The following is a 108707-nucleotide window of genomic DNA, read 5'->3' on the forward strand; positions in this document are numbered from 1 at the left end:
ATCGATTGATAACATCTTTCACTGACGCATTTTCTGTTGATCAGTTTTGACAACTGATGTTGACTCAATTTTGTGATCGATTAATAACCTCTTTCATTGACACGTCTTCTGTTGATCAATTTTGATAACTGAGACAGCACATGTTGACTCAATTTTACAACCGATTGATAATCTCTTTCATTGACGCGTTCTCTGTTATTCAGTTTTGACAACTAAAACAACATATGTTAATTCAATTTTATGATTATTCATAACCTCTTTCACTGACATGTTATTTGTTGATCAGTTTTGACAATTGAGATCGCACATGTTGGTTCAATTTTGTGATCGATTGATAACCTTTTTCACAAACACGTCCTCTATTGACCAGTTTTGACAATTGACGCATCACATGTTAATTCAATTTTGTGATCGATTTATAACCTCTTTCACTGATGTGTCATTTGTTGATCAATTTTGATAATTGAGATAACATATGTTCACTCAATTTTGTGATCGATTAATAACCTCTTTTATTGACGCTTCCTCTGTTGATTAGTTTTGGCAATTGAGACAGCACATGTTGACTCAATTTTGTGATCGATTCATAACATTTTTCACTGACGCATCCTCTGTTGATCAATTTTGATAATTGAGATAATAAATGTTGACTCAATTTTGTGATCGATTCATAACTTCTTTCATTGACGCGTCTTCTGTTGATCAATTTTGACAACTGAGACAGTACATGTTGACTCAATTTTGTGATCGATTCATAACCTCTTTTACTGACGCGTCCTTTGTTGATCAGTTTTGGCAACTAAGACAGCATATGCTGACTCAATTTTGTGATCGATTCATAACCTCTTTCACTAACGCGTCTTCTGTTGATCAGTTTTGGCAACTGAGACAACATATGACCTTTTTCACTGACGCGTCCTCTGTTGATCAGTTTTGACAATAGATATAGTACATGTTGACATAATTTTATGATCGATTCATTACCTCTTTTACTGACGCGTCCTCTGTTGATCAGTTTTGCTAATTGAGATAACATATGTTGTCTTGAATTGTACCACAAGGGATACTATGAAAGTTAAGATCTCTTGGAGAAATGTGATTAGGGTTTGAAAGAAATATGTGAACAATGAGGATGGAATTGAAAATGGAGAGATATGAATGATAGTTTGGATAATTGCATATATCAATAAAATAAAGACCTATTTTTATTAACGATTTGATTAAGTCAACGAAATCTAAAGAGGCAAAATCTCATCTTGCATTTTTTTCGGGGTATCATTAATTTTGCCAATTTTATAAGGTCAATACTAAATTACCCATAAAATTATAGTTTCAATTAATTTTTAATTAAATTTCGGTGGGAGCCAATTTATAAGAGAAATGGAATTATTTTGAATGATATAATCACTGGGGGTCCAATTTCAAAAAAAATTTATTTTTTATTTTTTATTTTTTTGGACGAAATACACAATGTGATCTTTGACAAGATTGTGGCTGAGTAGTAGCATAGGTCCATTCTCAATTAAGATCTTAGGCATAAAATGAGTTAGATTTTATTTGAAATCTAAGTGATCCGATTATGAATTTAGCAAGTTTAGTTCCTTCAAGTATATTGGAATAAAAATTTAAGTCCCATACTATTCAACCAAAATTTCATGTTTTTGAGTTGACTAGAAAAGACTTTGAAAACAAAAAAGAAAAAGGAAAAGAAAAAGGAAGAAATTTGTAAGATTGTGCCCCATTGGAATCCAATTGAGCCAGCTCAACATATTTTCAAAACTATGACATTTCAAAACTATGACAATAACATCATAAATGACTTGATGACGGTGGTGTCGTGACTAACGACGATGATAATTATTATGATAGCAAGAAAAATCAAATATTTTGGTACATTTTAATGTACTCAATCGAATTTCTAAGCTTTCGAGTTGGCTTGAAGAGATTATATCAAATAATATATGTGAATGTTATGTTAGAAGCCAATCCAAGTCGACTAATTTTTCAAATAATTATAGGCATTTTTGTATATTTTAAAAGTGTTGCAAGTGTTGACAGAGCTATGATATAGTGTCAATGCTTCGAAAATAATTTGACAACAATATATGATAGTCTTGTCAACATATGTAATACTTTTGATATTTTTGAAAACCTAGATAGTTATTTAATAAATTTCTCTTTTCAATTAATGCAAGAATTTTAAAAAATTGTGAAAACAAACCTAAAACTCATGGCACTTGGCCCAAATTGTTGGAAAATTAACTTAAATGAAAGTTCTTAAATTTGACACTAATGGATAATATAACAAATACTTTTGAGTTTGAAAATATTAATATTATTTTGAGTTTGATCATAATTATTGATGAACTTAGCGCTTTTAAGTCATGTTTAGTTACAATCAAGGTCGACAATATTTTCATATATAAAAATAAATAAATTGTCGAAGTCGACAATAAAAGGCAATGAACTCAACAATAAAAATATTGAACTATGCAATAAAACGTGATCTAGATATTTTATTTGTCAACTTTGATACTGGGTAAATCTCCTCAAAACACCCAAATTGCATATATCATAATTACGAAATAATCACTCAAATCAAATGTTACGATGTAATCATAAAAAAGATTAGAATCTTCACTTCATTCTTCATTTTTTAAAAATAAATCGTTGTAATAAATAAATACAATATCCATATGAAAAATCAAAAGTTCATCATTTTCCAATCATCATTCACAATTAAAATAAAAATTATCGTAATTGTAGTTGGAAAACCTATTATGTGAAGAAGATGAAAAACATGGTAATTTAGATATTTAAAAAACATTATAATAAGAGACAAGGTTAAAAAACTATTAAGAAAATATAAATTTATTAAATGAAATATTAAGATAATAGAAGTTTACTACTTGGACTACTAAAATATCTATCTATTTAGAAAAAATAAACCCCTCCCACACATAGGGTTGTCAATGGATCCGACTTGGCCAGGCTTTTTAAGGCTACAAAACTTGGACCTAACTCTACGCATTTAAATATAATAAAACCATAGTCCAAGCTCGGTCCACCTATAAACCGCCCACCTATATTAAGGCCATTGGTGGGTCGGATTGGGACAAATCCATTTTGACAAACCAAATAACAATAAACTAATTAAAATAATATTTTATTAACATATTTTACTAAATTAATTGCATTTTGTGCAATAGAATTTGATAGGCACTGTAGATGCCGAAATTAGCTCTACACTTTTCCTCTCTCCTAGCGGGGGCGGACCTGCAAATTAGCCTACTCCGACGATTAAGTTAGACAAGTTGATCAATGTAATTTAGTTTAGAGAGAAGAAGAATTCGAACCCCTTTTACCCATAGTCCTTTTCCTTTTATAAGCATTCAACTTGATCGTTTTCTGTGCCATCCTTAGGAATGACCCAGGGTAGTTAGTTTGCTAAGGAAAGTTAGCTCACTCCTTGACATGTCAGCTGCAGGAGTTGTTGCAACTGCCCTGCCACTTCTGGGATAATCAGGGCTGATCTGACATGATGCGAGTTGTTAGAGCTGTCAATCAATGGCACATCTGTCAGATCCGTCTTGCCGACCTAAACTGTCGTCGTCCGGGCTACTTAATTGATCGGTGGCTCAGGTCCGAATTGGACATCCGTGCATCCGAGGAGTTTAATCAACTGGGCCTATGTAGTAGTCTGTCCGAGCTTAAAATTATTACTTCCGAGCTTTTCTCGAGCCACGTGTCCATGTTTAAGAATTTCCCCCACAGGCACCATTATTAATTCATAAAAAAATATTATACAATACATTTTAATATAGTATAGTGGGTCGGACTACGCAACGGGCCTACTGTTAATACCCAAACTCACGTTCAAGACAATAAAACTCGACCGAGTTAATTGATATTTTATATATTTTAATTAAAATAATTATTATTTAGAATTTAAATACATTTTATCTAAATAAAATATGATTTTATGTCTAAATATTTTTTAATGTGCCTTATTTTATGAAAAAATTATAATTATTTTTGTGTAAATATATATATGAAAAAATAATTGTTAACCGACTTTATTATAAACTCGGTCTCGTCCATAAACGAAAGAGACTAGACGACAAATCGAGTTTTGAAACCACACCAAGCACCAATAGTACATGAGTGGGGTGCTCTAAGTAAAGGGTGGTGTGGAAATATAATATATAAATCCAAATCGGGAGGACTGATTGGAAAAATCTTTTCTGGCCTAGCAGAAACCCTAATTTCTATCTTCTTCCCCAATTCTCGACCCTAATTTCCATAAACATTTTCTCCCATTTTCATTCACAGTTGCAGAGAAAAATCTTACTTTTTTTCGGCCCTACCCCTAACGTTCACACCCAGAAACCATGCTTTCATCTCCAGGTCATTCTCCTCTTCACCTTTCCTCTCCTTCTCCTTCTGAAAGATCCTTAGAAATCCCACAAAACCCCTCAAAAAACCCTAAGAAGCATCAATCCGTTCTCGATGAGGACTCCTATGTTGCATCAATCGAGAAGATCATCGAACGCGATTTCTTTCCCGACATTCCAAAGCTCCGAGACCGTCTCGATTGGCTTGAAGCCGTTCGAAGCGGTGATCCAATCCAGATCAAAGATGCCCAATTGAAGATCTTGGAGCGACGACGTGGGAAAACATCGAATTCTGATGTAGAAGGTAATAAGACTCGAACACCTGCTACGAATTCAAATTTCTTTTCGATGTCTACTCCGTTTGATTTGGAAAAAACCCCAATTCATCCACAACAAGAGATATTGGGTGATGGGCAATCGGGTGAAGATTCAGTTGATGTTTCGTTGACTTTGGATGAGTTTTTTCGACGGTATACGAGTGAAGACAACGATAGTTTCTCGAAGATCATGGAGAAGGTTAATCGAAAAAGGAAGGAAAGATTTGGCTATTTGACAGAAGGAGACGAGGGAGTACAAACCCTAGAAATTGAGAAAAGAGATCGAATTACGGATGGATACGGAACATCTGATCAGCCTGTGAGCACACTAGAAGGGTGGAATTATACGGCGAAGAATTTGTTAATGTATAATCCATCGGATCGTGGTGAAGTCCCATTGACAGAGCTTGAAAGGGAAGATAGAATTAAGGCTCTGACGAAGGAAATTAATCGGACAAACACTCGGTTTCATGGGAAACTTATGGATTCCAGGCCTAAAGAGGAGGATACAATTGCAGTACTTTACACCCCTGTAGCCGGAGGTACTCCGGTTCCTCTACCCTTCGCAGATCGAGAAGCCGAGAGAATGAGAAAATATGATTTGGAAGATATGAGAAAAACCCCTAACCCATTCTATGTGGAATCGGCCAAAAAATCAGAAGACGGATATAATTATGTTCGGACGCCATCCCCGGCACCTGGTGTTGATGGATCACCATTTATCACATGGGGGGAGATTGAAGGGACACCTTTGAGATTGGAGGCAGAAGACACACCGGTGGGTATCGGTGGTAGTGCCGATGGACCACATTTTAGCATTCCATGCCCGCCTTCGAGAGATATCAAGGCCCATTCATTGTCAAGACAGGCGGCTCGTAAGTTGAGGGAGAGGTCAAAGATGTTTCAGAAACCACCGTTGCCTTCGCCAGCTCGAGCAACTCGAGGGGGAAGTGCAAGTCCAAATGTTCGAACGCTTTCTCCCGCTGCTCAGAAGTTTGTGAGGAATGCCATTGCGAAGTCTTCGTCCTCTGTGGATGAGACTCTTCGTGCAAGCTACCGTGGTGCCAGTCCAAGTGCAAGGACTCCGAAAGCAGGGAGGAGCTTGACAAGGTTTGGAAGAGATGGGAGCTTGGATTCCAGGTCGCCTTCTGTTAGAGAGGGTTCTACTCCTCCTTGGTAATGCAACTTGTTTCCCTTTTTTTAGTCTCTGTAATATATTTGTATTGCCAAATGACTGTTATGATGGAGTTGAGATTCTTGCTTTTATGGAATTATGGATCTTTTCCAAAGATTGCAATTTTCATAAGGTTCATGGATATATGAATTAAGAAATATAATGAAGTAGAAAATTATCATTTGGAGTTGCTACTGTTGGTCATTCTACTTGTGAGTTTATGATTTTTTAATATTTGTGTCATTGGAGCATGCTTTGAAAAATATTTAATATTTGAAACTTAGAATCAGTTGAGTTGTTTAATACTACCATTAAAGGGGTCCATTTAGACTTAGTAATTGATGATTGAAATGCTTGATTTTGCTAACGTGATCCTGACATTGATTCAAACTTCATACATAGCTTACAGACAGATGTGCTATTTGCAGCTTATCTAATGAGGGAGGACCTTTACCCCCTGAGATCTGCAAGTAATGCATTTACCTGACATTTATGTCATCAAGTACACCACCTAAAATTATAGATATTACTTGATCATCAGGGCAATTTTTCTTTTTCTGACATACAATGGAAAATTTTACGAGGAGTTCAACTTGGTTTTCTAACTTAAATATGTGTGTATGTATGTATGATGTAGTACTTAAAGTGTCACTTTGGTGGGTGTGTTTTGGGAAAGAAATGTGTCTCAAGTGGATATGTTAGTATAGTTACAGACATGTGTAAGAGTTATGACTAATATGATGACAAATAGAGATGAAACAAATGTATTCTCAGTTCCAATTTTTATCTCAGAGATTGGATTTGAGTTCTTGTTCTACTTATAGATGAAGTAATTGCTCATATTCGAAGTAGGCCCCTAGGTGCATGTTAGTTGCAAATAACATAGTGTTAGTTGATGATACTAAAGCAGTAGTCAATTCCTAATTAGAACTATGGAGAGATACAAGGGTTTCATAATAAGTATGCTTTAGGTAGTCTATGGAGTAATGGTCAATATAGAGATGAAGGGCTGGTTAAACTTGATGGCCAAAAAAAATCCTAAATTTGATGTACCTTGGCATGTGTTTTATGCATATTATTTATTATTAGTTGGTGAGATGAGAGAGAATCAACACAAAACTAGAACTATGGAGAGTGGTGTTGGAGTCCAAGGGCTCTAGGATAAGTAAAACAAATACCAAGTATAAGGAGTGTAATTTAATATGATATCCATGAAGATGTTCTAGTAAAAGATTGATGTCATAGAAATATACACGATATCCACACAAAATAGATGGTTATTCTTTGATCATAGACGAAGCATTTCTGTTACTTTGGGTCTATTATAAATAAGGATATAGAAATTGAGGAAGTTGTTGCCTATAGAATCAAAGTTGGATGATTAAAATAGATGTGCTTGAATGCTATGTGGCCGACACATACCAATCAAATTAAAAGAATTTTTTCATAAGATGACAGTAAACTACAACTATGCTTTACAGAGGTGAATGTTGGGCGGTCAAGAAGCATTATGGTTACAAAGTGAATGTAGTGTAGATGAGGTTGTTGAGACGGATGAGTGAAAAAGACTCGAAAAGATAAAATTAGAAATTAATGGATTTGAAAAAATGTAAGAGTAGGTCCAATAGGCGAGTCTAGTGAAAATCTAATGAGGTGGATCAAAAAGAAGAAAAGGATGGACCAAAAGAATGTGGATTGAGGTGGTGAAAGAGGATATGAACTCATTTTCAATAACAAAAGCCGTGGCTTTGGAAATAACTGTTTGGAAGGAGATGATTTGTTTAGCTGACCCCAATGGTTCTATTTATCTATAATAATGAAGAGATTTGAGGGTGGTTCCCATAGAATGAGCTGGATGGTTGAAGTAGAGGTATATTTCTAGAGTGTATGTGTCCATCGTATCCTAAATCCCTAATCAAGCTAGAGGAATTATTTTATAGGATGACAATATGATCTACTTTGCTTTATGGAGCTTTCGCAATCGAGAATAACAGATGTGGGCAATTGTGATATGGATGAGTGGAAAGACTTAGAAAATATAAACTTGGAAATGAATGAGACATTTATGAAAATATAGGAACAGTCTTAATGGGTGAAAAATGATGGGAATTTTGATTGAGATGGTTTGTTCATATGCAACAAAAACTGATAATAATTCCTGCTAGGACTATGCAATTTTAAGATCCTAAAAAGGGTATGAGGAAGACAAAAATGGGTGTAGATTCGGGCAGTTGGAGTGGATATGAACATACATGAATAAATGGATACAAAAATATAATGGTGTGCCATGATTCATTCAACCAATCCCAAATTTTTGCGATAAAACCTTCATGATGTTGAGTGAGCTGGTAGGTGTGGTACCCTCTTTGGGTGTTGCTTACCAGTGTCCCCCTAATTATCTATAAATATAATAATTTTGTCTTAAGTTATTATAACACAATGTTGAGCCATGAATCTTATTTTCCAAATTCTTGCCAAACCCAATACATCCGTGTGAAAATCATTCTGAACAGTCACATTAATCTTTCATCAATGTTTACTTGCCTACCCAAAACCGAACTCTTTCATCAGAAGAGTCTAGGCTTGTTTCTGGTTAGTCAAAGATTCAGGCTCTTGAATAAAGATTGAAACTCTGAAGTCTCCACATCTCTTTGCATTTACTAAATAGTTCAATATATACAAGTTTATGAAAACAAATGAATAGGGTACCTGGATTTAGCTGTTGCACGGCTTCTAGAGTAGTAGAATGATAGATTAAAAATATGGGGTCGGCTCAACAAGTACTGTTCCTCCATTTAATTCCATTTAAACCCTATCTTCTGTTAAAATTAAGAATATTATTATGAGAAAATATAGTTGCAGATCATCAGAAGAAGGAAGAATAGAAAATTAGAGAGGGAACTTATGAGATTAGGTTTGATCGACCCCTTTGTGCTATCTTATATTTGATTTATAAATAATTACAAATAACCCATCAACATCTAAATATTATAAATTAACCCCTCTATATAAATAAGAATTACTTATTCCTACATTCCTCCTCAAGTTAGGCATAGATATTAATAATGCTCAAATGCTTAGAACATCATCTAGTTTCTCTTGGTAGTAACTCCTTTGATCAAGATATCAGCTAACTAGTTTTCTGACTTCACTCATGGTAAGCACATGACTTGAGATTCAACATTTTCCTTGATGATGTGTATGTCTGTCTCTCTATATGATTCGTCCTATCTTGTTGAACATGATTAAAAGCTATATTAATAGCAGCTCCTTTATCACAACTACTATAATACTAAGTTCACCCAATAAGATACGTAGCCAAAGCATATTTGTGGCACCACGAGCCATTACTCTATACGTTGCTTTTGCACTAAATAAAGCAACAACATTCTGATTCTTACTTCTCCATATAAAAAAGGTTGCCCCCAACAAATGTGCAACAACCAATTGTGGATCTACAATCCTCTATGGCCGCCGAACATTCTGATTCTTACTTCTCCATATAAAAAAGGTTGCCCCCAACAAATGTGCAACAACCAATTGTGGATCTACAATCCTCTATGGCCGCCGGCCAATCGGCATCAATAAAGACTTCTATCTTAAGATGACCATGATTAACAAATAGAATTCCCTTTCCCAGGAATTGCCATTAGACATCGCAAAACCTCATCAGTAGCTTCACAATGAGGAATTCTTGGAGAATGCATATACTGACTTATGATACATCATAGGCAATATCATGTCGTGTCAAGGACAAATATAAGAGACATCCTATAAATCTCTGAATTACTCTTAATGGACTTGATGATGATGAAAACATGTGTGTCCTCTTAATAATGACTCAAAGTGAAGAAGCTACTTATATGTTACTCTCTATCAACTAGCAAAGAAGAAGAATAAATGATGACCGAGCTGAAATTTTGTTTAATTGATCTGACGAGAGTTCAATACCATTAGACCAATTTCTATTTACTAAATAAGAAAATATATAAAATCTTCATTTCATAAATCCTCCTCTTTCTCCAAGGTTTGAAAGCTTTTTCTAAGCTCAATCTTCACTTCCATACAATGCCCTTAGAAAAATCTGAACTACATTTCAATTAAAAGCACTAAAAAAATACATGATTTAGCTTCTTGATACTTTGAAAAAAATGATTTTTGAGTTTTAATTTCAAAAGGTTTCTGTGAAACCCTTCAAAAATGAAGATTTATGTAAAGAAAAAAAAATGATTTTTATATTTCTTTCTGCTGAGTGATCTCACAATGGATTTCATTTGCCAAATATCTGCTAATCCGACTATTTTAACCGTCTGATTTGTCAAGATTTTAATAGCTTTTTCCCCAATTGTAACAAAACTATAGAGTAATATCCTATGGTAGGGATCACCTGATCATTCTCTGGACATCTATACCCATAGTCAACAAAGTCTCCAACTAATTGAAAAAGTCATGATTAAATTGTGATTTTTTCCTTCAGTGATTTAATCATAATTTTTTTAATAATCCACGACTTCTATAAACTTCACGATTAAATTACAAATAATGTGTAAAATAATGTGCATGCAAATGAGAATAACGTTGATTTGATGTTTTTAATGAATCTCAATTTGGGCACATGATTGTGGACTATTTTATATTTTGAATAGTATTAACTTTGAATATATTGTGAATCCGTTCTTACTTGTTATAAATGGATCCATAAATGAAGGTAAATTCATCAAATTATCCTACACTAACCTTACATCAAATAGTCATTTTCGTTAAATTTTTTTATTATGAAATTGTATAGATGACCATTTTTTATATATTAAAAATGGTTGGTTCAACTTTAAATTATATATATATATATATATATAATATATATATATATATATATATATATATAATTATTTTATCTAGATTTTCGTTACAATAACCTGTCCCAAATTGTCTGAAAGATCCAAATCCAAGTCCTATTTTTAAGAATGCCCTTCATATTTCTCCCAAAAACCAATTGTCTTCAAACCTTCAACCCCTAATGTTGAAGATAAGGGTATTTAGATAATTGTATCGTGGTATTTGACAAGACAAAGACCATGGTCAAGGGGTATGTCATCAGCTTTTAAATATAAAGGGGGTAGTCTCAAAATATTCATCAAAACCTGGACGGATATATCTATATATCTTAGAAGTCCAACAACAACAACCAAAAAAAAAAAAAAAAAAAAAAAAAAAAAAAATTCAACTACCATTAATTTCTATCAAGAGTTTTTGTGTGGGACCCACAGACAAGTGCCAACCAATGGTAGGAGTGGGCCCAAAAAAGGGTTCAAGATTGTTATATATTTACTTAAAACTTTCTTATTAAATGAAGTTAGTTAAGAGAATCAACTTAGCTTTGATTTTCATTTCCTCTGAGCACCATATAAGCACATGTCGTGCCGTAGCATAGCGGCAAGGTGTGCCTATAATAATGCTTTATTTATTCTTTCATGTTAGGGTGTTTGGTAACTGAGTTTAAGTTGTACTGCATAAAATTTAAATGCCATTTTATTAAAGCTGTCTTTCTAGTGTTTCTTGTCCACTTAATTGTCCAAAGCCCGAACAAGATAGAATTGTTGGCTTCGCTAAATATGTCCAAACAAAACAATATCAGTCGACTTTCTCTTAGTTTATTGTGTGTTAGAACTAGTCCAACATTTAGCTCCATAAAAATATAGTTGATCTTACAAACAATTTATTAAAGAGTCGTGATAATATATACCCCCATCACATAATGTATAATATGTACTGGTATCGGCCAATATCAATATGAAATATTGACTCCTAAACATTAAATGTTTTGGAAATATATCGAAATGTCACAGTCGATATGGTATCAATTTTTTCATTGATTGAAATATTTTTTGATATGACATTTTAAACCTTGGAAACACCAACAATTCAAAAGCAGAAAATAATATTGTACATTTAAAATAAAATAAAAAGTTTAAGTTGGGCATCTTTACCATATATGCAAATCAAATTTTGTTCTTATCACTTTCCGTAATGAAAATTTTATTTTCAATTGGTTTTGTTCGTATGATCCTATTTTAGATTATGACATCTAGTCCAAATTCTAGAATCACTTTTTCCGTTGTGGGGGGATAAATCGATATCCCCACGATGGTGACATGTGTCACCTCAAGATGTGAGGTGGGGATCGGGGATCTAAGATCGCATGCCCTTCCTTGTAGCAACTTTGAAGAATAGGAAATTTTTTATGCGATTAGAGGTAAGGAGAAAAGCTATAATTCTCTCATAATCATAATCAAAAAATCAATTATAGTAATAAAAAAAATTGATGTAGGATAACTCATTTCGTGAGATCCAAAAATATATTTCTTATGGTTTTTGTGCTAATATGGCATTTTCCCCCTTAATGCATTTAATATTTCATATCATATTTGTAAAAATAAGAATGTCATGGAAGATTATGATTTAGGATTTTGAAATAAATTTTTTAAAAAATTTTGGAGAATTAAGATTTGATACCTGAAAATTAATTTCCATAATTTAATTCCAAGAATCTAAAATCAAAATCTAGTAATCCAAACCAAAAAACCCTAATAAGTGGGTCCCATTGATGAGAAGACATGAGGAGGAGAAGAGAAAAGTTAAACTATTGTAGGATAGACGCTTGAGGATGGACTACCCTACTCTATTGGCGACACATTACACGAAGAGAAACCCTTTCCTTACTGTGATAGTGGGGGAAAAAAGGCCTTACTAAGCCTTAAGATTTATTACAAATCTCAAGATTTAATTTTGCACATCTCAAGATCTTTTTGATGGTGAATGAGATTTAGTAAGGTCTTTTTTTCCTCACAATTATAGTAAGGCTAGTCGGATTCGTACAAGAAATCTAACACCACCAATGGCCACATTGTGATAATATGATCTATATCATGCTTTTGCTACAGTTAAAAACATCACAATTGTCTAAAAAATAAAAATAAAAATCAATAAAGCTATTTGTTTTACAGAATTATAATGTCCTAAGGAACCCACTTGGGCCACGTGTAAGATTCATGTGCAGTAATTCGGTGGTCATGTGTTTTATAAAGAAGAAAGAGATCATAAGCAATCCCTTCCGTCCATCACACATTTTCAATTTTCAACTTTTTTATTAAATTAAATAAAGAATAACAAAAAGAAGCTTTTTTTTTTTCATTTTTTTTCATTTTTAGTTTTTGAATCCAACCAAAAACACCCATCATCTTTAGCTGTAATTTCTTAGACACAAGACCTCTCATTCCCTATTTATATGAAATAAATCTCACATTCAAATTCATTTTTTTTGCTCAATTTTTTTTTTTTTTTTAATTTTCACTTATTATTTTATTAATTGTATCAATCGAACTGAAGGAACAAAAGAAGAGAAACAAAGAAAAAGGGGGGCTTCTTTGGGGCGGATGAGCCTACCATCTCTGCTTCTTATGCCTCCTCTCATTATTTCTTAGAAATTGTTCCGATTTCTCATCTGGGTTCTCTTCAATCCGTGAGTTTTTTCTTATTTTGATCGGATTCGTTGGTTGTCTCTGGATCTATACTAAATGGATTTAGAATCTAAGCTTAATTTTTTATTTTTATTTTATTTTAATCCTATTTGTTGGATTTTCCAGGAATCCTGGATTGTTTATTGAAAGATCTGATGTTACTGGATTGAATCCGAGAATACCCATTTCATATCTGATACGTTATCGGCCAATTTTGAGACCAATTTCTCGGATAAGGTATGATTTTGTTTGCTAGATTGGATAATATCTACATTTAGATCTATGGGTTTAGATTTATTTGTATGATAATCATCAAATCACAACTGATTGGATCTTGTATAATTTTTTTAAATAATTGAATTGTGTTTAAGATTGTAAGTGAATGAAAGATGTAATAGTTCATTCGTTTCACTTCGAATTGGTGAATTTGTATAATTGTGCTGGTGAGATCAAAATCTGTGTTTGATGGTATAATTTGATATACAATTGTAGGGAATGGAATCTGATCTTGGTAAGCTCTTCATTGGTGGGATTTCTTGGGATACAAATGAAGATCGATTGAGAGAATATTTCCAAGGTTATGGAGAAGTAATGGAGGCCGTGATCATGAAGGATCGGACCACGGGACGTGCCCGTGGATTTGGTTTTATTGTCTTTGCAGACCCTTCTGTGGCAGAGAGAGTTGTTATGGATAAGCATGATATTGATGGTAGAATGGTGAGTAGGTTTATTGTAATTTAATTTTCAGCTTTACATAGAAATATAATTGAGGTTCAACAGTCATGTTTAAGATTTCATTTACAATCTGATTTTGAATTCAACCAATATTTGATTCTGATATTGTTTTACAAATATGTAGACAGTGTTGCTACCTTCATATAAATTTGTACTTTAGTTTCATGTAATCGTTACTTGGTTCTAATTTCAGGTTGAAGCGAAGAAGGCTGTTCCTAGGGATGATCAACACATTCTGAATAGAAACAATAGTAGCATTCATGGATCACCGGGTCCTTCACGCACAAAAAAGATATTTGTAGGAGGTTTAGCATCCACTGTAACAGAGGTTGACTTCAAGAGGTACTTTGATCAGTTTGGGACAATTATAGACGTAGTGGTGATGTATGACCACAATACCCAAAGGCCAAGAGGCTTTGGATTCATCACGTATGATTCAGAAGATGCAGTAGAAAAAGTGTTGCTCAAAACCTTTCATGAATTGAATGGTAAAATGGTTGAAGTCAAACGGGCTGTCCCCAAAGAGTTATCCCCAGGGCCTAGTCGGAGCCCACTAGGTGCATATAACTATGGCCTAAGTAGGGTGAATAGCTTCCTTAATAGCTACACTCAGGGGTACAATACAAGCCCAGGGGGAGGCTATGGAGCTAGGATGGATGGAAGATTCAGTCCGGTTTCAAGTAATCGGAGTGGGTTTCCACCATTCAGTCCTAGTTATGGAATGGGTGTGAATTTTGATCCAGGGTTGAGCCCAAGCTATGGGGGGAGTACAAATTTCAGTTCTAACATTGGCTTTGGAAGGGGATTGAACCCTTATTATAGTGGTAATTCAAATAGATATGCTAGTCCTATTGGCTTTGGTGGGGGTGTTGGAGGTAGTGGTTCTTCCTTAAACTCCATGAATCGAAATGTATGGGGTAATGCAGGACTTAATTATACCACAAACTCTGGAAGCTCTATTTCTTACACGGGCTCGGGAAGTGTTGGAGGAAGTACCTTCGGTAATAGTGGAGTGAATTGGGGTTCTTCTCCTTCTTTTGCATCTCAAGGTGGAGGGATTGGTACCGGGTATACTACCGGGAACTCTGGTTATGGAAGCGTGGACGACAGTTATGGGTTGGGAGGGGGTGGGTTTGGTAGGAATAGTGGAACTTCTGTGACCCCTGGACCATCATTCTTTGCATCAAATGGTGGGTTTGATAGGGGATATGGAGACTTTTTTGGTGGTGTTTCGGTTTCTGGGGACCCCACTTGGCGATCTGCAAATTCGGAGCTAGAGGGATCTGGTTCATTTGGTTATGGGATCGGCAATGCAGCTTTGGATGTTTCAGATAAAAATTCTGCGGGTTATGTTGGTTATAGTGTTGCCAATAGACAATCTAATAGAGGTGAGTGGTTTCTTTTTCTTCATCGAAGTGGTTTTCATAATCTATGCTTTGGTTCTTTTGTACATAAGAAGGGTAATTATCTCAATAGAGAGAACAAGATATTTATAGTCCCGCGCACAATTCATGCATAATGACTCTGGTTCCTACCTTACAGATATTGCACATGGCCTTTGATCTGGAGTCTGAACCACCCAATAGGTGGGCACCTCTTGTATTTCTTGTTGCATGAACACGAATCAATACGATAATCATAACCATTAACTTCATATATTTTTGGCCTTTTTTGTTTTTTTGTTTTGTTTTGTTTTGTCATGCCTGTATTGACCCATTCATGAGCAAACATTTTCACGTTAGGATTAGAAATTTTTTATTGGAGTTGTTCTTGGGTCAGTGGAGCTAAAATGGATTGTAGCATGTAGGGTAACCCAGGGTCATGTTCAGTAGACACACACTTCTGCACGAGGCCATCTGTGTCCAACATGTGATTTTGAAGAATAAACACCAAGATCAAGTTCGCTTAAACTTGTTAGACTACACCTAGATGATAGGGGCTTGTCAGGCGAGGGGACACCTGGGGAAATCCTAAGCAAAGTCACTATTTACTTATTTTTGTAAAAACTAAAAAAAAAGATAATTTTAAAATGATATTTATTTATTGATTGATATGTATCTTATGACTCAGTTTTGGACAACCAAACCACTATGGATTTGATAAATATTTACAATGTGGTAGATGTGGAATCAATTAAGACATTTAGGAGAACAAGTAGGCACTTAAATCTTATGATTTGTGTGTATGGTCATCACAGGTGCAATATGTCCACTAGCATGCATAGATGAAAACAGGGGAGACTACCAGAAAAACTAATACCACATCATGTGTACTCAAAGCCATAGAGAGAAACGGGGGAGACTGCTATTGCTACCTAGATCATTATATAGGCATAGGGTTCCTGGTTTGGTGAAGTGCTTGTCTGGGTGAAAACTTTTACTACACCGCTTGTTACCTGTGCGGACTATTAAGTAATATCTTGCAAGTATTGAAAGTGTTGCGCGGAAGCGTAACAAGAGTAAAGATAAAATAATAAAACGAACACACAAGATTTATGTGGTTCATCAAATTGCCTACATCCATGGAGGAGAGGGAGAAAAGTCCACTATCAAAAATAGAGATTACAGACTCTGTCCACAGCCGCTAGGAACGTCACAGAGCAAAAACATATAGAAACCTTACTCGACAATACAATACATACCCAGTCCACTCCGCATCGGGAAAGGGTCCCTTTTGATACTGCCTTGCTTCTTGACGTCCAAGCTCAATAAGAATACTAGACATCTCACAACAGAAAGGTATAAAAAAAGGGAGAATAGGCACATATCTGACACAGGTGCTTCACCAAATTAAAAGAATCCACGAAGAATGGTTGTTAGACACATGTCTGACATGGTTGCTTCACCCATACGTGCAACATAGCCAGAGCATAGTTTTACTTTTGGGGTTAGTCCATTACAATCCAGTAAACAGCGGGGGAGAACTACCGGGGGTGTAAAGTGATAGGAAGCAAAGAATTTTCTTGGTTTACTTATAAAAAAAAAAAAAGAATTTTCTTGGTTTTTGTCATTATTATCATTAATTCCTTTCATCTTGAAATGGGTTATTAGTTGCAATGTTATCTCATGTACTTGAGCTTTCTTCGTCATTACTTGTTTCAGGAATTGCTGCCTAGGAGGATCATCATTTGGATTTCAAAAGGTCATTTGTAGGTCAACAAAATCTGGTGAATCAGGTGAAACTGTGATTTCCATACGCCTCCGTCATTAATATATAGAAAATTGATTATCTAGAGCTGACCAGAGTGACTGCTTTAGAGGATTAAAAAAAAACAATTACAAGGGATTTTGTGTAAGGTTTGATATTTGAGGTTTTTTTAATAGGTTTTCTTTCTTGGGGTTTGATTGAGTTGTAAAATCAGATTGCGGGATATATTCAGAAAGATTGGTTCCAATTAATGTATCGAACCTCACTGGGGAGGCGGCGATACATAAAAACAGACTTATTTTTTCATTTCTTCTCTCATGTAATGTCTCTGGCAAAGTTGCTAGCTGTTGTCGGGTATGTTTTCTTCGTCTTTTGGGTTTGTTTTTCTCAGATTGTATCAGAGGTTCTGGTTGATTTACTAGTGTGAAACTTTGGAGGGATAAACCCACCTGGGGTTTCCCAAGAATAAGTTTTTTTTTCAAGGATTCTGATTCATTCTATATGGGAAACTTTCTTTTCGACAAACTTAAGCTTCATTTATATGTGAAATGGATGCGTTCGATTATTGCTGCCTTCTTATTATTATCTTTCTATGTGCATTTTTTTCCCCTCTTTGACGAAACTGAGACCGTCCAATTAATGCCAACTTAATGAAATTTCAGAACTTGTTTTTGGTCAGAATCAATACGGCCATATTATTAAATTTCAAAATAGTTCATGAATTAAATAGTGATTTTCATCGAAATATATAGGATAAAAAATTATCAGTTAAAATTTTGTGTCGAGCTACACAAAAATGAAATATCAAAATTTAACAATATGATTGTGTTATATACGTGGTGGCCGCGTTGACTTTTTATGTACAGACTACCCTGGCAGATAGGTTTTATGAGAGCTCTTAGATAGCTTTTTCATTTGTTTTTTTGGTTTTGTTTCAAGTACTAGAGAACTGCAGTAATATCCAAGTGGTCCCATTTCTCTCTCCTTCAGATCAATTATGAAGAATGGGTCACCCCATTACTCATTGGTTGTGAGGTTCATTTATGAGCAGTTTTCTTTCCTTAATGCCTGACCCTTCTTGTTATCCTTTGTTGTGTGGAGTACATTGTTAGGGGCCAACCTAGATATGGTTTTAAAACTTGTGCAAGACTGAGACTACTCGGGCGAGTCATCTTGGTCTCAGAGGCATCCGAGCAAGATATCCATTTTGTCGTCAGAGATTTGAGTCTTCAGTTGAATTTTTGAAAGAATAATGATTTTCTGACGCCCCCTCCCTCTGATATAAGCCCTCCATCACAGAATCATAGTTCATTTGTCTCGGGATACATAGAACCACAAACTATCTACGGTTCTATGATGGGGGCGTATGTCTGAGAGGGGGCATCCGATTATTACAACCCTTTTTAAAATCTCCCCATTTTTAGCTGACTTGGCATAGTTTATCAATTTTGGTATTTTTGTTTTCGTAAAAAGAATACTCACCCTTCGCTCGTTGAGGACCTAAATATGATCGAACCAGCAGTGAGAAAATTATTGTGACAAATAGAAGCAATGCAACCCATTGTTTGAGATCAATGTTGTTATGATCCACACAAAACAATGCTACTCTTAGGGTTCACCGACCATGAGCCATGGTTTTGGACTTGTCCGAGGCACGCACCCCATTTACCCAAGGCACCCAAACAAATTGTTTTGACGATCAGGGCACCCCAGTTGATCAAAACACCCCATTTTTTTTTTTTTGTCGACATGTTCATGTTGACATAGGCGGGGTGCTGTAATCAGGGTAAAACTTAAGTTTTCAATGGTTCATGGTGTCTTATTAATATGGTGGGTGTCCTTAATTGTGGCCTTGATCATATAAACTCGACTAAGATAATTTTTTTATATTAGCATCTACTAATCCATCTTCTAATAAGAAAAAAAGAAACATGCTAAACTGAGTAAATAAAGACACTCACTGACCTGGTAGTGTGCACAGAATTATTTTTACCTTGTGTATCTCGAGGAAATCTATGGTTTTGTGCACACTACCGACACTAATGAATCTCTTTTTTTAGTCAGGTTAGAATGACTCTAAGAAAAAAAAAATTATAACATTTTAAATATAAATTTTATACCAATTTAAATTGTCTAAATAATCAGGATTTAATTTATCTATTAATCAAACACTTTATTATACAGATCCATCAAAGGGTATGTAAATCATTGATGTTTAAGCGTGTCGGTTGTGAGCTTAGACAATAGTTATAGGGTTTCAACTTCCAAGTTATTAATCAAGATTAGGACAATTGAATTAGTATATAAGAGACAGATAAACTCACTATCTATGTCAAGATGGCCGACTTGGTCTAAGGCGCCAGATTCAGGTACTGGTCCGAAAGGGCATAGGTTCGAATCCCATTCTTGACAAAATATTTTCACTTTTATGCACACCATGACCTCATTCTACTTTGGTAAGATAACAGAAAATGACCAAAACAACCTTATCTTCAACCCTAGCAAAAAACTTCGATTTTCCCTAAAAAACCAGTAATATTTTTTTTTATTTGTCCCACCTCAAGATTTTAATTTCCGTGAAAATTCAACTACAAGAAGAAAATAAGTTTATTTTTTTGATAATTGAGTATTCCTGTAGACAGTGGATCGGACCCGTATTTGGGTTTTGCACAGTCCATAGACAATGATCTTGTCCAATGACTAGTCCTAGGGTACATACAACACTCATGCATCAGACACACTAGGTAAGTGAGGGTGTGCCCTCATGGGGTACCCCTGAGGAATTAAAGCTCATATTGGGTATCAAACTCACGACCTATGGAATTTAGGAATAAAAGTAATAAGCCTTTTACAACAGAGTAATGGATTTTATTGGGTATCGAACTCACGACCTATGAATTTTATATGGTGCAAGTTTACTTGTTTTCTATTGTTAAAACTTAGAAGTAGTGCAAAACCCCATCTAAGGTTTGGTAAGATGGTGAAATCGAAACTTGAACCAAATCGATAGATTTGGGCTGGTTTGGTTTGATTCGTTTTAAAACAAGTTGCAGTTTGGTTTTAGGTTAAAAAGTGTAGAATCGATCAATTTTGTTTAGTTCTCAATTCAAGGCTTGTGTGAAATCAAACCAAATCGATGATCGATCCACATAAAATAAATAAATGTATATTAATTTATTTTTATTTTAGACTGTTCATCAAAAAGAATATCCTACGAGTCATATTAAAATTAAAAACTCTCAAAAGAATTAGACTCTCGTATCTCTCTCTCCATATCTTTTATTGTGCTAATTGCTAAGAGTTCAGTTTGGTTTTATTCGGATCTATGGGAAAAAAGTAAGATAGGAAAATAATAATGAATCAAAATTCTTGGAATAGGTTTTTTAAGTAATTATAAATTTTTTTAATCACCCATAAATCCTAATTTTTGTAATACATGTGGGTTTGCACATGTCACATACTAGTCAAACTAATGGAAAAAATCAACAATGATTTTTTTGTTTTCAAATTAATGACTAGAGTTACCAATTAAGTTGATTTTTTATTTGGTATGGGTCACCAAAACCCTGTAAAAAGGATCCTCACCAAGATTAATAGGTCCAAATGCGTGCAATACAAGACATTTATTTCAGGAAAATAGGTCAAACTCTTTTTTGAAAAGCAAAAAAAAAAAAAAAAAACAATTAAGGTTTGGAGAGAGTTGTTTCAAGAATCAGGATAAAATGACTTGTCCTGAAGTGTTAGAACTGTAGATCTGTCCTCCTTGGGATACTCAACTGCACTTTTATGGGGATGTGCAGTTGAGTATCCCAAAGAATACAGATCTACAGGTATCACACAGTCATGTCAGGGGAGTCAATTGAGTATGCCACATCAAGAGATCATTTTATCATTACTCTTGTTACAACTTTAGTAGAAGATATATATTCTTAAAGATTGGAGTGTTGATTTTCTAACTCAACCTGACAAAATAACTAAAAACTCCCTGGTGTGAAATGTGCAAGAATCATAGATTTTTTCCCTTGAAATACACAATTGCACATGTTTTATGGGATGTGCAGTTGTGTATACCAAGGAAAAATATCTATGGTTCTTGCACATGACCACGTTATAGAGTTTTTGAGTTTGTCTGTCCATGGTTTTAAATCTCGCTCGAGACCAAGACGATTCATCTTATACATCTTGGTATCATCCACCAATGAGACAAATAGGTAAGTCAAATGTATCGGACGAGATTTAAAGCCACAATTTATTTTACTCATTGTTGAACGAGACAACTCAAACGTATCGAAAAATGCATTTAAGACGATTCAGTATTCTTCAGGGACGAGATGAGATGTCAAAACAAGATTTAAAATCATAGTCTGTCAGAGTTGAGTTAGAAAATCATTACATGAAAAATAAGGTATGGAGAGAATTGTTTCAACTCTTAAAAATCTTTTTTTTAAGTGTGCGTTTTTGGAAGAAGGATTTTAGATTCACAACATCAAGGCGTTTTACGCACTAAGACAACAAACTAAGATACAAGTCAAAGTTTACTTTTAATGAAACGAAAGCAAGAGACAACTCTACATGTGAGCCACACTACATATCTTTCAATATATGTATGAGAGCCACACTTTTCTATAAATGGTGGTAAAGAGAGAGTCTTCTTCTCATCCTTACTTCTCCAAGATCTCTTTTTTTCGAGTCTTAAAAAGATAAAATGGGTTCGAAGATTTCTTTCACTTTGGTGGTATTCTTGGCCGTGATGCTCCTCTTCTCTTGGGAGGTGGCAGCAAGGGAAGTTACCACATCACATTTCAAAGGAGAGAAAACTAGTAAGTTTGGGCTTCTCTCTCTTTTCAATTGACCCATCAATGTTTAAAGGAAGATTTTTTTGATTGGTGATTTTTAGGCATTGGATTAGACCATTTTTTCATCGTGGGCTTTAGAACAGACTTGTTTTTTCCAAGCCCATAATAGGAAAAATGTCCAATCCAAGGTCTAGATATCATCTTAATTGGACTAAATTTAAGAGTTTAGGATAATGCTAATTTTGAAACCCTATCACCTAAATTCGGAAGGATTTTTTTTGCTTGTAGGAAAGTCAATATGAGATTTCATAAAATCCTAAATCGACCAATCACAAGAAGTAGCATGTATTGAAGGCATCCCCAATTTTCAAAATTACTCACGTTAGGAGTTGTGCAATTAGTCAATTGGGATTCTGTCAAATCTCGTATTGATTTTTGTGAGCAAACAATTTCTCACACTAAAGCTCAAAAAACCTAGCTAGGTCAAGAGGACTTGTAGACCAATGAAGAAATAGTCTATATTTTCACTTTAACTTTTGTATATAAAATACCCCAATTAATGAAATTAAATATTACACATTAAATAAGAATATTGACACCAAGAAAACAAAAGATAATTTACACTCATAACTAATTCTTTATGAGCTTTTCTCACTTTAGTAGAAGCATACATTCAATAGCTTCTAACAAAAAGGTAGACTGAAAATAGGATGTCATAAGTTCAAAAACTAAAAGGGTAAATTCCCTTCAAAAATATTGAAAATGTTACATGTGTTGACACAACCATCCCATAATATGTTGATAAAATATTATCAAATTATCAACATTATGTGATAACTTTGTCAATATTAACAACATTTCAGAAATACCAAATTTTTTGTAATTATTTGAGTGTCTGATACGTGACCTTGGGTTCAATATCCAGCTTCAACCACTAATTACTTGGGCTTTTTTCACATTGTGCTCCTTACATGGAAAAAAAAAAGAAAAAGAAAGAGAAGAAGCTAGAATACTGCAGAGCAAGATTATGGAAGAGATCCCGAGTGTGTGTGGGCGTGACATAAGTCTACTTACCCAAGATTATGGCTTTAGACTCACGAACTGAATTGTGACCAGAATGGTGTACCATGTAACTAATCAACCCGATAAATATGTGGGATTTCAAGCAAAATCGAAACCCAAGTGGTGTTTCTTCCCTGTGAACGTGGAATGTACGATAATAACAATAATAAGAGGTGTTAAGATAACATACCCCACTACAAGTAATCCATCTTTTTCTTCTTGCCGAATATCTTCTGCACAACTGCACATAGCTCAAATAGTACGTGTTTTATAGTCATAACTCTTGTTTAGCAACCACAGATCAACAAAAGCTAAATCCAAGACGGTCTGGTAGAGGCTGTGTTAAGAGTTAAGTTCAAATGTAAAACCCACAAGGCAAAGAGGACTGCCAGAGTACCCCAGTCGTAAAATATTCTCAGCATCCAAGATTTCTCATTATGCATACTGCTAAGTTTCTTGATCACCACCTCGGGATTTGCGTATGACCCATCAAGATTGATGGCATGATACTCCAACCCTCTCCATTGTGAGATCATTGCATGGCGGAAACAAACTGAACCATTGAAGTTCTTAGCATATCTCAGGCTTGAAAACAGTGCCTCCCAAGTTTCTTCCAAGGGTGTCTTTATAATATTACAGAAGGAAAATATTAGAAGCAGAAATATTTATAATAATCATTTTCAAGTGAAAGAAGTATACAAATACTTGAACACAATCCTATGGAGGAAAAAAATTTGAACAAAATCTATGCAACAAGGATATGGGCACAACAGACAGTGTTTGATACAGATATGAGGTGCTTCACATGCAACCTTGAATAAAAGACGGATCGATACATACTTACTTATTATACTTAAGCAGCAGGTTTTAAATAAAAAATACATGAACGGAAAATTAAAAGAAATAAACCAGAGTTATTTAATAACTTAATTGATAAACTTAGATTTATAAGAGGAAAAATATCAAACAACAGTTGCATTTAAAAATGAAATAAGATAACGTGAAACACAACCATATTTAAAAAAAAAAAAAAAAATTAAATAAATTGTAACTTGTGATACTATTGCACAATGTATCCATGTCGATTTCTCTATACAAGGTAAGAAAAACCATAAAGTGGCCTGTATTGTTAAACTGATTGAAGGCTAAGGTCATATCTAAATTAAACTTTGTAATAGTTGTGCAAATAATGATTTTAAAATTCATCTGAGATCGAGACATATCGCCCGAGTCGTCTTGGTATCAGGCACGGACGAGACAGACGGACAAGTCAATTTTTCAGACGAGATATTAAATCCCGCATTCATTTTTCATTGTTTTTTTAACAAGACGTCTCAAACATATCGGAAAACTCGTTCGAGACGACTCAGTATCTGGCATAGATGAGACGAGACATGAAACCAAGTTTTAAAACCATGGTGCAAATGGGCTAATATGTATTGGATATGATCATTAATTCATATATTGGACACAAATCAATTTGAACTGAAATCAATTGCTTATCACTCAATAAAAGACAACACCGTTTATTTTATCACATTTCTAACATAAACATTAAATGATAGATATTGCAAATCAAAACAAACTAAAATTCAGACTCATTAACTCCATGTGATCTCCAATGTTTTGCTCTCTCGAACCCATTGATACAATATTGAAAATCTTCCAAGGTTTTATCGATCTCTTCTTGTGTGTTCATCACAAATGGCCCAAGTTGCACCACTGGTTCCCCCAATGGTTCACCTCCAATTAATACGAATCTAAGAGATTTCGAAGATTTGTTCCATACTTTGAGACCATCACCTTGGCTTAGAAGAAGGACATGGTGTGCCGTTGTAGGTAAAGCTTTTGAATATCCAAAGAGACCCTCGCCTTCGATGACATAGACGAACGAGTTCCATTTTGGTGGGATTAATTGTTGAAGATAAGCTCCTGATTTGAGAGTGAAATCTAAATACATAGTTGGGGTCCTCGTGTAGATTGGTGATTGGGTCCCCAAGGCCTCCCCCGCTATAATTCGGACCTTAACGCCATCTTTCGATGCTTCTACAACATCTTTACTCTGAAGTTCTTGATATTTTGGTTCAACCCTGAGATTCAATTAAGTAAATTTTGTTCAATATTAAAAAAAAAAAAAATAAATAAGAAAACTAAATTTCACTAGTCAATCATAATGAGATCAAGGTTTTAGAAATTAGAGTTATCTTACATTTTGTATTTAGAAGAGAGATTGACCCATAATTGTAGACCCTTTTGGGTTCCTTGACTTGCAGGCATTTCTGAGTGCACTATTCCTTTTCCTGCAGTCATCCATTGTAAGTCTCCTTCTTTTATAGTCCCCTTATGACCCTGAAAATCTTCATGTGTGACAGCTCCCTGTTGATTTTAACAAAATTACAAAAACAACCCTTCAGTCCCAATTCTTAAACTTGTGTGGGTCCAGTCCAAACTAGGTTCACCAGTGGAACAAATCATAGCTTTTGATATTGTGACCCACAACCCAAAATGGCCACATAGAATATGCTTTTGTGTCCCAGAGATCTAAATGATCTTGGGCCCACAAAGGAAAACTTTGGGAAAAACATTGAATGACGAAAAAATAAAAAATAAAAGATAAAAGAAATATATTAAAATTTTTAAAATATATATAATGAAAATTCATAAAATCAAGTTATTATCATCAAATCTCATGTTTTTACATTTACGAGTCACCAAATTCTATCATATATCAAATCCTACATTCTAAAAATAAGAAATTGTTTATTTTTGAGAATAAAATCGAGTTTTTGTCACAAATGAAAAAATCACATTTTTTAATCATTTTAATTGTCAAAGATGCAATACTGGTTTTTTTCAATAAAAAAAATGCCATTTTTAGTTACTATGCTTTGATGGACCTGCTAGGCTGTCAATGGATTGGGTTTGGTTTGGATCAGGGTTTAACTGGATCAATCCAATAAGAATTTGACCGGAACTAAACTGATCCAATAGTTATTGGATTGGATCTCAATCACAATATTTGGATCCCAATCCAATCTAATCACAATGGGATCGGACCTGTATCAGATCAAACTAACTTAGATATATAAAATTTTAACATGCATCCTACATCTAAACAAAATATGTAATACAATTTAAATATCTTATACTATTGGTTTATATTGGTTGGATATAGTTGACCCAAAACTGATCCATTAGGTTATCAAATCGGATTCAATCGGATCCTTGTAGAAACCCAATTCCACGATTTGATTCCTATTACATAGGTTCGGATACATGTCTGATTCGACCCATTGACAACCCTAAACTTGCACATCAAGATTGACTTCCACATGTTAGATTTAAGCATCCCTCATCATTGGCTCAAAACCCCATCTTTTAAACATGGGCCCGGCCCTGATAAAAAATTTAAATCCAACTTTCGGCTATAAATCACAAATCAGTTTGATTTTTGTGTGTGTGGGTCCAGAATAGACACTATATGATCTTACTAAGAGGAAGAAATCATTGGTAGCATTACCTGCAACATATATGTCACTGTTTCAAATCCTGTAAGAAGATCAAGAAAATAAAGCAAATTAGCTTTTTCAGGTCCAACATCTTATATATCAGAAAATTAAAATTCTACAAAATCAAAACCTCTATGTGGATGATCAGGAAACCCAGCAGGAGCAGAAACTGCAAGAATTTAGAAACAAAAACGAAAATTAAGGAGAGTTCATCATTAGCTCAAAACCCAAATCAAATAAAAAAAACAGAGGAAGTAAAATCAGAGATACCCACTTGAGAATTCATCTAAAAGAAGAAAAGGGTCGAAGTATTTCAACTCAAATCTGAAAAAAAGAAAGAAAAAAAAAACAATTAAGCCAAAAAGCTGAAATTTGTCACAAAAACATAAAAGAATTTAAAAATCCGAGATGTAGATTCGTTCTTACCGCCCAATGCTTCGTCGAACAACGGCTCCCTCTCCTTCATGTTGAGGTTTAGCCTGGAATTTTCTAACCACTTGACGAGGTTCTTTGAGATCAATAGAAATCTCTGTTTCAGACATGTTTTTTTTCTTCTCTATTTGAAGCTAAAATCAGATTATTGAAGATGATGGGAATTGAGAAGTGTTGGGGAAGTCTATTTAAAGGAGAGGATGGAGACTTGGATTAGATTTTAAAAAGCGTGTTCAGTGCGGTGTGGTTGACCTCAAGTAAATACCCCTCGTGTCATTCCAGTATTTTCCTTTTCCTTCGTTATAATGATGTAGTGATGACGTTTATGTTTTCGTAGAAATTTTTAGGATCATCACCAATCAATTTGTGACACGTGCACCAATGAACTTGTAGTCGTATACCTCTAGAGTCTAGTCATTGTAACAACGTATTATAATTTGTTCTCTTGAAGATATAAGTTTCATATTTCTTTAAAAAATAATAATAATAATTCATTTTTCTTTTAAAATCATATAATTTGATAATAAAATTATTTTATAACTAATGATAATCTGACACTCTTTTTTCAAACATCCCCTGAACTAGCTATTACAGGATTATAAATTTTTTTCTTATGTAACCTGAAGTAATAGATCTATGATTTTGTGATGGGGATGTATATATTATGAGTCTTATTTTAATTATTTTAAAATATGAGAAAATCTTATACTTTTTAAAATATATATAAAAAAATGATAAAATAAATTGATTTTAGATACTGACCAACAGTCATTGTATATAACCTAACGAATTCGATTTCTACATACCAGTTTTGTTCTATTTTAGTTTGAATCTAATGAGGTATATATAAAAAAGGGGTTTTGAAAATTGGGATCACATCAATAAGTAAGCATTATGTATGACTGACATCAATGTCGTAGCTTTAGAAAGTACTGCGGAGAGCACAAAATCACTAGTCAAATTTGAAATATTGTATCGAGTCAAAGGTTTGCTCTGTTCATGAAACCACATGGAAGTTTCATTGAGCCCTAGGGTTTTGCTATCCTGCCATGACCTCATGATGGCGTCCTGATGACGCCTTGTTGTTGTAAGTTAAAATCTAAGATGCATGCATGAGTGAGAAACATTTCATTATGATTAATTATATTTAATAATAATGGAGGAGAGATCATTATTTATATATGCTTGGTGTTGGGTAATGTTTTCCAACTCTATATCTCCTTTTTGGCAATGTGGAAGTCAATTTCCTTACAACTATATCATGATATATTTGGCCCTCTCATTGATTAGGGCTTAACGACGGTAATGGGGTGGGTTTGAGTTGATTTTAACTAAATTGATATGCAATTACCATTATTCACCGTAAACTGGACTTGGATTTGATTTTTTTAATCCATCCCCACCTTTAATAATTTTTTTTTAAAATCCACCCCCGCCCTTCTCTTTCAAAGGAGCAACTCATCAATAAGTAAAAGCTAGAATGCTAACAAGAGCTCTCACATATTTTCCTTAGATTTCTATATATTTATTTTTTCTTGAGATACACATATGCATAAAATATGTGCAGTTGTGCATCCCAAAGGAAAAAGACCTATGGTTCTAGCACATGCCACATCAGGAGAGCATTTTGAGTATGCCACGTGGGGGAGTCAGAAAATCATTACTCTAAACAATAAGCTTCATATAAAAATATGGAATCCCAACCCTGAGGGGTTGGCTCAATGGTAATTTCGAACAAATAAGTAGTTAATGCTCTTAGGTCGTGAGTTCAATGCTCAGTATGAGCATTAATTCCTCAGGGGCTGTCTGTGAGGGCGCACCCTCACTTACCTGGTGCGGGTGATGCGTAGGAGTTGCACATGCCCCGAGACTAGTCTTTGGACATGACCATGGTCTATGGACTAGGCAAAGCCCACATACGAGCCCAATCCATTATCTATAAGGAAATCTGGTTATAAAAAAAAAAAATGGAAAATATTGAAGTACCATTGAAATTGACATCATTTCGACATTGCTAATGTGGATGTGTCTATACAACCATAGATGCTTTTCATTGAGATATGAGTGAGAAGCATCTATGGTTTTGTTCACACCAAATGTCCCAAATGATGTCAATTTCAATGTTAGACCATCACGACTCTCTTTCACACACACTCTCTCTCACTCTCTCTCTCTCTCTCTCTCTTCTCTCTCTCTCTCTCTCTCTATATATATATATATATATATATATATATATATAGGGGGTGGTTCGTGGGACGTCTTCGAAACCAGCTGAAAAACTGATGAAAGTCAATTGTTGGATTTTTAGCTTTCAATGGTTAGATCTCGTTTGAAAGCAGAACATGCGGCCAGCTGGAAACACAGTTTCTTTTAAATTTTTTGAATTATTTTCAAAGACCTCCCTCCATCATTTAGTTTATTAAAATTAAAAATCAAGGACGTCAATCCATTGTCTTCATTTTCATTCTCAGGGTATGATTCATTTCACCATCAACAAGAGATTGTCGTAGCTGCAATCACAACCAGGTATCAGTAAAAAAATTTAAATGGATATATGAGCAAATGTAATTGCCAAGCAAACAGACCTTCTCATAAAGTGAAGGAGAATGTGACTCCCTAAGTCTTTCACAAACTTGGATATGTTCCTCCCATATTTCTGTAAATTCTGGACTGATAGTGCCATGAAGTCTTGCAACGGGAAACACTGTAGCTAAAGTGACGCGCCTACTAGAACTTATCCATGGCTTTTGGGGAACATTTATTGTTTAGGACCAAAAAAATATATGTTTAATCCATCAAAAAATTGAAATTTTAAAGGGGAATTAGTAAGATTGTTAACCTTTTTTAAATGGTTTTACTTTCAAGTTCCTGGGTTCATGGGGATTCAAAGGCTTCCTTCATTGCTATTGCTATTGCTATTATCGGGGCAATGGATGGTGGGTGGTCCCCACGATTTTTACTGAGGTGACGAGGTAATGACTCAGACGAGAACGGCCCTTCTCCCTCTGCACCCGCCCATGTTCCTGTTGTCTCCCTCCTTTCACAAGAAACAACATTTAATTGTTAATTATATATATGATAGAGAGATGGTTCTTGTGAGAGAGAAGGGTATTAATCTGTGATTTTTGTAGAGAAGAGACTTGAGAGAGAAGATAGAGTCCGTATGTTAGTTTTGAGAAAGAAGAGAGATGGTTTTAATTTTAATAAACTAAATGATGGAGGGAGGTCTTTGAAAATAATTCAAAAAATTTAAAAGAAACTGTGTTTCCAACTGGCCGCATGTTCTACTTTCAAACGACATCTAACCGTTAAATGCCAAAAATCCAACGGTTGACTTTCATCAATTTTTCAGCTGGTTTTGAAGACGTCTCACGAACCGCCCCCATATATATATATATATAGGGAGGCGTTCGGATGCCTCTATTTTAACAGTCGTTTTAACAAAAGAACCTCGACCGTTGGATATATAACGATTGGATGGTCGAGATTGCTCATTGCGTTTAAGTTATAATTTATGATTTTTTACAGCGCCATCCCTCGTTTTTGTGATTATTAGTGCCACCTCACTAGCACAATTACAACAACAGAGAGAGTTCTTCTCGTCTCCTTTCGATCTCTCTCTCTGAAACCCTCGAACTCTCTCGATCTCTCTATCATAAATCATGCTTACACTGAAATGAAAAAATCAAAAGAAAGGCTTCATCTCCAATTTAAAAGTACACCGCACACTCCAACTACAATAGAGGCTGCAGCCATGACAGTAGTACCTGTTAAATACAACCAGTACCTGTTAAATACAACTACTATCATCTCATCTGTGGCAGTAAGCACTGCCGAGCCACATAAATCTTACAATGGTACTTGTAAGTTTTCAATTTTATTTGTATTCCCTTCGATTTGATCTAGTGTTTTAAGTTTAACCGTCGGATCTTGAAAAAATAAATACAAGCAAATACGAAGTAGAACCAAACGATACTCTCAAGTTTAAGATCAGAACCATACCAAGATTGAACATGGCCATCCCAAGACCAGCGTCTGATACGAAGTAGAACCAAATGAGCCTGGTCATCACACTAGCTGGAGGCATCGAAGTGGGCTTGGAGTCACCATGAGGATTTCAGTGGAGAGAGAGAGAGAGAGAGAGGGTTTCAGCGGAGCGAGCGAGAGAGAGAGATCGAGAGAGTTTGAGGGTTTCAGAGAGAGAGATCGAGAGGAGACGAGAAGAACTCTCTCTGTTGTTGTAATTGTGCCAGGGAGGTGGCACTAATAATCACAAAAACGAGGGATGGCACTGTAAAAAATCATAAATTATAACTTAAACGCAATGAGCAATCTCGACCATCCAATCGTTATATATCCAACGGTCGAGGTTCTTTTGTTAAAACGACTGTTAAAACAGAGGGATCTGAACGCCTCCCATATATATATAGGGTAGCGTTCAATGGCCAACTTTTTGGCAAAACATTTTTCAAAACATGAGTTAGAGGTTTTGGAATGGGCTGATTTTTGGTGAGGATGATCTCTACGGTGAGGAGATCATCCTCACCAAAAATCAGCCCATTCCAAAACTTCTAACCCATGTTTACAAGCTGAAAAATGGTGGACCGTCCATTTTTTGTAAACTGTTTTTGATGGGGTTAGAAGTTTTGAATGGGCCTGATTTTTGGTGATGATGATCTTCTCACCGTAGAGATCATCCTCACCAAAAATCAGCCCATTCCAAAACCTCTAACTCATGTTTTGAAAAATGTTTTTCCAAAAAGTTGGCCATTGAACGCCCCCCATATATATATATATCGAATCCCAACCGTTAAAACACAAAAAAAATGGTAAATACACCATGAATCCCAAATAGTTTTTTTATTTTTTATTTGCTTTGGCAAGTTGCACAAACCATCCGACTTGGCATGTATATAACAGTTAAATAATATAACCTGAGGAGCAAACCCAATCAATCTTGCCATCTCAAGTGAGTGAATCTCAAAGATATGACATGTATCCATAGTATAATCTCGACCGCTGGATTTTGTATTTGAACAATCTAGATTGCATTTTTTACATTAGTCAGTCCACTATTCCCAACCATTAAAAAAAGAAAAATGCTACTTTCAGTTTGATTGGGATGCAACAAAAACATTATGCCTCAAAAGTATATTTCTGCTTTAAACAATGTAGTTTTGATAATATGTGGGGAACATATTCTTTGATATCTTTATCCTAAAAGAATATGAGCAAGATAATGAAAATAACAATGTAGTTTTATCTCTGTTTTGATCCTTTTGTGGATTCTCCTTCTACATAATATGCACCAATATACCCATTTTTGAATATAAGTAAACCTTTGCAATGTTAGAAAAATTCAAATTCAAATTCAAATGAGGTTTTGGATCAATCTAAAGAAGATTAGATTAAATGAATCTCTTGAATTTTCAAAAATAACACTCAATCCTAATAGGATTTATATAGAAAATGAAGCATTTTTAAATAAAAATAAAATTCAGATAATCTAATCTAATCTAATCTTTGTAATGATAATCTTTATCTTAGTCAAAAATACACCTAGTTACAATGCATTATCTTCATTCTCTAATACTCTCCCTCAAACTCATGGCGACTAAAACGTGATGTCAGTTTGATAGGATAAGCAACTTCTAAGTTTGATACCCCACAAAGCAATGAGTTCTTAAGGGCCAACCACCAAGGTCTGGTTGACCCTTGGAGCCAAACTATAGAAATTAATTTTCATATTTCAAATATTGGTTCTCTAAACCATTTTTGGAAATTGATTTCAAAATCCTATATCATAATCTTCCATTGTGCTTCTAGTTTTACGAATGTGAGATGAAATATTAAATTCATTGGGAGGGGGGAGGGGGGAGGGGGGGGATGTAACCAAAAATGGTTTGCTCCTTATGTTGGACACTGGGTCCAACACTAAGTTGACCTGGCAATGCATAAAGGGCCGTTGATTTTCTAACTTGTATCTCTCGAAAATAAATCTATGGTTATTAGTGCATTGCCAGGTCAACTTAGTCTTGGACCCAATGTCCAACGCAGGCAGTGTAGCACAACTCTAGACTTACTAGCGTAAAAACACATTAAAAAATAGATTTTTGAATGATGATCACTTCACTTGTTTAAAAGTTGAAGTTAGTCATGATCAAACTCACATTCACTTGGGACTCAAGATGATCTTGAAGAAAAAATAATACTAAAAAAAACTTAAAATTTATAAAAATAAAAAATAGATAATCAAAATAAGTTTCAAAATACAAAATTGTCATCTTCAGTCACCAAAAAAAATATTAAAATGTCCATTACATACTTTAAAAAAAAAAAAAAAAACATGCATGCCTAATATTAAATAATAACAAAATTTTTGTCTTCTATCGCCATTCACTTTATTTCAAAGAAGAATTTATGCCACCTCTACCCTAGCCCACCCAACCTCATATTTAGATTCAAATAACTACAAAAAAATAAATAAAATAAGATTAATATACTTTTCTTTATATAAAAATTAAAAAGAAAAATATTAATAAAAATATTACCTTCGACACAAATGCTACAATCAGTGTTGCAACAACGTGGATGCACTGAGAATATTGTATAGGGGATGCGTTGTAGTATTTGATTACTAGTTTGAGAAATCCAATGCTTATCCTCTCCGTGATACATGAGTCATTCCATGAAAATAGTAAACTTAATACGGCAATGAATATGCTTATCGCATAACATGATAGGAAAAATAAAATATCCATCTCATTGTCTTCTTTAACCAAATAATTGCATAAAAAAACTTAGAGTTGAATAATAAACTACTATTTCAGATTGGTTTTTAAGAAAACTAAGATTTCTTTTTTTCTTATTCAATAAATAATAAATTTTTTGTTTTACCATGTAGTTTAATCGGGTTGGGGATGTCGTTAAAGTGAAAGAAATAAAAGTCACCTTTATATTTGTGACTGTTGTTGTTATATCCGATTTTTTTTTCTTTTCCAAGATATTTGATCGTTTGACGATGGATCAAGATGTGAAAAGAATCATTTTTAATTTTCTCTTTCTTAACATTAAGCTAATTCTCGGTATGATTATCAACATCACTATGAAAAAAATGTATTGAAAATTAGCTTAATTCAAGAAAGTGAAAACTAAAAATGACTTTTTTCACATCTTGATCCATCGTCAAACGATCAAATATCTCAGAAAAAAAAAGAACTAGATATAACAACAATGGTCATAAATAAGAGTGTGACTTTTAGCGACATCCCCAACCTGATTAAACTGCATGATAAAACAAAAAATTTATTATTTATTAAAGAAGAAAAAAAAGAAAAAATATATTTTTTCTTACAATATTATTAGTTTGCTAACTTTGCACAGCAATGATTTCATTTCCTTGAGCTACTTGGTTACCCTCAGCTACATTTTAGTTATCCTGATTCTATATGATGAAGAGAAAACAAAATAACTCTCTCCTAGAAGGTTGAAAAGTGTGTGAACGAGGAGTAATGTTGGTACTTGTATATAAATATAGCTATAATTATATTTTTTTGATTTATGATTTTTATTAGCCAAATCATAAATGTAAATGAGTACTGAAATTGTCTCAATGATTGTCATAAAGATACTCCTCTCTATTTGATTATTCATTATATACTCCAATTTCTCTTGTGCTTTCTCAATTGATAAATCATGAATAAAGATGTTCTCACATTTCTTCTCTCGTGCATGTAAGCAACTTAGTCGAAACACATGAAATTTGTTTCTGTTTATTATTAGTAGCTTTACTATTTTTTGCTTTTTACCCACTTTATCAAACAATCTAATAATTAACGTAAGACAATAGAAAAATAGTATTTTTGTTCAAATCAATAAAATACTTTTAACATATTATAAATTTCTTATTAAAAAATTTATCAAATAATTACTAGTATTTTGATTTATTATCAAAACACATTACTCACATTTTCAATTTTCTATTTCATTATTTTTAGATCATAATATCTTTATACTCTATGGCAATCACTGAAATATATAAAAAAGTAACTTTAAAGTCTTTCACTTCAACATTATTGTTTGGTTTAAGAACTTGTTAATTTTCTTGAGACGTGTATAAGTGTTTAATTTTTTTAACAAAAATAATATTTAAACTCAATGAAAACTACAAAAATATCATGGAAAAATTACTAAAAAGTAATTGTTGTTACTCGCATTTATCAGAAAATCTAACAATGATGTGATTTTGTGGTTGGATTTGAAAATCATCAAATTTTATTGAGATACATATTATTTTGTCTCCATGTAAAAAATAATTAAAAAATTAGTTATAAAATCTAAAACATATTTTGAACGATGTTAACCATAGATATGGTTAAAAATCACCAATTTTATTAATCATTAAAGAATGATTTATCAACATTATGTGATAACTCTGTCAATACTTAAAGACATATATGTTAACATTATACATTCATAAATATTTTATGATATAATCATTGGAGTATGATTTATTAATATTTTATTATGTTTAAAAACATATATAATTATTAGACCATCAAAACTCTTTAGAGACATATATGTTAATACCATTACATTCATATATATTTTACAATATAATCATTATAGTAGGATTTACTAATATTTTATTATGTTTAAAAATATGTGTAATCATAAGATTATCAAAACTCTTTCAAGACATATATGTTAATACTATCCATTTATACATATTTTATAATCTAATCATTAGAGTATGATTTAATAATATTTTATTATGTTTAAAAATGTATGTAATCATGGGACTATCAAAACTCTTTATGTGATTATTTAAGATAACTATGTAATAAATCTTCTATCAAATTGATATTTAAAAAAAAAAACACAATTAAGTTAAAAACCTTAACAACTTTCAACTAATAAATAAAGTTTTAATTGAGATTTAAAGATTTAGTAATCATTTAGGCCAAGTTTTTTTCTTTGATTAATTTGATTGATTACTCAAAGATTTGTCAATCATTTAAGTTAAGTTTGTTAATACTATTTTCATGACTTGTCAATTTTGTATGAAATTCTCTTGACGGATTATCTTCATATGTGATAACGTGTAAAATAAACATTAAATGGTTAGGGTAAGATGATAGAAAAATAATGTTTTTGCAAAAATCTATATAACACATTTATAAAAAATATTAATGCTCATGATCGATCAAGAGATCAGTATTTTGCTTTCTATTTTGCATAGTCTCTCTTTCATTAATGAGACAAAACTTACCTTAATCAAATTAACCTTCGAATATCATCATAAATAAAACTCTCTCTCTCTATTTTCGAATTTCTATTTGCTATATTTAGGATTTTATACGAGCGAGGGAAAGGATCCTCTGCAGGAGACATTAATTTCTATCTATATAATGATGTACCCTGTAGTGATTTTACTTTTACTACGGTCTTCATTCAGTCACTTTGAAAATCAGTAACTCTCAAATCCTCTACATTTTAGAGCATAAATCAGATTTAGAAAAAGAAATTCAGAAAAATAATTTTTTTAAATCATAATCAAATCTTTTAAAAACCAACAGTCACTAAACTATTTGTATATTTGGAAGGCTAAGCTAAGGTGGTAATAATATGAACGAAACTAAACTTTTGTCTAGTTGGAAAGGTGTCCTTTATTATTTAATTAGTGGGTGATAATAACTTAAGAAATAATTAATTAGTGTGTAATAAGTAAAAAATTGGGGTGGCAATAGCAGTTCTCATATTTTAAAAGACCTTAGACCTCCATCTTCTTTATACAATTAATTAGAAGAGTCATCACATCTTCTTCATCCTCATAATCAATCTCGAGATACACCTCTATTGTTATATCATCACTGATTTTATCATCATCATTTTAAAACTCATTGAGCCAACTTAGATTGGGTTCCGATGGGACACTCACATGTTTCTTTGGTATAATTTATTTGAAAGCTTGGAATTTGATTTATCGAGTTTGAAAAAAATTTATACACTCTTAAAATACAACAAAATCTTTGATGATTATTATCGAGATCATAGTTATCATCTTCATCCGTCACCACAATTGTCATATCATTTCTGATGTTATATCGTCATAGTTTTAAAAATACATTGAGTCTACTAGAATTGGATTCCAAGGTTACACAGTCACAAATTTCCTTTTTTAAAATTTTTTTTATTTTATTTTATATAATTATAATAATTTTTTTTAATCAACTCGAAACCTTGGAAATCGATAGATGATAAATAAGCAACAATAAGTGCGGTGATATTTGAGTAGGGTCGCAAGACTCATGGAACATAAATGTGTTATTAACATATAAAATACTCCAATAATACACCAAGTCCTAAGATATTTTGATTTTACAATGACATTTTAATTTGATACCTATTTTAATCTTTGACTACTCATTTAGTGCATCATTTTATCACAACTCATTTTTAATTTTCATTTATTATAAAGAGAAAAAGAAAAAAAGAGGTTATTTTAACTAAGCAGTGATGGGAAAATAGCAAAATGATTCTCTTTATTGGTTTCTTAATCCTTGATGGCAAACAAAATACTATTTTGCAATAAAATATGGGAAATTTTTTTAAAGAAACATAGTGGAGGGATTTATTTCTAAATAATCCCTAAGTTTTGTGTGATAGCTTGGTAGGACATTTAGTAAATTTTTTATTTCTTAATGGACCTTCATTATTGGTGAACTCGCCGCTTTTTTATTTACAATCGAGTTCACCAATTTTTATTTATTGTCGAATTTGATGTTTTTTTATTTAGCATAGAGTTCACAATTTTTACTGTCAAGTTAACCACTTCTTAAATAAAAAGTGGCAAACTTGACACTAGTCAAACGTACCCATTTTAAATTTTCGAGTTTTTTTTTTTTTATTACTAAAATACATGGAAATATCGACTAAAAAAGAGAGATAACAACTTGTTTATAGATGATTTCAACCCAAAAGAGCCATTCTTGATTGATTTTCATAAAAAAAAAACACTATAAAAAAATGTGGAAAAAAAAAAACTCTAATTTTTTACATATATCTTCAAAATATTATATAAAAAAATCCTTTAAAATAGTTTCTTCTTCCTTCTTAAATCCTTTTCGATAGGTGGAATGGAGTCTTTGAAACTCGATTGAGATACCAAAAATCCAATATTTTTATATAAAAATGACGAGTCCGAACGGTTAGGGCAATCAATCCTGAGAACTATGGGAGAAGAGGTCCAAGGACTATTAAGAAAATAAAAATTTACTAAATGGACTATTAAGAGACTGCCCAAAACTTTGAGATTATTTACAAAAAAACCCCTTCGTCAGGGTTCTTTAAGTAATTTTCCCATAATTTTTTTGAATACAAGTATACAACTATACTAGGGAATACATTTTTTTCCACCAAAATTCGTCTCGACCCAAGCTTGCAATTGATGTAATATGGGCTAGCCTAAACTCTAATTTCTTAAGCCCTAGCTGAAGCCCACCCATTTAACCTGAAATGAAGCCCAAGTCTTAGGGTTGAGATCGGTTTGCTTGTAACGGTTGTATTATTCAATATAATCCTCTCCTCTCTCCTAAAACTGAATCTCACCCAAATAGAATTAAAAATTAGTTGAAGCTATATTTAAAGAAAAATAATACTTGAAAATGAACTAAAACTAAACGGGCATGAGAAGTCGTTAGGAAGACTTGACTTTGGAGACAAAACGTAAAATAGGGAAATAATAATGAAACAAAATTCTTGGAAGGATAATAATTTTTTTTAATGATGCATAAATCCTAATTTTTGTAATACTTGTGGGTTTGCACATGTCACCTACTTGTCAAACTAATGGAGAAAATCAACAATGAATAATTTTTTTCAAATTAATGACTAGAGTAACCAATTAAGTTGATTTTTAATTTCGTATGGGTCCACCGAAACCCCATAAAAGGATCCTCACCAAGATTAACGGGTCCAAATGCGTGCACTACAAGACATTTATTTCAGGGAAACGCGTCAAACTCTTTATTGGAAAGAATAAAAAAAGCAATTAAGGCTTGGAGAGAGTAGAATCGTGATAAAATGACTTACGCTGAAGTGTTAGAACCGTAGATCTGTCCTCTTTGGGATACACAACTGCAATTTTATGGGGATGTGCAATTGTGTTTCTCAAGGAATTCAGATCTATGGTCATCGCACATGTCATGTCAGGGGAATTGATTGAGTATGCCACGTGAGGAGGTCATTTTGTCATTACTCTTGTTTCAACTTTAGTAGAGGATATATACTTTTAAAGATTGGAGTGCTGATTTTCTAACCCAACGTGATAGAATAATTAAGAAACTCACTGATGTGGCATGTGCAAGAATCATAGATTTTTTGCATCGGGATACAATTGCACATGTTTTATGGGATGTGCAGTTGTGTATACCAAAGAAAAAAAATCTACGATTCTTGCCCATGATCACATTATTGAGTTTTTGAGTTAGTTTGTCCATGGTTTTAAATCTTGTCCGAGATCAAGATGATTCGTCTTATACATCTCGGTATCATCCACCAATGACATGGATAGGCAAGTCAGACGTATAGGACGAGATTTAAAACCACAATTTATTTTTCTCATTGTTGTATGAGACGACTCAAATGTATCGAAAAATCCATTTGAGACCACTCCATATCGTTCACAAACGAGATGAGATGTCAAAACGAGATTTAAAATCATAGTCTCTCAGAGTTGAGTTAGAAAATCATTACACTAAAAATAAGATTGGGACAGAATTGTTTCAACTCTTAAAAATCCTGTTTTTTAAGTGTGTGTGCGAAAGAAGGAAACTTTAGATTCACAACATCAAGGTGTTTTACGCACTAAGACAACAAACTAAGAGATAGGTCAAAGTTAGACTGTTAAACGAAAGCAAGAAACAACTCTACATGTGAGCCACACTACACATCTTTCAATATATGTATGTAAGCCACACTTTTCTATAAATGGTGGTAGAGAGAGAGTCTTCTTCTCATCCTTACCTATCCAAGATCTCTTCTTTTCCAGACTTAAAAGGATAAAATGGGTTTGAAGATTTCTTTCACTTTGGTGGTATTCTTGGCTGTGACGCTCGTATTCTCTTGGGAGGTGGCAGCAAGGGAAGTTACACATTACACTTCAAAGGAGAGAAAACTAGTAAGTTTGGGCTTTTATAACTAAAATATAACTAAAACTAGTATGTTACTTTTATAATGGCTCGAAAGTTATCTTAATCATGATATTTGCATCACATAGCAATTTTTTGAGGTGTGACAATGGATAATGTCCTAAGTTCTAACTAAAATATAAGTAAGTTGGTAAATCCTTCTTCTATATATACATGGAAGAGATCCCAAGTGTGAGTGTGAGGCGAGCACGATCAAGGTTATCGTCTAATAGTTATTGCTCTCAATAATGCAACATGAAAGAATAAAAGAATATGAAAATCTGGAATCCACCAAAAAACAAAAAAACTCTCAAAGAGAAATTTTATTAAAATTGAAGATGTTTTATGCATTGCACTTACAACTTTTTTTTTTTTTTTTTTTTTTTTATTTTATAGAAAAAAGTTCTAATTCTAGTAAAACATGAAAATAGTAAAAAATAAATACTACTTAACCCTAAAAGTAAGGCATAATTGGCGATACATGATTTTGGCATGTATAACTAAAGTTATTACCAAAAGGAACCTTTCCTAAAATATCAAAATAATTGCCTAAAAAATGGGTAAACAAAGGAATCATACTTAAAATCTTGCTTGGATCTTGAAGATCTCGATATTTTCATTCAAGAAGAGGTCCAAATCCATGGGCCTATGATTTCTACTGGTACGTTAAGGACTTTTGCTTGGACTTTTGACGGTGGAAATGTTCCATGAATTCTTTTGCAACTTGTCCGACATCACTCAATCTACCACATCAACACCACTTGTTTTGAGTGAAAAAAAAAAAACCTTTAGACTGAATTGAATGTGAAGAGATGTGAATTGTTCTACTAACTTGAAAGTTGTTGGGATAATACTTTGACCAATTCTGTTGCCACCATGAGTGTTACGCAATTGATCAGATCATTTAGATATCCTTTCCACACAATCAATCCAAACGTTTCTAGTCTCTTAGTGACTAATCTGATGATCAACAAGGATGCTGATTTTTATTTATATTAATTCTTACAAGTTAAGGGTGAAGGTATATTTTGAACCGAGGTCACAGTATCAATACTAACAGACTTTTAACATGGTCGTCTTCTGATGAAGATTGATGGACGATGATGATTAGAAAAGGTGGGCCGTTAGATTTCCACTTTGAATAATACTTTGAGGATATGATGATACATGGTAGATTGATAATAAGTCTCATTAATCCCAAATAATCTTCTTTTTTGGCTTTTTTCAGTTTTATTTTTTAGATTTAGATGATTTATACATGGCATCCACATTTTGGTCAATATTAGAGATGCCCATTATGTTTTCAAAGTGATGATATGACCCCCTTGACCTAGGTATTTTTCTTTGAGACTAACATAAATGACCGAAATATCCTTGTCTTATCTTGCCAAAACCCCTAGCTTTAATCTCTAAAAAATGAAAAAAAAGGTCAATCTTCCAAGCTGTTAACCAAAATCACTTCAGATTTCTTCCCAAAATCCATCATCTTCAAGCTTTTCAACCTCTTATGAAAAATTAGTTTTTAACTGGTTCATCCTTGTCTTCCATCCATCATTTAGAAGCTTGACATAACCATTTATAGAAAATCCTTAACTTTTCTACCCAAAACCTATCATTATCTTTTTCTTCCCCAATAATCCTCTCGTTCTTGAGGTTTGTTAGTTGAAATAGATAAATTCTTCAAGTTGAAGATGAGAGTAAAATATTTTACCTAGTTTTGGGAAAATCTATCTTGTAATTCGCCAAAAATCTTATATTGTTATTGAGTCTTGAATGTTAAAGAAGATAAAGTCTTAAAGATTAAAGACTAAAATAAAAAACTTTACCATAGAAGAAAAATCAAGGGGTTATTTGCTAGAGTTGAAGATGAGGGCATTTAGTTTATTTAATCTTCTCTTTCAAAGAAGACCTAGGTCAAGGAGGGCATGTCATGAGTTTAAAAAACACAGGATTATCTCTAATATGGACCAAAATGTAGAGGGGTATATCTAAATTCATCCATTGTGTGGTGTGTGTGTGTGTGTGTGATAGATGGACTAGATTGAAGAGCTTATATTGAAAAGTAGAAATGGAAATGGGGTGCAATAAGTCCAAAAATTGAATAATTATGCACACCCCAAAAAACCATATTCAATATCGTTGTTTAGTGTGTTAAGTAAACTAAAGTCTGCTGTTCTGTATTGTAAGAAAATACCCACTCAACTATTGTGGTATTTGCTATGCTTGACATATAGTGCTCGTGTAGAAATGTGAATTTTCTTTTTATATATCATGGTACTTAACTTACGATTACAGACAAGAAGACCATGGAGAAGAATATAGGCATAGCAGACAATGCTTGCCAAGATGATGGACACAACGGAGACACCAATCCATAAATGTGGAGAACAAAATACGAATAAGTTATCACTCTAACATCAGAGAGAAGAAATAAGACCAAATGCAAATGGTTATTACCTTCGTAAGTAACAACCATTGTATCGGAGTGTTACAATAGTCTTGTATTTGTTTATTGCTTTAATATAATAGGCCTTGGTTGCTACTGTTATAATGGTTAGTAGGCTATCGTTATTCACGAGATCTGCATCACAGCATTTTTCTTTCTGAGGTGTGACAATAAATGAAACCTTAAAAGAACTAGAGTATGTAGAAACTGATCAACTAGAGTTTGTACAAGGTTCCACCTTGCCAAGTTGGAAAAGTTTATGAGTGTCTACATGATCTGGGTTCAAAATCCAGTTCACCAACTAATTACTAACCAATAACTCACTTCCCTGCAAGAAAAAAAGAAAGAGAAGAAGCTAGAATACATGGCAACTGCAGAGAAAGATAATGGAAGAGATCCTGAGTGCGAGTGGGCGCGACATAAGTCTACTGACCCAAGTTTAGTAAAACATCAACTTGGTCATCATTGGTTATTTGTTGCTCAATCTGCCATATCATCACCTATTGTTTTGCACACAAAAAATGAGTTTTCGACAGAATTGAATGAGGGATGTGATGTGATATGCCCTGCCGACATGTCAAATTTTTGGGATAATACTTCGATTATGATGAAGATTTTATTGATTTTAAGTGGCATTAAGAATCATAGACTATGTTTTAGAGAAAGAGTCACTGGTTTCATGTGGCATTGGACTCACGAACTCAATTGTAACCAGAAGGGTGTAACATGTAACTAATCAAAACGTTAAATCCGCAGTTCAAATGAATGAAGAAGGCTAACTAAATTAGTAAGATAAATACATGGGATTTCAAGGAAAATTGAAACCCAAGAGGTGTTAAGATAACATACCCCACTACAAGTAACCCAAGAGGTGTTTCTTCCCCGTGAACGTGGAATGCACGATATTAACAATAATAAGAGGTGTTAAGATAACATACCCCACTACAAGTAATCGATCTATTCCTTCTTGCCGAATATCTTCTGCACAACTGCACATAGCTCAAATGGTACGTGTTTTATCGTCATAACTCTTGTACTGTCCTATATCCATCGATTTCGCTAAAGGACCAAAACATCCAATCACAAAATGCTGCTATTGGGTGAAACTCTTCTAAGTTGGAATCATCCTCAGATCATTAGTTACTTCCTTCAATCCAATACCCGATTCGAATGTAAACCAGACTCCTCACATGAATTGAATGACTTAATTGTTTAGTAACCGCAGAACAACAAAAGCTAAATCCAAGAACGGTCTGGTAGAGGCTATGTTAGAGTTAAGTTCAAATGTAAAACCCACAAGGCAAAGAGGACCGCCAAAGTACCCCAATAGTAAAATATTCTCAGCATCCAAGATTTCTCATTATGCTGCTAAGTTTCTTGATCACCACCTCGGGATTTGCATATGACCCATGAAGATTGATGGCATGATACTCCAACCCTTTCCATTGTGATATCAATGCAAAATGTGGGCGCCTGTATAGGCTGCTGATGATCTCGAGAATCACTGTGTTTGGTGTCGCAGAAACTATGTGAGTGAGACCTGCACCGTGAGCACCAATAATGACCGAAGCATCTTGAATAGCACGGACTTGCTCTTTCAAGGACATGTGAGCAAACAATCCATTGACAAGGTTTGCTTTGCATTTCAAGTTGTTATCTACCCAATTCTTGAGAGAATCAAACACTTCTTTCTCATTGGTTAGCCTTGATTCAATTCTGCCACCATGACGAGGGTGAGCTAAATAATCTTCCCGACGGATAAAGAGAATGCTATGTTCTGAAACCGTCTTGGGTGCTCTGGTTCTATCAACGGGGAAACCAAAAGCAGCTCTTATCATTTCTCCAAATTCGGACAATCGTGCAGTCTTCTGGTCATCCGGGTTTTGCCAGAGTTCGTGTGATGGGGATCCCTGACAGTTTATCACTTCTGTCAGTCCCTTGAAAAGTGCTGCTTCATACCCCAAGGGTGAGAGAATTGCATGGCGGAAACAAACTGAACCACTGAAGTTCTTAGCATATCTCAGGCTTGAAAATAGTGCCTCCCAAGTTTCTTCCAACGGTGTCTTTATAATAATACAGAAGTAAAATATTAGAAGCAGAAATATTTATATAACTTGAGCAGATGAATAATCATTTTGCATACCAATACTTGAACACAATCCTATGGAGGAAAAAAATTTAAACAGAATCTATACAACAAGGATATGGACACAACAGACGGTGTTTTATACAGATATGAGGTGCTTCACATGCAACCTTCAAGTTACAGCCAGAACTAAAGATGGATCCATACATACTTATTATACTATGACATTTAATTATATTTAAGCAGCAGGTTTTAAATAAAAAATACATGAACGGAAAATTAAAAGAAATAAACCAGAATTATTTAATAACTTAATTGATAAACTTAGATTTATAAGAGGAAAATTATCAAACAACAGTTGTATTTAAAAATGTAATGAAGTTACATGAAACACAACCATGTTTAAAAAAAAAAAAAAAACATTAAATAAATTGTGATACTATCACACAAGTCACATTATGTCTTAGTCATATCAAAGTATGTATCCATGTCAATTTCTCTATACAAGGTAAGAAAAACCTTAAAGTGGCCTGTATTATTACTTAGCTAAAATGCAGAATGAAAGGATGCAGACTCATTGAAATGTCAAACAAACCTTGGCCAAGTCCAATCTATTATAGCAAGGTCCTGTGTGGAAGTTTAGAAAAAATCCTTAGAGAACATTTCGTAAGAAGTATTACCTTGAAGAGAAATTTTTAGCACTTTGAATGCTTAGAAAAATTCAATACAGTAGATTTTTCTTTATAAGTAGAAGTTTTAAGCATCTTCCAAACAGGGCTTAAACAAAATGAACTTAAAACTTCATGGAGACAAATGATCAATTTGATAAGATAGGATAATTAGCTAGACTTTAGATAAGGTAGCGGGAAAAAGAACAGACTCCGCACTCCTGGCAGAGTTAAGGTTGGTTGGGTCCCCTGATCAATAGTTGAAAAAGTTCGCCAGAGAGAGCTCACTGAATATGCCAGCCTTAACCTTAAATAATTGCTATTATTATTATTCCTCCTCTCAGAAAGAGCTCTACTAAAAAAACACGCTTAATTGACAATGGTTCATTCTATTCCTGCTCTTATGGACCTCTTGAAGCATACTGTGACATTAGACACCGATCAGTAAGACACGGTACATTACATAACTACAATAAATAAGAGGAGGGCATATGAGTTCCAGTTACAAAAGAGGGAAAAAACAAAGATAAGGAACGTTGTTTATAGGAGATGGAAAATATAAAATTGAACACCCATACCTTACAATGGCCATCCACGAAGATCAAATGAGGCCGGTTAGGCAGGCCCGTGACTCTAGAAGACACATATGCATTGTACCAGTCTGTTACAGTGTGAAAAAGGTTTGCATACTCAAAACGTGTCACCAGAAGTGTTGGCTCCTCAATCCACTGCAATTGTATCTCTCTACTCAGGAAATGTAAATGACCAGACAAGAAGGAACAAAATTGGATCTTTGTGCATAACAAGGCAAGCAAATAGATATTGATAAAATTTTGCAAGGAATATTTATGCCATTTATCACTCTCTACATTTCTTTGGACATGATTTCTGTGATAATTACACTCCCTTTTGTTACCCTTACTCTTAAGAAGATTATCGCAACAAATCATTGTAGGTCGAAACACTTTCCAAGTTTGCTAAATACAACATACATTTATGTGTCAAAGACAACATAACTTAGAGATGGACATATCAGCATTAGAGATAGACACAAATATACCAGTGTTAGATACACCGAACCCAAAAGCCCAGCACCTACACACATTCATACCAGATATTGTGTGATACTAAAATACTACTAGAGTTGATGTCAACCTTACACTATAGAAGAATCAGTTATGGTAGTGTTAATTCAAGATGGATATAGAAGGACTAAAATTGGACAATTGATGTAATTAATCAACTATCATACTTGCATTGGGATATTCCTAGATTAGCATTCTCAATGAAAGAGAATCCAAGAAAACAATTACTTTTTTTCCATTTTTAATCCTACTAATTAAAAGCTTCATTTGTGTTCTAGACAGCACATTTTCCAATAATTACACCAACCAAATTAATTATTACTTTCCTAAATTATAATCAACCCATATAATCATTTTCATTAACGGGTTTAATCCAAAATAAACACCAATTAAAAAATTTAGGTATTATGGTATCAAAAATGAAATTTCCCACTGTGAATTTCAAAACCCATATCTTACAGACCATTAAGACCAACACCACCATATAAAAATCCAAACTTTTACAAACCAAACACAAAAAAGGCCTTACCTGCGAGCACTCGAACTCATTGGAACCCACTAATCTAATCGAATCGAGCAAACCCCGCATCGTATGCTTTCCAATTGCACCCTTTGGCACAAACCGATCAAGAAATTCCTCATTCACAAGCTTCTTTCCATCCCCACCTTGATTGATCCCACCAACCTCAATTTCAAAAGCTCCTGAATCAAACGACGGCAATTCCTCTTCTTCTTCCCTCCCAATCACAGATTCCAATCTCTCCCCTCCTACAGACATCCTAATTCTCTCTGGATTCATCCGTATTCGCCCACCTTCACATATCGAGCTCCTCAGGGTTTCGCTATAGAAACACCTAAACCACCCATCACCTCCACCTCGATAATTCGAAGATCTTCGATGAATTCTTGGAGATTTGAGAACGTTAACCAGACGATTGTACCCATTCCCGAAATAACCCTCGCATGATTGTGTACGGACGTTAGGATTTAAAGACCAAGGGAGGTAAGAAGGAAGAATTGGCCATGGTTTCCCATGGAAGGTAACGAGAATTGGGGTTTGGTGATGGTAGTTTTCCGTTAAAGATGTGGTGTTTTCCGTTAGAAAAGAGGGGTTTTCCTTCTGTTGCTTGTAACGGAAGTGGTCAGGGTGGGAAGAGAAGTACAAACAGAGAGAGATTGAATTAACGACAAAGAGAAAGAGAATGAATTTTAGAAGAAAACTTCCCTTTCTACTCATCTTCTCTCTCTCTCAGTTTTCTTCTCTTAGAGGTTTTTCAGGTTTCATGGAAGAAAATGTTGCTTCAGCTTATAGAAGCTGTCACCAATGGTGTAGTGACACGTGTGTTGTAAGTCGTAACCAGTGTGTTAATGCTTTGGAGCACGTGCGACACGGTAATGGGTGTCTTGTTGTTTAAATTTTAGAAAGAATAATGGTTTCTTCGTCAACTGCAACTCAACTGGCAGCTTTATTTAAAAAAGTATTTGTATTTTTAATGTATTGTAGTCATGCCCTTTTATATTTTAGAATATTTGAGATACCCCCTATATATTTAAAATAAAGATATGCCCCCTTAAACTCAATCTTTTGTGGTTGTGCTTGGTAGGGGTGCAACTTGGTCCAGTTCAAATCGAGAACCGAACCAAACTGATTAGCTTTGGGGTGGTTTGGTTAGGTTTGGAATAAGTTGCAGTTCGGTTTTGAGTTATGAAAATAGAGAATTGATCAATTTGATTCGGTTCTTGGATCAAGTTTGTATAGAATCGAACAAAATCGAGAATCGATATACAATAAATATATATATATATATATAATAATTATTATGAATTATTTTAGGAGTTAAGAAATAGATTAATAATCTTTTATGGATAAACTGATGATTTCTTATGGATAGATTAGTGATTATTTGTATGAAATTTATACATATTTGTTTTTTCATAAAAACATATTACTTACCATTTATAGAATATTGGCAACCCAAAGAACCGAATCGATTCGAATCAAATCGACTTTAATTCAATTTGGGTTGGTTTAGTTCTAATGGAATTTGGTTTGGTTCATTTCTAATTCTTATTTGGTAGAACCAACTTATATTGGTTGAGTTCCAATTACCTCAAACGAACCAAGTTGCATCCTTTGTACTTGGTTAATGGAAATTAAAAATAAGGCCCATGATTTTATCTTATTTTATTTTGTTTTTTCAGAACTACAATCTTTTTTTGAATCTTCTCAAAACACACTCCAATCAGTAACAACTAACAAGTTATCGAGAAAAAAAATCAATGGTTTTGATAATAAGTATCGATTAGTTCAGAATGAGAGTTCTTTAAAAGGTCGTAAATGAATCGATTATTATATATTTTTCTAAAGTGGATGGGTTTTGGAAACATGTGGGGTCAACGAGTATGAGTCTTTTCTTCTTCAAAACAATTAATCTTTGAACTTAAGATATTATCTACTTCAATCTTTAAACCCTCAAGGCAAGATATGATTTTCGTGAACGTAAAGAAATGATGAAATTTTAAATTGAAAAATAAAGGATTTTTTTTTTTTAATACCAGAATGAATACATCATGAAATTGATCAATTTTGGAAGGAAAAGAAAATTGTTTTTCATTAGAAGTTGAAGACAATAGTATTTGGGTTTAATGTGTAACAAAAGACTTAAGTCAAGGGATTTGTCATAATTTAAAAACACATAAGTAACTCAAATAATCACACAAAAAGGAAGATTGTGTTTAAATCACCCTTACTTCCTTCTTCACCTTTGAAGATAAGTTGATGAGGGATGGATGTTGATAGGTCTTTTTTAAAAGAAATGGAAAGTTACTTAAAAGACCCTAGTGGAAGGATTTATTAATTATCAAGTTCACCACTTTTTATTTATTGTCCAACTCGACATTTTTTTATTTAATGTCAAAATAATTTTATTGTCGAACTCAACCCTGGTAAAATTCATCCATTTTCAGTTTTTGAGTATTTATTTTTATTAAAATATATGGAAAAATCAACTAAAAACTTGAGATAACGATTTGTTTAAATGATTTCAACCCAAAAGAGTCATTCTTTATCGATGTTTATCCAAAAACTAAGAAAAATAAAATCCTAATTTTTTACATACATTCTCAAAATGTTTGAAAAAAATCCTTGAAAATAATTTCTTCTTCCTTCTTAAATCCTTTTCTATCGAATGGAGTCTCTGAAAATCTATTGAGATGCTAAAAATCCAATTTTTTTATATGAAAACGAAAAGTTTGAACTGTAAGGACATTCAATCGTGAGAAATGTGTGAGATGAGGTTAGGAACTATTAAGAAAAGAAAAGTTTACTTAATGAACTATTAATAGACCACCCAATATTTAGGGACTAAAAATTCTTCTGTTAGGGCCCTTTAAGTAATTTTCCTTTAACCCACCAAGGGTGTGCCTCAGCGGTAAGACGCATGACTAGAGTTTGCTCTTCTAGGTTGTGCGTTCGAAACTCTGGACCATCCTTGATTAACTGCCGCATGTGCTGTGTGGGCCAGGTGCATGAGGCCATGGATTAGTCCTGTCGGGTATGACTGGGAAAAACTAGATCAGGCCTGTCCAATGGACTGTCTGATGAACCGGGGCCCAGTCCGCTACCAACGGGGATACCATGTCCAAAAAAAAAAAAGTAATTTTCCTTTAAAGAAGAAAGACTTTGCTTTTTCGTCAATGGTCTCTCCACTTTATTTTTAAAAGGTTTATATATTTTTATGTATTTTAGAATATTTGAGATACTCTTATATTTTTTTTAAATGATGACATAAACCCCCACTTGTCTTAGTCTTGTACACATGTGATTTTGAGTTAAATTATTGCTTGGGCTGCTCAAACCCATTGGTTTGAAGCCAACCTTGGATTAAGTTTGGAAATTCTTAGTTGGAAAGTGGTAAAGTAACATTAAAATTGACATCGATTCTCACATTGCTGATGTGGATGCTTGTACAGAATCATATATGTGTTTCATCGATATACAAGTGAAAAACATCTATGGCTATGTATGCACCTCCACACCAGCAATGTGAGAATCGATATCAATTTTAATGTTACTCTAGCACGACTCTTATTTGCTTGAGTTCAAACTTGGATTTAGGAAAAAAAAAAAAAAAGTAATTGAATCAAATTATAAACTTTGAAATGCATTTTAGGATAAATAATCATAAATTTTATACTTTTTACCTACCATTTTGGATTTGAGTCGTGATAATATGACTCCCCCATGTATACTCAATCAACTCTCTGATGTGACAAGTGTTAGAATCAAAGATCTTTACTCCTCGGGATACACAACTATAATTATGTGTAGTTGTGTATCCCGATGAGTAAAGATCTTCGATTCTAACACTTGTCACATCAGGAGAGACGATTGAGTATGTCACGTGGGGGAGTCATTTTATCACAATTCTTTAAATTTATGTGAGTCAACTACAAATTCGCCTATCATTGGATTGCTTTCTTTATTTAATTTTCTACGTGCTTCCTTCGGTTTAAATTTCATCTTGGATTGAAAACATAAACAATTTTTTTTATGATTTCTCTTCTGATTGGTGTAGATTTTATTAATCAATTGTAGTAGATTGAGGTGAAAGAGAGGCATCTCATCAATTATAATTAACCTATTTGGTCAAATACTATTTCAAAATTCAAATGAACAAGGTCCCTATCCAATAATTTTGATATTTTCGATTACCATTTTGGTAAAACACCCTTCTATATATCTATTCTCAAAGATAATGATAAGGGGGTAACATCATTAGTTTAAAAATGTAGGGGGTAATGTAAAATATTCACCAAAAACTGAAGGGTTATATTTAAATTAACCTTTGTAATACTTGTGATTAGGGTTAATATGTATTGGATATGGCCATTCATATATATTTGGACACAAATCAATTTGAACTGAAATCAATTGCTTATCAACACCATTTATTTTATTACATTTCTAACATTAAACATGAAACAATAGATATTGCAAATCAAATCAAACTAAAATTCAGACTCATTAACTCCATGTGAACTCCAATGTTTCGCTCTCTCGAACCCATTGATACAATATCGATAATCTTCCAAGGTTTTATCAATCTCTTCTTGCGTGTTCATCACAAATGGCCCAAGTTGCACCACGGGTTCCCCCAATGGTTCACCTCCAATTAATACAAATCTAAGAGATTTCGAAGACTTGTTCCATACTTTGAGACCATCACCTTGGCTTAGAAGAAGGACATGGTGTGCCATTGTAGGTAAAGCTTTTGAATCTCCAAAGAGACCCTCGCCTTCGATGATATAGACGAACGAGTTCCAATTTAACGGGATTAATTGTTGAAGATAAGCTCCTGATTTGAGAGTGAAATCTAAATACATAGTTGGGGTCCTTGTATAGATTGGTGATTGGGTCCCCAAGGCCTCCCCTGCTATAATTCGGACCTTAACGCCATCTTTAGATGCTTCTACAACATCTTTACTCTGAAGTTCTTGATATTTTGGTTCAACCCTGAGATTCAATTAAGGTCAATTTCGTTCAATATTTAAAAAAAAAAAGAAAAAAAATCACTTATCAATCATAATGAGATCAAGGTTTTAGAAATTAGAGTTTTCTTACATTTTGTATTTAGAAGAGAGATTGACCCATAATTGTAGACCCTTTTGGGTTCCTTGGCTTGCAGGCATTTCTGAGTGCACTATTCCTTTTCCTGCAGTCATCCATTGTAAGTCTCCTTCTTTTATAGTCCCCTTATGACCCTGAAAATCTTCATGGGTGACAGCTCCCTGTTGATTGTAACAAAATTACAAAAATTACCCTTCAATCCCAATTCTTAAACTTGTGTGGGTCCAGTCCAACTAGGTTGACTACTGGAACAAATCAAAGCTTTTCTCTCTCAAGACATTGATGCCACATAGAATATGCTTTTGGGTTCCACTGATATAAATGATGATTGGCCCACCTTTGATGGACCTTCTAGGGTTGCCAATGGGTTTGGTTTGGATCTGGGTTTAACTGGAATCACAATATTTGGATCCCAATCTGATCTAAATCACAATTGGATCGGATCAAATCAAATTAGATATATTAACTATTAACATGCATCCTACATCTAAACAAAATATATAATAACGATATATATATATATTTCTCATGTATTATCGAATTTGTCTTTCGGTGGGATATGGTTGATCCAAAATCGATCCACTAGGTTATCAAATCGGATTCTTATTTGATCGGATCCTTGTAGAAACCCAATTCCACGGGTCGGATACGTGTCTGATCCGACCCATTGACAGCCCTAAACTTGCACATCAAGATTGACTTCCACGTGTTAGATCTAAGCATGCTTCATCATTGGCTCAAAACCCCATCTTTTACACATGGGCCTGGCCCAGATAAAAAATTTAAATCCAACTTTTGGCTGGAAATCACAAATCAGTTTGATTTTTTTGTGTGTGGGCCCCGAATAAATATTATATGATCTTACTAAGAAGAAGAAATCATTGGTAGCCTTACCTGCAACATATAGGTCACTGTCTCAAATCCTGGGCCCACACAAAATAAAGCAAATTAGCTTATCAGGTCCAGCATCTTATATATCAGAAAATTAAATCAATTCTCGTTATAATTAAATATTAAAAAAAAAACTACAAAATCAAAACCTCTATGTGGATGATCAGGAAACCCAGCTGGAGCAGAAACTGCAAGAATTAAGAAACAAAAACGAAAATTAAGAGATAGTTCATCATTGGCTCAAAACCCAAATCAAATAAAAAACAGGGGAAGTAAAATCTGAGATACCCACTTGAGAATTCATCTAAAAGAAGAAAAGGGTCGAAGTATTTCAACTCAAATCTGAAAAAAAAAAAAAAAACAATTAAGCCGAAAAGCCAAAATTTGTAACAAAAACATAAAAGAATTTAAAAATCCGAGATGTCGATTCGTTCTTACCGCCCAATGCTTCGTCGAACAACGGCTCCTTCTCCTTCATGTTGAGGTTTAGCCTGGAATTTTCTAACCACTTGACGAGGTTCTTTGAGATCAATAGAAATCTCTGTTTCAGACATTTTTTTTTTCTTCTCTATTTGAAGCTAAAATCAGATTATTGAAGATGATGGAAATTGAGAAGTGTTGGGGAAGTCTATTTAAAGGAGAGGATGGAGACTTCAAATGAGATTTTAAAAGGCTTGTTCAATGCGGTGTGGCTGACCTCAAATCACTTAATTTGTAGATTAATACCTTGATATCTGAGGATTCGTTATAATGATGAGATCATAATGATGTAGTGATGACGTTTATGTTTTTTTTAGAAGTTTTTAAGATCATGACCATTGAGTCTTTGACACGTGCACCAATGAGTTTGAAGCCGTCCATGTTCTGTACCTCTAGAGTCTAGTCAATGTTACAACATATTGAAGCTATAAGTTTAATATTAAAAAAAAAAAAAATTTAATTCATTTTTCTTTAAAATCATATTATTCGATAAATGAAATTATTTTATGATTAATGATAATTTGACGTTCTTTTTTCAAATCCCCTTGAGTTGGTAGTTGCAGAATCATAAATCTTTTACTTATGTATCCCGAAGTAAAGGATTTACGATTTTGTGATGAGGACATATAAGGGGTATCTGAAAAAGGAGCATTAGATTATCACGACTCTTATTTTGTTTATTATTTATTAATTTTTAAATGTGGATAAATCTTAAATTTTTTTAAAAACATATAAAATAAATGATAAAATAACAGTTTTGTTCCTTTTTAGTTTGAATCTATTCAGGTAGGTAAGCATTATATATGGCTGACATCAATGTCGTAGCTTTACAAAAGTACTGCGGAGAGCACAAAATCATGGGTCTGCTTTGAAATATTTTATCGAGTCAAAGGTTTGCTTTGCTCATGAACCCACATGGGACTTTCCTTGAGGCTTAGGGTATTGCTATGCTGCCATGACTTCATGATGGCGTTCTGATGACGCCTTGTTGTTGTAAGTTAAAATCTAAGATGTATGCATGAGTGACAAACATTACATTATGATTAATTATATTTAATAATAATGGAGGAGGGATCATTATTTATATATGCTTGGTGTAGGTTAATGTTTTCCAGCTCTATATCTCCTTTTAGGCCATGTGGAAGTCAATTTTCTTACCACTATATCATGATATATTTGGCCCTCTCATTGATTAGGGCCTAAGGGCGATCGGGTGGGTTTGGGCCGATTGTAGCTAAATCGGATCCGATTGCCATTATTCATCCTAAACTTGGCTTGGATTTGATTTTTTTAATCCATCCCCACCCCTAATAATTTTTCTAAAACCCACCCCACCCTTCTCTTTCAAATGAGCAACTCACCAACAAGTAAAAATTGGGGTGTCAATAGAAGTTCTCTCTCAAAAAATTTCCTTAGATTTTTATTTATTTATTATTATTATTTATTTTTTTTCGAGGGGGGTGTTTAAAATCTAATATGAGTCTAATCAAAATTATAAATTATTGAAATTGTTTGAATGAGTGTTATAATATTTTGGAATGTTGAGATAATAATTTGAACCAAAACTTTCTAATGCTTGAATGGTGTGTTTTCATCTTTAATTGGGTTGTAATAAATAATTTAATTAATTAGGGTGTAATATATCAGTGCGGGGCGTTAATGAGAGTTAACGGGGCAAGGTGTGCCAAAATTGTCCCCATCCCAAAATTGAATTGATTTTTTATTTTTAAAACCAAAATCGTACTGAAATCATTTAAAAGTGTAAAAACCCGGCTCTTTAGGAATGGGGCTAGGCTAACAAAATTACTGTTCCTAATAGGATTGTAAATGGATCGGATTAAATCCAAAATTCAATGTATTCTAATCCAAAAAACTTAGGATTTAGATCAAGGATTTGGGTCTGATAAGACCTCATCTTGCAATGAGAATACTTAATAATTAATTGGATTGGTTATATGGACTACACTATTATGTGAGAAAAAGTATAATTTATGTAGTTAACATTGTCATCATCATCATCAAAGCTTTTATCTCATCACGTTCATCCATTCCACTTTATTCAGAGACATGTATTCTATTATCGAAAGTGTATTCATATCTATATCCACTACCAATATTTGGAGCATTTTGAAATTTTAAAATGGTTAATTCGATCGGACCTGAAAAATAGAATGAGAAGATACAATAGTAAAATCTAACATTGCTTGTGATTAGGGTGATAATTCCAATTATCAAACTATTAGGGGGTCCACATAGAATTATGCCAAATCATAGGGGATCAAATTTACCCTTGATAATTTAATTCTAATTATTTGAGTCAAGTCAAACTTTTAAAAACTATGTTTAAAAATTAGAATTTGAAATGGCGCCCAAATTTGATTATTTTTCTCTAAAACCACTAGAATGAATCAGTCATCTCCATTTCCACCTCCGCTCTTTCAAACATCGAAGGAAGTGGACACAATAAGTACCAATCATAGTATAATTTTGAATGAATCTTGTAGGAACCATATATATTTGATCATAGGGATTACAAAAGGAAATATTTTGACCCAATCCAAATCCGATTATCCAAGTGGTTTGATCATTCAAAGGGTCCGACCCATTATAAATCCGTGTCTCAACTAGTTCGACCACAAGGGGATCTGACCCATTAATCTATCATAAGGTGGTTCGGCCTCCAAAAGACCTCACTCGTTACCATAAGGTGGTTCGACCTCCTTAGGAGTCGATACATTTACTTGTTATACCATAAGGTGGTTTGGCCTCATTGGGAGTTGAACTTTTGACTCATTATTTCATCGACTTCCTTAGGAGTCAACCACTTCACTTGTTACCTCATAATGTAGTTCGGCTTCCTTGGAAGCCAACTCCCAACGATTCAATTCGTTATAAGATGGTGTGGCCCCTTCAAGGAGTCGACTCCTAGGGAGTCGAACTTTTGACTCATTATTTCATAAGGGGGTTCGACTTCCTTAGGAGTCAACCCCTTCACTCGTTATCTCATAATGTAGTTCGACCTCCTTGGGAGCCAACTCCCAATGATTCAATTCGTTATAAGTGGTGTGGCCCCCCTCAAGGAGTCGACTCTTAGGTCAATTCACTATTCCACCTCCTCAAGGGGCCAACCCATTATTAATTCACAATAAGGTAGTTCGATCTTCTCAAAGAGTCGACCTCTTAATATAATGTATGCACAAGAATTAATCCCTTTAAAAGAGCCAACCTTTGTATTAAATATTATTATTTACATTCAAACTTAAAACTACTCAAGTAGTATTAAAAGAAGAAATTATAATCAAAAGTAATGTTGGCAGAATAAATCCTAGTTATATAACATGATTAAGTCAACTCAAGGACCTAAATAGCCATTGAATTGAAGTAATTATAGAGTAAAAAAATCACTCATATTGTTAGTTACAAAAGCCAAGAGAAGTGGAGTTTTAAGATCATTATGAGCCTAAGAGAATGGATCTTTAAGTCCATAATGATATCATGAGTCATTAATGTCAGACAACATAGGAAGTGGTCGCATGTTTTGAATTAATGAGTTAACTCTATAAGTAGGGAGACTTCTCTTACTCAAACGCAGGTCATTGCACTTTACAACTCTCTACCTCAAAATTTCTATTTTTTTCTGCTTTGCATTTTCTATCAAGCACTAATTTGATCATCGGAGGTCTTTTGATTGGCACGACACTAATATCTTTTCAAGTGAAATTAATGGAGAAGACAATCGAAAGATAAAATTCAATCGGAGAAAGTGAAAAGTCAACATTGAATTTGGGGATCATATCAACAACATAGATCTTGAAGAGTAGGAGACCAAAAAAATCTCTTACAAATCCAACAAGAAGAAGATGATGATGACTACTTTGAAATTTGAATACAACGATGATGAAGAAGAGTGTGACTTTGGCTATAGTCATGGAGTAGGAGAAATGTTGCAAATAAGTGAGTGACCTCTCAGCTCTAATGCGAGATCTTCTTGGCCATCTAGCCAACTCTTTGGGGGGGTTAAATTAAGGGTGTCAATGGGTCGGTTTCGGTTTGATTCCTAAGGAACTTAGCTCCATAACCATAATATTTAGTTTGATTCTGGTTCTTGTTGGTTCCGGGGGTGGTTCCAAAATAAATGGAATCAGAACCGGAACCATTAAAAATCACAGGTACCTATCCGATTCTTAAGAATCGAATGAGAAAAAAAGTATTTCATATCATTATAATAAAAAAAAATTCCTTTAAAAAAAATTAACATATTATCAACAAAATTATTAACTTAGTTATAATTTGTTATACTAGAGATACAAATTAATGATTTGTTTAAAATATGTATATATATATGCGGTCGAAATCTGGTGGACGACTATGATGAATCCAACCACACTGATCCAAAGTCATTCATAACACTTCCCTCCCTGCGGCAGCGTGATATTTGCCACAATCACTCCGACACTCAAGTTAAAGAAGCAAAGGAATAGTCTCTAGTACTGGTTAGACTATAATCTTCCCAAAAAGATCCCTCTCAATAGTGCTTACTATGCTATTTATCCCCCCTAGTCTCTCATAAGATTTCCCTCTGTGTTGGCTATAATCATGAGATTTCTTCTGACTCTACGGAGTTGTTTACCTAATCGGGTTATCTTGAATTGATCGTACTAAATTGCAGAGATCTCTGAGATTGATGTGCATGCATCAGCCTTACGGTTACCTTATGACTTGGCTTGCCTGGTTTAGCAGACATGGTCATACTTATTGCTATGCTGCCTTGCCAATCAAATTAGGGAAGTCTCTGCTCTGACCTGCCCTACTTGCAAAGAAGCGCCTCGTACATTGATCTGTGCCTGGTACCACTTAACCAGTTTGGACATGTGTATGGTTTAGGTTAATACGCAATTATTTCCCTCTACAATATCTTTGTTAAAAGTAATAATTTTTAGAAGAGTAACTCGTTTTAAGATCCAATTGATAATTTATATGAAAAATTGAAGAATTTTATATAAGATTCATTTATTTTGAAATTAAAAAAAAAAATCTTAAATCATCTATAATATAGAAAGAAATGCTAAAATAAATCGGTTCTAAGTACTCATTGGATAAAACCTAATGATTTTGGTTCTTATCCGTTCGGTTCCATTTTAGACCCAACTCTAATTGATTCCAATAAAAAGGGATCCAGAATTGGGGTTTTCGATTTTGATTTCATTTAAATGGGTACCCATTGACACCCCTAGGTTAAATTATTGAAATAAGTTATTAAAAAACAGAAAAAGAAAAAAAAGGAACACAAAATCTGATTAAAGTCATTCGACTCAGTTGAGTTTTTCAACTATCTGAACAAAATCAAACTTGGACGAGTTAAAAAACCACGTTTAGAAATGGCGCTTAATTCAATTATTTTACTCTGAAAACCCTAGAAATAATCCTTCTCCTCCATTTCCATTTCCGCTCTTTCAAACATCGAAGTCGGCACGATGACCACTAACCATAATATAGTTTCAAACGAATCCAACAAGAAGAGAAAGAAGATCGAAGAAGAAGAAAATGATCGTGATGGTGATGATGATGATGATGATGAAGATGTGGATGATGGTGATGAATACTTCGCATACAGCGATGATGATGAAGAAGATGAATCTGACTACAGTGATGATGATGATGATGATGAAGAAGAAGATGATCTGACTACAGTGATGATGATGATGAAGAAATGTTGCAAATCGGTGGAGGAGTGATGTGTAAACTTCCAATTGAGATCTTCCTCAACATCCTCTCCAAATTACCAATCAAAACCCTCTCTTATTGTAGGTGGGTTTGCAAATCTTGGTACAAAACAATCCAAAATCCACGTTTCACTATGCTCCATCACTCCATTACCACAATCCAAACTAACTCTCCTTCCCTTATACTTCATGATAGATATAGCCGAAACTTTTACTTGGTAGAACACCAAGTTTTTGATTCTCTCCAGACCTCTACAACAGTATCCATCTCCCAATTTAACAGACCCAAACAAGCATTACAAGTAGTGGGTTCATGTAATGGTTTGATGTGTTTATCTCCAGAACCTTATTTGATCTGCAATCCTATTACAGGAGAGCGAATTAAGCTACCTAAATCCCCAAATCATAGGGTTCAAGGTACTATAGCTGGGTTTGGCTTTGATTCAACAACGAACAAGTACAAGGTGATTCGAATATTGCAGAATTGGCGTGAACCATCTTTGAAGGTTGAGATTTATACTTTGGGTTCTAGAAAGTGGAGAAGCATAAGAGGTGCTCCTTACATGCTTAGTTATGCACGGTCACAAGTATTTTTGAATGGATCTCTTCATTGGATGACAAATGAATTTGTTGATCCGAATGTGTCCCAATGTATTTTATCTTTCGATATGGGTAGCGAGAAATTCGAAGCAATCCCATCGCCCCCTGGTTTCATTCCGGGCATGACGTGCCTGTTTAAGACTTTGGGGTTGTTGGGAGATTGGCTTTGTTTTATTGATTATGAATCCAATGAGAAAACGGAGATTTGGGTGATGAAGGATTACGGAGTGAAGGATTCTTGGATTAAAGAATTTGTTATCAGACATAATGAGCCTATGGTAGGGGTTTGCCATCTGATAAAATTAATGGAGAATGGTGAAATCTTGGTGCATTGTGATTGCAGAGTTCTTGGTTATTATAACCCTAAAACCGATGGTTTTAGGCCTATTGTGACTCATGGGTTTCCATTCAGGGACCGTGATTTGATACCAATTGTTCATGTAGGGAGTCTCATTTCACCCAAGAGTGTTTGCAGATGAATGGAATGGAAAGGTAACATAATTTGTTACGAATTCAAATATTTTCCTTTCTTGCTTTTTTTCAGAAGATTATACTATTTGCAACCGTTTGTTCCTATTCTTGATCTGATTCTTCATGGAGTGTTCATTTATACTAAACAAAAAAGAACAATTTGAGTTGTGTCAAGCCTTCCATTGAGCACCAAAACCTTTCATAGTTCTAAAAAATGCTTGCTTTTTTTTTTTTTTTTCTTGTTATTTCCTTTTGAGTTGGTGGTTGTTAAGAGGTTTCTTTCCACGATACTAATGAAAATGTCGACCAAGCATTGGTCCTAGTTGAAGACATTTGTGATTTTACGTTTGTCCTGTTACGATACCAACTCTACTCCCATTGGCCTTTATATCACTCATGACCCAAGAGTGATGTCTTTACTCCTGAAAATATTGGTTACTTGTTTCATGACTTTTTGTTTCAATTTTTTCATAGGAACCGGGAACAACGATTCATTTATGGGCACCGTTTTGCCCTATTGTCTTAGCATGTTTTGCATTATGTGTCTTGTTAGCTAGCTTATCCGATTGTTCAAAAGGTAGAAGGGACCTGAATGGTCTTTCTAGTTGTATATTAAGCGATGAGCACATGGTTGGTAAATCAAATCTGATCTTCTGTAGCTTTTCATAGAGTTGCAATTTCAGCAGTTATCCCACCCCCACTCCCAAATTCTTTGGATCAAAGGTCATAACCATATGTTCCATGGACTTCCTTTTAAGCCCTTAGTTATATTGATGTTTTTATCCATGCTACACATAAAGGAACACATACCCTTTTGAAGTTTATCATTTTAATTTGCATTTTCTCAGAAATCGTCTTTATGTATTATGAAACTTGTGATGGTACCATTATTTAGTGTAGTTCTAGCATCCGGAAACGTAGATATGGGTGGTGCATGGCTGTTGTTGGGTTGTGCCGTAAGGTGTTGGGTTAAGTCCCACAACAAGCAACCCTCAAATTAATGTAGGTAACCCTATAATCATCCCCAATATTATTTGAATTTACAATGTTATCGAGATAGTCTATTGCCCTCTACTCACGTCTCTCTTATTTTTCTCCTAAGAAGTAAATTTTATTTTGTTTGACTTTATATAAGATTGGGCAATTTTGAAGAATTCTTCGAGATTTTGGTGAAAATTAGATAAACCCTTTCAAACTATGGCATACCCCCTTGACCTCGGTAAAGAACAATTCAAAATGACTGAAATGCCTTCATCATCAACTTTTGGCAGACACCCTTGATCCCCCGCACACCAGAAAAAAAGGGTTTTGGGATGAAAAATCAGTGGGTTTTGCCAAGATGTTGAAGATGATGGATTGAAAACAAACTTGAAGAGGTTCACATGGTTAGAAAAGTTTGTCTTAGAGTTTGAAAATAATGGGATTATGGGGAAAACCAAGGGTTTCTCGCATGAGGTTGAAGGTGGGGTTGTTTTAATCATTATATGTACCCCTCATGCAAGACAGAAATCAAGGGAAGTGTAATCAGATTGAATACATGGTTATCTCTTTTGGGTCCACCCCTTGATGGACCCACTCTAAGAATTATTGTTCATGGAATCGTCAATTGTTGCACTTTTATGGTTTTTCTTACCAAATAGTGCATTTCTTTGTCATCCAACGTAAAGTTCTTTGATTTTTCCAAATTATTCCAAGCAGGGCCAAGACAAATTGGTAAAGAATTTAGTACACCTAATTTCCAAATTCTGTTTGAGCTTGAACTTTAGAAACACAACTAAATCCTTGGGCACATGCAGTCCTCTACACAACGGAATGTTTTCGGGATAAATCCTTGAGTTAGGGTATTTGAGCTCAAAACCTCCAATTTCTGAGAAAAATTATTTTGTTCACAGTAAAATCAATCCAAGATTTCAAAAAATCTCAAATCGACCAATCACATGAATCCACTTGAATTGTGAGCATCCCCAATTTTCAAAAGTACTCTCGTTAAACTCTATGTGATTGTTCATCCAGGATTCTTTGAAATCTCAAATTGACTTTTTTATAAATAAAATATATTTTTATCTTGAAACATGGTCTTGGTGACCATCTTGCCAACTCTTAGGGGTTAAATTGCGAGACCTATTATTTGCACCCCAACCTTTACTTATTACACCCAATTAAACATAAAGAAAATAAGAATATTTCCCAAAAGGTGCGCAATTTATGTCAAAATTCCGATTATGGTACACTATTCATTTTAATTTCCAAAACATGTGTTTTTCAATGAATTCGTCACTTTTATAATCAATGAATTCACTGATAAATTATCAACGAGATCAATGACATGGCAAAATTGTTGGTATTTTATCAAGGAATCCATTGATTATAAAAGTGACGAATTCACGAATTCTTTGATCATAAAAGTTACAAATTCACTTGAAAACACATGTTTTGAGAATTAAAATGAACAATTCGAAATTCCCCCCCCCCCCCCCCCCCCGGCGTGCGTTTTTGGCAGATTTTTTTTTTTTTTGGGTTTAGGATTTCATGAGCCTAATTGTTGGAATAAATATAATAATGTTTTTAATCTCTACTTGGGGTATAATAAGAAACAATTGGGGTGCCAATAGTAGCTCTCTATTCGCCATCCAAGAAAAGAAAGCATAAACACAAAAACTGATTCAAATCAGTCGACTCGGTTGACTATTTCAATTATAAAACTATATATACAAGACAAATCGAACTCAGACGTTTTTAAAAACCAAGATTAGAACTTGAATTGGCGCCTAATTCTGTTATTTTAGTCTGAAAACACAAGAAGGAATCGTCCATCTCCATTTCCATTCCCGATTTCTCAAACATAGAAAGAATTCTGCACAGTGAGCACAAACCACAATATGGTTTCAATCAAATCCAACAAGAAAATCGAAGAAGATGTTGAAGATGATGGTAAAGAAATGTTGGAAATGAGTGGAGGATTGATGTCTATACTCCCATATGATATCTTCCACACAATTCTCTCCAGATTATCCATCAAAACTCTCTCTCAATGCAGATGGGTTTGCAAATATTGGTACGAAACAACCCAAAACCCGAATTTCACTAACCTCTACCACTCCATTTCAATCCAAAACAATTCCCCTTCCCTTATCATTCACGATCGATACAACGATAACTTTTACTTAATCGAACACCAAGTTTTCGAGTCTCTCGAGACGTCAACAACTGTATCCAGCACCAAATTTAACAGACCCAAACGAGCGTTACGAGTAGTGGGTTCATGTAATGGTTTGATGTGTTTATTTCCACAACCTTATTTGATTTGCAATCCTATTACAGGAGAGGGAATTAGGCTCCCTAAATCACCAAATTACGAGGTTGGGGATACCATAAATGGATTTGGGTTTGATTCAACCACTAACTCGTATAAGGTGATACGAATATTTTACGTTTTGGACGAAAAATCTATTAAAATGGTATTTGAGATATTTTCGTTGGGCTCTGGACAATGGAAAAGTGTAGGAGATGTTCCTTACATGCTTAGAAATGAACAATCTCATGTGTTCTTGAATGGAGCTCTTCATTGGATGACAAGTGTATCTGGTCATCCGAAATTGTCCGAAATTATTGTATCTTTTGATATGGGTTGTGAGAAATTCAAAGCAATCCCATCCCCACCCGGTTTCATCTTGAACAAGAATTGCACGTCTACGACGTTGGAGGTGTTGGGAGATTGTCTTTGTTTTATTGATTCTAAAGCCCAGGATCGGACAGAGATTTGGGTGATGAAAGATTATGGAGTGGAGGGTTCTTGGATTAAAGAATATGTTATCAGACACAATGTTGTGGACGGGGCTGTGAAAGGGTTTTACCATGTGATAAGATTAATGGAGAATGGTGAAATCTTGGTGCATTATGGTTTCGACATTCTTGGTTATTATAACCTTACAACAGATGCTTTTAGGCCTATTGTGACGCATGGGCTTCCAGTCAGTCTTTTTAATTGGACACCAATTGTCCATGTAGGGAGCCTCATTTCACCCAAGAACCTTGGCAGATGAACGGAAAGGTAACGTAATTTGTTATGAATTCTAATATTCTCAGTTCACATTGTGTTATATGTCTTGTTTTTTGAGGAGATACTATTTGTAATAACTGTTTGTTTCTATTCTCAATCCGATTCTCCATAGAGTTCCTTAGTACTAAACCAAAAAAAGAAACAATTTGAATCGTCAGTTAACATACGAGTGCCTCAACCTATTTGGGTTCCTGTTGTTTTTTATTTTTATTTTATGTCATTTCTATAGTTGAGGAAATATCTTTGGAAAAGAGATTAAAATCTTGTAATTTACATATACAATGTTCATGTTTTCTGATTCATCAACTAAAGTGTAGCGTGCTTTGCATTATATATCATGTTAGCTAGCTTATCTGATTGTTCTAGAGATAGAAGGGACCGAATTGCTTTTCGAGTTGTATGAAACCATGAGCATAGCCATGAAACCAATCCTATCTTTCACATATGTGCTATGGTATTGCGTGGTTTCTTCAATTTTCAACTTAAGTATTCTTTCTCCATCAAACTTCAAGAACAAGATTGGGTTTTGGTGGAGGTTGAAAGCTGGTAGGTTTTGGGAAGAAAAATCAGGGTTTTTTGCCAATATGTTGAAGACAGAGTTGTAGATGATGGATTGAAAACAAGCTTGAAGAGGTTTAAATGGTTAAAAAAGTTTATCTTAGAGGTTGAAAACAATAGGTTGATAGGGAAAATCAAGGGTTTCTGCACGAGATTGAAGATGGGGTTGTTTTAGTCATTTTATGTTAGTCTCTCATGCAAGACTGAAGTCAATGGACATGTCATCAGATTGAATGCATGGTTCCTCTTTTGGGTCCCTTAATACTCTTTTACATCTTATAATATCCTTAATAAATTGAGCATAATAGAAATGAGACTGTTGAGATGGATAAGTAAAAGACTAGAAACAATAAAATTAGACACAACTATATATGGTCTATTGTAGAATAGACCCAATAGGCAATACATTAAGAGAAAGAAGATTAAGATGGTTTCGTCATTTTGTGCATATTTATCGAAGGCCAATTACGATTCAATTAGAAGAAATATTCAAGTTGAAGTTCTTAAAAGAGGGAGAGAAAGATCCAAAACAACATGGATGGAATCAAACTACTGACCATTTTTTAAACTTCTTCAACTTATTTATTTATTTATTTGATATCTTCATTTAATACTATCCAGTTATATCTGATTAATTTTTCTCCTCCAAATGTTTTGCTTTGATCAGCTGTACGATGGCATGATTATAGAAGATAGAGCATGGACTGCACTTAGTTGACGAACTTGGAAATCCAGGTATGAATTTGTTAATTGCAAGATGTGGTCGTTTAACGTCCGAGTGCCTCAGCTTATTGGGATTCTGTTGATTTCTGTGTTGTTTTTGTAGTTGACAAGATATCTTTGTAAAAAAGAGATTAAAAACTTGAAGTTTCATAGATAATGTTCATGTTTTCCAGTTCATTTAATAAAATGTAGCGTGCTTTGCGTTACGTGTCTTGTTAGCTAGCTTATCTGATTATTCAAGTGGTAGAACCGTAGAGGGAGTCTGTGTCAAGGTATTATTTGGACTGAGATTAAAGGGAAAAATGCAAGTTTCCGAGAGAACATGAAGGTTTTCTAAGGATACGTTTTCAGAGTAGAATAGAAATCGTTAGTCACAAAGTGGAATAAAAATTTTCATTTGCCCAGAACAAAATCATTATTTGCAAAAAAAATTTACATATATAACTATTGAGCCTTGTTAACCTGACTTGAAGTAGCACTCTAGCGTGCAAAGAACTATCTATTGTCCTTGAATGTTTAATACTCATAACTCAGAAAAAAATCTATGACGTTTTACACACTCAACAGTTACTTCAAGTGTTATTTAAAGTCACTCCAAGGCTTGTTAAGCTCCTCAAAAAGGGTAGGACCAATATTCAAAAGCCCACGAAAAATTAATTCCGAAGGATTACCTTGCAAGGTCCGATTGACCACAACCAATTACACGTAAGACTCTTCGAGAGGGTGGTGCATGTGACCGAAGTATGGGGATACGCACGATAAGTATGTATTTATATAAAATAAATTGTTTTAAAAAATAATTTTATGTTTAATATTACGCTTAGGTAATAGTAGAAGGTTGCATGTGGAAGTGCACATGAAGGTACCACTTAGCTAACTGGTAAAGCCTTGAGGATGGTTGATCCCATGAACTAATTGCAAACTCGGTTGAATCCACTTTCACCCTCCATTAACTACTAATCTCTTATGTGTTTAACAAAAAAAAAAGTGCAAACGCACATGTATCAAAAGAACTTATTTGTAATTTAAAATATTGATTAAACCATTTTTAAAGATTACAAAGTTAAAAAGGATATTCTTTATCATTTTGAAAACTAAGCAACATGGTTGGTTGCAATTTTTTAATATCAAAATGATCATAATTATATTAAATTTATGACCTCTCAAATTTTGGTGTAGAATCACTTCTACTCCACTTTCTCTCAGTATAATAATAAAAATAATGTGTCTAATCTTCTTAAACAAAAATGAGTAATGATAATTTGATACTCTCACGTGACATACTCAAAATACTCTCTTGACATGGGAAATACCAAAACAATAACTGCAATTGTGGCAGTTAAATGTCTGGTAGAACATATTATAAGGGATTCGAACAACTGCTCTTTCATGTCATCATTTGGTCTACCAACCTTATATATATATATAGGGTCCGATTCGGCACCCAACATTTTGCCCAACTTTTTGTCGTACATGGGTTAGAAGTTTTAGAATAAGCTGATTTTTGGTGAGGCAGATCTCTATGGTGAGGAGATCATCCTCACAAAAAATCAGCCGAATCCAAAACTTCTAATCCCATCACAAATGGTTTACAAAAAATGGACTGTCCACGATTTTTCAACTTGTAAACATGGGATTAGAAGGAGTTCATCCTCACCAAAAATCAGTCCATTCTAAAACTTCTAACCCATGTAGGACAAAACATGTTGGGCAAAATGTTTACCCTATACTTTAACAAACGTGTTTTGTCCTACATGGGTTAGAAGTTTTGGAATTGGCTGATTTTTGGTGAGAATGATCTCTATGGTGAGGAGATCATCCTCATCAAAAATCAGCTAATTCCAAAACTTCTAACCCCATAAAAAATGGACGATCCATGATTTTTCAACTTGTAAACATGGGGCTAAAATTTTTGGAATGGGCTGATTTTTGGTGAGGATGATCTTCTAATCATAGGGATCATCCTCACCAAAAATCATCCCATTCCAAAACTTCTAACCTATGTAGAACAAAACACATTTGTTAAAGTGTAGGGTAAAGCTTAGGGTGTTGAATATATATATATATATATATGCTATGTTATCACGTGTTTCTTTCAATTTTTTGATCAAAAGTCCATCTGACGAAATAATCATAACCATCTGTTTCACATGGACTCCCACTTGACCCTTTGTTCTATTAGTGTTTATATCAATAAATATGATCTCGCTCTCAAACCTCAAAAACAAGATTGGGTTTCGTTGGAGGTGGAAAGTTGGTAGGTTGTGGAAGCAAAAAGTCAGGGTTTTTTTGGCAAAATGTTGAAGACATTGTAGAAGCCTTGAAGGTGATGGATTGAAAACAAGCTTGAAGAGATTCATTAGGTTAGAAAAGTTTGTTAGAAGTTGAAAATAATGGGTTTTGGAGGAAATCAAGCTCTTCTGTCATGAGTTTGAAGATGGGATTGTTTGTTTTAGTCATTTTATGTTAGTCTTTCACACAAGACTGAATTCAAGGCTCAAAAGGATCACAGACGGCCAATAGAACAAAGCTAATGTGGAGTAGCTTTGGTCGATAATAAACTAACTGAAAGACGATTGAGATGATTTGGGCATGCTCATCGAAGATTAATTACGATCATAATTAAAAGAAATATTCAAATTAAAGATCCTAAAAGATCGACGAGAAGATCCAAACTAATGCACATGGAATAATTTGCTCTAATTCCTATTAGGATCTCCGCAAATCACCATAAAAATTTGCTCCCTTCGAGCCTCTATAAATTGTTGTAAATTTTTGCCTCCTATCAATCATAAATTGTTGAAAACTCTCATGATTTTTCTACTAATAGTGTATGTCTTTGTCATCCAACATAAAACTTTACGATTTTTTCAAAACATTCCAAGCAAGGCCAAGACAATTAGTAAGTAAAGAACTTTGACTGCAATCTTTCTTGTTTGAACTTTGAATGAATAACACCTTGATGTACGCCTATTTACCAACAATTGTGTTAGAGCTTGACTTAGCATTTAAAGATAATTGACTTCGACCTACTTTTACTTTCTAGCCTTTCTCACTCATAATCTTTTAAGATAAATGCTTGAAGCCTACCTAAATAATAATATAATATAACCTAACCTAACTTCTAGAATATAAGATATATTTTAATAAAAACTGATGTAGGAATATGATGGTGGTGCACTAACACTTCTAGTGTGTTCCTGCTGCAACCTACAAATAAAAAGATGGGATCAAGATAATTTAGGTTAATATTATCTAGGGCTTGTTTGGATTGCAAAAAATTTCACTAAAAATCTCTCTCTCTCTCTCTTCTCTTTATTTTTTTATTTTTTGTATTAATTAAAGAGAATCCAAAAGTCATTTTCATTTTAAGTCATGGTTAATCTACAATAACAAAGTCTTATCCCAAAGATTTGGGACCTACTAAAACAAATCATGATCCCAATTCCAATTTGTATACGTTCAAGCATTTTTTTGTTTAGTGTAAATTACAATTTTGAGTGTTGAATATGGGAAAATTTTCATTCTAATACACTGTCCTTTTTAATTCCCAAAGCATGCTTTTAAGCAAGTTCGTCACTTATATAAAATCAATGAGATTGCCACTTTTAAAATAAATAGCAGCGAGATTGTCATTTTTAAAATCCCTACGATCTCACAACACATGTTTTTGGAATTAAAATGAACAATGTATTAAATGAACAATGTATTAGAACGGTAATTTTAACAAAAGTTAGGCATGTTTTAGGAATTCTCTCTCTATCTTTATTGTTTTCATTTACGTTCTTTTAGGTCTTCATTTTTTTTTTTTTAAGCTTTACTTGGATACTTTTTCTAAGAGACCGTTATGATTACAACTTAAAGAATTATTGGCAACTTAAGCACTTTTATAATAATTTTTCAAAATTTTTGTTTTTTTCATAAGAAAGTAGATTTTTATATTTGAGTGCACCAAGATTGTTTTTGTTAAAGTAAAGCTCACTTTTTTCTTGGTCAGAGAGAGAGAGCTCTGTAACTCTGTGGGCTTTAAACCAGTAAAAACCATGAGCTTCATTGGTATAAATTATTAGTTAAGAAGATTATTTCTACATTTTGAAGATTTGCTTAGTTTAATTGCAACAAATTAAATGGTGACATACCTTTGCCCAGGCTTGGTATCTTGAACAATCAGATTGTTAAGAACATCCTTTCAAGCTGAAATAACTTCCTTTGGATTAGATTGATCTTGGAATCTTTTTTTCCTCACTTTTCGATAACGTAATCTGTTGATCGTTCTTGGAATCCCGTGGAAAAGCAGATTAGTAGGTAGTAGTCACTGGGCGAATGCAGGTTTTGACTAAATTCTACATTATCAAATGTGTAATTAGCCCGCTTTGTCGGTGAGGATACTTATTAAGACCTCACAAATATATAAAACATAAAGGCCTAACACCTTATTAAGCACCCAAATTTTTTAGATAAACACTATCATCACCATGACCACCACCACCACCATGTAACTATTTAAGTCCTATAGATCCCTTGTTTGATTTCAAGCAAGGCATTCCACAATTTGATCTGATCAACCCCCCCAAAACAAAGATGTGGCGTCTCCTAGCTAAGGTTAGTCGAACCCTCCAAAACATGAAGAGGGGTTCACGAGTCGCTGATGAGAACACGTTGGTCGACATGAATGAAGCTGAAATACATCACGGATGGAGTGGGTTCTCTGCTCTTTATGGTATCGTTCAAGCTCCTCTCTCACTCCTCTCTTGCATTTCCCAACCTCATGTTAACAGTGCTGATGGGATATGGGTATCTGATGAATTTGCTAGGATTTCAGAGATGAATCAGCTTATGGTAAGTGACGGCATGCACTATGCGATTTTCATATAAATCGCATATAAATTTTGTTTAGTTACGACCCATGTGCATATTATCACTCTTGTTATCAAGATGTTATTGTATCTTGGTTTTTCTATTAAAGCCAAGAAAATGTGTGAGGATTCCAATGATTAGTCAGCATGAGATGTACATAAAGATCAATTGGTTAATTTGTCGAATTTTATTGATAAAATGAGTTGGATTGGTATTTATCGTCCATAAGACAAAATCATTCTACTTGATAGAATTAGTCAGAAGTGTCATGGTTGACGATGTTCTAAATCGCTGCAATTCTAAGTAAAAGAAAAATTATAGTCTTCATATGCTTGATTGTCTCCCTACAAATCACGATAACATCTTATTGGATGCTTGTTTTCCCTCCATAGATGGTAAATCAGTAAAGCTGAGGGAGATCCTTAAGAAATTGCCCAAAAATACCTTCCCAAAGACCACAAAAAAATACAGAATTTTTGTAGCATAAAATTCCACGATGCTTAAGGATGAGCATAGCAGAGCAAACTTTTCAATTATAGGTGGTATGGGTGTCATTCGGTTGGTTCAAGTATCAATACAAGCAGAGTCGTAGATTTCAACTCGTATATTATACCCATTATTGGAAAGTTGGAACAATATGTAGGGATGATTCTGGTTCTTAAGCAACTCTGGCTCCAATTCTGAAATAGATAGTCCAGAAAATAGGATGTTCTGTGCCAATTTCAGTTAGATATCTGTGAATCAGGTACCCATTATTACCCTAGTCTTGCTTCTATTCACTTTGGCATAGTTCAGCATATAACGTCCAAGAGAGATCACGATGAATGCCATGAAAGATGTCATCAATTTCTAAATTATGTGAAAATGGGTGGAGCGGTTTTGGATTGGTCACTAAAACAACGCTCCTAAGCCATCAAGCTCAACCAAAACAACGCTCTCCTCGAAAGTAACCACAAGTAAAAAAGCATTACCTATATCCTCAAAATTCCAAGATCCCAAATAGTATGCTTTCTGGATGATAAGAGACCAGCTTTCTCTACAGGAAAACAAAGCCATTTTCACTACACATGATGGCTACCACTGACACAAGATTAAGCTAAATTTCAACAAATCGGTCATGTGAGACATGAGTAAAGCATCATCAATAGGCAGCATTCAGAAGGGTAGGAGTAAAATTGATTGCAGGCTTTGAAGATCCAATAGGAAAGAAACAAATATCTGTAACGGTGTCAAGTTCAGTTACAATGACTTGTCCTTTCCTCAAGGACAAAGGTAGGGGGCTCTCAACTCATCATCAATGATCAAAGACGGGTCCCTTGGAGGCTATGGACTCTTATCACAAAAGCACAGACTACTCAAGCAAGGCACCATCTTGTGGGGAGCAAAACCATCGATTTGAGTGTGTAACATGGCAGTTGACAGCTTTGCCAAACTTGGCATAAGGCTCATATCATGCACTTGAAAAAGAAAAGAAAAAAAAAAGACCATGAATCCATCTTTTAAACTTTTAACACACTTATCTCAAGACATTCTAAAATAGATGTAAAGAAAGTTCCATCCAAATCTATATGGCCCTGCCCAAGTTTGGAACTATTTTGTACCACTCGGAACTCCTCATGATTTTATACAAAATGATCAACCAATACAAGTACCTCACAACCATAGTATTAAATTTCGACATATTTCCACGAAATATACCGAAATATTTCCATTTCCACAAGTTACGACACGAAATTTAACCGACAATTTATTTTTGTATATATTTCGGTAGAAATCACTATTCATTTCGTGAAATATTTCGATGAATAGTGAATTTCGGCCGAAATTATCATTTTTAAGGTATAAAAATGCAATATTTCGGTGGAATATTTCGATGCATAGTAAATTTCAACTGAAATATTTTCTTTTTGTGAAAAAAACTTATAATTGCTTTTAGGAAGAACTTGTAAATTACACATAGTATTTACTAATAAAAATTGCATAGCTTAGTTAGTTATATGTGTCATCTAATTTTAATGTATTCTAAGCATATTCGTCCATTTATATAAGCACATATACAATCAACTATGTTTCAATTAGTTGGAATGCAATACTTAATAGTTTATTCATTTTAATGTCTTACATATTAAGTTGTATGTAGTTAATGCAACATTATTATTGTTATTTCCACTGGTAGCCTCTCAATACATGTACACATGTGTAGCAAAATGTTGTTCATATTCAATTTCTCAGTCCATATGGTAGTTCATTGTATTTTGATCTGTTTAATGCCTATTTTATCATTTCCTACAGGGTTAATGAAAATTCATCAATATTTCAGTCATTTCCAAAAATTGTATTCATTGAAATATTTTCATTTCCAGACTAACCGAAATCGAAATTTGATACTTAGCTCACAACCAATGAACAAGTCCTTTACCAATGACTCCAATGATTTCCATAAAGTATATATGAGGCATCTATAAATAACACCTCTCCATGGACTTGACCCCAATCTATATACCTTGTCACACGTTATTGGAAAGCCTGTGAAAATGTTTTTCCATGTAAATACTGCTGACCGGTCACACCACCTCAGTTCCCTTGTTTTTCTTGTTGCAGGTAATGAAATGTGAGTTTGGAAGCGAGGGGGGAGGGAGGGGGTTCGCACACAATCAAAAACGACCACAGAAATATCGTTTTACCTTCTTTCATTTCTCTGGTAGTGGAATAATGGAAAGTGGGTCTTGAAAAAAAAAAAAAAAAATTTGGGGGGGGGGGGGGGTTTATGCCATTGAGAAGATCAAATTTCTAGTACAGGTATAACACATAGTTAGAAATCATATACTATAAAAGCACTAAACTGGAACCAAAGGATCAATCCTCGCTTGATTATTCTAAAATAAAAAAGTTGAGCAAGAAAAAAAAATGTGCATCTTTGCAATCATTAAGTGAGGAAAATGAAAAATAACAAGATAAACAGCTCAAAAAACATAAACTGCAGCAACATAAGAAAGAGATAAAAAGTTAGAGCAATAAAAACTATGAAACACTGGCAAAATAAAATTAAAAAAAAAAGCACGAACAGAAAGAAAGAACAAAACCTTAAAACCCTTACATTATAATCCTTAGTAATTGATTACCCACAACAAGAACCAAAACAAAATTATGGTTCAAAAAGATATCTATAGTTAATTTTGGTATAGATGTTTCATGGAATTTAAAGCAACTTCACTATAGACTAACTTTATCTGTTTTCTCCTTTCTTCGACTTTAGTGTATTTGCATTCACATGTCGCCCACAGATAGCATTGGCAGAAATGAGGCTCCCCACATGAGAGAACACTTCATACGAACCCCTCAACCATTTAATCATCTTGTATGTTTTCATTTTGGGATCATAAGAAACCAGAGCAGCATTTCCATGCAATAGCAAAATTTCACCATTCCTCCAAAACGATAGAGTCCTTATAGTTTCACCAATCGACTTAGGCCTCATGGTCCCCTCGACCACATATTCTTTACTCCAAGACTCCATAACATTGTATCTCTTCATTACCCATATCTCAATTCGATTGCTGAACGAAGAATCCACCACCGAAAGACACCCACCCAACAATCCCAAATGAAAAGAACACATACCCACCGCACCAAACCCAGGACGTGGAACAATTCTGAATTGTTCGTCCGCAATGTCAAATGAAACAATGAGCTTATCTAGACAGTCACTAACCCAATGTAGAGCTCCATTCACAAACGCTTTCGAAGAAGATTGAAAAAAAAGCGAGTAAGGTGAAGTTCCTAAATTCCTCCAAGGACCCATACCCAAAGTGTAAATTTGCACTTCGGAACGACTATGAGGATACGGATGACTCAACGGATAATGGGTAATCATCACCACCTTATAAGTATTTGTTTGTGGAAGAAACCCAAATCCAGAAACCATACCATATCGTTCAGTTCCGGACCTAATTGTTTTGGGGAGTTGTACAAATTCCCCAATTGAGGGATTACAGATATAAATTGGGTCTCTATAAATTGGATGAACAAAACATAAAAGACCATTACATGAACCAGCAATTCTAAATTCAGTTATAGGGACAGTTATCTTTGTTAGATTGATTTGATGATCATAATCATTTTCAGCAAAAAAAAGTTCATTTTGGAAAGAAAACCCATCAAAAGAAGAACCTATTTCAAGAATGAGAGATGGGTCTTGTTGGATTAATGTTCTGTTGAGATGCATTTTTGGGAGATTGGGATCATGAGATAATCTGTAACAGGTCTTGTTAACGCACCTGAAACGCAACAAAACTTTGATGGGTAACCTTGAGAAGATATCCAACAAGATTTCTCCTGGAAGTCTGTCCATCTCTTCTCTTCTCTTCTTCTCTGCTAAACCAAGAGAGAAGATGAAGAGAAATTTTACACTTCTGTATTACTTACTGTAGAAGGAAAAAGAGGAGACTCATATACGAAGGAGAGTAAAACTTCGCTGTATAAATAGATATAGAAGTTGGTACCTCCGGATTCCACGTGTCAAAATTATGTTGTATTTTTTTAGACATTCTCTGTAACTCATATGTACTAACGGCCAGCTGAGATTAATCGGATTGAGTTGTCAAGAGATATGAGATGATTCATCTCATATTTTGAAAATCTCGTGATTTTGATTTTTTTTCTTATTTAAAATAAAATAGTTAATTTTTAATAATTTAAATGTTTGTGATTTAAAAGAATGTAATTAATTATTTATTTATTCACATATAAATATATTTATAAAAATTAATTAAATCAGTTTTAACAAAAGGATACCTCATGTGAAATGAGATGATTAGATGGAGGCGAAGATAAAATGAGATGAGATGAATGTGAACCAAATCTTCACTCAATTTTCATTATTCAACCAAACCTGTCCTCACACATATTATGTTTAGAGTTGTGATAATATCACGTCCCTCTGACGCACGCCACTATCACATATTTGTAGTATAGTTGCCTCGAGATATATGTCCATCCCAAGGCAACTGTACTACGAATTTGTGATGAGGGGTGGGTGTACTTGCGAGAAGGGGTGTCAGAAAATTATTAGGATGCTTTTGTCTCATATTATAGATTTGATTGGAGTGCGCTATCTTTGTCGATGGGACAAAGATGATTGGATCAAGGTAGACCCGGAACCAATCCGGTAGAGCTGAATCAAGACCCAAATTGAATCCGATAACATAGATTGGATTTTTAGTGGATCATATACTATCCACTTGGAAAAAAATAGATACATATTGACATATTGTATAATTTGATAAGTTTTTAGATCAGATCATATTAATTAGAACTTAACTTCTAAGGTCAAATAGGATAGGATTGGACTTTTTGTATCTGATTGGATCGGATCAGATCATGCTTGTAATCCTATACGTTCAAATTTAGTAAAACCATATCTGATCTAATAAGGATCTGATTTGGTAACCTATTGGATTGGGTCTGGATCAACTCCAATCCTATGGGGCCTCCATCGATAAAATGTGAGAAACTATATAGATTATATTATACATTTCGATCTTAATATTGAGATTCCATAAAACTCCCAATATTTCCACAAGACTCGGATGTGATCCAAAATTTATCGGATTAGTTCTAGCTTGACCCAGATCCGGATCCGGATCCAGATCATTGACAGTCCTAGTGGATTCCATTTCTTCTTGTCCATTTTGTCATTCAGCAAGAATCCCAAATGGTGAACCCCACACACAACAGATCACACCAAAACAATGGCCATCACTTCTTGTGGTTTCCGTACAATAAATAATAAAATATTATTAAGGTGAAAATCATCCCCACCTATCATATATTTCACTTCTATCCACTGAGTCACCTCTGAGTCATGGAATCGGTGCCCAAGTTAACAAATAGAACAACAAAGGAAGATCAACAAACAAGTGGAATGGAGAGACTGCCACGAGAGATCGCCATAGACATCCTTACAAGACTACCCATCACGTCCCTCATGATATTCAAGTGTGTATGCACTACCTGGCGCACATTAGCACAAGACCCACGTGTCGCTAACATGCACCATGCCCATGCAACTGAGAACAACCCATGTCTCATCATTCACTGTGACCACCCCATAAGAAATCAACTATACCTCATCGACACCGATGCAGGCAAGGGCTACGAAGACAACTTGGTAAGAAAGATCGTTACACCGTTCAAGTCCGTTATGCCTGAATTCGACATTATGGGTTCGTGTAATGGATTATTATGTTTATCGGATTCGCTATTTTTCAATCCTATATATGTATATAATCCTTTTACCAATGAACACATGGAGCTACCCAAAGCTAACCAGTATAGAAATCAAGAGGTTGTGTTTGGATTCGGGTTTCATCCAATAACTAACGAGTACAAGGTGATCCGGATAGTATATTATAGCGATGTGGATAACAGACTTATAGATGGGTATTTACATTCAGAGGCACAAATACACACTCTTGGTACGGATTCATGGAGAAGTATAGAAGGCCCTCAACACATCAAAGATTGGCAGTCGTTGCAGGTGGTTTTGGTGAATGGGTCTCTTCATTGGGTGATGCAGCGACGATTTATACATCATAATTCTAGAACTGTTATGTCCTTTGACCTAGAAACTGAGAAATTTCAAGAGATTCCGAGCTGCAACGATCTTCGTAGATGCATTTATAATCTTGTTGTGTTGGGAGGATGCCTTTCTGCTGTTGTTGCTGATAGTGATGGACATGTTGAGGTATGGGTAATGAAGGATTACAATGTGAGGGAGTCTTGGACAAAGGAATTCGTCATCGGAGCTTACAAGCCAATTGGATTAAATAGAGATGTTTGTGGATCTTATAGGATTTTGAAGAATGGATTGACCAGAGGATTTATTCGAGTTTTATGCCTTCTGAGAAATGGTGAGATTTTAATGGAATATGGAAACCAGGTTTTGGTTTGTTATGACCCAGAACAGGATAAGTTTAAGGAACTTGCCATTCATGGTCTTCCCAATTGGTTCCACACAACTACTCACATAGGGAGCCTAGTTTCACTTGAGGCAATGGTTGGAATACAGAGATGATCGATTTGTTATAATAATGTTGTGTGTACAATTTATGCATTTCAAATTGTCTAAATTTATGTATCCCTTTGTTATGTTTGTGCCTTGTGTCTTAAGTTGGACATATCTTTATAAGACCAACCATGCTTTATATATGGAACTGTTATTAGAGGATTAAGAAGCATGATTTTAAAACTCGTTTTGACGGCTCATCTCCTCCATGAATCAGATCGAGATCGAGTCATCTCGGATGAGTTTTCAATATGTTTGGGACATCTCGTTCACCAATGAGAAAAATGAATATGGGTTTTAAATCTCATCCAATACATTGACTTGTTCGTCTATCTCATTGTTGGGTGATACCGAGACAACTTGGGCGATACGTTTCGGTCTCGAACAAGTTTTGAAACCATGTTAAAGAGTATCATGTCAATAGATTATGTATAATGTAAATGAGAATATGGAGATGGATAATTGGAAAAACTATGAAAGATAAAATTAAAACTGAGTGAATTCTAAAAAAATGTAGGAGTAATTTCTAGAGGCAAAAAATAAGAGAACAACTTGGATGGTCTAGACATGTTCGTTGCAGACCAATTACATTCCTAATTTGAAGAAAGAGAATGTTGACTGGGATGGTTTAGGCATATTCAACGAAGATCAATACAATCCAAAAAAAAATTTGCTCACAGTGCTCACAAAATCTAGGATCCACCCATCACATGAGCCCACGTTTATCAAGTGGCATCACCACTGTACAAAATTATCCATGTTAGGCTTGACATGACATGTGCCAGAGGGTTTGTGAGCACTGTGATGAAAAATTCTGTGAGCAATTTGAAAAGGTTGTCTTCTAGAATAAATGAGAGGAAGATCTAAAATAACATGGCAGATATAATCACGTTTTGAATATATAAGACATGAAATTTTTGATAAAGGAAAATGTCGAAACAAGATTTATTCAGACAACTCCAACTCCTTGGGATTAAATTTTAATTATGATGATGATATTTAATTTTATTGTTATTCTTTAGTTCTCTTTTGCCTTAAAATAATAAAGAGTTGAGATTTTGCGAAAAATGGTTCGGTAAAGATTAATCAAAGCAGAATAATATTTGATAACATGAGGTGAGTCAACCACAATTAAAACCTCAGCTCGACAAACCCAATTTACCCAACGTAACTCAATTTAAACTTGAATTAAGTTGGGTTTGGGTGGAGCAACTCGAACTTGACCTTAGGTCAAGTTGGACTCCTATTAAGGGTGCTGAAGCCCTTATTGAACTTGGTTTAGACATTAGACACACCCAAATTAGAACCTAGGTTACTAATATATGTTAAAAGAATGTGATTATCACTCTGGGTTGCTCTCCCTAGACATGAAATAGAGTCCTTCCCTGTACCCCACCTATGATTATACATGATATACCAGTTTGATGGATATCCATAAGGATAAGTCCTGCTTCCAAAAGAGGGTTGGGGCAGTTGGGTAACCACATTAATAAATAATGAGATAATGGTGCTTATTATTTATCAGAATTTACACTAATTAATTTTATTAAAATATCAAAGTACATCTTACCTTTATATCATAGCATAAATCCATATAATAAAACACAATGATAGATCCTACTCTACTATAATTGTGTGGGGTATAAAAATTGAGAGAAAAGAATGTTCCCCTATCTTATTGTATCATAGTAGATTTAGTTGTTTGGATCTTAATATTGAGATTCCATAAAAATCCCAAAGGTGAATTACCATTTTATGAGTTGATAATGAGTTATTTACCATTTTGGCTAACTGATCATTTTAATTATCAAAACATAAATGATCACATACGTTTTCGTTAAAAAAAAATTAGAATGGTAACAAATTTGACAGTTTTAAAGTGCCTATTTCCAATTAGACACTTTAAACCTGTGAAATAGTCACTTTATAAACCTCTGAATTCATGGCCGTTCACGTTTTGATAATTAAAATGAACAGTGATCCAAAATCATAAATTTGCTTAAAGTTGATTACTTTTTGGTAAATATCCCAAATCCCAATGTGTCCAACAAGACTGGGATGTGACCCAAACCTTATTGGATTAGTTCTAGATTGACCCGGATCGGGCCGGATCATTGGCAGTCTAGTAGATTCCATTTCTTCTTGTCCATTTTGTCATTCAGCAAGAACCACAAATAGTGGACCCCACACACAACAGATCACACCAAAACAATGGCCATAACCTTTCCTTTGGTTTCCGCCCAATAATAAATTCTTATTAAAGTGAAAACGATCCGACCTATACATATTTCTCTTCTATCCACTGATCAGTCATGGAATCGGTGCCCAAGAGAACAAGAAGAAGAACAAAGGAAGATCAAACAAACAAGTGGAATGGAGAGACTGCCACGAGAGATCGCCATAGACATCCTTACAAGACTACCCATCACGTCCCTCATGCAATTCAAGTGCGTATGCACTACCTGGCGCACATTAGCACGAGACCCATGCCTCGCTAACATGCACCATGCACATGCAACTGAGAACAACCCATGTCTCATCATTCACTGTGACCACCCCAAAAGAAATCAACTATACATCATCGACACCGATGCGGGCAAGGGCTACGAAGACAACTTGGTAAGAAAGATCATTACACCGTTCAAGTCCGCTATGCCTGAATTCGACATAATGGGTTCGTGTAACGGATTATTATGTTTATCGGATTCACTATTTTTCAATCCTATATATGTATATAATCCTTTTACCAATGAACACATGAAGCTACCCAAAGCTAACCAGTATAGAAATCAAGAGGTTGTGTTTGGATTCGGGTTTCATCCAATAACTAACGAGTACAAAGTGATCCGGATAGTATATTATAGCGATTTGGATAACAGACTTATCGATGGGTATTTACGTTCAGAGGCACAAATACACACTCTTGGTACGGATTCATGGAGAAGTATAGAAGGCCCTCAACACATCAAAGATCGGCAGTCATCGCAGGTGGTTTTGTTGGATGGGTCTCTTCATTGGGTGATGCATCGACAATTTATACATCATAATTCTAGAACTATTATGTCCTTCAACCTAGCAACTGAGAAATTTCAAGAGATTCCGAGCTGCAACGATCTTCGTAGATGCAATTATAATCTTGTGGTGTTGGGAGGATGCCTTTCTGCTGTTGTTGCTGGTAGTGATGGACATGTTGAGGTATGGGTAATGAAGGATTACAATGTGAGGGAGTCTTGGACAAAGGAATTCGACATCAGAGCTTACAAGCCGATTGGATTAAATAAAGATGTTTATGGATCTTGTAGGATTTTGAAGAATGGATTGACCAGGGGATTTATTCGAGTTTTATGCCTTCTGAGAAATGGTGAGATTTTAATGGAATATGGAAACCAGGTTTTGGTTTGTTATGACCCAGAACAGGATAAGTTTAAGGAACTTGCCATTCATGGTCTTCCAAATTGGTTCTACACAACTACTCACATAGGGAGCCTAGTATCACTCAAGGCAATGGTTGGAATACAGAGATGATTGATATGTTATAATAATGTTGTGTGTACAATTTATGCATTTCAAATCATCTAAATCTATGTGTCCCTTTGTTATGTTTGTGCCTTATGTCTAAGGTTGGACATATCTTTATAAGACCAATTATGCTTTATATATGAAACTGTTATTAGAGGATTGAGAAGCATGGTTTTAAAACTGGTTTTGACAGCTCATCTCCTCCGTGAACACGAGACCAAGTCGTCTCGGATGAGTTTTTCAATATATTTGAGATGTCTATTTCAACAATGAGAAAAATAAATGTGAGTTTTAAATCTCGTCCGATACATTGACTTGTTCGATCGTCTCATTGCTAGGTGATACTAAGACAACTCGACCAATACATCTCAGTCTTGGACAAGTTTTGAAACCATGTTAATAGATTAAATATAATGTAAATGAGGATATGGAGATGGATAAATGGAAAAACTATGAAAGATAAAATAAAAAAATGTAGGAGCAATTTCAATGGGCCAAAAATAAAAAAAAAACAATGACTTGGATGGTTTAGACATGTTTGTTGAAGACCAATTACAGTCCTAGTATGAAGAAAGAGAACGCCGACATGGATGATTTAGGCATATTCAACGAAGATCGATACAATCTAATTTTTTTTGTGCTCACAAAATCGGAGATCCACCCTTCACGTGAACCCATGTTTATTCAATGGCATCACCAATGTTCAAAATTACCCCCGTTAGGCTTGACGTGACATGTGTTAGAGAGTTTGTGAGCACTGTGATGAGAAATTATATGGGCAAACAATCATTCTTACAATCCTAGCTAGCTTGAAAAAGTTGGCTTCTAAAATGAACGAGAGGAAGATCCAAATATAAACATGTTTTCAATAATAGAAGACATGACTTTCGATAAAGAAAATGTAATAAATAAATAAATAAAGATTTGTAAAAAAAAACAAGATTTATTTAGCCAACTCCAACTCCTTGGGATTATATGATGATAATATTTATTTTTATTATTAATCTTTATTTCTTTTATCATAAAATAATAAAGAATTGAGATTTATGATTTTCTAAAATCTACGTATTTCTCTCTCTTGTGTTTCTTGTAAGCTTAAAAAGGAAAGAATGTGGCCTCTCCTTGCTAATGTGGAAATCCACAGAAAAGGGGACCGGTCAACCAATCTCTAATTTCACAAAATTAGGTTATTATTTTTTAAGGATAGAATGGTAATTTCAACTAATTTTAGGCTTATTTATTAAATAAAGACCAAGAGGGGTTGATTAGTCAATTTGGTGAAATAAATGTGAGAATAACACTTATGTGTAATTAAATAGAATTGTAGGGTGTTAAGTTCTAAGGTTTCAAATTCTATCAAAGTACCTGATTAGCTAGATATCAAAAATGGGAGATTGTTATCCCATGAAACAAGAGCTTTGTTATTTCAAAACTCCTCTTTTCTTTTCTTTTTTTATTTTTTAACTTTCATAGAAAGATGGAATGAGAAAAACATTCGACCCTCAAAATCTCACAAAAAAAATCTACTGGCAACGAATGTCTTGTAACTTCAATTCAAAATTATAAATGCCTATTAAAAACCCTAATCTCTTTATGCTTTCTCTATGTTCTAAAGCTTCATTCATCAATAGTTGTCATTTACTTCCTCCATTGAACAATCCTATCTTCTACTAAGTCTTATCTCGGTCAAGTAACAAAGCTAAATTATTTCACCAGATAGCATGCCTTAGTTGGAAATGGATGGATTCAAAAGACCTCTCTTGAAGTTTGAATATTTTAACGGCCCTTTTCTTTTCCTTTTTTCTCCTTCTTCTTTTGATCTTCCTAATCATTATATTAATATTACAATTTTTTTTATTCTTCAATATCCAATAGAAGAAACTCAATAAGGAATTGATTTAGGTTTCATAGAAGAAGAATTGATCAACGTAGGAACGAAGAGGCGAATCCCACTTTCTCATTGTCAAGGCAAATTTTTTAGGGCTATTTTGACTTTAGGTAAAGTTGGTTTTGTTGGCTTTGGTACAATTTTATATAAAAAATAATTAAATTTTTATTTTAAATTTTTATTTGAATATTGATGTTTGTTAATTCTTTAGAAAAATATGCTTATAAGATTAATGAATAATTTTCAGATATTATAGGTGAACCATTTTAAACACATTTAAATAAAATATTTATGTTTGTAAATATTTAATAGAGATTGATGATGAATTATTGAATGATTATACTTATGGATAGAGTGTGATTAGGGTTGAAGTTGGGATTTTTGGTTAGTAGGGGCTAGATCATCTTCTTTTTTTTTTCTTTTTCTTTTTTTTTCTTTTTTTAATTTTTTAAAAAGAGATTTACATGCAGGCATCATTATTACATTTTTATTACAAAAAACTCCCTTGGAGTTCCGACAACTTCAAGGGGAGTTAGTTTATCAAGTTTGTTAACTACAAACCTTCAAGTGGGATCCACATTTTTTAAAATATTAAATATTTATAATGACCTCATTTCATTAAATCAAGTATCTATTATATTCTTTACGTCTCTCTCTCATCTTAACATCTATTCGCTTTTAAAATTAGGAATTAAACATAAAAACATTTTATTTATTTATTAAATTTAAGTTTTATCAAGAAATCCATTTGGTTGTAGCCAAATTGCCAATGTATCTATGAAGGGCTAATAATGATTTTGAGAGAGACAATTAATATTGAGAGAAAATAAGATATAACAGGTATTTGATTTAAAAAATAAAGACATTTAAAAGTATTTAACTTTTTAGAAAAATGTGTATCCCACTCCAAGGTTTGTTGGATAAATTTTTTGATAAATTAAGATTCCCTTGAAGTTGTCTTAAGATTTATTTTTAATAGAAATTCATCACTTTATCAGATAAGTCTCTCTATAAAAAATTAATTTCCTTACTAACTTAGTAAGATTTTAACTCGTACCAAGGGTCCTTGAGTTCAAATGGTGAAAATTAACTTTTTTAAAATAAAATAAAATAAAAAAGTTCCTTTTAAAGTTCGTAGAATTTTATCCCCGACAATTATGTGGTATCGGATCATCATTTTGATGCTACAAGGTGAGCTCAACGATTCTTTGTAAGAGATGAAATTTTACTGAGTTAGTAAGGCTAGTCAGACTCTTTTAACTTCAAAGAAGGTATTTTGTCAATGGAAAAAAAGAAAAAAATATTTTCCTTTTACTAATATAGTATGATTTTAAATCTTAATAAGAGTTGTTTTGCTCAAATGGATTATCATGCTAGCCATACAACATCACAACTATCTAGACTTCATATAAAAACTTAGAACTAAGAAAAGAATATTCATTTTTTATCCTTTTGGCTTGATCCAAGGTTTTGAAAATGGACGGCTATCAAACTTCCACCTAACTCTCAAATTAGAAATTAAAAATTCAATGTTGAAAATAACCTTTTTTTTTTTTGAAATCTTTTATTGTCAAAGTTCATAGGATTTTGTCATCTAAAATACTGAAGCATGGGATCATTTGGATGCCACAAGGTAAGCCTAAGGACCCTTAGTAAGGGTTTCCTTACTAACTTAGTAAGGCTAGTTAGACTAAAAGAAAAACATGTACTTATCTTCCAATGATCAAATTGTAGGATGCTAATCTTTAAAAAAAAAAAAAAAAAAAAGTGGTATCTCTAAAAATGATCAAAGTGTAGGGAGCTAACAATTTTTTTCTAAAAGTTTGGTGGGACCTATAGCTCCCATTCGTCTCTTGATAGTTCCACCCCTCGGGTGTGATAAATTTTTACTATGAAATACAGGAAGCATATTATTTGATTTAGATTTTTTTAATGTCAAAATAGAAAATCTCATGTATAAAGATAATCTAATAATTAATCGAATCGAATAATTAATCAGACCATACTTAACAGTTTACTGATTTGGGTACTAATTAATTTCAATAAATGTAAACTTCACTCATCCACGCATGTATTTCCAAAACCATCAAACTCGGCCCATCATCCACCCTAATCATGGTTTTAAAACTTGTCCGAGACTGACACATATTGTTCAAGTTAACTCGGTATCGAAGTTGAACGAGACCAACTCACAAGTCTATTTTTTTTATCGAGATTTAATACCTCACTTTCAATTTTTTGATTTTTTGAACGAGATGTCTCAAACGTTTCGAAAAACTTGTCCGAGACGACTTAATATCAAACATGGACGAGACGAGACACGAAATCAAATTTAAAAACCATGACCCTAATAGACAAGACTCAAGAATTTAAAACAAGAGTAATGTTGAGGTGATACGAGTTCTACTGTGATTCTAACAATTCTGATGTGGCTTAATATCCACATCATCCACTTAATGAGTCAACAACCACGTCATCTTTTATTATTAAAAAAAACTTGGTGAAGAAGTTAAAAAAAAAATACAAAAACTTAGTGAAGAAATTAACATCTTTTCCTCTTCTCTCCTTGATAAGAGAAGAAACTTGGTGAAAAAGCTAAAAAAACATAAATTCGAATTAATTGTTGCTATGATTTAGTGAAGAACGGGGTTCAGTGTTCGTGATAAATGCTTCAAACTTCAATGGAACTTTCGAGATTCAAAGAGAGAACAAGACAAGAGAGAGAGAGATAGATGTTAGTTTCTTCATCAAGTTTCTATTTTTTTTTTAACTTCTTCACCAAGTTTCTATTTTTTTTTTAATAATAAAAGATGATATGGCTGCTAACTTATTAAGTAGATGACGTGGATATTAAACCACGTCAGAATTGTGAGAATCACAGTAGAACTGCTGTGTCAGCCCAGCATTACTCTAAAAATAAAGAAGATCGTGTAGTATAACTAAATTACAATCAGAACCACAGTATACTTTAGAAGTGAAATGTTTTTGATAAATCTGCGAGAGATGAGTTCTCTGTGCTGCAAAGTCGCGTAAGATAGCAGAGGATTCTGCTGGCGGACTACGCGCGCCGCGAAGTGTGAACGCAACCGACCTTCAAAAACCCTAATTTCTGGTGTTCTTCACTCTCAGTCCTTCTCGCTCGATCTTTCTATCTGACCTAAGAAATCTTTTCTGGAGTTAGGGTTAGGGTTTCAGCTTCGATTGCATGGATATCTCCGCTTTATTCATATAAAATTCTCTGTGTGGGTTTGTTTATGTGATTTTGATTCCGTCCCTGATGTCTTTCAGAGAAACCTCAATTGATTTCGTCCATCAACGCCTTGATCGGATCTCTCCTAAGCGAAAATTGGATGATTATGGACCTGGAGACGAATTTTCGTCTGATTTGATATCTGTAAGAATGAAGAAAGATGAATCTGATGCTGTTAATTCTTCTGCAAGATTAGGGAATACAAACACTGAAGAAGTTTCCGATAGGATTTCTGATGCTCGATTCGTATCTTGTTTTGGTTCCAGTAGTGGAGAAACGAGTGGAGAGATCAGAAGATCGACAAAGTCACTACATTTCTTCGTGAGATTATTGTCGGGAGGTAATACCCTTGTTGTTCATGCAAATTCCGATGATTCGGTGGAATCTGTTCATGAACAGATACGAAGGATGACTGGGATTCCAATTGTCGAGCAACGATTGATTTACAGGGGGAAACAGCTCCAATGGGAACAATCCCTTGCCGATTGTTCAATTCAGAATGATGCAGGACTTCAATTGGTTGGGCGGATGAGGAGTACGGAGTATCCGCAAGCTTGGCAGGTAGTTAACGATTTGATATCCTCTATATGTCGTCTCTGTAGAGGGGATTCTCTCCGTTTATCGAAATATGTTAAATACAGAGTAAAGGAGTTCTTGAAGATGACTCCTAAGGATAATTTCGATAGAGCTTTAGGTCATCTTAATATATTTAAGTCTGCCGGTGGTCCATCTGCTTTAGTTATGTTGTTCCTCTCTCCTATCAAAAGTAACAAGGATTGTGCCGCCGAATCAATTCGGCTATTTCTCACTCCAAATAATGAGTTTTTGCCCAAAGCCACACATGCCCAATGTGCTCCGATAGTGTTAGAGTTCTGTAAAATGCTTAGTAGTACTGCTAATAATGACCCATTATATATATTGTGCCGTACCACTCTCGGGTCGTTATTGGAAACTATTGGGGTTGCACATGGGTCGAGATACTTTGAGAATGCAAAGGCATCTGTTGTTATTCAAGAGTTTCTTCCATTTGTTCGTGAGTTGGCGGGTAAACTGTCTAAGAGTCTGGAGACATCGAGCATGACTTCATCCCCATTTGTGGGGATGCCATTAGTAACTGATGTCCATGATTTTATCGCTTTTTCGTTCCCACTACGTAGGGCGATTGAGGCCCACGTGGATGGGCAAGGTTGCCTCCCTATTCATTTGGAGGAGCATATGTGTTACATGGTTGAGATTGGATCACTTCATGACATTTTCTTGGACTTTCTGGGAAAAATGGATCAATGTTTGAAGAAAATGGAGGAAGTTTTGGTTCCCAGAGGTGAAACAGGGGAGAGTGAAAGTCATCGGCCTTGGTGGTTTCAGTATCTTACAATTCTGAAGGAATTGTATAGCATTTCTAAACTTTATGAAGGTGCTGAAGAAAAACTTGGGTCTGTTATGAGGTTGAGGAAGTTTTCATTGAACGCTCTCATCAAATATGCCAGGCGGAGTGATGATCATTGCTGGCTTCTTGAGTATAAGGATGTTACAGATTTTGAATCTAGGAGGCATTTGGTCATGATGTTGTTTCCTGAGGTGAAAGATGATTATGAGGAGATGCATGAGATGCTTATCGATCGTTCACAGTTATTGGCGGAATCATTTGAGTATATAGCACACACAAGTCCTGAATCATTGCGAGGTGGCCTTTTCATGGAGTTTAAAAATGAGGAAGCTACAGGTCCTGGTGTGTTGAGGGAGTGGTTCTGCTTGGTATGCCAAGCAATATTCAATCCACAAAATGCACTTTTTCTAGCATGCCCAAATGATCATCGAAGGTTCTTTCCTAATCCAGGTAAGCTTCCACTATTTTGTGTATTTGTGATTTACTTCAATTCTTTTAGTTTTGGTGGTTAGAAAAAAAATTAGTATCAGAAATTCAGAATTTATTCATATGTTCTTTATCTTGGATGGTACTTGATCAAATGGACTGGTTTCTGTCACAGTTTTTTTTTCCCCGCTAAATAATCTCTTCAGTTATATAAATTTGGATAAGAAACTAATTGGTTCCTTTAATTTGAATGAATTCAAGAAATGGTGATAAGAAGCAATAAAAAAGAATAAACTTTGTATGATGAATATTAAGAGTTCCAAAATTTTAGGTGAACTTCTACATTTAAAGGCTGTGACATATCTAAAATTAGCTTTCAGTATGAGCCAAACAGTGGGTTTGAGGAAGAAATATTGTTCTACTAATTTGGCTGAAGTCCCAGCAGCCTCCTTATTTTGCACTAAGCAGCATGTTCCTTTTTTTGCACTAGTTATTGATGGATTAACTATTCATATTCAAGAAGAGGTCTCTTGATGTGTATCCCTCCCTGGGCATAGAGGAGAGAGGAGCCCTTGTCCACATCCGGATCGGTAGATTAGACATCCTAGCTCAGCGCAGAAGGATAGAAAGCATCTAGATGAAAGAACATCTCAACGAACCAGTATTGCCCTCGGCCCAGAAATAGGATCAGCTGACATACCCATCGGGTATAGTCTTTGTTGCTGACCCATCCCTGAGAAACGAAAGAGAGAATATAGTAATGTTGGACTTGAACCCATGACTTCAAAGTTGTTTTGCAGCTTGTCAAACTAACTGAGATATAGGTCTAAGCCCTCGGTGTGTATTATTTAGATATGATGTAGTGTTTGTAGATGAAATCATTGAACTAGTAAGGTAGTAAATTCAAAACTAATTATATGGAGGAATATTCTAGAAATGAAAGTTTTAAACAAGTAAATCGATAAAAAAAAAGTGTTAAATAAGTAAGACAAGTATGGTATATACTATGTAAGTTTAATCATGACACTTTTGGAGATGAAGCAACAATTAAGATTGACAAGCAAGCAATGCCCCAAAGAGACCAATTCCATTATTTAGGTCAATTATACAAAATGATATAGGAATTGGTTAGGATGTGATCCGAAGAATTAGTATTTAGAGGATAAATTGGAGGAGCTCTTTTGGAGTGTTATGTGATCGATGTGTAGGTATCAAGCTAAAGGGAAAAAAAATGTACAAGACAACAATATGACCAGCTATTCTTTATGGAGGTAAAGTTGGTTATCATGGAACAACATATTCATGGAATGAGCATAGTAGAGATGAGAATGTTGAGCTTCAATAGGGGATAAATAAAATATGGTAAACTCATTTTAGATGTTTCACACGTACAAAAAAAACCACTAATAACACTTCCGATGAGAGATAGCATTTTTGTGCATGTCGAGGGCTCTAAAAGGATAAGAGGAAAACTGAAATGACATGGGTGTAGGTAGTAATTGAAGGATCATTTCTTGATGAAGATATGGTTCATAGTAAAGTTACATGGAGAAATAGGATTCATGTTGTCTACCCCATAATTTGGATAAAGTCTAAATAATGATAATTTTTTTTTACTGATTGGGAGCCACTATTCATGGATAGGAGACATGCAGGAATGTTATGGTAATATCTTGTGTTAATGAAGCTAGTCCAGGGGCGGAGCCAGGATTTAACTCAGGTGGGGGCAAAATAAGAGTGGAAGTTTTTTTGTGAGGGCAACGAAGACTATAATTTTTTTGTGGGGGCAACATAACAATGGAAACTGTTTTGTGGGGGCAACTAAGAGTGTAAAACAAATTGGGAGAGCAATAGTTCATTATTCCAAAGAAGGTTTGAAAATTCTTATGGGGGCAAGTGCCCCCATTGCCCCCACTCTAAATCCGCCCTTGGAAGCTACCACCGCCCTTGTAGCCTATTCTTTGTATGGTGGCCTACTTGGGAATTTCTCCTTTTTGAGTATATTAATATTAATGTTTTAGTTGTTGGATTATAGTTGTCGGATTTCGAATTTCGATAAGTTTATCGAATACGGATATTGATTCTAAATATCCATCAATTTTTTTGGATTCAAATTCAGATGTTGAATTTTCTTTTTTGAATGTGCCTGTATTCGGTTCGACTCGTATCCGTTGACAGGCCTACACATGGTAGACCTGAGAGGTCACATAAATCTCTACAATTAGGGTATCAATTGTGTAAACATGCAAGTAATGATGAGATGAGAACAAGTAGGGTTTTAGGCCCATATATTTTGATAGAAGTAAGAAAATGTAAGGGAAGTTTTGGATTACTGCTAAGTTGCTCAATAATATTTTGTAGACTAAATTGATGCTAGTCGAATGGAGCAAAAGTATTGTAGTTCATATATTAAACAACAAGGGAATCATAAAGAGCTGCACGACTTATCAAGATATCAAATTTATGACTCCCACTATGAAATTTTTGGAAAGAGTGAAGGAATGAAGGTCAAGGAGAAAAAAGAATATTAGAGACTAACTGGGTTTTATGCTAAAGAGATCAACTATCAGACCATTTTTCCTACTTAGCCAAAGGATGGAGAAGTTTAGGGGAAAAAGATGAAAAAATTTCAACATTATTTTTATTTAATGTAGAGAAATCATATGATGAAGTACTTGGAAATTTAATTTTGTAGGTATTGATAAAGAAAAGAGTCCCAAATAGATACATGTAAAGAATAATGTATGAGTTTTCAATTGTAACTGACCTATGTTAAGGATCAACTATGAATCTGTTTGTGTTTCAAAATTATAAATGAAGTAATTGTTCATATTCAAGGTGAAATTCCTTGGTGCATGTTATTTGCAAATGATTGTGTTATTTGATGAGACTAGAGAGGACAAGTGCAAAATTAAAACACTAGAGAGTGAAGTGCCAACTTAACTAAGTGGTAAGACGTGTGGAATGTTGTTCCCACGTCCTAGGTTCAAATCCCCTTGAATCCAACTTCATTTGCTAGCTAGTAACCCTATTATACCTATCAAAAAAAAAAAAAAACTACTAGAGAATCGCTTTCAAGTAAGGGTTTAGAATAGTATAGCTAAAACATAGTATGAGAAGTACAAGTTTACTAATAGGACACATAAAGAGTAAGTTTGTAAAAATTGATGGCCAGGAAATACCATTTTTTTTTAATAAGTAAGGGGGTTAGTGGTTGGTAATTAATTGTTGAAGGCGGGATTTGAAATTACGTTGTGGTATCAACACTGACAGCTTTATGAACTTTTTTTTTTTTAAAAGTATAATATATTGCAAAGAGGAAAAAACGAAAATAAGGAGGCCGAGAAAGCCTCACAAGGAACTACAAGGAGAAGAAACAAACAACAACACTAGTATAAAAAGATTCCCATCTAAAAACAAAATCATCAAAAGAAATCCCCGCGAATGCTATGTTTAGCTTAGACCATAGGAATAAGTAGCCCAAGATCTCTAAGAAACCTTCATGAGAACTTTTGATCCTGTGATTGAACACCCTGTTATTTCTCTCATTCCAAATCTCCCAAGCAATCGTCGATGGAAGTATAGCCCACATGTAGCGCTTTCTGTTGTGAAAAACATTACTGGACCACTCATCCAACAAAGAAGAAAACTTACTAGGAAGAATCCAATTAGTACCGAATAAACCAAGGAAATTTGACCAAATTTTATGGGAGAATGAGCAGTGAATAAAAATATGATCAACCGACTCCCCTTCCATCAAACAAAGGAGACAACAATTGGGAGTGATCCATCCCCAAGCAATCAAGTTATCCATTGTAGGAATCCTCCCAAGGGAAGCCAACCAGACAAAGAATGAGATTTTTGAGGGTACTGACCTTGACCAAATGATAGAACCCGAGTTGGCTCGCTCTACCAGAGGAGTGAGCCACTTATAGAATGACCTTACAGAGAATCTCGAGTCTTTCGTTTAATCCATTCCCACCTATCCTGTTCACTTTCATTAAGGTGAAACGTATGCAGGAGATCAAGGAAAGATGTAACTTCAGTTAGCTCCCAATCATTAAAATTTCTCCTGAATCCCAAATCCCAAGTATTACCGGACTCGTTGCGAACCAAACACTGCTGAATTGATTGATTCTTCTTAATAGAACATGCGTATAAGGATGGGAATTGAGTCGCCAGAGACGAAGTGCCGCACCAACTATCTTCCCAAAATTTAATTTTGTCCCCTAAACCTGCTTTGAATCTAATCCTTTGCTAACTTTCAGAATCCCTTTCCAAACACTACACCCATACAAGACTTTGGACTCACCACCATACCAACCTGGACTCTTGTCCCCGTATTTAGCCTTAATAACTTTCCTCCACAAACTACCCCTCTCTTTACCAAACCTCCAAAGCCATTTACCTAGAAGCGCTCTATTGACTAATCTAAGACCCCTGATACCCAGACCGCCGTTCTTCTTAGGCATGCAAATCGTCTTCCATCTAACCAAATGATACTTCTTCCTACCGCTCCTATCATTCCACAGAAAGTTCCTCATGAGCCTTTCCAATCTAATTTCGACGGATCTTGGGAGTATGAATAGAGAAAGAAAGTAAACCGGGATACTCGATAAAGTGCTTTTAAACAATTATAGTATCTATATAACAATGGATCATCGTTGCCTTAAAAAAATTATTTTTCTTCTAGGGTAGCATGATGGAATCACCTGGATACATCCCAGAAAAATTGTTTGGACAAAAGTCATGTTTACGTTGTCTTTGCATTTTTTTTAATTGGATAGTTGTCCTTTCATTTTTTATGCACTTCAACTTTATTTGTTGTAGGAAATTGGGTTTTGTGTCCTACTTCCCCCCTTTTTGGATCATTTCACTAGAACAATGCACTCTGCTCTGATGCCATCAATGCCCTTCATTGTATGTCACCGGAAAATATCAAATGATAAAATTTTATAAGTGAGCAGGTATATAATTAGAAGTGGAGATAGATATGCTTTTGGTGTTCTATGTGACTAATAGTAAGATGATTGCCCTGTATGGAGTTGGATGTTTGGCAATCAAGAAATATGTTTATAACTGATCAAAAAAAGTGGATGAAAAGAAACGTGTTTATAGATTGAGATAGATTGGTGGATTGACTCTGACAAGATCAGAAATGAACACATTCATGAAAATTAAGAGTAGCCCAATAAGTGGTAAAACTAAGGGAAAAACTATTGAGATTGTTTGGTCATGTGTTGTGAAGACATATGACAGCCAGTTGAAGGGGGGGACATGCAACTTGAAAATTCTAAAAAAACAAGATGAAACCCAAAAAGGACGTGTATTGAGGTAGTGAGAGTGGAATTAACAGAAGACACTGTAGACTGAATTGAATGGAGGAACATAATTTATTCAGCGGGCCCCAAATTTGGGAGTAAGGCTTCAATGGTGATGATAGGAAAGAGTGCAAGAAACAACCAACCTTAGTTTATGCAGGTGTAATAGAATAAAAAAGTAAAGTTGGTAACATAGTCCTGTCTTTATATATAATACTCTATGCTTGACACTAATGCAAGTCTCTGTGTCCACTAGTTAAAGATTCATGGTATATACATAAAGCTTTCTATTAACACACCAATTTTTTACTTATAGCACACCAATTAATGTAAACAATCATTTAATTTCAAAAGGATTGGTGTGTTATAAGTAAAAGTTGGTGTGCCAGTAGAATCTCTCAATATAAATGATGGCATGATTTAAAAAAAATGCATACTGTAGTTTTCTCTTCATTATTAAAGTATTCAATGTTTTGTTTTTTTTTTGTTTTCTAAATGTTTCCAAGGGTTGTGCTTCTTTGACAGATGTATACGCTGACCTATTTGTTTTGGATTTATGCAGCATCTGTCGTGGATCCCCTGCACCTCGAATATTTTGTCTTCTGCGGTCGGGTTATTGCATTAGCTTTGATGCATAAAGTGCAAGTAGGTGTTGTATTTGATCGCGTGTTTTTCTTGCAATTAGCTGAAAAGTCAGTATCTCTGGAAGATGTGCGTGATGCTGATCCTTGCTTGTACATGAGCTGCAAAAAGATTTTGGAAATGGATCCTGATTTTTTGGATTCAGATGCTTTGGGACTGACATTTGTTAGAGAAATAGAAGAGTTAGGGTCCAGGAAAGTTGTGGAGCTCTGTTCTGGGGGGAAGGGCATTGTTGTCAACAGCAAGAATAGAGAGGAATATGTGAACCTTCTTATTCAGAATCGCTTTGTAACATCTATCTCTGAACAGGTATCCCGTTTTGCACAAGGATTTTCTGAGATTCTTTCTAAGCCGACACTCCAGACAGTCTTGTTCAAAAGTTTAGATCTCAAAGATCTAGATCATATGTTGCATGGAAACGATAGAGCTATTTGTGTTGATGATTGGAAAGCACACACCGAGTACAATGGCTACAAAGAAACTGATCATCAAATCAGCTGGTTTTGGAAGGTATGTGCCCTGTAGGACTTTGGTTTATGAGTTCTATATGCATTCTATAATTGTTCTCTTTCGGTGCATGCTTAGCCTTCTCTGTCTTTTATGTAATGAGTTGCTTTGTTGATAAGGAATTTTTTATAGGAAATTTTACTAGTCAATGGCTCCAGATTATGGATTTTGTCTATTTTTTCTTTTCTTTTAAAGAAAATCTTTTGAGAATTACTTCTCACTGGTTGTGTTTTGAATTTCCTTTATCTTTTGGTGAAATGAACAGTTAAATACATGAAATGCTCTGAAGTAAAATTAATGAAATCATGTCCCTCCATGTAAGTTTATTTTAATCCATTCTTCTGTTAATTCTGCTTTCACCATCTCAATCCATGTCCTTGGGTCCATCTTGCATTTTTTTGTTTGAATTCGGTTTTTATTAATTTTCACTGTACAACCAAACAATATCAATAGACTTTCCTAGTTTACCACCAATTGGTGGTAATAACACCGTGACCATCATGTTCCCAATCTATTTGTGGTGATGTAGATGAAGCTCTAATTATCAAAAAAATTAAGCTATAATCTTTGTGATTTGGTTTTGGTTGGAATTATAAAGAAAACAGTTTGGTAATAGGTTATTGGTTCTATATGTATGCAATGTTATGGTTACTAATTTGTGGAAGCTGTTCCAGGTTGTTGAGAGCATGTCCGAGGAGCAGAGAAGGGTACTTCTCTTCTTCTGGACGTCTGTGAAGTACTTACCAGTAGAGGGTTTTGATGGTTTGGCATCTCGCTTGTACATCTTCAAAGCTTCAGACTCCCGCAATCGCTTGCCCTCGTCGCACACATGTTTCTACCGGTTGTGCCTCCCACCCTACCCATCTCTAGCTGTTATGCAGGATTGCCTCAATATCATCACCCAAGATCATGTAAGCTGCAGCTTTGGGATTTGGTGAAAAAGAATAAATTGCTTCTAGTTCTTTGAGAATTATGGGCTGTTGTTGCATGTAAAAACTGGGTTCAGCTTGTACAGTGATTATGGGATCGTAAACTTATTTATTTGAGTTTATGTAAGATGTGGTTTGGTCTCTATAGAAACTTGAATGACTTTCTTCAGTGAAGGTGGTTTTGGTTTCTCAGCTCTTCTCGTCAAAGTGTTGATGTCATACTAGAGAACCATTTATAAGATTGTTTCTATATTTCTGTTCTTGTTGGTAATAATTTTATGTACTTCCATCCATATAAAAGGGGAATGAAATAGAATGTCTTCTGCCTTGTAAACACTTGCTCTCATATTTTCGTTCGAATCGTTAAGATTTTTTCTGAGGTTTTGATTGATTTGTGAATTGTAATTATAAAACAATAATTTTTAGAATCCAAATATCTTATCTGGCTGCACTGTTGATAGAAATTTATTTCAGAATCTATTATTAGTCTCCTTTGCTGACTGTATATTTATATGTGCAATTGTGGTACGGTGCATAGGAACAAAAATACAAGTTCAGAACAACAAAAATAACAAAAAGTTTCAATTTTTTTAATATCTGATCTGACTTTAGAATAATTATTTTTAAACTCCACTCCAAGCATAGCTTCAGCTGGGATTATGGGAAAGAATTAGATTCTATAATCCAAATGGAACGCTCCTTCGCCTGGTACTTTAAAGGTACAATATATATTCAGTTTCATAGAATACAACAAACCATGTATTTACAAATTTGTGAATCCAACCATTTTGGTGGTAAACCCGATAGTAAAGATAAAGATACAAGGTATACCTCTAATTTGTTCATGTATGCAGCAAACCAGATTAACCAATACGGACAATGGCGCATTTCTTAGTAGGAACAAGTGGTCTCTCTACTACCTAAAAGGCAGCAATTCCTTTATGGGGAAGTGCATTTTTGTCATAATTCCTTTTTTTTTTTTGGTATTATACTTCTATTAAAAACAAGTCGATCACTTATTTCTTCAAAAATATTTGTGTATTTTTATATAAAAACAAGCCTTGATGCCTACGTTTTTGTTCTTTTTAATATTTAAAATATTTCTTCACAAAGTCTAAAATCTTTAATCTGTGATTCAGCTTTAGTAAAAAATGGATCCACTACCACGTATTTTTCTATTATCAAGCAACGAAATTATTATGATATTGGGTCCAGGTCTATTTAAGGTATCCATCAGATAGGTACTAAGTTGGTATCGATCCAATCTATTGACAGCCCTAATTCGATATGGGAATAAAACCACAACCTAACAAATTTGCTTGCAGCATAAGAGCATCTCACGAATCTTACAGCAATATACAATATTGTATAAAAATAAAATAAAAATACATCCCACAAGTATGTCGCAAATGTTTACAGGACAAATGTTCTCAAAATATGGATAAGAATGGTAAGAGACATAGCATCGAAAGGAAAAAAATACAGTAAAAAAATCAAAGAAATGGATTCGTATTATAATTACGCCCGGACCTCTAGCAACCCAGAAAACAGATTGGACTTAGAATAGCAGCAGATGATGGTGTGCTCTGGTTTCAAAATAGCACAAGATATACAAGAAGTAACGACAGTGATGACAAGAAGGCACATGCAACTAAGCGTGGGTACCCATTAGGACTCTGTGGTGTTGGAGCTGCTGCAGACCCGCCGGTGTTAGAGGGCGGTGCTTGCTTTGATACAGGAGGCAAAGGTGGCTCTGACACATCTTGTTCTGTCAGGACTGGGTTTGGTGCTTCGGCTGGTGGCAAATATGGAGGAGGAATGAACTGCATTAGACTCCCTGGTTGAACAGGCTTCATGTAAAATGGTGTTTTATCCCCCATGTTTAAACACCGATTTCCTGCATTAATCCAGAGTAACACACACCACATGATTAATTACTGAGAGATTGCAATGTGAAGGTTACATGATTGCACAAGCATGGAATTCCAACATTTCTGTAAAAGGAGTGCTGAGTGCCATGAACAAATAATATAAAAATCAAATAATACATTAAGGCAAGCATATATATGTATGTGTGTATTTATTTATCTGTAATTTAAAATATTTATTAAAGGGTTTTTTATTATTACATAAGAAAAAGAATATTTTTATAATTTTGAAAACTAACAACCTTGATTCTATGATGGTGGGTACCAATTTTCTTGGTTTTTGATCAAAATGACCCTGATTATATTAAATTTAAAGGTAAAGGTGAGGGCATTTGTGGGATCCAAAATTTGGTCTCGAACCACTTATATTCCGCCATCTCTCATTATAATAGTAAAGATAAAGCGAAAAACAAGTTGTCATAATTAAAAAGAATTTTTTTAAAGCAAAAGAATGCGAAAATATGGCCTTTTTTGTTTTGCTTTTTCTCTCCAAAATCTACCTGTAGGGAAGTGATGTTGAAATTAGTTGGTTTCCAACAGACATGCAGAATCCATACAACTACATACTTGCAAAATCATAAACCAAAATGTGTTTCAATAGAGTAAGGGTCACTCACTTCTGTATGCTACAGCAGTCCCTGGGAAGTCTGTGATAACTCCATCAATTCCGGCTCCCATAAAATATGAGTTAATCTCAACAACTGGGTCCGAGAAGAAGTCCCACGCTTGAGTTACAAATTCATTCTGGAATAGATATACATAGACGGAGAGATTAAATGAGTGCAGTTTCTCTACAATATTTGTAGCATCAGTGAGGAAAGCCATATTCTTAGGAAGTACGGATTCCTTGCTGATAGCCACGTAATCGGCAGAGCTCTTGATGTCCTTGATGGATGCGTCATCAGCATCACGGATATCCTCATCAACCATGTACATAAGTTTGTATTTTGATTGCTCCTTGAACTTTGTTAAAACCGATGTGTCACTGGACTGGATTATAACTTCCTGGGTCGTCTGGTTGTTATAACCAGATTTGTTTAAAGCATCAAGGATGGCATCAGTAATGCCCAGACCCTGCTTTTCAGCAAGAAAGGCTGCATTCTGCAGGAATATAAAAGCAAACAAATGTCAAAGTTCAATTGTACCTAATCGAAAATGGAATGGGTTTTGAACTTCGGTTTTGATAGAATTTAAAATAAAATAAGGCTACAACTTGAGGTGGCCTCCTCCTGGCGCCATACACTAAGCACACCACACATATGCCAGACATCAACATAACATGCTCTTGCAAGCCGATCATATAGTGGTAGCAAATGCTCTAAATGTGTCCAAGGTGTATGGCATAAGCAGGAAGAGGGTAGGTTTCTTCCTGTCCGTTCCCGTTGCAAGAATTCCTCATATTCACAAATAAGACACAGTCTAGTAACATACACTCACCTCTACAATAATCAAGACACCAGTAAGAGGTTTGCCTTTTGCAAAGGTCAAAAAGTCAGTCAATGACATGAAGGTTCCTGCATTTTTATATGCTGGATTCCGGTACAATGTGTAACCCACAGATGGGTTTGATATTGCCGCTACAATGAAAAAAAAAAAGATAAATTAACAAAGATTGTAAGGATAAACCAATGGAATAGCAGAAACAGAAAATGAACTAAAATACAAACTTAAAAGAAAGGTGAAAAAAAATCCCAACAAAATAGAGATAATGGGAGGGATCCTACTTGATAATAGAGGTGAAACATGGGGTCTGCTTAGGTAGGGTGTTGATAATTGTTATTCAGTGAGAGATGTTAATCATCACTAAAATTAACTACATTATAAAGAATCTTCCCATATCAACTTGCATGTTGACACATTCTGACACAAATCCTATCACTTACACTCTCGTCTTGCACTTACTGATATTTTTATAGACATGATTTCTAAAGAAGGCTGGTGTGTTTCAACCTCCAAAGACCATTTTATTAAGTTGTTAGACTTAGACCCAGCTATAGCTTCTTTATCAAAAATATGAGAAGTACAATAAAACATTCCTATCTGGCCAACTACTAATATCAAAAATAATAATATTAGAGTTTAGGCTACAGACTATAGCTAGGTGCTTAACTTAGGGAGTAGGATTAACGATTTGATTTGGATTGTTTTTTTTTTTTGAAAAGTGTAATATATTGAAGAGAAGGAAAAGTACAAGGAGGCCGAGAAGGCCTCACAAATAAAACGAGAAGAAGAAAAAACAAAAAACAGCATTAGTGATTACATAACGAATTCCATCGGAAAACAAAGTCATCGAAGGTAGTCCCTACGAACTCAGTGTGCTGCTTTGACCAAAGGTATAAAAGGCCCAAGATCTCCAAGAAACAAGCATGAAAACTACTAATCTTGCTATTGAACACCCTGTTATTTCTCTCGTTCCATATCCCCCACGCAATAGCCGAAGGAAGCATAGTCCACAGTATCCGTTTTCTGGTGTGGAAGACATTACTGGTCCACCCTTCTAATAACGATGAAAACTTGCGAGGAAAAACCCAATTGATGCAAAACAACCCAAGGAAAGTAGACCACATATTATAAGAGAATGAACAGTAAATTAAAATATGATCCACGGATTCCCCATCCCTTAAACAAAACGGGCAACAATTAGGAGTAATCCAACCACGGGCAATTAAATTATCCAACGTAAGAATCCTACCCAGGGAAGCCAACCAAATGAAAAAGGAGATTTTAGACGGAACTGACTTGGTCCAAATAATGGATCCCGACATAGGTCGCTCAACAGAAGGATTGATCGCCTTGTAGAAAGACCTGACAGAGAATCTCGAGTCCTTAGCCCTTGTCCATTCCTATGTATCCTGTTCGCTTTCGTTAAGCTGAAACGTATGCAGGAGATCAAGGAAAGATATCACCTCAGTTAGCTCCCAATCATTAAAATTTCCCCTGAATCCCAGATCCCAAGTAGCACTAGAGACGTTGCTAACCAAACATTGCTGTATACAGCAATTCTTCTTTAGAGAACAAGCATACAATGACGGGAATTGAGTAGCCAGAGTCGAAGTACTGCACCAATTGTCTTCCCAGAATCTAATTATGTCCCCCAAACCTGCTCTAAACCTGATCCCTCTCTCGAAATCCTCGCTCACTTTAAGAACCCCTCTCCATATACTACACCCATACGAATCTCTAGCCTCACCGCTATACCAACCTAATCTCCTCTCCCCATACTTGGCCATAACGACCTTTCTCCAAAGACTACCTCTCTCTTCGCCGAACTCCAAAGCCACTTTCCTAGAAGCACTCTATTAGCTAACCTAAGCCCCCTAATGCCTAGCCCCCCATTCTTCTTGGACATGCAAATCACATTCCATCTAACCAAATGATATTTTCTCTTGCCATTCCTATCATTCCACAAAAAATTCCTCATAAGTCGTTCCAATCTAATTTCAACTGATCTCGGAAGCGTGAATAACGAAAGAAAGTAGACCGGGATACTCGTTAAGGTGCTTTTGATCAAAGTATCTTTCCCTCCTTTTGACAGATAATTAGCTTTCCACATACGCAACCTCTTCTCCAATCTCTCTATCACACCATCCCAAATTTTGACACTGTTGTAAGGAGCTCCCAATGGTAATCCCAGATATGACGTGGGTAATGAATCATACCCGCATCCCAAAATAGTGGCCATTATATGAATATCGTTCACCTCTCCTACTCCAAAGAGCTTGCTCTTCTGAAGATTAATGTGTAATCCCGACATAGCCTCAAAGCAACCCAATAAAACACGAAGCACCCGCACCTGATCCCTCGAATGATCTAGAAAAACTAGTGTGTCATCCGCAAATTGAAGGTGAGAAATCAAAGGACCGTCATTAACCCTAAATCCCGAAAGCTTACCTAACTCGACCGCTCTGCTAAACAAAGAACCTAGGGCCTCTGCTATAATAAGAAACAAGAAAGGAGATAATGGATCCCCTTGCCTCAACCCTCTCGAACCTCTAAAAAAACCGGCCGGGCTCTCGTTAATGAGAATCTGAAAAGACACCGTTGTGACACATTTCATTATCCAGCCAATCCAATTCTGCCCAAAACCCATCCTCCCCATCATGTACTCTAAAAAGTCCCAACTCACGTGATGCATTGAAATTGAATTAGGATCAGATGATTAGAGAATTAGTCATCAAATATTCCTCGTATTTGATTTGGAGGATCAATAAAGAATTAATCCAATGTGTGAAAAATGCAAGGTGGCTTGTTCCCACCTCAGATGCAAGAAATTATGATAGCAATAAAAAATAAAACACAAACCAAAAGAAAGAGAACACAACACAAAATTCATGTCATTTGGCAAGATCGCCTAAGTCTGTGGGAGATGATGAGATCCTTTCACTATGTCCATGAAAACCAGGGTTACAATCTCTCAATCTCACTTCCTCAAGAATAAACTGAACAAACCCCATAGTCACCCTAAAACGAGTTTTGCTATGATTTATAGACCATACAAAGACAAAATTTCCCCTAGGGAAAATGTTAACAAATTGTGAAAAATGCTACCCAAGTGAAATTGCTCCTTGGTGTACAGTACATTTTTTGCCCATACAAATCTACCTCCAATAGAAGATAAGGTAGTGGCATAACACACCATAACAATGGTTCCAAAATTTTAAGCTTTCTAATCTGTAAGACTATATTAATCTATGCATGCAAGATCTCCTAAATAAAATACTTAAAATTAAATTCAGTTCATGAGGCCACATACGAAAAATACAGAAATTTCAACTTACGCTTCAAGCTTTGAATATCCTTCCATGTGAGATTGAAAGTAAAAATCCCAGGCGTTCTCTGAATATCCAGAATAGTAGAAAGAGAATTGAAGGGCGATTGCAGAACTGTTGTGTAATTTATAAGATTTATAGAGCTTAAGCATATTGGGATCCCGTCATTTGTCATTTGAACAGAACAGTCAATAAAATCGACACCATCTTCAACAGCTTGAATGTAAGCAAGATCAGTAGAACCAGGGTAGACTCCACTAGCTCCATTGTGAGATATAACTATTGGTGTTTCTGAAGCACAAACCAATTAAAAGAACTAAGTTGGCATTGATATACTTATAATTGTGCAATCTAAAGATTTACAAACATGGGACACCAACAGATCAACAGAAAGATGAAAGTCATGACAAGTATTCAGTATACAATAGTGCCATACCTTGTCCAGAACTATTCTTGCTAATATGAGAAAAGCAGCCTGCAATAAAAGTCAGATGTTAGAATCATGAAGAAAATATTTCTTGACCGTGAAGCTTATTTAACAATACAATAATACAGAATTGCAACGAAAATCAAGACAGCTAAATGACGTTACACGTGTACTTGATGGCAATTTTTTATTTTATGCTCATGAGTTACGATATATTAGTATGTATTCCCAGCAGTTTGGATTTTGTCCCTATCCTTCTTTCTTATTCCTAAGAATCAACATTGTAATTATGCATGTCCTACACAAAGGAAGGGTTTTTTTTTTTTTTTTTTTTCATATATCTTGATAGCTAATATATTGCCATGGAGGATTAGAAACAGAAAAAAAGGCAATGGAGGTTTGAGCTTATTATTATTGTTGTTCTTGTAACCCAGGTGTGGGATGACATTATGGACAGGTTTTACCAAGGAGGACCACATCTTGCACCAATCATAGTTTTCATTTCATTGTGGCATGTAACCAGACAGTTTTGTATTCCTAATGACTTGGTTTCAAGCTATTTATAACGATACTTGGGTACTCGATTCCATCATTTGATGACAATGGTCTGATACATTTCTTTTGAATCGTATCACAAAAGCACATTAATTCCAAGGTCATTTCATTCAGGTGAGTGTTTCTGCCCAAGTTTCATTATTTTGAAAAACCACCAGTTGTCAACCATATATGTGTATGAAGATATATAACCTAGTCCCTATTTGTACTCCACTTGTAGGGCCCATACGGATATCATATTAAACAATCCAACCAAACAATGAATTTCCCATACCTCAAAAACGGTCCTCAAAATTCATTCTAACATGATTAAACGCATTAAGAATTGACATGCAAATGAAGAATCTAAGTCATTCATTTAAACATTAATTTATATTCACTTTTTAATATAATTGTTAAGTTAGAATGGACTGATTTTTTGTGACCATGATCTACACAATGAGAATGACTCAATGTACGATTGGACCGTCTAAAATGTTATCCATATGGGCTCCACAAGTGGAACTACAAATTCCATGGAGGCCTTCGGTTTCCAATTCTAGAGCTAAAGCTACTCTTGATTCCATTAACATGGTAAGATTAGAGCCACATTGTGGCTCAGGATTAGCATCAGATGGGACTTCTCCCACCAATATTATGATATAAACTAGCTCAAGCCTGCCTAGATTGACTAAGTTAATTATTTCAAAAATAAGCATCAAGACATAATAGATAAATAAATGAGAAAACAAAATTTAATACAATATAAAATCTTCAGAGGGTCTCCTTGAGTCGCACTTCAACTCCCATCTCACAGACCCATTTAGCTATCATTTCCAGTGGTTTGTAAAGAAGGGTCAGACTAGCCACTCTCCATTTGCCAATCATGCTTTGAGAAAATGTTGAATTTGCGTTGAAAGGAAAAAAAAAAAAAAAAAGCAATGGTGGCACTGAACCGACCTAAATTTCTTAAGACGCATTTCTTAATGAGCAGCCTATGAATCTCGCAAAACACATTACTGTCTTCTAAGGAATTTTCAATCAACAGGAAAAAGTTCTAATAACCAAAAAAAGAAATTCAAGGACGCAAAATTTATAGAAAGATGAAATCAATTGGTATAAAAAAAATTTGAAAGAAACACATTTTAGGATAGAGCTAAAAGGAACTTAGAAGTACACTATTTGCCTCAGTTCTCAAACTAAATTTGTTCTTTGCAACTAAGACAAGTATATTATGTGGCAATAAGTGAGATCTTGCTCCTACGTACATGAGCCAATTTGAAAGAATATTAGATGGATTACAGATAAAGTGTTGCGAAAAAACTCCCTTAAATCGATCAAGATTGATAAACTATGAAGATTCAAAGAAGAGAAAACAAAATACAAGAGATTTACATGGTTCAACAGGATTGTCTACGTCCAAGGGCGGTGATAATAATTCTTTATTGATGACAATTGTGAAAAATACAACACAGATTTTAGGATTTCTGAACTTGGAATATATATGACGTCCTAGGGAGAAACACATATCGAAACACATATCTTCTAAAGACAAAAATGCCCCCAGAAGTTGTACGGCGTCATATGGTGTCCTGTTGCGGGGGCCTGTGGCCCCCATACACATGGCTCAAGATACACCCAAAAATAACTCAAGTTAGGACCATAAACCAACATGTAGTACATAAATGTCTGTATTGGTGTGTGAAATTGATATGTTCATTTTGCAGATGATATGGAACATATCCTAATTTCACAAAATTTGTAATTGATGCCCATCTCTGGCGTACGGTTATTGTTATGCAAACTAAAGATAAAATCTTACCAATGGCCTCTGATGGTGTTATAGGGAAGTCTGATAGCACACCATCAACAGAGAAGTCACCATTGTCAATGAAAGACAGATACTCGGCTATTGGATCAAAACTGTAATTATAGCTGAAAGGTAAATCATTTGCAAAATCTGAAGCATAAACTTCCAGCCCTTCCCTATGAGCATCTGAGACAACTGTTGTATGAGGTAGCAGATATTGACCACCATTAATGGGCCATATGTATGTCTTGGGAACAAGAATTCCAGATGCAAATGTCTTGACAAATGTAAGATTTTTCAAAAGTGTACTGTAAGTCTGATTGGTTGAAGGTTCAGTATCCTCCTCCCCTAGAAAGCGGAAAACTAGCTTTGTTCGGCTTCCTTTAAATCGTGCTGCGATGCTTCTAAGGAAACCCACCTCTGGTGATGAGACATAGTTAACGATAAGACGTCTTGATACATCGAGAACATAGCTTCTCATACTCAAGTTATGTTGCGCAAAGAATACATCATGCTGCAATTAATATGAGGAGTCCTAAAAATTAGCAGAGGAATTCTTTGATTTTTTTTATCAGTAAAATGTAGATGAGATTGAAATTGAAGAAAATATAGATAAAATTATGCAGTACTGGAACAATGTTAACTCTATGTTGACAAAAGGCCCCATTTCAATACAGATGCAATCTATGATTCACATTACTTACCTGAATATTCAACCATAAGCCAGGAGGTTTCAATTGAAATACCACGTCTTCAACAGTAAGGATAGGAAACAGATTCCCATCAAACAGATTCGATCGAGAAAAAATTCCTTGAATTACTGTAAGATAGCAAACAAATTGTCAGTCCTGATTCAACCATGTCATGTGTCAAAATGCAACAATGCAATTATCCATTGATATTCAATAATTGGCTCAAGGGATTTCATAGCAACAACCAAGATCTTATTCTATTTATCTTATGCTTATAGTGCATCCTAGTTTAAGATCTTGGAACCCATAAACTTAGTGAAATGTAATTTGGACCAAATGAATAGTGCAAGCATTAGTGCATCAGTTATTTTTTTGCATAAAAGGGCACAAGAACTACTTATCATCAAGCCAATATACGTATAGTAAATTGAATTTGGTGTCATAATTTCCCAATCCTATAAGGGGAGTCTCTCCTCTCACCTCAAGGTCTAAGCCCCATCAATCAGCTGAAGGGAAGAGAAAAGAAGGCATCCCACACAAGTGCTCCAATTCCAGTCAATCAAGTGTGATTTTTGACGGTTCAGAATACATCAAGAGGTATGTAGTTTATGATTCCATGTTTAATTGTTTAGATCTATATTTGACTAGGCATGAAGGCTCTAGATCAAGTGTTCTCCATGTGATGGAGAGTTGAAAAACAAATCTAGCAAACCCAAGCTAAGCATGCCACGGATAATGTAACAACCAAAATATAAAAAAATATATATATATATGGTAATAAAGCAACAGATATGGTACACAATAAATTAAAATGAGATAAATAAAAATATTTTAAGTTAAATTGGTCCAAAAGGGAAAAATAAACAGAGAGAGATAGAGGAAGCATGATTTTCTCTTAAGATCAGAAAAACTTATCAAAAATTAAACTTACATGTAACATTTTGTAAGTCATCAAGGGTAAAGTCCACAGAAAACCATCCATTCTTAGACACCCCATTAACAATGTAGTTCTTTTTCCTATTTGCGAAAAAACTCTCAATATTGGTAGAGTTTTCCATCCATGGGTATGGTAAGCAGATCCCAGCTCCATCTTTTGTTAATTGTACATCACACCAAAGAATCACATTGGGTAAACTAGTAATCGTTGCCAAATTATAGGAAATAAAACTAGAATCTGGAAATATTCCCGAAAATCCACCTCTTGCAATCACTACGGGTGCGTTTCCTGCAAATGAAAACCACTTTAAGTCTCCTGGAAATGGATTATAAGAACATTACCGAGCAACAATGGTAAGTTAAGAAATCAAACTAAACATCAAGAAATGTAGCATTCCATGCACCAACTTCTGAAGCGATGAAACGGGTAATTAAGAAAATTATAACTAGATTAATGGGGGAAAATAATAATAACCAAAAAACCGACCAAAAAATTACTATGATAAGCTAATAGTTTTAATGGTAAGATGAGATTGATTACTAGTGATTCCTGGATTCTCCAAATCTTCTTTGTAAGTTTTTTACTCTCTTTTTTTTTTTTTTTCTGGCCAATTAACTCTTAACAGATATGAAATTGAAAATGGTTCTGATCCTCACTTAATGATATAAACGAGAGTTCTATTCTTATAATTTGACTCTTAAAACAAGAACAGCATTAATGCTAAAGTGCATCCAAATTACCTTAGATTTTAATAAATTGAACTCAAATATAACCATAGGGAACAGTTTAAAGAAAAAAGATAGATCAAAAGCTCAACTTTTTTAACAAAAAAACAGAACTTAGAAAGAAAAAAAAAGAACTATTTTGAAACAGAAAAATTATATTTTAGAAAAATTCAATCTTTTTTGTCGCTAAAACTGCTTATTAGAACCTATATACATCACCATACATCTTCAAATCTACCCAAAAAAAAAACTCTGCAAGATCTCACAATCAGATCCACCATTTACCCCAAATAATAAAACACGAACATTTCATCACAAATTCACAAAAAAAAAAAAAAAAAAAACCCACACCCTGCATTTCAACAATCACAGAGATAATAACAAACTAACAACTAAACAAATATAAATTTAGAGAAAGAAAAAAAAAAACATTTAAACAACAGAGAAAGAAAGATAAAGACGAATCTAGTAAGACGAAGACGAACCACTTAAGGTCTTCCATGAACTGGTTCTGTTGTTAGATCTCTGAGCAGAAACCAAATCTACTACTACTGACTGAAGAACAAAGAGGATGAAAAGCGCGCGAACGCTCAGCATTTTTGCCACGAAAATCTCACTAGTAAAAGCTTTCAGAGCTCCGAATTCTTAAACCTCCCACGAGTGATGATCGGATTTACAGGTCTTATTGGGAAAAAAGACAGAGCAGTTGAGTAGAAGACCTGAGTTTTTTTTTCTGGGAAAGAGAGAGTCGTAGTTTTTTATTGTTTACAGCCTTACAGGTGGAGTTATATTATATAATCTGTATCTAAGGTGATTATATAATTTAGGGTGATTTAGACATCGCCCTCCTTATTTTCCTGGATATTAAATATGCCCCTTATATTTTCTAAACTTATGACATGGCCCTTTGACATTGGAATCCTCTGTAATATTTTTATATAATTATACGTAAATACCCTCATCTTCAATTATACATAAATACCCTCGTGATTCCTATTGATTTTGTTTTGGATATGAGATTTTGAAAGCAGAATCGACTCTTTTCATACTCATTGAGCTACCCACTAAGATGAATTATATTTTTTTTCTTTAATGAAAAAATATATACACATGTCTAATAAAATAGATAATTATTTATAAATGTAACAATTTATCTTATAATTCTTCAATAGAAAAATTAAGATGAACAATAAATTTTTCAAAAAAAATCAAAATTTTAAAAATAAAACCATTGAAAATTATAAAATGAAACATTTATTTGATGTTGTAATTGAATAAAAATATGACAAATGAATAAGAATACATATAAAGAAAAGATAAAAGTAAAATTTTTCTTATTTTAATTTTATTTCAATTATATTTACTTTAAGACATTTCTTTGGAAGCATTTAATTAGACTA

General features: G+C 34.4%; 11 protein-coding genes and 1 pseudogene across 15 annotated transcripts; 7 read left to right on the plus strand and 5 right to left on the minus strand.

The window, feature by feature from the left end:
- Window positions 1-4153: 4153 nt before the first annotated feature.
- Window positions 4154-6068, plus strand: LOC147390104 (DGCR14-like protein). Its single transcript, XM_086459442.1, has one exon. The coding sequence runs from the start codon at window positions 4392-4394 to the stop codon at window positions 5889-5891; it is 1500 nt and encodes a 499-aa protein (XP_086315568.1). The 5' UTR covers window positions 4154-4391; the 3' UTR covers window positions 5892-6068.
- A 7050-nt stretch (window positions 6069-13118) lies between these two features.
- Window positions 13119-17820, plus strand: LOC147390105 (heterogeneous nuclear ribonucleoprotein 1-like). 4 transcript variants are annotated; one of them, XR_015182849.1, is made up of 7 exons: window positions 13119-13404; window positions 13529-13639; window positions 13895-14119; window positions 14331-15525; window positions 15680-15723; window positions 17239-17312; window positions 17461-17820. XR_015182849.1 is itself a non-coding variant. In XM_086458595.1 (6 exons), exons 3-5 carry the CDS (start codon window positions 13898-13900, stop codon window positions 15697-15699), a joined length of 1437 nt encoding a protein of 478 aa, XP_086314721.1. In that variant the 5' UTR covers window positions 13119-13404; window positions 13529-13639; window positions 13895-13897; the 3' UTR covers window positions 15700-15723; window positions 17239-17820. The 4 variants fall into 4 exon arrangements, 2 of the variants coding, with proteins under 2 accessions (XP_086314721.1, XP_086314722.1); XR_015182850.1 differs by lacking the exon at window positions 15680-15723; XM_086458595.1 differs by having other exon boundaries at window positions 17239-17820.
- Window positions 17821-24586: 6766 nt separating this feature from the next.
- Window positions 24587-27242, minus strand: LOC147390106 (pirin-like protein). Its single transcript, XM_086417386.1, has 6 exons — window positions 27078-27242; window positions 26926-26975; window positions 26782-26820; window positions 26663-26691; window positions 25352-25518; window positions 24587-25232 (listed from the first exon to the last, which is right to left on the minus strand). The coding sequence occupies exons 1-6, from the start codon at window positions 27191-27193 to the stop codon at window positions 24728-24730; spliced, it is 906 nt and encodes a 301-aa protein (XP_086273512.1). The 5' UTR covers window positions 27194-27242; the 3' UTR covers window positions 24587-24727.
- A 16243-nt stretch (window positions 27243-43485) lies between these two features.
- XYLT (beta-1,2-xylosyltransferase) lies at window positions 43486-47964 on the minus strand. Of its 2 annotated transcripts, XM_086417382.1 has the most exons (3): window positions 47088-47959; window positions 46052-46201; window positions 43486-44782 (listed from the first exon to the last, which is right to left on the minus strand). In XM_086417382.1, the coding sequence occupies exons 1-3, from the start codon at window positions 47793-47795 to the stop codon at window positions 44060-44062; spliced, it is 1581 nt and encodes a 526-aa protein (XP_086273508.1). In that variant the 5' UTR covers window positions 47796-47959; the 3' UTR covers window positions 43486-44059. The 2 variants fall into 2 exon arrangements, with proteins under 2 accessions (XP_086273508.1, XP_086273509.1); XM_086417383.1 differs by lacking the exon at window positions 46052-46201 and having other exon boundaries at window positions 47088-47964.
- A 3505-nt stretch (window positions 47965-51469) lies between these two features.
- LOC147390108 (pirin-like protein) lies at window positions 51470-53760 on the minus strand. The gene is made up of 6 exons (XM_086417385.1): window positions 53517-53760; window positions 53371-53420; window positions 53228-53266; window positions 53082-53110; window positions 52182-52348; window positions 51470-52073 (listed from the first exon to the last, which is right to left on the minus strand). Exons 1-6 carry the CDS (start codon window positions 53630-53632, stop codon window positions 51569-51571), a joined length of 906 nt encoding a protein of 301 aa, XP_086273511.1. The 5' UTR covers window positions 53633-53760; the 3' UTR covers window positions 51470-51568.
- A 5484-nt stretch (window positions 53761-59244) lies between these two features.
- LOC147390109 (F-box protein At3g07870-like) lies at window positions 59245-61142 on the plus strand. Its single transcript, XM_086417387.1, has one exon. The coding sequence runs from the start codon at window positions 59269-59271 to the stop codon at window positions 60358-60360; it is 1092 nt and encodes a 363-aa protein (XP_086273513.1). The 5' UTR covers window positions 59245-59268; the 3' UTR covers window positions 60361-61142.
- Window positions 61143-63285: 2143 nt separating this feature from the next.
- On the plus strand, window positions 63286-64395 carry LOC147390110 (F-box protein At3g07870-like). The gene has a single exon (XM_086457713.1). The coding sequence runs from the start codon at window positions 63292-63294 to the stop codon at window positions 64393-64395; it is 1104 nt and encodes a 367-aa protein (XP_086313839.1). The 5' UTR covers window positions 63286-63291.
- An 8930-nt stretch (window positions 64396-73325) lies between these two features.
- Window positions 73326-74983, minus strand: LOC147390111 (F-box protein At3g07870-like). The gene has a single exon (XM_086460193.1). It carries the CDS (start codon window positions 74899-74901, stop codon window positions 73777-73779), a length of 1125 nt encoding a protein of 374 aa, XP_086316319.1. The 5' UTR covers window positions 74902-74983; the 3' UTR covers window positions 73326-73776.
- A 1430-nt stretch (window positions 74984-76413) lies between these two features.
- Window positions 76414-77625, plus strand: LOC147390112 (F-box protein At3g07870 pseudogene; annotated as a pseudogene).
- Window positions 77626-79989: 2364 nt separating this feature from the next.
- LOC147390113 (F-box protein At3g07870-like) lies at window positions 79990-81141 on the plus strand. Its single transcript, XM_086457714.1, has one exon. The coding sequence runs from the start codon at window positions 79990-79992 to the stop codon at window positions 81139-81141; it is 1152 nt and encodes a 383-aa protein (XP_086313840.1).
- Window positions 81142-86002: 4861 nt separating this feature from the next.
- UPL5 (ubiquitin protein ligase 5) lies at window positions 86003-95876 on the plus strand. The gene is made up of 3 exons (XM_086457979.1): window positions 86003-88110; window positions 93970-94559; window positions 95231-95876. Exons 1-3 carry the CDS (start codon window positions 86301-86303, stop codon window positions 95492-95494), a joined length of 2664 nt encoding a protein of 887 aa, XP_086314105.1. The 5' UTR covers window positions 86003-86300; the 3' UTR covers window positions 95495-95876.
- Window positions 95877-96780: 904 nt separating this feature from the next.
- Window positions 96781-108084, minus strand: LOC147390115 (glycerophosphodiester phosphodiesterase GDPDL3-like). The gene is made up of 9 exons (XM_086457980.1): window positions 107793-108084; window positions 106577-106870; window positions 105658-105773; window positions 104966-105467; window positions 102619-102657; window positions 102192-102473; window positions 98851-98990; window positions 98031-98514; window positions 96781-97382 (listed from the first exon to the last, which is right to left on the minus strand). Exons 1-9 carry the CDS (start codon window positions 107902-107904, stop codon window positions 97078-97080), a joined length of 2274 nt encoding a protein of 757 aa, XP_086314106.1. The 5' UTR covers window positions 107905-108084; the 3' UTR covers window positions 96781-97077.
- Window positions 108085-108707: the final 623 nt, after the last annotated feature.

Source organism: Akebia trifoliata, chromosome 11 (assembly GCF_017979445.1).
Source record: "Akebia trifoliata isolate Shusen 1 chromosome 11, ASM1797944v1, whole genome shotgun sequence".
NCBI lineage: Eukaryota > Viridiplantae > Streptophyta > Magnoliopsida > Ranunculales > Lardizabalaceae > Akebia > Akebia trifoliata.

Bases quoted from the DNA above. Each gene is read 5' to 3' on its own strand.
- LOC147390104 (XM_086459442.1), top strand. From the start codon at position 4,392: ATGCTTTCATCTCCAGGTCATTCTCCTCTTCACCTTTCCTCTCCTTCT.
- LOC147390106 (XM_086417386.1), bottom strand. From the start codon at position 27,193: ATGTCTGAAACAGAGATTTCTATTGATCTCAAAGAACCTCGTCAAGTG. The intron at 26,821-26,925 runs GTGGGTATCTCT...AAATTCTTGCAG, and splicing joins TCTTTTAGATGAATTCTCAA to TTTCTGCTCCTGCTGGGTTT. The intron at 25,519-26,662 runs GTAATGCTACCA...TAAAATCAACAG, and splicing joins CAGTGACATATATGTTGCAG to GGAGCTGTCACACATGAAGA.
- LOC147390105 (XM_086458595.1), top strand. From the start codon at position 13,898: ATGGAATCTGATCTTGGTAAGCTCTTCATTGGTGGGATTTCTTGGGAT. The intron at 14,120-14,330 runs GTGAGTAGGTTT...TTCTAATTTCAG, and splicing joins ATGATATTGATGGTAGAATG to GTTGAAGCGAAGAAGGCTGT. The intron at 15,526-15,679 runs GTGAGTGGTTTC...CCTACCTTACAG, and splicing joins CAATAGACAATCTAATAGAG to ATATTGCACATGGCCTTTGA.
- XYLT (XM_086417382.1), bottom strand. From the start codon at position 47,795: ATGAGTAGAAAGGGAAGTTTTCTTCTAAAATTCATTCTCTTTCTCTTT. The intron at 46,202-47,087 runs GTAAGGCCTTTT...ATACAATTGCAG, and splicing joins ATGAGTTCGAGTGCTCGCAG to TGGATTGAGGAGCCAACACT. The intron at 44,783-46,051 runs GTATGGGTGTTC...ATTATTATAAAG, and splicing joins TCGTGGATGGCCATTGTAAG to ACACCGTTGGAAGAAACTTG.
- LOC147390108 (XM_086417385.1), bottom strand. From the start codon at position 53,632: ATGTCTGAAACAGAGATTTCTATTGATCTCAAAGAACCTCGTCAAGTG. The intron at 53,111-53,227 runs GTTTTGATTTTG...GTGTGGGCCCAG, and splicing joins TCCTGATCATCCACATAGAG to GATTTGAGACAGTGACCTAT. The intron at 52,074-52,181 runs GTAAGAAAACTC...ATTGAATCTCAG, and splicing joins CTCTCTTCTAAATACAAAAT to GGTTGAACCAAAATATCAAG.
- LOC147390115 (XM_086457980.1), bottom strand. From the start codon at position 107,904: ATGCTGAGCGTTCGCGCGCTTTTCATCCTCTTTGTTCTTCAGTCAGTA. The intron at 105,468-105,657 runs GTAAGTAATGTG...TATTAATTGCAG, and splicing joins GCTTATGGTTGAATATTCAG to CATGATGTATTCTTTGCGCA. The intron at 97,383-98,030 runs GTGAGTGACCCT...GGATTAATGCAG, and splicing joins GACTGCTGTAGCATACAGAA to GAAATCGGTGTTTAAACATG.
- LOC147390110 (XM_086457713.1), top strand. From the start codon at position 63,292: ATGTTGGAAATGAGTGGAGGATTGATGTCTATACTCCCATATGATATC.
- UPL5 (XM_086457979.1), top strand. From the start codon at position 86,301: ATGTCTTTCAGAGAAACCTCAATTGATTTCGTCCATCAACGCCTTGAT. The intron at 88,111-93,969 runs GTAAGCTTCCAC...GGATTTATGCAG, and splicing joins AAGGTTCTTTCCTAATCCAG to CATCTGTCGTGGATCCCCTG. The intron at 94,560-95,230 runs GTATGTGCCCTG...AAGCTGTTCCAG, and splicing joins AAATCAGCTGGTTTTGGAAG to GTTGTTGAGAGCATGTCCGA.
- LOC147390113 (XM_086457714.1), top strand. From the start codon at position 79,990: ATGGAGAGACTGCCACGAGAGATCGCCATAGACATCCTTACAAGACTA.
- LOC147390109 (XM_086417387.1), top strand. From the start codon at position 59,269: ATGTTGCAAATCGGTGGAGGAGTGATGTGTAAACTTCCAATTGAGATC.
- LOC147390111 (XM_086460193.1), bottom strand. From the start codon at position 74,901: ATGGACAGACTTCCAGGAGAAATCTTGTTGGATATCTTCTCAAGGTTA.